The 144,179-nt window shown below is 46.1% G+C and overlaps 5 protein-coding genes, 1 long non-coding RNA gene and 2 pseudogenes across 12 annotated transcripts in view; 2 read left to right on the plus strand and 6 right to left on the minus strand.

The window, feature by feature from the left end:
• Positions 1–5,107: 5,107 nt before the first annotated feature.
• Positions 5,108–7,545, minus strand: LOC147967358 (uncharacterized). The gene is made up of 4 exons (XM_087522456.1): positions 6,560–7,545; positions 5,564–5,657; positions 5,397–5,422; positions 5,108–5,256 (listed from the first exon to the last, which is right to left on the minus strand). The coding sequence occupies exons 1-4, from the start codon at positions 7,128–7,130 to the stop codon at positions 5,108–5,110; spliced, it is 840 nt and encodes a 279-aa protein (XP_087378582.1). The 5' UTR covers positions 7,131–7,545.
• Positions 7,546–32,216: 24,671 nt separating this feature from the next.
• Positions 32,217–36,157, minus strand: LOC125506720 (uncharacterized). Of its 6 annotated transcripts, none has more exons than XR_007282756.2 (5): positions 35,807–36,157; positions 34,527–35,316; positions 33,369–33,491; positions 32,771–32,877; positions 32,217–32,510 (listed from the first exon to the last, which is right to left on the minus strand). It is a non-coding gene; the product is annotated as an uncharacterized LOC125506720 (long non-coding RNA). The 6 variants fall into 6 exon arrangements; XR_007282754.2 differs by having other exon boundaries at positions 35,803–36,157; XR_007282755.2 differs by having other exon boundaries at positions 34,527–34,735; positions 35,261–36,155.
• Positions 36,158–48,322: 12,165 nt separating this feature from the next.
• On the plus strand, positions 48,323–63,237 carry LOC125506725 (protein NUCLEAR FUSION DEFECTIVE 4). Of its 2 annotated transcripts, XM_048671462.2 has the most exons (3): positions 48,323–48,949; positions 49,649–50,666; positions 62,753–63,237. In XM_048671462.2, exons 1-3 carry the CDS (start codon positions 48,497–48,499, stop codon positions 62,896–62,898), a joined length of 1,617 nt encoding a protein of 538 aa, XP_048527419.1. In that variant the 5' UTR covers positions 48,323–48,496; the 3' UTR covers positions 62,899–63,237. The 2 variants fall into 2 exon arrangements, with proteins under 2 accessions (XP_048527419.1, XP_048527418.1); XM_048671461.2 differs by lacking the exon at positions 62,753–63,237 and having other exon boundaries at positions 48,336–48,949; positions 49,649–50,980.
• Positions 51,118–53,465, minus strand: LOC125506727 (AAA-ATPase At3g28580 pseudogene; annotated as a pseudogene).
• LOC125506728 (AAA-ATPase ASD, mitochondrial pseudogene) lies at positions 53,606–55,332 on the minus strand (annotated as a pseudogene).
• On the minus strand, positions 63,219–64,991 carry LOC125506726 (AAA-ATPase At3g28580). Its single transcript, XM_048671463.2, has one exon. The coding sequence runs from the start codon at positions 64,921–64,923 to the stop codon at positions 63,343–63,345; it is 1,581 nt and encodes a 526-aa protein (XP_048527420.2). The 5' UTR covers positions 64,924–64,991; the 3' UTR covers positions 63,219–63,342.
• A 29,016-nt stretch (positions 64,992–94,007) lies between these two features.
• On the minus strand, positions 94,008–95,892 carry LOC125506729 (AAA-ATPase ASD, mitochondrial). The gene has a single exon (XM_048671466.2). It carries the CDS (start codon positions 95,886–95,888, stop codon positions 94,197–94,199), a length of 1,692 nt encoding a protein of 563 aa, XP_048527423.1. The 5' UTR covers positions 95,889–95,892; the 3' UTR covers positions 94,008–94,196.
• Positions 95,893–137,016: 41,124 nt separating this feature from the next.
• LOC147967359 (uncharacterized) overlaps positions 137,017–144,179 on the plus strand; it is an 11,099-nt gene continuing 3,936 nt past the window's right edge. The window contains exons 1-3 of the mRNA XM_087523108.1: positions 137,017–137,130; positions 137,215–137,643; positions 137,980–138,225. Of these exons, the coding sequence (XP_087379234.1) occupies positions 137,017–137,130; positions 137,215–137,643; positions 137,980–138,225 (789 nt within the window). The remainder of the gene's footprint in view (positions 137,131–137,214; positions 137,644–137,979; positions 138,226–144,179) is intronic.

The raw sequence follows: 144,179 nt of genomic DNA on the forward strand, positions 1-144,179 counted from the left end.
AAATCAGTCTCCAAGCCTGCCTTGCTAATAAGGCTTGATTGAAAATTCTGAAATCTTTGAAACCAACCCCTCCTTTGCACTTTGGTTGCATCAGATCATCCCAAGCTCTCCAGTGCACTTTCCTCTTGCCCTTTTCTGCTCCCCAATAATATGCTCGCACCATCCTTGTGAGTTCATCGCACACCGAAAAAGGTAGTTTGAAGACTCCCATCATATATGTGGGGAGGGCCTGGGCTACAGATTTGATCAATACCTCCCTCCCAGGCTGGCCTAGGAGCCCATCCCCCCATTGGATCAGTCTCTTTGTCAAGCTCATCTCGAGGTTTTGAAACTTTCCCTTGGACATACGCCCATCCGGCGTTGGAAGCCCAAGGTACTTTTCCTCAAAAACCAAGCTAGTGACGTGAAGAACGTCTCTGACCTCCTCCTGAACAGCAAAAGGGCAGGCTTCGCCGAACATAATCAAGCATTTATCAAAGTTCAAGCACTGCCCCGTTGCCTTACCATACTGATCCAAAGCTAGCTTCACTTTTTCAGCCTGTGCACGGTTTGCTTCGAAGAAGAGCATAGTATCATCAGCAAACAAAAGATGTGAAACACCCGGAGCTCTTCTACATACCTTAACAGGAGTAATATCACCAGTAGAGACATAATGCTTCAGTATTGCAGAAAGTCCATCAGCTATAAACAGGAATAAGAAGGGAGAAAGTGGATCGCCCTGCCGAAGCCCATGCGTCGGTGCAAATGAATCCAAGAGGGTTCCATTAAGTTTCACAGAATATCTCACCGATGTGACACACGTCATTATCCAGTCCACCCATCGTTGAGAGAAACCCAGCTTTTGCATCACTTGCTTCAAGAACTTCCAATCCACCCTGTCATACGCCTTTGAGAGATCAAGCTTATAAGCACAAAAGCTCTTCGTGAGGTCCTTTTCTTGCTTAATGTGGTGAATACACTCAAACGCCACAAGAGCATTGTCAGTGATCATACGGCCTGGGATAAAAGCATTCTGCTCTTGGGAGACAATACCGTCCAGAAGTGGCCTCAAACGATTCACCATGCATTTGGAGATGACATTATAAATAACATTGCAGAGACTAATTGGCCTATAATGAGATATACGGGTTGGGTTAGCAATTTTTGGAATAAGAACAATGGATGTGGAATTTACCCCCTCAGGTATCACTCCTGTAGCAAAGAAGCCTTTTACCGCTGCAATCACACTGAGCTGTAAAACATCCCAGTTACGCTGAAAAAACCTCGCCGGCAACCCGTCAGGCCCCAGAGCCTTTAGAGGGCCAACCTGAAACATGGCATCGGAAATCTCCTTATCACCAAAGGGAGCACACAGACGAATATTATCCTGTTCTGTTACTTTTGCTTCTAACAGATCAAGCACCCATGTTGCATCAAGCGACGGATTAGCAGAAAAGATACCATGAAAATAATCATTTGCAAGATTGGCCATCTCATCAAAACTTGAATGCACCACACCCATACTATCTGTCAACTCACGGATTTTATTCTTGCGAGCGCGCCACACAGCCTTACTCTGAAAGTACTTCGTATTTCGGTCCCCTTCCTTAAGCCATGTAATTCTAGACCGTTGTAACCACATCATCTCCTCCTGGTACAACAACTCATTCATTTTGTCAGTTATATTCCTGATCTCCTGCCTGTCTGCGTTCATGGACATAAGTTCCTCCAACTGTGATCTGGACTTAGCTAATTCCCGAGATATATTGCCAAATTTCTTATTGCCCCAAGCATTTAGAGTAGCTAGAGTCTTGTATAATGCATTTTGGAGGCTGTCCAGACTGTCCACATGCCCTACAGATTCCCATGCCTCCTTAATCACTTCCGACAGGGATGAATCTCTTTCCCAAAAGACTTCATAGCGTCTCGACTTAGGCACATGAGGGCCCTGATCCGGTGCGCCCTTCAAGACCAGAGCAACATGGTCTGAACAAGGCGAAACCACATGTTGCACAGAATAGAATGGAAAAAGATTACGCCATTCATTAGTGGCTGTAGCTCTATCAAGGCGGACCTTGACATTATTTGTACCAGCTCGCAGATTATCGTATGTAAACGGGATACCCATGAAACCTAGATCAACCAGCCCACATACTTCAAGCGTATCACGGAAAGCGACCATTTGTTGTTCCGATCTAGGGGTAGCAGACAGGTGTTCAAAATCCCAGAGAGCCTCGTTGAAGTCCCCAATAACCAGCCATGGCGAATCACACACACTCTTGAGACCCTGAAGCTTAGCCCACATGAACTGGCGATTTTCGACACACGGTTCACCATAAACAAACGTCACTCTCCACTGTACTGCGTCCGGTTGAGTCTTCACCAGAGCATCAATGTACCGATCATCCTTGTCCAGGACATCTACCAAACAGGATTCATGCCAATAGAGTGCCAAGCCACCACTCAAGCCAATGCTATCAACTCCATCAAAACCCTTCAGACCAAGGCGGCCCCGAAGCCTCCTCATCTTTGTAGCTTTTTGTCTAGTCTTGCAAAGAAAAACCAACATGGGGGAATGCGACTGCGAGAGCGTCGCAACTTCACGAACTGTCCGAGAGTCCCCCCCCCCCCCCCCCCCCCGGCAGTTCCAACTTATGAGATTCATTGATCCCGGCGGTGCCCCTCCGAGGAGCCTGCCGATATGTTCAGATTCTTTGTTTTGGTATTTGCTACTAGAACAGAGTTTGCACCAGTTCTCACCCTCTTGGGGTCTTGTTTGCCGGATGGGCTTGGGGGTATAGCAGCAACAACACCCGCCGGATTACTCTCGGCATTTGCACTGGCCTGAGCAAGCTTCTCTGTATTGTCTCTCTTCCTGCTGTTATCCGTCTCCACAAGATTCGCTACTGGACCAGACTTGTTATCCACTTCCATAGCCACTAGGGCCGTTGTGTTAGCATTAGGATCAGCAAGAGGCATACCATCCTGAGTTTGTGTAGTAGTTCTGCCACTAGCACGTCCGCTCCAGGATGCGCGCAGCTCCTTAAAAATAAGCTTTGACGCAGCATGAACACCGTCCCCATGCGCATTATGGAGATGGCCGATCATACCGCAGACTGCACACCAGTCCGGGAGTCATTCATACTTCACCTTGAAGATCTGTCTCTTTTTCTTCCTCACAATGGACACATGATTCTTCAGTGGGTTCCTCACATCAAGAATAACACGGGCTCTATAGAAATTTCCAGCAAAATCACCCAAGTCCTTGTCCTCCGCATAGAAAACTCCCACTTCCTCTGCTAGTGGTTTCACAAGTTTTTCATAGCCATCTGGAAGGTCATGGATTTGAATCCAGATCTTAAACGTGTTTAGATCAATGGTCGACGGCTTAGTGAATCCGTCATACGGGGCAAGCAAGACTGTTTGTCCACGGAACTCCCATGGCCCTCCTTCCATCACCTTATTCCAATCTCCCAAGCAAGTAGATTGCATCGTGTAGAGATTATTACCCAACGAATGAAACTTAACAGTCTGCACAAGATCCCATGCACTCCTCATGTTCTTGTAGAACCAGTAGTCCCCATATTCATGAGTAGTATGTACCTTGCCAATTGCGAGCGAACGAGGATCTGGGGCGTTCTCCTCCACCTCGTCCTCGTAGACCAGGTCATCGAACTCCTCATCAACAATCCCAAGTTCCTCCATTAAACTCGCTATTTCCTTGTCCTCCAAGTCCTCAACTGCCGCTGCACCGCTCGCCATCTGAACCCTAGATGAAACCAGCCGCCGAGAACCCTAACCCTAACTGTGCGACAAGGCCGGGTAGCCACACAAGGTAGCCCCTTGATCAGCCCGATCGCAGCCAGAGAGGGAAGGGGAAGGCAGCGAGATGATCCGATCGAAACTTGGTCTCAACGGCGGCCTAGGTTGCGCGAGAGGAAAGGAGCCCTAGCGAGAGGGGAAAAGATGTCCACATGCCATCTGAAGAAAAGGCAGGTAGCAAGCTCAAGTTACTGCGGGAGGCCGTGGGTGGCTTAGTTTTACTATTTTTCAACTAATAGTATTCTCTCCATTTGGTATTAAAGGGTCACCGAGTATGATTTGAATTTGTGAGGCCGATGTTATTATGGAGCAGTGATTTCTCTACACCCCTTCCCCCTCCCATATGTGCCTTGATTCTTTATTTTTGAGGGTTCGAATCAAAACCCGGATGAACAAAGTGGTGCCAAGCTTCTTGAACAAGTGAGTGCCCCAAAAGATAAAAGTCGTGTTCTATAGGATGAAGATTCGACCCTCATTATTGAGTGATGGTTAACTAAAAGACGACACAGGATGAAGATTCGACCCTCATTATTGAGTGATGGTTAACTAAAAGACGACACGTGTAGAGTTAGTTGTTGGATGTAATAGAGTTGGTGTAGCCCTAATTGAAGAGAAATCTATCCGACATCAACGACTAAAGCGGGTTGATAATGTCAAAAAAGTCAATATAGACCAAACTTGAGAGGAGGCCATAAAGGGGGATAAGAGTATCACCAAAAGCCGACGAGTTGATTTCAGGATCTCATGGGTTTAAGCTCTTAAGCACCAGCTTGTTCGGAGGCTTTGTTGATCTTTTTATCCTTTGAATCAAAAAGGACCTGACCAAATTTCTTATTTCTGAAAATATTCATCCCTTCCTCTGAAAACTAACTGCAGGTTTTAAAACGACCATTACAAATTTTATAGGGAGGTTCCATAAACATGCTACAGTGCGATTTTGCTGTCTTTTATAAGAGCAGTTTTTTCATTGATCAAAGGGATTTCCGTAAACGGAAAGAGCTGGGTAGGCGGCCAACCGGGAGCTAACCCCACCCAGCCGAGACGCCGAAACAGATATAGTATTGTCGCATTGTACAGAAAACTACAACCTATGACAAGTAAAATAGCCAAGCCGATCCTAGAGTCAGCAACATACCATGGTGCTACCAGAACGCCGAACCACTAGACTAGACAAGGAGCAACACAGTAAAAGCATTTCTTGAAGTGAAGAAACGCGCGCGGGGTGGATGCGGGTGACTCAAAGCAGACATGTGTAACAGATTAGCACACTTCTAAATCACCTCCATCGTCTACGTCATCTCAGTCTTTAGTCATCTCCGTCCTCTTCGACATCGTCCTCACTGATCTCGGAGTCATCTTCAAGATCCCCACTCGTCTCAGAGTCATCTCCATCCCCTTCAAGATCCTCACTCATCTCGGAGGCATCATCATCTCCATCATCATCCCCTTCAAGACCTGCACAATGAAACAATGATCCATGAACAGGATAGCAATCATTTGTGTTGAAATTCCTTTAGCCAGCAGACCCAATAAATGAAAAAACATTCCCCACTGAAAGCATTGGAATAAACCAGTTTAGTAGATCTCCTACATACCAATCTCATGCAATTCAGGACACCACCTGAATAAATTGAAACAAAGATCGCATTCATTAGGTTCTGAAACAAAAAAGACTTCTATAATGCAACAAGCGGATGTTTCTAGAGCAAAGCAACATATACTGCAACAACAATCTATACACATGAGTGAAGAACAAGTTCACCTGTTTGTAGCAGCAATCACTTCATCATGGAAATCCTCCACTGAGTCATATTGATTCAGGAAATAAACCCCCGTGGCATCCAACATGTCGGTTCCTTTGAGATTAATCAAAGATATATTTAGTGCTGGTGAAATTTAAAATCCCAGCAATATAATGGTCAATTAACTAATGAAATGCAGTTGAAGTATCATATTTTCAGCGTGCAAGTTGGGCATCACAGAATCCTGATATGCGCTAGGTTTTTTTTTTCTTTCAAAGGACCGCATAATAACATCACCTACAAGACATATCAACTTAAAAAGACAAAGATCTAATCAAGCTGGACAACGATCTCATAAATAAGATGTCATATGAAGCTGGACAACAATCTTAGAAATAAGATGATGTCTGTACATGAAGTTCCAAACTGTGTTCCAGACTATATATTGCGCTATAAAAGTGCAAGTTTTGTTGTCTGAGTCTTCCTGTTTGGAGGATTAAGGGAAGGGGATCAGAGGGGCAATAAGATGAGGGATCGCAGCGGAAGGCCAGGAATAGAGGTAACAGAGGAAAAAAAATAGAGTGAATTTCATGCATAATGGACTGTTGTAAACAAGAAATGTCTTCAAACAGTGTCAGTCTGTCAGAACAGCCTAATAACAACATATACAAGACAGGCCACCACCAAGTATATATGGTGCATTCTGTGTTGGAGAAGAACCTTACTCTGAACCATCTATGTATGTATGTATGTATGTATCTAGAATAATGGCCATCTGCATCAGCACAGGCTTATGGACAAACAAAGAGCACCACAACAGTAAGGAAACATGAACTGCCACCTTAAATATTGAAATAAATAAATAAAAACAAAGCTATATATCACCCTGCATTAAATTAAAGGGTGTGAGATGTGCTCAATAAAATTATTAACACTTGAACAGAACTAATCATGGTAATGTCATATACACGCAAATCTGCAAATCAGTTAAGAGAGAGTGCGAACAAGATGGGTACCAGGCGAGGGATGATGTTCGGTGAGCTCCGGCGGAAGCTGCCAAGCATGGACCAGGCGGGAGGAGAAGTCCGGCACCCCCAAATCTTCAAACTTGTCGTACTCCACCACACTAGCGTTGTGCAGGTTGACAGAGAAGATGTGCTTGTCCAGGAAGAAGTAGACCTCGTGTGCCTTGATCGGGTTGACGAGCGCCACGGTGGGGATCACCTCCCGGCGCAGGAGAGTCCTTTTGTAGGTCTCATGGTTCCAGATCTCAGCCCACCGTACCTTGTGCGTCTGCTTCCATTGCGCCTCTGACGGATTGTTGGAGGAGAGCGTCCACATGCTGACCACGGGGTCGTCTGCGGGGCCATGGATCTGCACGTACCGCAGGCTGCCTTGGCTCCCCTTCAAGCAGCGGTGTATGTCACCGTTGAACGTGGACGGCGCAAAGGGCAGGGGGCAGCTCATGTTGTACGTGCGGGAACTTGATTTGGTGAAGCACCGGCTTATGGTCGAAGGGGTCGCAGGCAAGCATGCAGTAGGAGAAGTCGAACCACCAGAGCAAACCTTGATGCGTGAGAACGCCATCACCGCGCCACGGTTGTTTATCCAAGATTTTGGAGCAGTCGGGCTCCTTCTCGACCCACGAGTGCAAGTCGACCGTGCAGAAGAGCGTGAAGAAGGCAACCTCTTCGAAGAAGCACGTGATGAGATCGGCCACCATGAGAAGCCTGCGGCCGTGATCGCGGATGAGGCCCACGCAGTGGCGGCAGGTGAAGCCGCCGCCGTGGGGGAAGATGCCCGTCGTCCTGCGGAAGAACGGATCGCAGATGTACAAGGTGAGGCCGATGGAGGTGTAGCCGCATAGCAGAAGGTGGCCGCTGCGGTCGGCGGCCGCGATGTAGGGGTACTCGACGATTCCGGCGGGGCTGGCGACGCTGCTCTCCAAGAACAGGCGGGAAGGTAGCGGAACCTCGTTGAAGGTGAAGACCGCGTTGGGGAATTTCTGGGGCTTCATCAAATCTTCCGACACATCCGGAACAGCGTACAGGATGTACCACTGCTCCTCCTGCGCCGCCGCCGGGGCCATTGCTGGGTGGGGGTGGGATGGGAGGGAGGAGGACTTGGATCGACTCGATTAGGGTTCCCTTTCCCTGACATGCGTGCGGGGACGTGCAATCTGGTTTCTTTTTTATGTTTCAAGTTTATTTTCCTTTCTTTAAGGATAAGGAGTTCTTGTTTTGAAAATTGCTCGGAGCTCCGTGGAGGAGGGCGACATCGACGGCCAGAGTCCGTGGAGCTGACAACGGAGCTCCTCCAACTAGTGTGTTTCTTCCCCAAGCTTTGCTGGTGCCCTGCATGATGTTTTGCTCGCTGTGGAGGGCTTCTTCGACTTCTAGATGTACTTGTGCTTTAGTTTCCTTATCTTTGCTAGTAGTTTGTAGTAGCCTGATAGCTTTTACACAGCACCATGTATCGGCTTGCTGTTTTGTTCTTTGTTTACTTTGTTTGTTCGTTGTAATCCTGGCCGGTTGATGCTTTGTTAATTCAAAGCCGGGCTCTTTTTGAGCCTTCGTTCTAAAAAAATTGCTTGGAAACTTCAAAAATGTTCGCGCTCATAAAAAAAGTTCAAATTTTATAAAAATGGCCGTGTTTTTCAAAATCTGTTCCTAAATTCAAAAATTCTTTCCATTTTTAGAATTTGTTTTGGAATTTCAAGAAATGTTCCCTTCTTTCTGAAAACATTTGGATGTTTTTGTTCTTGCATTGAAAACTTCATCACGAACTCAAAAAATGTTCTTTTTCTCAAATTGTTGGTCATGTATTCAAAATACGTTCGTGTTTCATCTTGTTGGGATTCTCAGAATTGTTCTCCCTTTTGAAATTTGTTCTAAAAATTCAAAATATGTCCGTGATTTAAAAAATTGTTCCCGTTCTAAAAACAATTCTCATAATGCGAAAAACGTTCATGTTTACAAAAATGTTAAGAATATTACAAATTGTCCCTGTTTATAAATGATGTTCACATTTTTTAAAAATGTTCGGGAATTTTCAAAAAATGTTCGTGCTTCTCAAAAATTGTTCAACAATTCAAAAAACGTTCCCATTGTGAAAAACTGTACAGAATATTAAAAATTTGTCTCACAAATTCAAATAATGTTTGTGTTTTTACATGAACACTTGTTGTGTTGGTTAGCTGCTCTCGTACATAAGATAGAGTTCCAAAGTTCAAATCCAGGGCAGGATTCTGCGCGCTTCATTTTAGGCGCTCTTGCTACTGGACTAGGCAATCCAGGGCCGGCCTAGTCGCTGGGTCCTTGTGCGTCGCGTGGCTGTTCGACGCAAAACGCATCAAATAGGAGCTCCCGAGCTCCTATATGACGCTCGTTAGCGTCAAACAGAAGAGCTTCCACATAGGGCTCGCGCACACAAAGCAGATAAGTATCAACACATAGTATAATTCTACCTGGCGATCCTCTCCTTGTCACCTTGGGAGAGAGCGAACATCAGGTTGTATCTGGAACTTATCTGTGTGTGTTTTAGTAAGTCGGCTGGTACATCATCCTCCCATAGGAGGGCTTCATATTAAGGACAGTAAAATTGAGTCTAAACCAAGCTCTCTCAACGATTAGCATTTTTAGCCGTTTGTTTTTGTGATCTAGGCATTTTCGGCTTCATATTGAGGAAGGCAGTCCATGCTACCAGTACCTGGTGATCAACAGCTGCAATATGGTTCAGTGTCAAACATGGTTCGCCATGCTCGCTCTCAATGATCATGTTGTGCAAGATGACACAACAATTCATCACCTTCCACATCTGAGATTTCGACCAGGTCAAAGCGGGGTACCGGACAACAGCAAATCGAGATTAGAGCACACCAAATGCACGCTCGACATACTTCCTGCAAGTCTCTTGACACTTAACAAAGCAGGATTTCTTGCCTCCCGGCACAGGGTTTGAGATAGTCTTCAGAAATGTTGACTATCTTGGATAGATGCCATCTGCTAGGTAGTATCCCTTGTTATAGTGGCGCCCATTGATCTCGAAGTTCACCGGAGGAGCATGACCTTTAACAAATATCTATAAGGCGGTGGCACAAGGGATTCTTAAGAAGTCGGAGAATAATTTGATGCATCTTGTAATAACAAGAGCAGCTGGGAATGAAAGTAAAAACAACAGGTGTGTATTTATCCATAGGGATATATCAGTGGTAGGGGATTGCAAAAGCGACAGGCACAGAGTCTCGAGAGAGCATCCGAGAGTATCTTCAAAGTTCAATAACTATTTGATTTTTTCAAATAGGTCGGGAATTTCAGAAAATGTTTGCACTTTTCGAAAGTTGTTCCCATTATCGAATTTTTGTTCTCAAAATTCAATAAATGTTCGCGTTTTCATCAAATCTTTTGGAATTTCAAAATACTTTCTGTCGAAAAATGTTCATGTTTTTATTTTACTTTTTGGAAATTTGAAAAAAAAATCTGAGTTATTCAATAGATTATCAGATTTTCAAACATTGTTCTTTGTATAAAAAGAATCATAATTTCCAAATGAAGTTTGAAACAATTTGAAAACCTGGCCGGATTCTGCTTTGCAATTAGTTCCTATCCCATCACGCTCCCGTTTTTACATGAACACTTGTTAACTTTTTTTTAGACAACCTCGCGAAGTTTTTATTAATTCGTCACAATGTTTACATGGACGGATGGAAGATCTCTCGGGTGTCCCAACCACACATGGCGGCCCACCCCGAGAGATAAGCAAACTCCGCTACGTTGTGAGCTTCGACATTCGAGCTCCTAAACTCATGACTAAACTTACAAAAAGAAAAATCTAAAGAATGGTTTATGATCTCATGTATAATAGCACCATAAGCTGATGAGTTCTTCCTCTTCAGGTCCTCGACCACCACTTTGCAGTCAGATGCCACATGTACCCGCCTCTGGTAAAGATCATCTGCTAGAGCCAGAGCTTCCCTGATTGCCATCGCTTCGAGCGTCGTTGGATCTATAATATGTTTAATTACCATCACTGAGGCTCCCAAAAAGGCTCCGTCCGAGCTTCTGCAAACTGCCCCTACTGCGCCATGTCTGGCATGGTTCGAAACTGCCGCGTCAACATTTATCTTAACGCTTCCTTCCTCCGGTGCCTGCCACCTATTTGGTCTAGGAATTGATGGAACTGTCGGCTGTTGACAAGTGGATTTGATAGCCCGGAGTTCTGAGAGGTAGCTCATGATGAACCCATCAATATTATGAGGAGATTGATAAATATCTTCGTATATCGCTTTCCTCCTTGCTCCCCCAGATGGCCCAAAGAGTGACAGTCAGCCGCACAAACGCCTCACTGTCCGGAGTATCATGAAGTGCAGATAGCCATTCCCTGGATCCATCCTCCTGCCTGTCAACCAAATGCATTACAAGGGCCTCCGGTGCTAGTGCCCAAACCCCAGCAGCCATCGGGCATGATAAATGTTGGCGCCGCCACCACCGTAGCGCCGCTCTTCTTCTACCTCTCTTTGTCTCTCACAACTCTCTCTTCTGTCAAGAGCACCAAAACACACACACACACACGGAGGAACACACACACACACAACGCACACATACACCAGAGAAAAGGATCTCAATGGCTTTGCCGAGAGGACTTCCCTGGTGACCATACAATGGCTACATCTTTTCTCCCAGCCCACACGGCCTTGAACTTTCTCATTAACTCAGTGCAACACTTATATACACAAGAGATGTTGGCTGACTTGCCAAGCCAGCCGCCATACCCGGGCACACTAACCACTAACCCATGTACTCACGCACTAACTTGGCCGGCACACTCGGCCACTAACCAACTCACCCATGATCCAAATGACCCGGCCAGCATGCACATGCACATGGCTAGCTAACAAACTACATGCGTGACTACATCAACTAACTAATCTGACCCACTACTAGCTTGCATACACACACATGATCTCATCTTTATGTGAGTACACTGCCGCAGCCTAGTATATGGACACGACTACATGCATGACTCAAGAAAAACCAAGAAATAATCTAAACCTAGCATTAATAACAAGATTAGTTCTAACAATAAAAGGGCATGCTTCCAAGTATCTGTCGCTCCACAGAGGTGTCAATTATGTTCAGTACTCATATTTCTATGTTTCAACAGCTACCCGGTTGGCATGGATCGTCTCGCAAGCCTCCACAAAAAGGTTTTCAACTTTGATGGGACCTCGATGTGCCAGAGTCTACTCCAGTGATCGCCCTCATTCTGAAGTGTGGAAGCTCCGCCTTGTTCATTCAACCACGACTCCCGGCTGTGTTTTATACACAATGCCATGCGATAGGGCGACCGAACTGAGAACAACCCCCGGCTCTCCTCGTGCCATGCCCAGAAGTCGTTTACTCTGCGCATGCAAATCGGTATTTTCAGGATATCTGTAGCATCAAAATGTGTAAATGTAGCCCGAACCAGCTCCTCGTTCCACGATGAACTAGTTGCATCAATTAGCTGAGAAACCATCTGAGATGGGTTTTCAACAAGAGAAGTGATGGGTCTCTTGAAACTGTCTCTGGGAATCCAGTTTTGATGCCATATGTTGGTGGTTTCACCATTCCCAATTCTCCTGATAACACCCTGCGTTAAAATGTCGCGCCCATCAAGTATGGCTCTCCAAATCTGAGATGGATGCGTCCCCAACTCCGCCTCTAGCAATATAGTGCTCGGATAATAAGCAGCCTTCAAAATTTTGCCCCTCAAAGACCTTTCCTCAGTCAATAGCCTCCAAGCTTGACGGGCAAGTATGGCTAAGTTGAAAATTTCCATGTCGCGAAATCCCAGGCCTCCAAGGTGTTTTGGCTGGGTCATGATATCCCATGCTACCCAGCTCGGTTTTCTCCTTCCCTGTTTACTGCCCCACCAGAACTGCCGAATTATGGAAGTGATGCTCTCACAAAGTCCCCTTGGCAATCTGAAACATGACATAGAGAAAACCGAGATTGCTTGGGCAATTGATTTAATCAAGACCTCTTTACCTGCTGCAGATAAAAGCTTCTCCATCCATCCCTTTATTTTCTCCCAGACACGATCTCTCAAATATTTAAACGTGCCATTCTTCGAGTGACCCACATCTGTAGGCATGCCAAGATACCTTTCACTCAAAGATTCATTGTGGACATGCAAGGTATTCTTGACCGCCTCCCATAGTGTCTCGGGATAGCCCTTGCTGAAATATATGGATGACTTGTCATGATTTATCCTCTGCCCTGATGCACCACAATAAGTATCAAGTAGGTTTGAGATCACTCCAGACCCCTCTACACTCGCCTTGAAGAGCAACAGGCTGTCATCTGCAAACAGAAGGTGGTTAACAGCGGGTGCCGCCGGAGCCACCTTGATGCCTACAGGCGATGACGAAGAACTGGATTTGAGGAGGCACGAAAGGCCCTCTGCTGCAATCAAGAATAAGTAGGGGGAGATAGGGTCTCCCTGCCGAATACCTCTCATTGGTCTGAAAGATTCAAGTTTCTCACCATTGAAAAGCACCAAGAAACTTACCGATGACACCATGCTCATTACAGTATTTATCCATTGACCTGCAAAGCCAAGCTTTTCCATGATGGCTCTCAAATATGACCATTCCAACCTGTTATAGGCCTTCATCATGTCGAGCTTTAAAGAACAAAAGGAATTAGCTTTTGACCTAGATCTCTTCATGAAATGTAGACACTCATAGGCACAAATGATGTTGTCAGTTATCAACCTTCTTGGGACGAAAGCTGACTGTTCCTCGAAGATTATAGCAGGTCAAATGATTTTCAGTCTATTTGCTATCACCTTTGACGCTATCTTGTACTACCTCTGTCCCAAAATATAAGACCATTTTTGACACTACACTAGTGTCAAAAACGTTCTTATATTTTGGGACGGAGGGAGTATAAGACATTGCAAAGACTTATTGGCCGGAACTGGGATAACACCGCTGGGCTCGTTACCTTTGGGATTAACACCAAAACAGTGTCGTTGATGCACTCCGGGCTTTCTTCTCCTCGTACAATCCTTAGAACAATATCCGTGACTTCGTTTCCGCAAATGTCCCAATGGCGCTGATAAAAATGAGATGTAAAACCGTCAGGGCCCGGCGCTTTTGTTGGGAACATCTGGAACAAGGCATTTTTAACTTCATCCTTAGTGTATGGGGCGCACAAAGTTGTGTTCACCTCATCAGTCACCTTTCATGGTACGTGTTGTAAGACGGTCCCCATGTCCTACACCCCCTCGGATGTGTATAAGGTTTGATAGAAATCATTGGCCATCGCCTTCAACTCCGCAAGATCAGCTATCACCGTGCCAAGGGAGTTCTGAAGAGCTTTTATCATGTTTTTCTTCCTACGTATACTGGCTTGAAGGTGAAAAAATTTAGTATTCCTATCCCCGGCCGAGAGCCACTGAACTCTGGCCCGTTGTCGCCACATAATTTCCTCCCCGTGGTACATCTCAATCAACTTTTCATTGATTTTTAGTTCTACATAGGTTGGCCCTGTCCTTGCTGGATCGCTTCGGAGTTCTTCCAGCAAACTCTTCAGATGCTTAATCTCTTTCCGAACGCTGCCGAATGTATCCCTGCTCCAAGTATTCAGCCCCTTAGCTAAGCCATCTAATTTGTGGCGCATCTCTTCTACTGATGAGCACGGCTGACCTGAGCCCCAGCCAGTTGTGAGCTGGTCCTTGAACCCTTCATGTGATTCCCACGTCAGTTCGTATTTGAAGGGTCGCAGTATATGCACATCCTCCCCACCTCCAAAATCAATTAACAAGGGCGTGTGGTCTGAAGTAGATCCTGTGAGGTGTGTAACAGATGCCAAAGGAAACTTGGCCTTCCATGCAGTGTTAACCAATGCTCTATCTAGCCTACATCTTGTGTAGCTTCCCCCTGTGACTTTCTTCTCAAACGTCCAAAAATTGCCCTTAAAGCCCAAGTCTAGTAACATGCAAATATCTGTGGTGTCTCGAAAAGCTTGTATTTGGACGTTACTACGTTGGCCCACTCCCTCATGCTCTTCCGGACGTAACACTTCGTTGAAATCTCGCATGCAAAGCCATGGGAGGGTACTCAAAGTGCTAATATTCTTCAATACTGTCCAAGTGTGATGCCTCAAATGCGTCTGTGCCTCACCGTAAACACATGTTAATCTCCATATATCATTGTTGCCTTCCTCCACCGAAACATCAAGATGATAACAAGAGTAACCAAGAATATCAACTTTTATTGAATTATTCCAAAACAGACCGATACCACCACTTCGACCTTGACTACTAACAGCATATGAATTATCATAACCTAAAGTACCTGCCAATGCTTCTACCCTAGACCCCTCTATCTGTGTTTCAACTATGCATAGTAGGGTAGGGACAAATTTCTTCGCGAAATCGTGAAGCTCTCGGACTGTCGCGGCTTTGCCCGCCCCACGACAGTTCCAACAGAAGGCACTCATTGGCCTCGGCGGCGCCCATCATTCGGGCCCGCCAACTTTAGGTCTCCTTTCACTTGTACGCTATTTTTTGCCAGGGCGTTCTTCTCAGCTTCCAGTATCACCTTTGCACTCTTCGGATCCTGTTTGCCACTCGGACTAGGGGGAACCTCAGAAGGAGGTAGTGCCAATTGACTAGTCCTTTCACTGCTTACTGATTCTGGTGCTGCTAGCCTTGATCTAGCAGCAAGTTTGGACGCTCTCTTCCTGTTATTCTCAGCATCCTGCATATCAGCATCAAGATCCTCTCCATACCTCAGATCATCCTCATAGCCCTCATAGCGCGTGCTTTCTGGTTCTTCCCTTCCGCGGCCTACGCCACGTCCTCCTCTACGTCCTCCTCTGCGGCCGCGCCCGTTCCCAGGTCCACGCCCGGTCCTCATTGTCCATGATGCATGCAGGTCCTTGAAGATCAAAGCTGACGGTGGATGAATACCCGTACCGTGTTCCTTGAAAAGGTACCCCAACATACCACACACCGCACACCAATCGGGCAGCTTCTCATACTTGACCCGATAGATCTGGCGCTTCCCCTCGCGTATCATTGACACTGCATTCCTCAGAGGTTTCATCACATCAATTCTTACCCAGACTCGATAAAAGTTTCTTGCGAAGTCCTGCGATGGTGGTTCAGCAAAGAGAACCTCTCCAATCTTTGCTGCAAGTGCCGGCACTAGGTGTGCATACAGATTTGGAACGTCGTGGATTTGAGCCCAGATTTCAATGTTGTCAAGCTTAACTGTAGAGGGTTTCACAAGTGCATCATATGGCTTGATGATCACCGCATCGCCCCTAAAGTGCCAGGGGCCGTCCTGGGTGACTCTCTCCCAATCTCCCAAGCACGAGAACTGGGCGGTGTAAAGGTTGTCCTCCAATGGCTTGAATTTTACTTCCTGCACAAGATCCCATGCCGCCCGCATATTCTTGAAAAACCAAAATTGACTATATGTTTTGCTTGAGTGAACCCTAATCAGGGCAACCCATCGCGCGGCCTCCGGCGGAACCTCCTTCTCATCAAACACAACATCGTCCAGATCCTCCTCTTTCAGTCCCAGCTCTTGCATCAACTTTTCCACGTCATCTTCCCCTGCTTGATCCGCCATAGCAGACCCCGAAGCCTTGTTGGATGACATCCTGAACCCTAGTCCGATGAAACATATCGGATCCTCCTGAAGGAACCCTAACCCCCCGCCGTCCTACCCCCTCCAGTACGAGTGCACGGGTCAGGGAAGGCAGAACGGAGGTAGGGGAAGACGATCTCGACGGCGGCGTGGTGGAGTCGCCCTGGGAGAACAAAAACCCTAACGAGAGGGAAAGATTCTGTCCTAGGACGCTCAGCACATGGCATGAACGCTTGTTAACTGTGCTGGTTAGCTGCTCGCTGCACTACTGTACAGTAAACAGGCACTCTCGCTACCCACTATTGGTCTGGCCCAGTGGCGGGTCCCTATGCGTCGCGTGGTTGTTCGACGCAAAACACGTCGAATAGGAGCTCCCGAGCTCCTGTATGACACTCATTAGCGTCAAACAGAAGAGCTTCCACACCAGGGCTCTCGCACAAACGAGCCGGCCCATTGATAGGCCAGCGTAAGGAAAAAAGTAACGAACAAAAAATCATAGAGCTAGTTGGTTTCTAACTCGCGACCTTGCACTGGATAGCCACGCCGAATGCCACTCCCACTAGCGACTTGTATTATTTTCAAGTACAGCGTAAACTTCAAGTACTCCCTCCATTCCCTTATACAAAGTCACAAACTCAAATTACAGGTACCAAGGTAAAATTTAATAATTGCTTTGCAAGTCAATTATTCTTTTAGTTAACCAGGATCATTAATACGCCCGCATGCATGCAAAGAAGGAATGGGAAGAAAGTAGCACAGTGTCATTATGACTACATGTATGTAAATATTAAACAAGTTGGTACTACGAGGAAACATCATTAATTTTGGCCTCGATTATTGTTAGTGGCCTTGTATAGATGCAAATTGTATTTTTCATAGTGGACTTGTATAAGAGAATGGAGGGAGTACTATGTACAGCGGCAGATCGGTTTTTTAATCTTCATTAAAAAATGAATAATGTTTTCTTGAACAAATTTTGAAACTCGAACAAACTGTTAAAATGTATTTTCTTAAAACTTACAAATCATTGAAAACATGAACAGAAATTTATTACTTTTTATATATATGATGAATGATTTTCAAATATACATTGAACATTTTTTAGATGTACGATGAACAATTTTGAAGTACATAGTGAACATTTTTGTGATATACACTGAACAAAACTTAAAACATAATGAACATTTTTGTGATATACCATGAACAAATTTTGAACATTGAACATTTTTATAGTATAGTCTGAACAATTTTTAACCATACATTGAATTTTGTGATATGCGCCTAAAAAACATTTAAATGCCCATTAACATTTTGTGATATACACTGAACAATTTTAATTTTTTGACAAAATTTGAAAAAGTTAATAAAATTACAGAAAACTGTGAACACGTTTTGAAATCATGATTTTTTTGGGGATTCGAAACATTTTTCTTGAAAACAAAGTATAAAAATAGAAACGAAAAACATTGAACATTTTTGTAAAAAAATACGATGGACAATTTTTAGTTAAACATTGAACATTTTTGTGATATACACTGAACAAATATTTAAATATACATTGAACATTTCTGTGATATATGATGAAGAAAGTTTTGAATTGTGAACTTTTTTTTTTGAAAAAGTGATTTTTTGGAAACCATGAACATTTTTTGATACATGAACAAAATTAGGAATTTCAAACTTTTTGAAAACAAAGAATAAAAAAATGAAAAAGAACAGAAACCGGGAAAAAGGAAAAAAGAAAACAGGCAAAAAGGGAAAACCGACAAAAAGAAAAAAAATGAAAAAAAAAACCAAAGCTTCATCTGTATCTTCAAATCCTCCAGCGACATAGCATACCTTTTTTTATCGCGAATACGCAAATTGCGTATCATTGCATTGATAGGTAGAATGGAGAGTTACAATGGCTAGACACAACTACAGATAGAGGGTGGTCATTCTAGCCAGCATTAGGAAGATACAAGACTCAAGGTGGGTCAAAAGTAAATTTGGCCAGCCCTTTGGCACCAGCTGAAGCCCAAGGCTTAGCTTCGTCAAGGATATTTTGCGTCAGGGTGGAGGTAGACGGTTGGATCCTGTCGAAGGTGCACGCGTTTTTGTGCTTCCAGAGCGACCACGCGATCAACATCCCAAGCGAAGCAACCCCTTTGCGAAGGGAGGTAGGCACACCATTGGTGGTGCGGAGCCACCAGTCGAAGAATGGCTCGTCGCCGTGCGGCATGGCACCGGTCAGACACACGGATGCGTAGACGTCGTGCCAGACCGTGCGGGGGAAGGAGCAACCGATGAGGATGTGCCATGAACTTTGTTTCCTGGTCGCAGAACGTGCACTTCTGGTTGTGCGGTGGGCCATGGCAGGCAAGGCGCTCGTTGGTCCAACAACGATCGAGGAGAGCAAGCCAGATGAAGAATTTGGCACTGAAGAGGGCCCAAGTCTTCGAGGTGAGTGCAGCTAGGGGCGAGGGAATCGATCCTTGGAACATGGCATTGTAGCAGGAGCGTGTCAAGTACTTGCTGTCAGGAGTCCAACGCCAACGCAGTCGATCCGGCCGGTCCGATAGGATGGTGGATTGAACACAGCGTATACCTGAAGAAGTCCGGTTCACATCTATTCACAGCATGGGCTAAAAGCATGGAGCAATGACGATTGTGATGGCTCCTAACTGAGCAACTAAGAGCATCTCTAATAGACCTATCAAAACACGGACCTATAAACTCCGTTTACAGTTCGTTCATTGCCTCGGATATGGGCTGAAAACCTCCACGAAAGAATAGAAACCATAAATCGAATTGTAAATTTTGAAATCAAGACTTTGCGGGAGAAATAGAACGTGTTCATAGATCTTGATCACCATACATAGTTCATACATACACTAAATTACACTAAATAGCTAGGAGAATAGGCGGCCATCGTAACCCTATAGCCAAAAATTGGCTCATTAGAGCCATCCGGGTGCGGTGGCGACCCTGCGGCGGCGGACATGCTCAGTCGTCGTCGTTGGAGACGAGGTCAACATATATGTCGCCCTGCGCCTTCTTCTCGTGGCGCCATGCGTCTTGGTTGTCAACGAACTCCTTCTCCTTCGATTAGGAAGTCGTCGAGGTTCGCAAGATATCGCCGACGCTGCTCCTCCTCCTCCCACGCACTGCCCGCCATGATTGCCCGCTCGAAGATGTCCGCCTCGGCCGGGGGAGGAAATCCTTCGGCCCGATGACGCCGACGCCCGACAACTCCGCCTCGAGCTCCTGCTTCACCACGCGGAGGGCCGAGAGATCCACCGGCTCCCTTTTCATCGGTGTGAGGAGCGGCATGCGAGGACTTGACCCCCCGGCGGCGGAGGAGCCCGCGCCGAAGAAGATCAGCCCATGCCGGCGGTCGTACTCCTCCGTCTCGTGGTGGAGGAGCGACTCCGGCGGCCGGAGACCGTGGTTGGTGTACTTCTTTGCCACGCGCTTCCTCGCGTCGTCCGCTCGGACACACCGCTTGCACTCGGGGTCGTCTCTCTCGCTGGAGCTGCGATCGGAGCTCCACATTCCGCCCCACATGATGGCGTTCGGCAGCGGGATTGGACTCACCGGCGGCAAGAAATAGAAGGGGGATTGGGGAATCGTGGCGGCGGGGGATAGGGTTTCGACCCGTATCGGCGCCACGAACCCTTACATATACCGCGTCGGGGGGGGGGGGGGGGAGGGGGGGGGTGTTGTGGGCCACCGTAAAATGTTTTACAACCGGGCGAATATACGGGCTCTGTTCTGGCCAAAAAATAATATTCCAACCCCGTATAATCGCCGGGTTTTGCGGGTCCACGCGTTTTTAGGGGTCTGCTAGAGATGCTCTAAGTCAACCACTTGGTTCATGGCCTGAAGCTCAATCGTCAATGCATCACGGCCATGAGCCATCCGGCCAGCTTTGCAGGCCACCACATCCCCGACATGATCCCAAACCACCACACCCCAGGCTGCATGATCTTGGCCTTGAACAAATGCGCCGTCAGCGTTAAATTTTAGCGTGCCGGGTTGCGGCGCAAGCCATACTGCTGCCTCTTTCTGCACACTCTCCTTGTTCGGACACATAATCTCCATATATTCAGCATTGTCAATAATGCCTCGATATCCTATAGTCTGCGCGCTTGCCATCTTGCGTCGACCCTGACGGACGTCGTTTCTGTTATTCTACCAATGCCACTATGCATAAAACAGCTCCAGCCTCTTTTTCTGTTGGATTAGCCATAGAATATCCATTGTTTCCTGTATTGTTGTACAGCACTGAACTGAACGTCTTACATCCTCGAGGCCCAGGAACTGCCATAGCTCCTTAACCTTGCTGCATTGTATAAACAGATGTGCACCATCTTTGATTCTTGTGTGGCCTATTTCCATTTCACCCCGGTAATTCCATCGAACTAAGTAGCAACATGTAAGGAATCAGTTTTCGAGATACCACGCAACACCAATTTTCCAACGACACTAATTAGAAATAAAAAGATGCATCACTCGTTTCCGACCAAATTAATTATGTCTTGGTATTAGAGTTTTCTCTCTTTGTCCTGATAAACCCAAACGGAGGGAGTAAAGATTATCTATCTCAACATTACATGATTCGAAATACAAAACAGAAAACCACGGCTAGAAGAGGACGACATCTAGAGGTATTGCTTTTCATGTACTAATACCTTGTAAAACACATTCTCTAACAAATTGGTCTGGATCCTTCTTCAACAATTTCCACACACTACAAGGCCAGTTCACAAAAGCTTAAAGCGTGAAGCTTTGGTACAAAACTATCTGTGGTCTATCTTGAGAAAAGGGTACATTTAGTACACGAACCGTCACCTGTCTCAACAACGCACCATTTCTGTTGGCTCGCAAAGTAACTTTAATTTGTGAGCATTAGCCAAAGCAACACACAATGGTAGGCAAAAACCATGTCACTAAGCAATAAATAAAGGGGAGCCTCAACCCATCTATTCATCTCCACCACCACCACCAAAACAACATTGAAAACATGAAGACCTTATTCCTCCTAGCCCTCCTTGCTCTTGTAGCGAGCACAACCTTCGCGCAATACTCAGAAGTTGGTGGCTGGTACAATGAAGTTGGTGCAGGAGGTGGTTCTCAACAATGCCCGCTGGAGCGGCCGAAGCTAAGCTCTTGCAAGGATTACGTGATGGAGCGGTGTTTCACAATGAAGGATTTTCCAGTCACTTGGCCCACAAAATGGTGGAAGGGCGGTTGTGAGCACGAGGTTCGGGAGAAGTGCTGCCAGCAGCTGAGCCAGATAGCACCACAGTGTCGCTGCGATTCTATCCGAGGAATGATCCAAGGCAAGCTCGGTGGCTTCTTCGGAATTTGGCGAGGTGATGTATTCAAACAAATTCAGAGGGCCCAGAGCCTCCCCTCAAAGTGCAACATGGGAGCCGACTGCAAATTACCTAGTGGCTATTACTGGTGATGATATAGCCTCTATTCGTGACCAATAAAATGTCACATACCACAACATGTGACAAATAAGTGTGCTCGTATGATAATCTATGAATAAAATCACCCTTGTATATTGATTTGTGTTGGAGATACCTGTGTATGAGTTTGCTGGTGGTGGTTTGTGTGCATGTTTGTGCAGCTTTAACAATAATAAAAAATACAAACTTGTTCAATACTTCGCAAGAAAGAGAAGAAGATTAAATGGTTCACACAAGAGAACTATTTTGGACATGACTATTCTCTCTTTTTAGTCTAGCAATAGCTAAAAGAAATCTATACTAGTCACTGACATGCTAATCGAACCCATAAATTTGTATGCACAGCCACTCCATGTATCTTTTGCACTATAACCTTATCCGTCCATCCAACAACTTGTAAAATAGTGCAAATCTAGTTTCATGAAATGTTTAAATCTCATGGAAGTGAAACTTGCTCACTTGTTTACGAGAGTAGATGTACAACCCCACCATCCGGGTTGAACTTTTCACTCCATAGGGATCTCCTTTACAATTTGTTTGAACAATTATCTTGGGAACAACCTGTTTTCTGGGGGGAAATAATCTGGAATAACTAGGCATGAACCAAATGATTCTAAATACAAGATAAAACTAAATTATGGCACAGATAGGACGTCATCTTGATTCACTATTTTCTGTACATGGAACCTTGGCGCATTCCTTATCATGTACTACTATGTAAGACACATTCTCCAACTAAAAAATTTACATGACTTGTATCTTTTTAGGGTAAATATTTAACATTTTTTAGGGAAAATATCTAATAGTTTGGTCCAGATCCATCTTTGACAACTCGTGAAACACTAAAAAAATAGTTCTGCAAAACTATTTGAAGATTTGGTAGGACACTACTTATGGTCTATCTACACACGTCCTATGTGCTTTTAAACTAACTTTGTTTGGTATCTAACTAAATTAACATGCACCGACCAAACCAACACACAAGATAGAAAAAATCGTGTCACCTCATCTGTAATCATAGAGAGGCCTCATCTAATCTATGCATCGTCTTTCCTGCAGGGTAAGCTATCCATCTTCACCGCCACCAAAACACCATTGACATAATGAAAACATTCTAGCTGCTTCATGTAGATCTCCTTGCTCTCACAACAAGCATGGCCTTCATAATTCATGTTGTACAAGGAAGTTCGCATGGGGAGTGGTCACAGTTGACGCAAGAAGGAGCAGATGATTCTGATATATCTCTATTTCTAATGGACGAGTTGGTGAATAGTCACCGCGGTTTATTTTTGTTGGGTTTTTTTGTCTCTCCTCCCACCACCCCCTCCCACCCTGGCCCATCAGTTTATTTTTCTCTTCACTCTTTATTACAACCAAAACTTTCCTAACGTATAACAAATCACGGATCTAACTTCCTTAAATTATGCAAATCAATCGATTCCTTTTATTGGTTCAATTTGTCTTAGGAAACAAATAACAGATTTTCACGAAACAAATAATACATTTTAATCTAACTTTCCTAACTTATCTAAATCAATCGATTTCTCTTATTAGTGAAATCTCTATTTTTAATGGACGAGTTGGTAAATAGTCTCCGCGATTTATTTTTGCTAATTTTTTTTCGTCTCTCCTCCCACCACCACCACCCTGGTCCATCGGTTTATTTTTCTCTCCACTCTTTATTACAACCAGAACTTTCCTAACATATAACAAATCACGGATCTAACTTCCTTAAATTATGCAAATCAATCAATTCCTTTTATTGGTTCAATTTGTCTTAGGAAACAAATAACAGATTTTCAAGAAACAAATAATACATTTTAATCTAACTTTCCTAACTTATCTAAATCAATCGATTTCTCTTATTAGTGAAATTTGTTTTAGGAAACAAATAACAGACACGTCACAACTTTTCTCCCAATAAATAGTTGCTTAACATTTGCAAACTTTCCTAGCCAGACACGTCACAAACGGGCAGGTATTGATATCACGTTACCTAACAATAAAACCCCATTTGCATAGAAATCAGTTCAAAAATCCTAACTTTTCTAAATTTTTACCTTTCCTTGATAACAACCAATATTTCCTATGTTTTTCATCTATTGAAGGAAATCACTCCTCCATCGATATTAGCATTTTTTGGAATGAGATCTCTGGGTTATGTTTTTTTTGCGATTCTTTCCAATTGTGACCTCTCCTTCCACTCTGGCTCCTTCTTGCATAAACACCTCCACCACAGCCAGGTGACACCACCCCAGACCTCCTGCCTCTTCACACCTTCTCCGCCACCTCCTTCTCGTACTCCATTAACAATCCCTCCGCCACATTTGTCCACGACGGTGTCGAGGGCATGGCGCAGCAGCGTACCAGCGGTAGAAGAGCGTAGCAGCAGGAAGCAGCACGCAGCAGGCGAGGCGAGCGGCCGACGGTGGAGGGCAGAGATGCGGCCGGCGTGGCTGAGGGGCGGCCGGTAGAAGATGGCCACGACTGGAGGCGGCGCGAGGCAGGGGCGCGACAGCTGGGCGAGCAAAGGGATAGGCGGCAGCAGACGGGGCGAGCGCAACCAGCGAGAGTGTGCAGCGCGGCCAGGGTGTGTGTCGCGCGGGGCACAGTTGTGCGGTGGCTGCGGAGAGCGCGACAGCAGCGGCGGGCGCGACCGACGCGGTGTAGCACGGGAGTGGGCATGGAGAGGGAGTGGCCCCGCGGGCGCAGAAGAAGAGCGGCAGGCTCGGGCATGGGCGTGCATAGGAGCGGGCATCTGCCACGGGGTCAATCCGAGGAGCTCGGTGGCTACCCCTGCAATGGCCATGGCGGACGACGGTTCTCGGCCATGGCGAAATACCTAATGAGAGCAAACGAGAGGGGAAACAGGGGAAAGGCAAGAGGAGATCATGGTGGTGTCAATGGCGCCCTAGGGAAAGACATGGGAGCTCAGGGCGGTGTGGATCGAATGACAATGTCGCGGTGGCCCAAGGTTGAGGAAGACGACAGTGACGTCGATGCGGGGGTGCTGGACTTGATCTAAATATATCGGCTAAATAGGCTATGCTGATTGGTACTAAAGTTGAGCTAGCACCGCTTGATTATGTTACATATAATCGCCAAGATCTCGTCAGCGGCGTCATCTCTTTTATGTGCTTTACTGCATCACATATGTCGTGTCTCAACAGCAAAATTGTAGGAGTAACTGGTCCTGGTTGCACAACCTTTTGAATAAGAATAGGGCCAGACAGATTATAGAGTTCGCTGCCGTGAAGGGTTTGATTGTGTGATACCACCATTCAATTGCGCCATTCTTTTGTTTTTTAGGAGGAAACGACAGGAGAGGCTTCTACTGCATTTAATTAACAAAAGATATTAATGTTACATATTTACAAGAGGGGTGCCACTTGTTTGTTGTTTTGCCTCAGTTGCTCTTAACGCGTTCCTACCTTCTGTCATGCGATGCCAAAGGCGTTCCAGGAGGCGTTGCGCATGATGGAACGTTGATGAGTCATAGGTGCACCAGGTCATCATGGCCTCCAACAGTACCACATGGTACGTTGAGATTCACGCATCATTAACAGGTTGAAGATGAAGTTGTGTGAGTCATAAATTGAAGTGGCTCGTGATTCTGTATGTTAGCCCTTCCTTGTAGGTGCTTCTCAAGATGGAGGACAACATATTAGTCAAGACATTAGGGATCCTCATTGATGTTTTATCTCTCGTCTGCATTTATTTTGTTTGCTCCAATTCTATATATTCTCACGAGTAGATGAGGTGTAAACATGTGCAATGTAGTTCCTTTTTCTACATATGGTGATTGATTTCTTATTTGGTAACCCAACTAACGGATGGTAATTAATCTTCAAATACCAAAACCAAACATACAAGGTAACAATCAATTCATGTATCACAATCAGATTCTTTTTTAGTACCCAGTTTAACTCACGGATGGTAATCAATCTCCAAACAAAGGAAACAATCACCGTCGTTTACCTCTCGCCAATGTTACATAAAAATAACGCTGAGAATTTAGATGTATTGTTTGTCATGACGCTGTGGCTGGCCGATTACATGAAATTAACTCCCTCAGTTGTGGTGACAAATATAATACACATAATCCATATTGTTATGCACTAGCACATGTGCGTGTGAAATAGATAGATTATGGTCCCGTACCCAATAAGATGAATATGTGTGTGTTAGAGAGAGAGAGAAAAGGAGAGGGGAGAGAGAGTGAGGAAGAGGGAGGGGAGGGTGTGTGTGTGAGAATTTGATGGTAAAAAAGGTTGTCAATGTCACTTAATATGTATGAGAATATTAAATGTAATATTAACATAATTAATATTAAACTCTTAAAGTTAATGTGGCCCCGTTGCCGTTGGTATACCACCGTATGTGGCCAATATAAGGAGTTGTAGATGGTGGCTGGGCCTTCGGATTAACACTAAAAAATGTGTGATCTTGCCTATCAGATGTGCACGAGGGTGACTTCATAAAATTTCAAAGTGATATGCCGGCTCAATCTCTCAGAGACGCCCATAGGGATAGGATGTACGTGTGTGTTCAAAAAAATAAATATATGCGTATGTATATAAGCGTTTGCGTCTGTACTATGTTAAAAAAATGTGCACGAGGTGGTGGAATTGCTCGCCAATGGGCTTGGGTGCCACCTGGGGCTACCATTGTGCCTGCAGAAAGCCGTGGCTGGCCATTTCCAAGAGCTGCGGCCTTGGATAAATCTGCAAGGCTGATTCTAGTGCACTCCGTCCTATGCGCTATGCCGATCCACACGATGATGCTCCTATGCGGCAAATCCTATTTAGCGCTGCAGGCGCCGGTTTCTTCAGTTTCTGCAAACAGGCGCCTGCAGGCGCGGTAGCTGGGCTCGGCCCATTTCTCCTTTGTTTCTTTAGTTTAAAACTTTCAAAAATTATGTAGCTGCCGGACGTCGAACCTACAACCAGCTCCTTCGGGGCAATCAAGCGCAACCACTAGACCAATGAAGGACTTGTGCGGTCAAAGCGTTTTGTTTTTATTTCTAATTGTATCACCATAACATCAACCTGCTGCTGCACAAACACTTCGTTTTCTCTCTTTTATTTTTTTCTTCAGTTCGGTTCATTTTTTATTTTCCTTTTTCTCATTTTTTGTTTCATTCTAATGCATGTTTTTTATAAAATTCGTGAACCTTTTTTCTTAATTGACGAACTTTTTTCCGAATTTCATGAACTTTTTAAAAAATTCAATGATTTTTTTTTCAAATTTGATGAACTTTTTCTCAAAATTAATGAACTTTTTCCAAAATCGATGAACTTTTTTCAAATCGAGTGAACTTTTTCCAAAATCGATGAACTTTTTTCAAATCGAGTGAACTTTTTTCAAAATCGATGAACTTTTTCAAATCGAGTGAACTTTTTTCAAAATCGATGAAATATTTTTTTGAAGATTGATGAGCTTTTTCCATTTTTATTAGTTTTTGTTTTAAATTCTTCAACCTTTTTTTTAACCCATGAACCTTTTTTTTAATTCCTGATTTTTTAAGAAAAGATACACATATTTTTTTGAACATTCAATGGTCAACTGGTCAGACCGGTCAATTGATGAACTTTTTTCCTCCAATTAGTGAACTTGTTCTAATTTAAATAGCGCAGCTAGAGTAGTTCTTAGATGGTGCGTGCTGTATTCAATCACTATTAGCCTGGTAGCGTAGTGGTAGCCAATGTATTGGATGAAGCTGCAGTCTTTGTTCGATTCCCCACGAATCTCTTTTTTATGGTGGGTATGGTGGGTTTTTTCGCGCTACAATATTACGGTACGTTACGTGTTTATGGGCCGGCCCACTAAGGTTCTCCTGTGAGCGCCGGTTACCGTCGCGGGTGCTTAAGGCGCCGACTAGGACCTCCCCTCCTATGCGCCACTCGTTGCGGCGAATTGTCGAGCGGACGCACAGGCGCGTCTTCAGCTGGGCCGGCCCATTAGCGCAACGCAATGAAAAAATCCCAAAAAACTCTGCTCGAGGGAGGGACCTCCATCTTTGTACGCACAAGCCTAGCCAACGCGATAGACAAGCTTTCTTGGTTGCCATGGCGCGCGAAGCTAAATGTAATGTAGATCCGAACATTTTCTCAAATTCCTAACGTGAAAATTATTTTGAAAAAGTGTTTCTTTAAAAGCGAACACTTTCCAAATTTTAGAAGAAAAACTAAAAAGCTTGAACAAAGTTTTGATAAAATGAACGCTTTTTAAAATCCCAAATATTTTTGAATTTAGAGAACAAAATTTTGAAATTGAGAACACAATTTGAATATGAACATTTTTTAAAGCATAAACATTTTTTAATCTTGAGAACAAATTTTGAAATGGAGAACAAATTTGGACACGTGGGTTTTTTTTAAAGCATGAACATTTTTTTGGAATCTTGAGAACAAATTTGGAAGCACGAACAATTTCTTAAAGTACGAACATTTTTTGAATATTGAGAACAAATTTTGAAACGGAGAACAAATTTGAAAAATCCCGAAAAAATTTGAAAGCGCGAACATTTTTTGAAAACGTGAACAACAAAATTGAAGTCTGGTACATTATATTAATTTCGGAAGTTTTGTACTTTTTTGTGTAACGAGAATTTTTTTTGAGTTTTGAGAACTTTTTTTTTAAAACTGAACATTTTATGAAAAGGCAAACAAAATATTAATATTTTGAAAAAAAAGAGAAAAGAAAAAGAAAATGAAATAAGAAACCAAAGAAAGAAAAAAAAGCAGAAAAAATGAAAAAAGAAGAAAAGAAAAAAGAAACAGAAAGGAATTTGAAAATCTGAAGAACAAAAAGGAAATAGAAAGAGAAGAAAAAATAATTGAAAAATGAAATAAAGAAACAGAAAAACAAAGAAAGAAGAAAAAAAGAGAAAGAAAGAAACATAAACAAGAAAACAAAAAACCAATGAAAAACCGGTTCAAGAACCTTCTGGAAGGTTCCAAAACCGGTAAGGAACCTTCCAGAAAGCACCCAAAAACGGATACTGTAGCCCGTGTACTATCTAGTTGGGCCGGCCCATCTTGATCGCTAGGTCGCTCGCCTTTGTGCGTTCGCTCGACATTCTGCCGCAATGAGCGTCCCTTAGGATATTCCCACAATGATGGCTTTGGATGTTGCCCCCTGCTACTTTAGCCCAGATTAGAAAGATCTGTAGGGGCTTCATTTGGCCTGGTCATGCGCACGCCAATGGAGGGAATTGGGCTGTCGCTTGGGGTACTGTTTGCACACCCAAGTGGGCTGGTGGCCACCGTCAACATACTTTTCCCTCACGTTAGGGTTCCTCTCCTCTGGGCGGCGACTCATAGCCGCCGTAGAGATTCATCTTCCCTACCCATGCTTCTCCGTGATCCCTCGGCTCGGATCGATCAAGGGGCGGTCCCTGGACTGCTACTCGATCTTGGCTAGGGGTCTGTGGAGAGGAAGGGAGTCTAGGGTTCCGACAAACAAGCCCGGTGGAGAGTTCTTCGGGCTAGGGAACGACGAGCGAAGCTTCTGGATCGGGCACTCACGAGGATCTGGAGGCGATGATGAAGGAACTGGGTCTCTCGGAGGAGGATCTAGATGACGTTGTTGTTGATCAAAAAGCTATACCGCCGGAGGCAACACGGTGGATGGCGATTGCTAGAGTTCACAATGAAAAGCCCTATAGCCAATTCTGGTTCTACAAGAACATGAGGGCCGCTTGGGATCTCGCGCAGAAGGTGAACATCCGACCACTCGAGGATAATTTATACACTCTGCAGTTCTCCTGCCTCGGTGATTGGGAGCGCGTGATGGAGGAAGGTCCGTGGACTTTCCGCGGAGATGCGGTGATTCTTGCGAAGTACGACAGGTTCACCAAACCGTCAATGATCAAACTGGACAAGATGGCTATATGGGCACAGATTCATGATTTTCCGGATGGCTATGTGTCGCAGATTCCGGCTTTGGCAGCAAAGATAGGGGATCTGGTGTACGCGGAGCCAGCATCTCATGATTTTGAAGGTAACTTCTTCAGGGTTCGAGTCAACCTAGATGTCAACAAACCACTGAAGAACGCGGTCTCGCTCAAGATTGATGATAAAAGGTTGTTGTTCCGTGTCAAATATGAACGCCTCCCAGATTTGTGTGCTGTATGCGGCAAGCTTGGGCATCTGTACAAGGAACACGGTGACGGAGTTCACCCCCCATCGGCGCTGGTGTTCAAGAACTTGAAGGCCTCTTGGTTCCGCGGAGCGGGTCCTGGACTCGGTGGGGCGAAGAATAAAAGAAGCACAGCAGGGAGTCGACGGTCAGCTGCTGATGAAAGACCCGCCTTCCCAAAGGACCAGGATGCTGCGATGACAGAGGCAGATCAGAATGGGAAAAGGACCCAAGCTTCGGTCCTGTCTACAGGCGTGCATACTTCTGCACCCTCGGCTCATCCAGGCGACGGGATTCTGCTGCTGCCGGCGCCACAGTTACCCGTGAGCCCACCACCCAAGCAGGACCCCAAGAGGGCGAAGACAGATGCACAAGGTCAGAACATCCAAGGCAAGGGAAACAATGCAAAGGATAACACAAACGCAACATCGGCGGACTCCCGGGTGGAGTACCGCCGGGCCCAATGAGTATCCTATGTTGGAACTGCCGCGGTGCGGGCAAAGCCGCAACAGTTCGGGAGCTTCGCGAGTTAGCGAAGAAATTTGCCCCTACCCTACTTTGTATCGTAGAAACACAGCTGGATAGAGCAAGGGTAGAGAGTTTGGCTAGTAGCCTTGGTTTTGATAAAGCATTTGCTGTTAGTAGTCAGGGGCGGAGTGGTGGACTCGGAATTTTCTGGAATAATCCAATAAATATAGAGATTTTGGGCTACTCGGTTTATCACATTGATTGTTCTCTCACAGATCCAGGCCAGGACCCATGGAGGGCCACTGTTTTTTATGGAGAGGCCCAAACCAACCTGAGACAACATACTTGGGACGTAATGAAGGGGATAGCTAGTTTAAGCGATCTACCTTGGGTCTGCATAGGTGATTTTAATGAAGTGTTGCATCCAGAAGAACAAGAAGGCATTGGAGAGAGGAGTAATGCGCAAATCCAAGGCTTTAGGGAGGCGGTGGACGTTTGCATGTTGGCGGATTTGGGTTACCAGGGTAACTTTTGGACGTTTGAAAAGAAGGTCTCGGGAGGGAGTTACACCAGAGTACGCCTTGATAGAGCGCTTGCGACGGGTGCATGGGCACTGAAGTTTCCCACAACCATGGTTCTGCATCTTACGGCTGCGACTTCGGACCACGCACCGATCCTCTTGAAGACGCAGGATGATGAAAGTCGTCCACCGGCGAAACCCCCATTCAGATATGAGGTTATGTGGGAGACGCATGAAACGTGGCAAGATACACTCTCGAACATCGCGCCTGGATGAGTTGCAACAGAAGCTGCGGACTATATCTGATAGTCTTGGTAATTGGAATAAGAACACTTTTGGAAGCGTCCGCAAAGAAATAAAGAACCTATTGGCCGAGCTAGAACAACTGAGAGGGGACCCAAGGAGGATCGGACCGTCACGTGCAGAACTAAAAATCAATGAAAAGCTGGTTGAGCTTTACCATCGGGAAGAACTGATGTGGCGTCAAAGATCTAGGCTCGAATGGCTTGCATCAGGAGACAAAAACACAAAAAAAATTCATATGAGGGCTTCTATGAGGAGAAAGAAGAACATGATTAAAGCCCTAGAGAATGCTCTTGGGGTGAATGTTAGCGATCCTGCGGAACTAAAAACACTCGTGACTGATTTTTACAAATCTCTATACACATCAACGGGTGTAACTAATGTGGACCAAGTTCTCCAACATGTTCCTGCAAGAGTCACTCAAAGCATGAACGAGGCGCTGGTTGCCCCGTATACTCGGGAGGAAGTTAAAACGACACTTTTTCATATGGGCCCAACTAAGGCCAGGGCCCGATGGCTTCCCGGCACAGTTCTATCAGCGACATTGGGATATCTGCGGAGAAGAGGTCACGAGAGCAGTCCTGAGAATTGTAAGAGGGGAGGAAAGTGCAGAATGTGTCAATGACCACTACACCACGACACTCAAAGCAGCGTCAAATAATCTGTCGGCATAAGCCACCTAAGGCGACACATTTAGTGTCGGGAAAGACCTTTGCCGACAAAAAGGAGCTGACGCCTATAGTCCTGCCGGGAAAGGTCTTTGCTGACAGATAAATCTACACCGACAGATAGTATGTTAGCTTTGGTGAGACATATGGCGACAGACATTTCTACACCGACAGACTGTTCTATGGCGACAGATCATCTGACAATGTACTATGCCGACAGATTGTGCGATGTCCATTGCTACGCCGACATTTTGTGTGTAAGTGTGCTATGCCGACAGATTGTGTGACGTCCAATATTACTGCCAGACAGATTTACTGCAGGGTTCCACATTTCACCAGAAATGCAAATGCACCATATTTTAAATGAATTTACACTCATAATATTCAATTCATGTTCAATATGTAATACATATATAGACAATTGCACTCTTGTATTCATCAAAAGATACTATTGATCAAATGCATTCATTCAACACATATAGAACATTCATTGTTTTACTTCACCCAAGTAGCTACAACCATTAAGGATCCACAAATCAGATATACAAGAGAGGCATGTTACAAACATAATGGCCAAAGTTCCTAAGAGACCAATTGCATGATCACTGGATTACTACAGAATAATACGGAAGACCAACTCTTCAATCGCCAAGCCGAATCAACTTCCATATGAACAAAATGTGTCAACCCTGTTCTCAACAAAAGCAGTCACGAGAACATCTTCAGTCAACTTGTGGACTTGCTACTTTCTACCATTTGTCCCTACAAAAGAACTCGTATGTTTTAGAAGATGTACAATATACACACAGATCATGCATATTACCAAATATTATATGATGAATTGGAACCATGCATAGTTGAACTAGTCTCGTACAGGGAAGACCACAAGAATGAACTAGGCTGGAGTTGAGTGTCATCAATCAATCAGTAAACCAGATCCAAGTAGTAAAACAAAGATGAACTAGATATCACAGGTCTAAATCAACAGTGTAGAGCAGTAAGAAACTGGGGAGAAACCTCACAGTCAAGAGCCGCTGATCCACAACCTTGTTTGGGGAGTTGAGGTCAGGGTCGTCGTCTTGGGCTTGGGGTCTTAGTTGTCCTCCTCGTCCATGGAGCCGGGTGCCTGCTGCACCAAATCAAGCAGGAAAATAAACATCATATTATTCAAAAGTCAGACATACAATCAAGTGGAAAAATAAATAAAATCACATGAAGATTATAAGGAACAAAACCAAACAACCAGCACAGCTACATTCCGTATGAGGAGTTTACATTCCACTCATACTCCATTGTACACAGACAGAGACAGCTACACACAAACAAGTCCAGTCCCTAGAACCAACAAATATAACCATCGATCGTGCGGTCTGCAAGGGTCAAAGTAAAAGCAATTTCTACTGTACCATCCATTTTTAGTTGCGACAACGACTAGAACATCTTGGCCAAAGAGGGATCAATTCCACAACCAAACAAGATAACTGCATTTACACACAATTCCTAGTTCCCTACCAAACAACAAGAACAAGATAGCCAGGCCACTTGCATCAGACCATAAACAGGCCAGAATTAATGCAATGATACATAAAGGGCAGAGGGAGGAGAGTTGTTGTTTATTACCACATTGTTTGTTGTTGTTATTGTTGTTGTAGTTGATCAAAAGGGCGACTTGGTGGGTTTGTGATCCTTATCCAATTCCAACTGACCATGCCAGGTGCTGAACCGGAGGGGTTCCAACTCTACCTGCAAACCATAAAGGAGCTCACGATTAATAACATTACAGAAAAAGAACAAGATTACTTAAGAGGAACTAGGCTGGAGAACCTAGAGAACTAGAACTGGCATCACATCATTAAATCAAGGTATAAAGTAAAGCGAGCGAAACCCAGGACAGATGGTAGTGTGGTTTCACAAACAGAAAAGAATAGAACCTAGGCAGGCTAGAGCAGAGCATCGACAACTTACTTGGGTACGTAAACCATTCATTTTAAGGCAAGACTTGCAGGCATGTTCATTGGCAATATATATTTAATAAACGCGTGCATCTATCTAATTCACATGTATGAATGCAAGAAGAAAACAAACCATTCATTCTAGATCACTAAATGATCGAGAACGTCTTATTTTACTTTACATATGTGCACATGACTCAGTCAAAAGGAATAACAACACATGATGTTAATGCTAGTTAAGTGCATTGTCGCTTATATTCTACATTATTATCAGGTCATGTGTTCCACTTTTGAAGTGAATAGGCATTTTACTATGTGGTATAAGATACTTATAGAGAAATACATACCCGTCCATACATCCATAATTGGGAAGGCCAAATTGCATCAAACAAACATATGATTATTTTGTTACAACCTTTAGAAATGCAAGTAAGACATGATGATTTTGTTATTGTACTTATGAAAAGAGATAAAGGCGGCAAGCAAGCAGGGCGAATGCATTGATGGGAAATTGAAACTAAAGAAGAAATTGGTTCCTAGTCAATGACTTGTGCATAACCGTCAACAGATGGATGGCTACTTAGTGTCGTACTAACTAACAAGACACACTAGGCAAATCACCATGCTTTCAGTTGTAGAGACCAGACATAGTAAACCAGATGCTTAAGTTTAGGGGCCTCCCTCCCTGCTGCAGTGGAGCAAGTATCTAGTGTGTGCGTGTGCGTTCCAAAGCTAAAGATGCATACATTATTACATGACATTTTTCCATTAGTACAAGGGTGACCCAGCAGCAACGATATAGAAAAAAACAATGACACTTCTTTACCTTCGGACAAAATAGCACCAAGTTTTGCTTCTCATATGCTTAATTTACTATTGCCCAGGGTGATCACACCTAGGCGGCACAACGGTCCACCCATCAGCATCAGGGATAGGCTTCCGAGGACCTCGGTTCATCCTGCTTCATCCTCGAGCAACAGTGGCTGGTCACCATCATCATCATCCGAACTATAAATCATCGGCATCGGCAACCCTCTCCTCGCAACAAGGAAATCAATAAATTAAAAGAGAGTCATCTCCTGAATATTAATTGGTAACCAAGATCCAACCAGCACAATGGTGGCATGCCAGGATGCCAAAAACTGTTCGTTCAACAAGGAGAATACATCAAGGGAAAATCTAAAAAGAAAAAACAAGGCTCGCCGCTGGCCTATCCGCAAAGTACCTGGGATAGATAGATATATGCTAGCAGCTCGCATTCTTGCTGGAATAATATTCACATGTATGTGGCTACAAACTAAACCATACATTTTCTACTAGCTGCCATGATTAAGACTCAGGATTTGATACTATTCGCATAATCAGGGTGCTGCTATACATATACAAATGTAGAAACCAAATATTCAATATTCTTCCATAACCCGGATTTACTGTCATCATATTATGCCCTTATTTATTATCATTTTTATATAAAAACTAGGTATTATGACAGTCTGATGCATCCAATGTTTATAATGACATTAGAAATTGTAGCATTAAGCAGCTTTGGAGGACTATCACCTATTCACATGTTCCTGTAACAGAACGGGCATAAATTCTTTACTTGCCTTCACCACCTACGTATGAAGATTGACTGATTGTTAGTATGTTACTGACAAATGCTTCTCTTCAATAGATGCATCATTACATGTGTATGTAATTAGGACATGCAGATCACATTTGGGACTTGATAGGCCCACACATAATCAGATTTAGCTACAAGAGGCTATGAAAGCTAGCATCCGCGCAATAAGAAAAGGAGAAATTGAAAAATAAAATATGCCAATCACAAAGGGGAACATAATTACAATTCTAATAGAAGAATGACACGCATCCCTCTCCTTTGTAATGCCTCGGCTAAGAAATTGTTACATGCTGCAAATTTGTAGATGAAGCACGCACTAGAACAACCATAGATTTATTTACCTACTGGAAGAAGCCAACCAATTCACGGCTGGATCCGATTAGTTACCTACACGTACTGGAAAAACCACTAACCCAGCTTACCTATAGCGACCAGATCTGGAGGTGGGGCAGAGAGGGGGCGACAAGGAACCACTCACCCACCAGAAGCTTATCTCTTGTATTCTGTAGGCGGGGCAGAGGAAAGGAGATCAGCCGAAGCAGAGGTCGCACGTGGAGAAAAATCAGCAGTGGATCCTCGGTGGCGGTTGACGGCGCTGCTGCTCCTCGGCGTGGCGGACGGAGCTGCTACTCCTGGGCGTATGGCGCCCTGCGGGGAGGAAGGCCAGGATCGGAGATGATGTGGCACGAGGGGACCAGAGGACGGGCGGCGGCGCGCAGATCAGGGGCGGCGGCGCAGTTGAGTTAGGTTTAGGTCGGGGGCAGCGGCGCAATCGGGTAGAGAGAGAGAGAGGGAGGGGGGATTGGGAAGTGGACGGGTGTGTTTTTTCTTTTCTTTTCCTGGTCTGGTCCGACTCTTAGTGTTTTCAATCGCGCGCGCATGGCTCTCTTTCCGCGCCTTATTTTTCGGGTGTGGGTGGAAGGAAACTACCCGTGGGTGGAAGGAAACTACCCCGACACTTTCTTTGTTCCTACGAATCGCCGACACACAAACAATCACTAAGGATGGTAACTGCCGACAGAAATTACGTCGGTGCTCTGGTGGTGCTTCGGCGATAGATAATGTGTCAATGAGGTTATATAATACTGTCATACTATGTGTCGGTATAGTTTGGGACAAAAAAAGTGTCGGCGATGCTCACTTTTACCAACAGATGCATGTTGTCTTTGTGGTGTCATGGTGTAGTGGACATAGTATTAGTGTTAATTCCGAAGGTGATGAATCCAACCCTCTTATCTCACTTTCGCCCCATTAGCTTATGCAATGTCATTTATAAGATTGCGTCCAAGGTTATAGCAAACAGGTTGAAAGTAATCTTGCCAGATATCATCTCAGCGGAGCAATCAGCTTTTGTCCCGGGCCGTCTCATCACAGATAACATTATTTGCGCATATGAGTGCTTGCATTTCATGAAGAGGAGTAAGGCCAAATCAAATAGTCATTGCGCACTCAAACTTGACATGATGAAAGCATATGACAAGCTTGAGTGGGCTTATCTGCGAGCGATTATGCTCAAGCTTGGTTTTATGCAGCAGTGGGTGGACATTATTATGGGTATGATCAGTTCAGTTTCTTTTAATGGAGAAAAGCTAGAACCTTTTACACCATCATGTGGTATTCGACAGGGAGATCCGATTTCCCCTTACCTATTTTTGATTGCAGCAGAGGGCCTTTCGTGCCTCCTAAAACACAGTTCTCAGTCGTCTTTGCTCAGTGGGATTAAGGTGGCTCCGACAGCTCCGGTTGTAAACCATCTCCTGTTTGCGGACGATAGCCTGCTGCTTTCCAAGGCTAGTAATGAGGGTGCGACGGCGGTGTCAAACCTACTGAATACCTATTGTGATGCATCTGGTCAGAGAGTCAATCATAGCAAGTCCTTTATCTTTTTCAGCAAGGGATGCCCCCAGCAGAGGAGAGAAAGCATCAAGCATATTCTCAATGTTCAGAATGAGACCCTGAGCGACCGCTATTTGGGAATGCCAACAGATGTTGGCCAATCAAAAATGGGAACCTTTCGGTATCTCCGAGACCGTGTTTGGGAGAAGGTGAAGGGGTGGATGCAAAAACTATTGTCTTATGCGGGGAAGGAGATCTTGATTAAAGCAGTGGCACAGGCGCTCCCGGTCTTCTCCATGGCATGTTTCAGGTTATCGAGAGGACTTTGTGAGAATATCACGTCGATCATCCGGCAGTTTTGGTGGGGCAGTAAGGCGGGAAAGCGCAAGCCCAGTTGGGTGGCGTGGGACGACATGGTCAGACCAAAACACCTTGGGGGTTTGGTATTCAGAGATATGGAAATTTTCAATCTAGCACTACTCGCCAGACAAGCTTGGAGAATCTTGAGCGAGCCATCCTCTCTTAGTGCGAGGATTTGAAAGCAGTATACTTCCCAGAGACTTCTTTGCTTGATGCAGAATTAGGGAGCAAGCCATCGCAAATATGGCAGGCAATACTTGATGGACGAGATATGTTGAGACATGGAATTATAAGAAGAATTGGCAATGGTCAGTCTACAGAAATTTGGAGACACAACTGGCTTCCACGCCAGGGTATGATGAGACCAATTGTGTCCTTGATTAATAACCCTCCTGAGCTTGTTTCTGACCTGTTAATCCCAGCAACAGCATCCTGGAACGAGACGCTGGTGCGTCAAGTGTTCTTACCTATAGATTCTGAGGCCATTTTGTCGATCCCCTTGTGTACCAGAAACATTGATGACTTCTGGTCATGGAGTGCTGACAACTGAGGTATGTTCACTGTCAAATCAGCCTACAAAATGATACTACGCATGAAAACCACAAGGGAAAATTGGATTGACGAGGTAGCGGGCGCGTCAGGCGATGATAGGGAAACGAGCGACTGGTCGAAGCTATGGAAGATTGATGTTCCATCTAAATTGAAAATGTTCCTGTGGCGGCTGGCTAGATCTTCTATGCCTACTGCGGATCTTCTTCAGCATCGGAACATGGCTACCTCGGCGGCATGCAGATTATGCGGAGCTAGAGATTCTTGGAGACATGTGCTTATAAACTGCTCAATGGCAAGAAGTGTGTGGGCTTTAGCTGATGAAGAAATGGTGGAGTTAATGTGCCAGCACGAATCTGAAAATGCTAAGGAATGGATCTTCCAAATGAACAGCAAGTTATCACATGATCAACTAGTGCGTATGGTTATCACGCTGTGGTCTATATGGGGAGAGAGAAGGAAAGCAGTTTATGAGGATATCTTTCAAAGCCCAATGTCTACACACTTATATATTCAGTCCTACTGGAATGATCTCCAAGTCTTGAAAAAACCGCACATTCAGCACTCACAGCCCAAGCCAGTGAGGCCATCCCATTGGATCCAACCGCCGGAGCACTTGACGAAGGTGAATGTAGATGCTGCGGTTTCGGGACGACGAGGGGTAGGCTCAGTGGCAGCAATTTGCAGAAACAGAGATGGACTCTATCTAGGTGCTTCATCGGTGGTATTTAAAGGGATAACTGATCCGACAACTTTGGAAGCTCTAGCGGTAAGGGAGGCGCTGGCATTAGCAGAGGATCTAAACATACAAGCAATACATGTGGCTTCTGATTGCTCAGTGGTGATAGAAGATCTCAAGAGAAGAAGCGGGGCTGGTTATGGAGCTATTATACATGAAATATTAGAGTACTCTACTAGTTTTACTACGTGTAATTTTGTTCATGAGTTTAGGAGCTCGAACGTCGAAGCTCACAATCTAGTAAAGCATGCACTTAAACTGGGGCTTGGTCGCCATGTTTGGTTGGGCCACCCTGGGGATCTTCATTTCGTCCATGTAAACTGTGTGACGGATCAATAAAGCTTTGCTGATTGTTGTTGGCACAGCCGGAGGAGGAAGAAGACTCACACACACAACTAGAGGTGGAAGAAGATACGCACAGAGTCTTGGCACGCACACACTTTGCCTTTTCTTTGTTTTCTTCTCACACTTGCAATGCAATTACATGATGGCTTAAATAGCCGGAAGCACACGGCTAAAACGCAGCCACTCACCTACTAACTCCATGCATACACACGCACAGACCACAACTGTCTGACCCGGTTACTACTCAACTAACCCACGTCTAGATTGAGTCACTTTCAAGTTTTCTGCAGATCAACTAAGAGTTCACGCAGCCGGCGCATGCCACAACTGATTTTGCCAGCTTCTTTCTCCACCTCTTTCTGCTACACAACTCGGCCGCTTGGACTCCACGGAACTAGACGCATGCAGCTAGCCTATCCATGCAAACTACTAACAAACTCAACGGCATACACTACTGACTTGCATATACACGCGTGATCTCTTCTCTACGTGAGTACATGCCCACAGCCAGGTAGGTCAGACGTGACAACATGCATGCCACTGCTAAATAAATATGATGAAAAACCAAAAAACAGCAAGGTTAATTCTAACAATTGTCTCAAAAAAGAAAGTGGGCTGGTGGCCTCGGACTTCTGGACATGCACTGCTTAAACATTGCCTTGGGGCAAGATGGCTTTGGCTGAGAAGGACGGACGGTTCACGGCCATGGATGGAATTCCAGATCAGGGTGCCGAAGGAGGCACTACAACTTCACCATGCTGCGGTGTTTGTGGATGCGGCGATGGGCAGAAGGCCCTCTTCTGGGATGCCATCATGATAGATGCTAGATGAGGCGTCCTACCAGTTTCTCACATCGGACTACCGATGGGAAGTGTTTCCCATTAGTCTTTATTCCTCGAAGAAATGATCGCATGCAAGTTTGTTAGTTAATATAGTTAAGTCAAAATCTGTTTTTGTTGACATGTGTGAGTTATTTTTAGAATTTACACGATTAGATCATTGCAAAGAATAGACAGTAAGGGCGGTATTTGTTAACGAGGTTCACCAAACATCAACAACATCTTAAGGCATGACTTTGAATATTCCTCCACATGTACTAAATTGACATAGTACAAATCAACAACAAGCCCTGTAGAGGCAACCACACACTCAGGCCAACTCAACCGTACAATCCCAAATGAACGTTTGTTTTGTCCGGATTCTGTCTGTTTGGGGTGGCAATGAATGGCAAAACGAACATGTATGTCCAGATTGGATAGAGTTGAAGGCGCCCAACGCATCAAATAACCTTAAAATGTCCGTCTCGACCGCACGTCTCACCCGCCTGTGAGCTCGCGCTCTTGCTCCGCCGGTGCAGCTGCAGCTGCCAAGCCCGTCCGCCCGTGAGCTCGCGCTCTCGCTCCGCTGGTGCAGCCGCCGCTGCCAAGCTCGTCCGCCCTCGCGCTCGCTCACCCCCGCCCGCTCGCCGTCGCCACCCGACTTGCGCCCTGCCTGCGTCGCGCCCGGGCCGAGCCCGCGCCCCACCCGCTCCGCGCTCGCGCCCGCGCAGCCGGCCGGCGCGCGCCGGCGCCACGCCCGCCCCGCACCTGCACGCCCAGTGCCCCCGCTCCCTCGTGGCCGCGCTCGCCCGGCGCGCCCCTGCCTGCCGCCGAGCGCCCCGCTCGCCAGCTCGCCCGCAACCCCGCTCGCCAGCTCGCCCGTCGCCGCACGCCCCGCTCGCCCGCAGCAGCAGGAGCAGTCCGCCGCCCGGGCCATCCCCGCCCTGGCCCCGCCCCGCCCTCCGCGCGCGCGCCCGCACCCTGTCACACCGCCTCCCGGCCACGGCCACTGCGAGCACGCCCGGCCGCGCTCCCGCGCCCTGCCGCCCAGCACCGCCCGCCGCGTCGCGCCACCCGCAGCGCCGCGCCCATGCCCACGCCTTGCCGCCCCGCTCGCCAGCTCGCCCGCAACCACGCTCGCCAGCTCGCCCGTCGCCGCACGCCCCGCTCGCCCGCAGCAGCAGGAGCAGTCCGCCGCCCGGGCCATCCCCGCCCTGGCCCCGCCCCGCCCTCCGCGCGCGCGCCCGCACCCCGTCACGCCGCCTCCCGGCCACGGCCACTACGAGCACGCCCGGCCGCGCTCCCGCGCCCTGCCGCCCAGCACCGCCCGCCGCGTCGTGCCCATGCCCACGCCTTGCCGCCCCGCTCGCCAGCTCGCCCATCGCCGCACGCCCCGCTTGCCCGCAGCAGCAGGAGCAGTCCACCGCCCGGGCCATCCCCGCCCTGGCCCCGCTCCGCCCTCCGCGCGCGCGCGCACCCCGTCACGCCGCCTCCCGGCCACGGCCACTGCGAGCACGCCCGGCCGCGCTCCCGCGCCCTGCCGCCCAGCACCGCCTGCCGCGTCGCGCTGCCCGCAGCGCCGCGCCCGTGTCCACGCCTTGCCGCCCCGCCCCGCGCGCTCAGCCGCCCTGCACGCCCGCCGCGCCCGCGCCCCGCCCTGCACTCCCGCTCCAGCTCCCGCCGTGCTGCGTGCTGGGCCACCCCGCCCGCGCCCTGCCGCTCCGCCCGCAGCAGCTCGCCGTCGCGCTCCAGCCGCGCCCGCGCTGCAGTCTACCGCCGCCGCTCGTGCTCTTCCTCTCACGCGAGCTCGCCGCCTGCGCCTGCTCGCCTGCGCGCCGTGGCCCCGCCTCACCAGCGCCCCACGCGCTCCCGCTCCGGCGAGACGACGGAAGATGACGCGGCTGCAGCGTCCAGCAGAGGAGAGAGAGGGAAAGGGAAGAAAAACGGGGTAGGTGGCTGCCATGTGGGCCACACGCGGACGCGAGGACGCAGGCGGGCTGTCCGTGGCTGTCCGTTTTGACCCAAATCCATTCCAACTTTGCTCCGGATATGGAGTCGAACGGACGCTAAACGGACAAAAAAATAAGATAGGGTTACGCGTTGGGTTGTTACCTTTGTCCCTTTTATTCCAAACGGACGGGACCGGACAGGACAGGGTTGCACGGTGGAGCTGGCCTCAACCATCACTCCACGACCAGTCCAGACACTCCTCCAACGGGCATATGGACCATTCCCTTCGTGGTCTTGTGTCTAGCCTAGCAGCTTCATGTAGTCTATTTTTGCCTTTATGTAATACTCCCTCCAATCCAGAAAAAAAAAAGAGTGTCGTAGCTTTAGTTCAAGCCATGACATTTTTTTTTGGATACGAGGACGTATGTCCAAGTTACATGTGTTCGACTTAAACATCTAACCCTCTGTATACCACAAATTCTGACAAACTCGATACAAGTTCAGAACTTCTGGATCCCTCTTGCACAGCCCTACAAGTTTTATTTCACAAAGAAGAGCGAAATATGAAGCTTGTCACATATGATTTTCTTGGTATGATAGAAAACAAGCAGGATAAGACACGCCACACACCACTCGTCATGCATGGTGTACAGTACGCGAAATATCATTGATCTACTTCTGTACCACATGATTCTAAATATATGACAAAGCAAAAGCATGGCTGGCTAGAAGAGGACATCATCTGATGAATCATTAGCTTGTACAGCAGAGGCCGGGGGTTTTCCTCCTTTTTAAAAAAAAATTAGCTTGTACAGCACAATCTCTAACAAACTCGGTTCAAGCTGGGAACTTCTGGATCCATCTTGCACAGCGGTACAAGTTTATTTCACAAAAGAACAAAATATGAAGCTTCCTGCCACATGATTTTGTTGGTATGATAGAAAACTAAAAGCAGGACGAGACACGCCACACATCACTCCCCATGGTGTACAGTACATGAAGCAGCATCGATCTATTTAGCAAAAGAACGGAACAGTCTTACAAGTCTTATATTTCACAAAAGAACGGAACATGAAGCTTCACAACATATATGATTTTCTTGGTATGAATATGATACAAAACCAAAGAGAGGACGTGCCACACATCTCTCCTCATGGTACAATACTTGTGGGATCTGTTTTAGTACCACATGATTCTAAATATGTCACAAAGCAAACAGCCTTGCTAAATCTCAGTTGACTTAGACTTGGTTATGTCTCGGTCGATGTTATATTTGTGGGATCTTACAGTGCATTTTTCTTTTTCTTTCTTACATGTTATGTCACTTGACTAAGACTTGGTTAAGTCTTAGTCGACTGAGACCTAGCCACACCCCAAAGCAAAAGCATGGTTGGTTAGAAGGGGACAACACTGTTATGTATTACTTATCATGTGCGTGTTCAGTTCCACACAAAAAATAAGATCTAAAGCTTTGCTACAACACTATTTATGGTCTATCTTGGGAAAAAGAAAATGACGATAACACCATATGCGCCAACAACTTGAACACTTGTGCGCATTTGCAGATTAAGTTACTTTGATTTATTATATGTAAGGACTAGGCAGAGCAACAGACAGCTAATAGCACAAGGAAATAGTGTCACCTCATCTATAAAAAAGAGGGGTCTTATCGCATATATTCATCTTCACCAATCATCACCACCAAAACAATACTGACAACATGACGGTCTTCTTCCTCCTAGTTGTCCTTGCTCTGGTAGCAAGCACCGCCTTTGCACAATACGCGGCTGTCAGGTACGCAGCCGATGATTGGGGGGGGGGGGGGCAGTGTTGACCAGCCAATGGGACTAAAAGAACTTGGACTCTTGTACGGAATACGTGATGGAACGGTGCATGGATAAGAAGTTTCCGCTCATCATGCCTCGGAAATAGATGCACGCCCCTTGCAACACGGTACACAAGCAGTGTTGTGGGCAGCTAGGGCAGACGTCGCCACAATGTCGCTCCCAGGCCATCAAGAAAGTTATCCAAGCCGAGCTCTTCTAACTTTTCAGCAAGGTCAGAAATCTAAGGAGATTCAGAGGGCCAAGATGTTGCTCTCCCAATGCGGGTTGTTTCCATGCTACTGCATAGCCTCCATGACTAATGGTGGCTACTAGTCTACTACTGATGATGTAGCTAATAAACTGTCACATAGCACTGTGCGATAAATAAAATATGGTCATAAGAAAATATATATGAATGAAGTTTCCATTCAATATTTGTTTCACTGCAAACATCTGAGTCTGCCATCCTCATCAAGGCACTGATGCAACATATTCCACTGCAAAATGTTGCATGAATGTGTGTTCTTATTTTCTTATAATAAATATAGAAACTTCGTTGAGCCTTAAACAAGAAACAATAGAGATCGGAGTGCCAATCCCAGTAGTAAAGCTCGGTGGCTTCTCGGGGTCTCAACAAGGCCAGGTGATCAGAATGATGTAGATTCACTTGCTCTCGGCAAGGCCAGGTGATCAGAGTGATGTAGATGGCCAGGAGCCTACCCTCTGTGCAATATGTACCCAAGCTACTTTAGCATCCCCACCACTGGTTGCTCCCTACGGACAATGCCCATTATGTAGATAGCAACAAGGAGTTGCTTTCATGTACATATAGCTCGGGTTGAGAGTATCTCTAGCATGTTGGCGCCGCCTCCTCGCAGCGCTGCTTCTTCTTCCTCCTCTCAACTCTCTTTTGTGGTTTCTCTCTATCTTCTCTCAAGAACACACTCGCACACACACACACACACACATATACACTAAGGAGAAAACCAGTGCTGTTTTGCACAACAAGCTCTCCTCCTTGATGAACACAAGAGACAACATTTTTCTACAGCCCTCACAGCTTCTTCTGATTGATTTGCTGAGCTTAAATAGGCAGTACAAATGACTCCACACCCAGCCACTAACTTTTTCTTTTGAAAGATCCAGCTTGGCTGGCATTGATTGATTTAGAAGAGAGTATATGGAAGACAAGGTTTGATCAAGCAATCGGAGGGAAAATAAGGATAGAGATACAATCAGAGAGCAGGCCTTTGGCCTGCAGCTCCCAGTAAAGAAAACCGTAAGCTATTATCTCACATCCAGATTCCCAAAGGGGGGCTCGATTGACTTTGCTCCGGCAAGCCGCCAGTGATCCATCATGCGTCGAATGGCGTCGATGACGTTCTTTACCCAGCCACTAACTCACGCACGCACGCACTAGGCTGACCGGCACACTTAGCCACTATCCTACACACGTCTGCATAACACCATCTCCTAGAATCTCTCCAGGATATACATCACCTGCTAACTAACTCTACACTCGGTCATGCACAAACAGACTCAACGCATGCACACGACTACATGACCAACCTTTTAGCTAGCCCACTAACCAACATATACATGCAGCTAACGACGACTCCATGCATGCAAACTAACTCACCGTCCAGCCGGCCAGTCTTGCTTCAACCATCTACGTGTGTGCCATATCACACGACCTTGCCGCCTTGCGCAGCACTGCGGCTTCACGCCGACATCGGCATCTTGCCGGACTCGCTGTATCTCACGGCGGTCTGACATCTCGCCTTCTTCACACATCTTCATTGAAGCTCCGACGACTAGCTAGTACGTAGACCCTCTAAGTTACATGCATAACAAAACTAAATACGCAGATACATGAAATCAAGATTAGTGCTAACATAGCAGACCCTGCATAATCCAATACTGCAAAATCGTTTTAGCCTTTGCGGGAACTCTAAGGTCTCTGCAGAACAGATCCGTTATAGTTTGTACTACAAATTTAAAACCAGTTCACGCTACAAAGTTCATCAATACAACCGGAGTTCATACATAGCTAAGCATAGGTCAAATTACAAATTAAACCTAGGGGAAGCTATCTCAATCATCAATGCTGAGGTAGAACTACTCCATTGCTTTGCGGCACGCGTGGGCATAGTCGGTCGGCAGCGCCTTCTTCTCCGACCGCCACCGCGTGATCCACAGCCAGGAGCTCCACATCCGTCTCTCGGCACCACATAGTGTGCGGGAAAAGGGCATCGTGGAGCTCATCGAAGCGGGCCCATAGGCTCCGCCCGCCGCTGCGAGAGAGGCGGACGCGGTCGCGCGCCTGCTTAAACCGCCATGGCTCAACGACGGACCAGCTGCAGCTACCGGCCTCCGCATTGTGCCTGGCGAGCTTGCGCAGCAGTGTCCCACCATGGGCATCATGCCCGCAAGCAGCACCGGCCATGGGGAGGAGGAAAACGAAAAAGGAGAGGCAAGATTTGACGCCGAAGGCCGGGATAGCTAGCGGCGGAGGGATAGGGTTTGGTAACCCTAAATCCCGGCTAAACCGTAGATATAGCACCGGAGAGACGTTTTCGCGGGCCGCCTGTAAATTTTTATGGGCCGTGCTAGATTTAGCGGATCTATTCAGACAAAAAAACGTTTAATCTCACAAAATGACCGGAGTTTTACGGGCCGGCGTGCTTTTGCGCAATCTGCTAGAGATGCTATGATCCATTCTTTTTGGAAAAAAATGTAGGTAGCAAAAGATCACCTATATACCACAGTCCACGGTGAGTAGCCAATAAATAGAGTGCTGAAATAATAATATATGAAAAGATTATCATATATATGTTTCTTGGTACAAATATGCAGCCAAAAACAGAAGAGAACGTGCGTCTTTATCTCAACTAGTAAAATGCCCGTGCGTTGTTACGGGCAAAAGCCGAATGTCCGTGCATTGCCACATATTTATAAAAATATAGAAACATTGATCAAATTATTCTTTTAATTCAAAAATATGTGTTAAGCAAGGTGGCATCTGATTTCCATCATATAGCGACAAATGAAGACTCTCTTCCACTTGTTTCCTTCTCGGTAGTCTTTGTGTCTCCTTAACCAACCAAATCATTCGCTAACTGGATATATGTTGTCCACGATTAAATAGTATTAGTATCACTCAACTTCACGCATCCATGGTGTCACTATTATAAGGTACACAAAGCTTGGCAATTCCTTAGACTTATAGTGCGCCTCTTAATTTCAGCAATAATAGCACGAGAAGAAAGATCCAATTTTGTGAGATTGTTCTTTATCAATAGCATAGATGTTCCATTCTCCATAGCAATAACCAGTCTGAAAATAACACTGCAAATGGTTTGAGCTTGTGTCAAATATTAGGCCCAAGTTGTTAACTGCGTCATTTTTCAACCAACAACACATCTCCCTTGTTGGTAAGTATATAGTGCACCAGGGCTTGTACTGCACCTGGATTCAGCTTGTACATACAAATGTTTTCAAAAAACATATGAGGAAAAGTCTACAGATGGGCACAACATGAACAGATAATATCACAAAAATCAAGTACCTTTTGAATCTCAACTAATGCCAAGGTCCAAAAACAAAAGTAGTATTAACAGTGGTAATGGGCAAAATTTAAAGCCCAACTAATGTTGTGTACCGTCAGAGTCAAATTTGTCTTTTTCTCCCGAACTATATTATAAATTAGACTTCAAATTTGTGACACGGGTGTTCCATCTTGCAAGTTGAATTTATGTTGGAACTATTTTATTTCAAAATTTAATTGGATTATAATATTTATAGTGGAACTACTGTCGCATTTGAATATTTTCATTCATGAAGATTTGATATGCTATTATTTTGATCTGTGTCCGTGAACCAATCCATAGATAAATAGTGTGTCCATTTTGTGGGCCTGCATTGGAGATGCCTTTAGGGCCTATCTTGCCGACGCAGTGGCCGTGGTCATGACAGCAGGCGTCAAGCCGTCAAGGTCTTCACAACGCCACAACTATCCTTCCCTGTCTCCACCAAGTTCATAGGCAGTGCAACGGCGGCGGACCCGTGTGTTGCCACGAAACAACACATTTACGCACAGTGACATGTTTTTAGCAAGTAATATTAAAGATATCAAACAAACATGAAAGCTGCTCCAATAATCACTTATCATGTTAATGTGAGTAGAAATAACAAATAACAATGTTGAGATAGACAATTTAACAAAGAAAAAGGACACCAACCCCTTCTTACGTCCGTAATTCAAGAATAAACGGTCCTTTTCAGGGGTTTGTTATGCTCTCATCAAGAATGTCGTTTTCGACTTTAAAAAGAGTTTGAATTTCATATACAGTGCAGCTCTATTAAAAGTGCAAGAATAAGCGGGGCCTTTTCAGGCTTTTGTTATGCTCTCGATTTCACACAGATTCGCACATTCGATAATTACAATCTTATAAAAATGCAATTTAGTAGGAGTACTTCCAAGGGTAGAGGGGTTTGAGTTCTTTGCCAGCTTGCCTCTTGATTGAATACTCCTTGAGCTCCATTATCTTGTTCTTGTCCACATGTCCACATGACACAAGCAAAATCATAGCTTGGCTTCTTCTCAGTGGGCCCACGCTGTCAGTGACACACGGCGGCTAGTGGGTGTCACGTAGCTTACGTGGCAGCGTAAAGAGAGGTCCTTGAAGCCACCGAGCTAAAAAAAAGACATTATTTTCTTCCTCTTCTGTTCCGGCAGGGGCGGCGGCGATGGCGGCCAGGACGCGCGCGCGGACGCGGTGGTCGGCGCTGGCGGCGAGCGCGCTGATCCAGTGCTTCGCGGGCGGCAGCTACTGCTTCGGCGTCTACTCGCCGGCGCTCAAGGCGTCGCAGGGCTACGACCAGTCCGCGCTCGACGCCGTCGCCTTCTTCAAGGACGTCGGCGCCAACGTCGGGGTCCTCTCCGGCCTCCTCGCCGCGTGGGCGCCCGTGGGAGGGCGCCGACGCCCCTGGGTCGTCCTCCTCACCGGCGCCGCTCTCTGCGCCGCAGGGTACCTCCCCATGTGGCTCGCCGTCGCGGGTGTCGTGCCCGCCCCGCTCCCGCTCGTCTGCCTCTACATGCTGCTCGCCGCGCAGGCGCAGACCTTCATGAACACGGCCGATGTCGTCACCGCCGTCGAGAACTTCCCCGACCGCCGCGGCACCGTCATCGGCATCATGAAGGTACCTGCTGCCGATCGATCCCCTTACTCTGCTTTCAGTCTCTGCTCTGTTCCTCTGCATCAGTAATTTGCTCTGTGAGTTACAACAAGAAAACAATCCAAAGAAGCATGTGAAATCCACAGGCTCTGTCTGCTCCAATCGTACAAACCAAAAAGAGGCATGTGAAAGGATCTGTTTTGTTCCATTTTTATGTGGAGAAATCTGTTTTGGTGGCATACCACAGTGGCACAGTAGTACAGAGATTTATGCTGAAAGTAGTCAAGGAGAGTAATTTTGATGCAACACAACCTTAGAGACAAACAGTTCTAGAGAAGTACAATTCATCCAGCACAACCATTCTGGGAATCCTTGCTCCCTGGGAGGCAGCATCACAGGTTCTAGAAAAGTACAGTTGTGTAGGTACAGGAACTGTTTCATAATAATGTTTTCTGGTCCAGATACATCAGAGAGGCAATAATGCAGTGTTCATTCGCTGGCCTCGTCCTTTACCTACCACACCAGGTGGAGCTATCATTTTTGTCTTAATTGCCCGAACTTTCAGTGTTATTGTCTTCAGTTCCCGCCTAACTGTATTCATAACTCTGATGATGTGAACTTGTGTGGATCCAACATTGCACACACTTTATTTTCTCAATAATCCCAACCTACACTCTGTTTCGCAGTTTATGACATCGATTCATCTGTTTAATTTCCAAACAGGGTTTTCTAGGCTTGAGCGGCGCAATACTGGTCCAAGTACAGCGCACTCTCCATATTGATCCCGGCAGTTTCATACTTATGCTGGCAATACTACCCACAGCCATCGCGTTGCTGCTCATGTACTTTGTCGACGTCCACAGCGCTCATCAGCGGTACAACAAGAAGTTCCTCGATGCTTTCTCTCTCATGGCCGTTACTGTTGCTGGGTTCCTGATGGTTGTCATAATCTGCGACCAAGTTTTCATGATAAGTTCAGCTGGGCAGAGTGTTTGCTTCGCGATACTCTTGCTGCTGATCATGTCTCCAGTGGCTATTGTTGTAAGGGCTCAGAGGTCCGAATCGAAGCAGCGAGAAGAACCAACGTCGGAAGAACAAACTGGTTTACTTCTTCATGAGGAAACGGCGCAGCAGGATTCAGAGAACGCCAGCTCTAGCACACCGCTTGTGGGATCTAATAATCAGGACATGTCGTCGGACAAAGCAGAGAACCTGAACGTGGTGCAGGCCATGTGCAAACTCGACTTCTGGCTGCTCTTCCTTGCGATGGCCTGCGGAATGGGCTCGGGGTTGGCCACGGTGAACAACATCAGCCAGATCGGGGGCTCTCTGGGCTACACGAGCAGGGAGACCAGCACTCTGGTGTCCCTATGGAGCATCTGGAACTTCTCAGGGAGGTTCGGCGCAGGCTACGTCTCCGACCACTTCCTCCGGTCGCGAGGACTGGGCAGGCCTTTCTTCATAGCAGCGACGCTTCTGGTCATGGGTGTAGGCCATGCCATCATCTCCTCCGGTTTCCACGCGTCACTCTACGTCGGCTCGGTCCTTGTCGGCTTGTGCTACGGGTCTCAGTGGGCTTTGATGCCGAGCATAACTTCAGAGATATTCGGGCTAAACCATTTCGGCACCATCTTCAACACAGTGGCCGTCGCGAGCCCTGTTGGCTCTTACATCCTCTCGGTGCGCGTGGTTGGGTTCATTTATGACAAGGAGTCACCGCAAGGTGAGCTTGCCTGTGCCGGTAAGCACTGCTTCGCACTCTCCTTCCTGATCATGTCATGCGTCTGTGTCTTCGGGTCTGCCGTAGCATTTGTATTGTTCATCAGAACAAGGAAGTTTTATAGACGGGTTATATATGCCAGACTGCTCCCTTTTGTAGATAAATGAGGAAATGTATATATACAAACCATGCTCAGTTTTCCTGTATCTTTTATATAGTAGTAACAATATCATGTTAGCATTTGGTATTGTAGCACTCTCTTTAGATAGCAACAATACAATGGTCACTTCCTGTGTTAATAAGCAAATGAAAAAGAAACCAATATTTGTATTTCAGTTGAGTGACACATACTTATCGGGAAAAAAGCTGAGTGATACATACTCCCTCCGTAAAGAAATATATGAGCGTTTAGATCACCAAAGTAGTGATCTAAATACTCTTATATTTCTTTATAGAGGGAGTACTTTACAGGAGTTGTGCTCTTACAGCAATACCATGTTAGCATTAGGTATTGTAGCCTCCGTCCCAAAATAAGTGTCTTGGTTTTAGTTCAAATTTGAACTAAAACCGCTTCACTTATTTTGGGACGGAGGTATTATATAGCAACATTATAATGGCAATTTCTCTGAGAAGAGAAATCAATATTATTTATTTATTTTACTCCAGTTGAGTGATACATATTTTATTTGAACAAACACTGCATCTGTTTGTGTCTGTAAGGGAGCACTAGTTTACATGTTCACTCTGATCCTGTAACTCTACTCGTCACCTTGATTGATGTCTCCGTTGGCTACCTCTGATGTTTTTCCTTCCCTTCGTCTTTCTTCGCCTCTCCCTCCTTTATCTCCTTGGCTTTCTTCACTTCAGCCTCCTTGGCCTCCTCTTCCTCCTTCGCCTTTGCCGCTCCTGCGTCCTCCTTGGCCTGCTTGAGCGCCTCGATGAGTCCTGCCAAGCACACATCAGGGTCCCTCCTTTTCTTCTTGGACATGGGCATCAGGTTCTCCGCCACATCAGCAGGCGACATATCGATTTCCTCGAGCAGCTGCTGGATCTCGCCGAACAGCTCATGCTCAACGATGTCCATGTAGTTCTTGGCGAGCACCGTGAAGCCCTCGAAGCGACAGTAGGACATCTCTATGTGCTTGTCCATCCTGCCCCGCCGGATCAGTGCGGGGTCCAGCTTCTCCTTGTGATTGGTCGTGAAGATGATAATCTGCTCACCCCCGCAGGCCGACCACAGCCCGTCGATGAAGTTGAGCAGGCTAGAGAGCGTCACTCTTCTCTGGCTCCATTGATAGCTTGGATCTGTCATCGTCATCAGAATCCTTATCGCCAGAGGCCTTCTTGTCCTTGCGGTGTTTTTCGGTGAGGTCGGCGGAGCAGTCGATGTCTTCTATGATGATGATGGATTTGCCTGTTGTCGCAATGAAGAGCTTCCACAGCTCGGTGTTGTTCTTGACGGCCGTGAGTTCAAGGTCGTAGACGTTGTAGTCGAGGAAATTGGCCATGGCGGCGATCATAGTGGACTTGCCAGTGCCAGGAGGACCGTATAGGAGGCACCCACGCTTCCATGCCTTGCCGACTTTTGCATAATACTCCTTGCCCTCCTGGAAGGCCATGAGGTCGTTGATGATGGCCTCCTTCTGATCGGGGTCCATGGCAAGCGTGTCGAACGTCGCTGGGTGCTCGAATGCGATGTGGCTCTAGACGCTCTTGGCCCGGTAAGGGTTCCAGCTACCGCCGGCGTTGTTAGTGAAGAGGCGGCGCTGGCGGTTTTTGACGGTGACGGCACGGCCCTTGCTGAGGATAAATGGTAGGTAGAAGCCGACAACGAGTTCACGGTGTCGCCTGTGAAAGACGACCCGGTAGAAGCGCTTCTCATCCTGGCTGGGGTATATGCTGATGACGTTGGCCTTGGATTGCTGCTTGGAGGCATACCACCAGAGTGTGGTTCCGGAGAAGTCATCGGTGACCTCCTCGTGGTCATCGACAGCGATTTGGAGGTTCTTGCTGTCCTTGCCGAGCTCGGCCTTGAGCCTCCATGCATGGCGAGCACAGGCATCGCTCACGTAGGCCTCGACAGCGAGAAAAAATTCGCTACGCTGGAATCGCTTGGCGCCGTACTCGGAGATGGTGATCTCGTGGTAAGGGTTGAAGTTGGCAGCAATCTTGGCTGCCCGGGTGGTGAGGAAGAGGCGGAGGGTGTCGGGGACGTGGTTCTGCACCATGGACCATAAGAAGATGGCGCTCGCCACCGCCGATCCAAACCATGGCAACCACTCCGCCATGGGCGCCATGGCTGGACCTCTTGATATTGTGTCTTGAGGCTTTCTTGTTGGAATGCTATAGGTCGATCTGCACTGGAAGCGCCTGCATATGTGTATATATAATGCTGGAGAGTTGTGGGTGATCTACTTAAGTTGACCTGAGTCTTCGTGCCCGTCTTCGTTTTTGTTGTCGTCATCGGAGCATGTTCGACTTTGCCTTTGTCGTCATCGGATCAGATTTGTGTTCTTCTTTGCCGTTGTCGGAGCAGGTGAGGAGGAGCTGTCAGAGCAGAGAAGAATCTACAGCATGGAAAAATCCTGTGGATTACCTTTGCCCAGTACGTTTGAGACAGGGGAGAGGTTGGCATTTCGTATTGTAGCTATTCCATACATACACAGGAATTATCATCATTATTATTCTTGTTGAGGGATACATATTTTGTTTTGTGCCCCCATTTGCCTTTCTCCTTGGCTTCACACTCTCCTTCATGATCATGGTGTGTGTCGTACCGCTCGTATTGTTCGTCGGGACGAGCATGTTCTATAGGCAGGTCATATACGCCAGAATGCTGTCTTTCGTAGTGAAGTGAGGAAAATGTTCGCTGTGTACTTGCAACAGTATCATGTTAGAATTATGCATCTGGTATCAGTTATATTAACTTTCTAAAGGTAACTTCCCGTGTGAATTAACCATTGAGAAGAGAAAGCAAAACCATTTTATTCCAGCTGAGTGATACATAATTTATTTGAACAAACACTATACATCCTTTTTGTTGTTGTAAGCGAGCACTAGTGAGCAAGCAAACTTGTTTGATGTCTTGGTTGGCTACCTGGCTTCCTGGCACGTTTTTTCTTTCATTTGTCTTCCTTGGGTTCCTCTTTCTCCTTGGCTTTCTTTGCTTCTGCCTCCTCTTCCTCCTTCGCCTTTGCCGCTGCCGCAGCCTCGACGGCGTCTTTCTTGGCCTGTTTGAGCGCCGCAATGAGGCCTGCCAAGCACATGTTCGGGTCCTTCTTTTTCTTCTTTGACACGGGCATCAGGTTCTCTGCCACGTCGGCTGGTGACATGTCGGTCTCTTCGAGTAGCTGCTGGATCTCGCCGAACAACACATGCTCAACGATGTCTAGGTAGTTCTTGGCGAGCACCTTGAAGCCCTCGAAGCGGCAATAGGACATCTCGATGTGCTTGTCCATCCTACCCCGCCGGATTAGCGCCGGGTCCAGCTTCTCCTTATGGTTGGTGGTGAAGATGATGATCCGCTCACCGCCGCTTGCCGACCATAGCCCGTCGATGAAGTTGAGTAGGCCTGAGAGCGTCACCTTGCTTTCATCGTCCTTCTGTGGCTCCGTCGGGTCCGCTTCATATTCATTGTCAGAGTCCTTGTTACTCGAGGCCTTCTTGCCCTTGCGGCGCTTACCAGTGAGGTCAATGGAGCAATCGATGTCCTCGATGACGATGATGGATTTGCTTGTCATCTCGATGAAGAGCTTTCGCAGCTCGGTATTGTTCTTGACCGACGTAAGCTCGAGGTCGTAGACGTCGTAATCAAGGAAATTGGCCATGGCGGCGATCATTGTGGACTTGCCGGTGCCGGGCGGGCCGTACAATAGGTACCCCCGCTTCCATGCCTTGCCGACCTTTGTGTAGTACTCCTTGCCATCCTTGAACGCAATGAGGTCGTCCATGATGGCCTCCTTTTGGTCAGTGTCCATGGCAAGCGTGTCGAACGTGGCCGGGTGTTCAAACTTAACATAGTCCCAGACGCTATTGCGAAGGTAGCGCCTCCGTCTACCACCGCAGTTGGTGAAGAGGCGGCGCTGGCGGTTCTTGACGATGACGGTGCGGCCCTTGGCGAGGACGAAGGGCAAGTAGGAGCCGACCACGAGGTCACGGTGGCTCCTGTGGAAGACGACCTGGTAGAAGCGTCTCTCGTCCTCGCCAGGGTAGAAGCTGATGACATTCCCCTTGGAATGCTTCTTGGAGGCATACCACCAGAGAGTCACACCAGAGAACTCATCGGTGACCTCCTCATGGTCGTCCACGGAGACCTGCAGGTTACTGCTGTCGCTCCCGAGCTCGGCCTTGAGCCTGCGGGCGCGGCGGGCGCACGCGTCGCTGAGGTAGGCCTCGACGGCGTAGAAGAACTCGCTTTGCTGAAAGCGCTCGGCGCTGTTCTCCAAGATGGTGATCTGAAGGTAGGGGCTGAAGCAGGCGGCGAGCTTGGCGGCCCAGGAGGTGAGGTAGAGGCGGAGGGTGACCGGGACGTGGTTCTGCACCATGGACCAGAGGAAGATGATGCTGGCCATGGCCGACCCCAACCCCGCCCATCTCTCCACCATCGCCACCATGGCTGGCTAGCTCTCTTCTTGCTAATGTAACGCTGGAGATTTGTGTGTGTAGTGTATATATAGTTCCTGAGTTCTGGGTGCTGATTTACTTAAGTAGACTTAGGGGCGACCGGTGGTCGTTGTGGTCGATCGTCGGAGCAGGTGAAGATGAGCTATCAAACCCGGGTAACTTCATGCGCGCATGGAAAAAATGCAGAACTTGGTCGACCGGTGGTCGTTGTGGTCGTCGGAGCAGGTGAAGATGAGCTATCAAAGCCGGGTGACTTCATGCGCGCATGGAAAAAATGCAGAACTTGGTTGCTTCCGGATTTGGGTTGCTTAATCAATTAATTAATGAAGGAGCAGGGTAGGTTCCGATTGCTAATTGCGTATTCTGTCACTGTCATGCGTAGTGTCGATATTGTGTTGGTGAAATTGTAGGGAAGCTTCTTATGCCACGTTTAGGTTTAATTCCCTATAGAAAAACTGGTTAGCATTTTGTTGTAGGTAAAGCGAATGGGTCTTGTTAGCATTTTGTATAGTTTTGCCGGAAATATTACAAATGAGAGATGAAACAAATATCTATAGACTACCTGTTGCCGCTTGAATTTGTATCCTTGTGTGCACGAAATGACTCCCTCTCCTCCCCGCCCCCGCTCCCCCTCGGGCGAAGCGCCGCCGCCGCCATTAAAGCACAATCTACGGCTTCCCACCCACCCCCACACCGCACCGAGCTCTCCCCGCTCCAAATCCACAGCTGAGAAGACGTATGGCTGGAGCGCGACGCCGCGGGATGCGGGTTCGCCGGCTTGTGCCGGCGACACGGGTTGCGGAGCCGCGGGCACTTCCGCCTCCAGTTGCGGCACCGCTGCCCGAGATCGATCCGCTCTCGCCGGAGGCTCGCTGAGAGATGAGGCGGGTGGTGATGGAGCGCTTCCCCGACCGCGACGAGTGGGGGGAGATCCACATGCATATCCTCCGCCACGCGAACTTCGTCGAGCGTGCGTGATTCATCGGAGACGACGACTGCGAGGATATGGAGCTTCTCTTCTGGGCAATTCAGGAGGCGGAATCATCAGATCCGCGGCAGGCCGCCCGCTGGGAGAACTTCAGGACGGCGAACCCCTCAAGGCTCAACATCAGGCCGCCGTCGTGGGAGGGGATCGCCAGGATCCCACCGGAGTTCCTCCCTGCGGGGACCGTATGGCCTCCGCGTCGTCAGTAAATCGCCTTCCCCGACAGATGCAGACACATCAACGAGCCATTGATCCTCCCCCGTGGCCTGGTGAGCTTGGTTTGCGTTTCCGTGCTAATCCAGCTCTTAAGGCTAAACTAAGGGATTTTCGATTGCGCCGCCGGGGGATGCATGAGGTTGTGTGTTCGATTGAACAGTTTGATTCGGTTCCTAGCGAGTTAGTTCAGGATTTGGGGATAAATTCGGGGGTTCTCCCTCTTGTTCCTCGAGGCAATAAGGAAGCTGTGGCTGCTTCTGCGGCGGGCGAGACCTCGTCGGAGGTTTTTTCCAGCGAGGGACTTGGCCAGGTTGTAAATCCCGTCCCAGCCTCTGGAACGGGATCTCTGTGTCATTCCCACGGGGTGAGTCCAGCCTTGCCTGGGCCCACGGTCAAGTTGCGTGTCGTTGGGGAGAAAGCGGAAAGAACGAGGGGATTACGTAAAGTCGAATCCCTAGAAAACGTTGAGGAGCACTTTGGCCAGCTCTGGCTCATTCCCTCCCCCCCTCGTCGCCGCCCCCCTAGAAACCCTACCTCTCAACCTCAAGACCACCAAAAATCCGGGTTCCTTTGCTGGATCCGGAGAGACCTCATTGAGAACAAAGCCTTTTCAGCTGCGGATTGTTTTCCTACAACCCGTCGGCCGTTCGATCCACCTCCCAGACTAATCAAAGTTGCTCGTGAGGGGATTGGCCCTGGTTCCATCTCCTTCGCCGAGGCTGTTAAGCATGGGGTGAAGATGGCAGATCGTCGTGCCGGGGGAAGCAGCCACCCTGCTGGCCCGATCAAAGGGGCCGGGCAGAAGCCTGCCGCGCCTGCTGGTAGGAAACCAGCGATGCCTGCTACAAAAGAGCAGGCTCCTGCTCCCAAGCCTACCAGATCCACAGCTTCTACCGCTGGATCTGCTCAGGTACAGTCGTCCCAATCTGTGGAGGTTGAGGTGGAACAAGTTCTTGACCCTAAGTATAAGGACATGATTTGTTTTAACTGTGGTGGACCGGGACATTATGTTGGGAATTGTGTGAAGCCGAAGGCCTGCTTTATCTGTCAGCAGAATCGTAATGTCAACAATTGTGCAGCGTGGTCTAAGGTCCAACCTACTGCTGCCTTCTTTGGTAGTGGAGCTCAAGGTCTTGGTTTTTACCATGTTGATGTCCCTGTTGCAAATGAGTCCAATTGGTTGAACTTCCAGAACTGTGCAGTGGTTAACATCTTGAAAGGGGAAGTGGATGGTACTAAACTGAGGGAATTACTATCTGCTACATTCTGTAAAAATAAACATTGGCCTTGGCAAATCAGAGGTTTATCTAGTAAGACCTTTTTGGTCAGGTTTCCTCCCTGGAAGAAAGTGGAAGATCTTATTGAGTTGCCTGGGTTCTCCCTGCCACAGGATGTTAATGTGACTCTAACTGAATGGAAGGGTGCGTGCGAGCCATTTGGTGAGTTGATTGAAGCTTGGGTTTTGATTGAAGGGATTCCTCCAAAGTGGTGCACTTGGAAAGTGTTTGCTCAGATTGCCTCATTGTTTGGGGCCCTTACATATGTGGATTGGAATGGGATGTTCAGGACTTTTTTTGAGAATGTCAGAGTCAAGATTGCCTGCAGAGACCCCACCAAAATTCCTTTTGAAAGACTGATTGAGATGAAGAAGAAGTTGTTTCTACTTGGCTTTACTGTGGAAGGTTTTGAACAAACATGTGGGGCTGATTCTGTCATTGATGTAGATGGGGATGAAGATGATTTTGAGGAAGAGGGAAAGGATGAGGAGGATCAGACAGAAAGGCATGAAGGAACACAGGGTGATCATGTTTCTGATGGGTCAGGAGGTGGTGACCTAGATATTGATGAGCTGGACAAGGCCAATTTCTCATCTAAACATAACTCTTCAAAAAGGTCTGGTGGTCAGGGGGTGGTGGATGCATCCATGAATGATAATATTGACACTGACCAGGAGGCATTTATTCTGGAATGTGCTGTGACAAAAGTCAACCTTGAGGGTTCATCTTCTGATGGACATGGATATGCCCATGAGCATATGAGTAAGATTACAATGCAAGACCTGAACTATGGAGAAAAAAAGAAGAATGCTATCTACAAAACTCCTACTCCAACCAAGAAAGACTCTGTCAGTATGACTCTTGAGAAGAATACTGAGAATATGGAATATTGTGAGGATCTGTTAAGGTCAGTGGACATGTGTGTCTCTGAAGATGAGGAAACAGAAGATGAGTTGGGGGTTCTCCCTCCTGAGGCTGTCCAAATTCTCCAAAGAGAAACATGGAAGAGATCTCTGCTGGAATCATTTGCTCAAGTTAAAGGTGTGGAGGCTGGTCATGGAAACAAGTCAAGATGGGGGCCTGTTGTTGCTAAAAGACCTGCTACCAGAGGCCATGGCAATGTTAACATCATGGAAAAAGCTGCAGCATATAAAAGAAAGAAGAATCTGGAAATCCCACCCACGTTCAAAGGTAAATCCTTCTCTACTATGGATAAAAACATTCTTGCTAATCAGATGAGTCAAATGAATTTGGTGATTGGGGGGGGGGATGACATTCAAAAAATCTATACTATTGATGAGATGATAGAGGTAGAAAAGGAGAGGTGTTTGGTTTTTGCCAACAATAACCCTGAAATTGTGCTACCTAATAACCTTGATTTTGATGCCAGTGAATTGGTTAGTACACCTAATGGTGCCCCTCTCCTGGAACCAGTGGGCACTGCTGATGCTTCTAGGGGAACACCAATGGTTCTAACTAAAGTTAAGCCTTGTGGCTTGTCCCATCCATTCAAAATTAATTAGATGATAGGGCTTATTTGGAACATTAGAGGTTTAGGGCAGCATGGGAAGATTCAGTGCCTATGTGATACTATTACTAAATCTAATCCTAATTTTATTGGTTTTCAAGAAACTAAGAGAGAAATTATTTCTGAGGGTTTCCTCAAGTCTATAGATAAATTTGACAATTTTGTGTGGCACTTCCTGCCAGCTGATAATACTGCAGGAGGGATCCTTGTGGGTCTCAAATTTTTTTGCTTTGAAGTGGTTGGTTTTATTAATCAGAAGTTTTCCATTATTGCTACTGTTAAGAATAAATCTGATGGATTCGTTTGGCAGTTGGTGTTGGTCTATGGATCTGCTTACCCTGAATTTAAGATTGACTTTATCACTGAGTTACATGATACTATAGCTAATGCTTCTTATCCTGTTATGATCTGTGGAGATTTTAATTTGGTTAGAAATGATAAGGATAAGAGTAGTGGTTTGGTTAATCAACAAACTGTCTTCTTGTTTAATGATTGGATCAATAGGTGGGCATTGATGGAGATTTCTATCTCCAATAGGGTGTTTACTTGGTCTAACAACCAGGTTTCCCCTGTTTTTGCTGTACTGGATAGAGTCTTCATTTCTGTGAGCTGGGATACACATTTTCCTTTTTCTACCCTAATGACTCTTCCCAGGGTGGGGAGTGATCATGCTCCCTTGGTCCTGGATACTGGTGCCAGAGCCCCAACCACCCCCAAACCATTTAGGTTTGAGAAGTGGTGGCTCTCACAGCCGGACTTTCATCAAATGGTGATGGAAGCCTGGAATTCCGTGTCTTCAGACAAATCCTCTGCTGATAATTGGATGCTTAAGACTAGGAATCTCAGAAAGAAAATCAAAGGGTGGAGTATTAATAGGGAAGCTGGTCTTAAAAAGAAGAAGAAGGCACTCCTTCTGGAGTTTGATATTTTGGATCTCATGTCTGAAAACCATCAACTATCTGTTACTGAGTATGATAGGATGAAAGAGATTAAGAAAGAGCTAGATGAATTGTGGAAGAAAGAGGAAACTGCCCTTTGGTAGAGGTCCAGAGATAGAAAAATTCTAGAAGGTTATAGGAATAATGCTTATTTTCATGCACTGGCTAATCACAGACATAGAAAGAACCATCTGGCTGAGTTGGAGAGTCCTAATGGTGTGGTCACTTCGACCAGTGAGATGCTTGAGGTGGCTACCTCTTTTTATAAAAAGCTATTTGCCTTTGAACCCAGACCTGATATCCATTTGGATAGTAACTTCTGGTCTGAGGACGAAATGGTTAGCGCTGATGATAGAGAGTGCCTAGAGAGACCATTCTCTGAGGAGGAAATTAAGCAAGCTGTGATGTCTTCTTATGCTAGTGGTGCCCCTGGCCCTGATGGTCTGTCCTTTTTATTTTACCAAACCTTTTGGGACTTGATTAAGAAAGACTTTATGTGGATGGTTAGAGACTTTGAAAGAGGTACCCTTGATTTATATAAGCTCAACCATGCCATTATTACTCTTATTCCCAAAATCCCTAGGGCTAGAGACATGAAGAATTTCAGGCCCATTAGCCTTAGTAATTGTGCTGTTAAGATTTTTTCTAAAGCTATGACCACTAGGGCCTCCCCCTTGTGTGACAAGCTAATATCTTCTAATCAAACTGCGTTTATCAAAGGGAGATTCATCTTGGAAAGTGTGGTTATGGCTCATGAGGTCATTCATGAAGTTCATAGGTCTGGGACTGCTGGCTTGATTCTTAAATTAGACTATGAGAAAGCCTATGATAGAGTTAGTTGGGATTTCTTAAAAAAGATGCTTCTTTCTAGAGGCTTTGGTAATAAATGGGTGGATTGGGTGATTTCCACCATACATCAAAGCACTTTTCAAGTTAGGATTAATGACTCTAATGGTCCCCAGTTCTCTGGGGGAAAAGGCTTGAAACAGGGTGACCCTCATTCACCCCTTCTTTTTAATTTGGTTGCTGATGTGTTTTCAAAAATGCTTCAAAAGGCTACTAGTTTTGGTTTGATTCGTGGGCTTCTTCCACAAGCCTTCCCTGGTGGTGTGGTCAGCCTGCAATATGCTGATGACACCATCTTATTTTTAGAGAATTCGCTGGATTATGCTAAGAACTTGAAGTGGATTCTCTCATGCTTTGAAAATCTGTCTGGATTAAAAATTAATTTTCATAAGAGTGATTTGCATGCTATTAATATCTCTGAACAGTTGTCCAATGAATTTGCTCAAGTCTTCTGCTTCCAACTGGGGGATTTCCCCTTCAAATATTTAGGTGTCCCCCTTCACTTTAAAAAATTGAGGAGGGAGGACCTTCAACCCATTATTGATAGGATTATTAAGAACATTTCAGGCTGGTTGGGAAGATGTCTATCTTACAGAGGGAAATTTATATTGCTTACCACATGCATTGCTAGTATTAATTCCTGCTTATCTTATGTCTATTATGAAATTTCCCAAATGGGCAATTGATATGATTACTTCTCAAATGTCCCATTTCTTTTGGGGTAACATGGGGGATTCTCATAAATACCACCTTGCTAACTGGGGGCTGATTTCTAGAAAAAGGAGTTTGGTGGCTTGGGGGTACCCAATCTTAGAGAGTTTAACATGGCCCTCTTGGCATCGTGGGGTAAAAGATTGTATGATGAAAGGAACAGTGATTGGAAGAAATTGTTGAAATATAAATATAACACCACTTGCCCTAATTTTTTTAATACTAGGGTGGTTCTTGGTTCTCCATTCATGAAAAGTTTATCTTGGGCTCTTGCAGCTGCTAAGAATTTCTATAGATGGGTCCCGGGGGATGGGAACAGCATTGCCTTCTGGCATGACATTTGGACAGGAGATTGTTCTTTAAAAACTGCTTTTTGGGATCTTTACAGTATTTGCCAGCAGCAGGACTCTACCCTGGCTCAGGTCTGGGTGGATAGTGAGCTGCGGTTAACATTTAGGAGGTGTGTCACTGAAAATACACTAGCAAGATGGGAGGAACTCACCGAGATTGTTAAGACTGTTTGGCTGTCTGACTCTCCGGATCAACCTCTCTGGATGTTAGATTCTTCTAACAAATACTCTGTCAAATCCTTCTATAAGCTTATTAACTTTGGAGGGATTCCTTCTGTCATTAAAAATGATATATGGAAAATCAAAGTGCCGCCGAATATACATGTTTTTCTCTGGCTGGTTTACTACAACAAGAGTTTAACCAGAGATAACTTAGCTAAGCGTAGACATGTGGAGGACATGTCCTGTGTCTTCTGCTGTGAACCTGAATCTATCCAGCATCTATTTTTTGACTGCATTGTTGCTAAGTCTGTTTGGAGTTTAATTGCTGATATCTTTGTGATCGATGTTCCTAACTCTTTTGATCAATTATCTTCCTACTAGAAGAGAAGGAAGCATTATGAAGTCTTGAATATGGTTTCTGCTGCTGCCTTGTGGAGCTTATGGCGTATTCGGAATGATTTTGTTTTCCAGGGGCGAAGATGGCGAAGTATACGGTGTGTCTTGGACCTGTTGGGGGCGACGATCAAGAAATGGAAAATATTATGCTCAGAAGCTCAGGGTGCGCTACTTCTCCGGTGCTTAAGGCTGTTGGACCATCGAAGAGGGGAATTGCTTAGAATCGCCTGGAGGTGAAGAGGGAATAAAATGAGGAGGGGAGCTGGATCCATAGCTAGGGCTTTTGCTTTTACTGGTTATGCGTCTAGTTCCTGAACCTGTTCTGGTAAAAACTCCTGCTATAATAGGGTAGATCTACCTATGCTTGGGTTCTATATGTGGCAGCTACTCTCAGGCTGTTGCCGGGCGCTGTTAAACAGTCTTTGTGGTCGTTGGTTTTGCCTTGGCTTTCAATAAAAGTTGGGGCGGGGGGAAACCCCTTTCATTTCAAAAAGAAACAAATATCTATATAGGTAAGGGGGCACATATTACAAATGAGAGATGCAACACACAATTTCTCAGTTGAGAGTTTATATTTTTTGTGAACAAACACTGCATTTTCTTTTTGTACAAGCGGGCACTAGTGAACAAGCTCATTCTTTTTTCCTTGGCTTTCTTTCTTGATTTCACTTCACTTTGTCACCTTCCTTGATGTCTCCATTGGCTTCCTCTGCTGCTTTGTCCTTCCCTTTGTTTTCCTCCTTGGCTTTCTTCACCTCCGCCTCCTCTTTCTCCTTGGCTTTCTTTGCTTCAGCCTCCTTGGCCTCTTCTTCCTCCTTCGCCTTGGCCGCTGCTGCTGCCGCATCTTCCTTGGCCTGCTTGAGTGCCTTGACGAGGCCCGACAAACACAAATCAGGGTTCCTCTTTTTCTTCTTCGACATTGGCATCAGGTTCTCTGCAACGTCGGCGGGTGACATGTCGGTCTCCTCGAGCAGCTGCTGAATTTCTCCAAACAACTCATGCTTGATGACATCTAAGTAGTTCTTGGCGAGGACCTTGAAGCCCTCGAATCGGCAGTATGACATCTCGATGTGCTTGTCCATTCTTCCTCGACGGATCAGCGCCGGATCGAGCTTCTCCTTGTGGTTGGTGGTGAAGATGATGATCCGCTCACCCCCGCAAGCAGACCAAAGTCCATCAATGAAGTTGAGGAGGCCCGAGAGCGTCACCTTAGTGGCGTCGTCCTTCTCTGGATCCATCGGTAGCTTGGGTTTGCCATCATCGTCGGAGTCCTTGTCACTAGAGGCCTTCTTGTCCTTGCGGCGTTTTCCGGTGAGGTCGATCGAGCAGTCGATGTCCTCTATGACTATGATGGACTTGCCCGTGGTCTCAATGAAGAGCTTCCGCAGCTCGGTGTTGTTCTTGACAGCAGAGAGCTCGAGATCGTAGACGTCGTAGTCAAGGAAGTTGGCCATAGCGGCGATCATGGTGGACTTGCCGGTGCCGGGCGGTCCATAAAGGAGGTACCCGCGCTTCCACGCCTTGCCGACCTTTGCATAGTAGTCCTTGCTCTCCTGGAACGCCATGAGGTCGTCAACGATGGCCTCCTTCTCATCGGGGTGCATGGCGAGCGTGTCGAAAGTGGCAGGGTGCTCGAAGGCGACGTGGCTCCAGACGCTCTTGCTGCTGTAGGGGTTCCAGTTGCGGCTGGCGTTGTTGGTGAAGAGACGGCGCTGGCGGTTCTTGACGGTGACGGCACGGCCCTCGCCGAGCACGAAGGGCAGGTAGGAGTCGACGACGAGGTCGCGGTGGCGCCTGTGGAAGACGACCTTGTAGAAGCGCCGCTCGTCCTCGCCGGGGTAGAAGCTGATGACTTGGGCCCTGGACTGCCGCTTGGAGGCGTACCACCAGATGGTCGTGCCGGAGAAGTCGTCGGTGACCTCGTCGTGGTCGTCAACGGTGACTCGGATGTTCTTGCTGTCCTTGACGAGCTCGGCCTTGAGCTTGCGTGCGCGGCGGGCGCACGCATCGCTGAGGTAGGCCTCGACGGCGAGGAAGAAATCACTGCGCTGGAAGCGCTCGGCGCCGTACTCTGAGATGGTGATCTCAAGGTAGGGGTTGAAGCAGGCGGCGACCTTGGCGGCCCAGGCGGTGAGGTAGAGGCGGAAGGTGGGCGGTACGTAGTTCTGCACCACGGACCAGAGGAAGATGACGGTCGCCATGGCCGACCCGAACCCCGCCCACCTCTCCACCATCATTGCCGCCATTGCTGCAACTGGACCTCCTGTTGTTGTGTTTTGGGGTGGGTCTTGTCCCGATGGAAAGCTGTAACTCGTCCTGGACGCATATATATATAATGCCAATGATTCGTGTGGTGCTCTGCTTAGGTTGAAGCTAAGCAACGTGTAGTCGTCGTCGTTGTCGTCTTCGTCGTCGCCGTCTGCGTTGGAGCTGTCCAAGGAAATGGAGTTACTTAACTCTGAAGGCAGTGGCAATATCGGAATCGCCAAGCTCAGTCTAGCCAATCGTCGCTGTTTTTAGCTCATGGATTGCATCTCTGAGACTGACAGCCGAGTATAGAACAGAGACGAGGTAGACCGGCCGGTGACTTGTTCAGTCGTCGCCAATTCGAAGCATGCGTGACGGCATGGTGTTGGTGACTGCTGAGGATGGATGCATGACGTCATGTAATATTTACCGCAATAGTTCTATGTAAGTTAACTGAATTTGCATTGGAGCGGTCGATTTTTGCGAGAAAGGAAGGAGGAGGCAAGGCGCAGAACAGAGGCCGAGATGAGGGCGGCGCGGCGAGCGGCAGAGAGGTGCTGGGACCCCGGTGAGGCCGAGCCAGGAGCGAGTTGTAGCCCGTGATGACGTCTCGCCGCTGCGTATACGGAGGCCAGTTTGAGGGTTAGCAGGTGCGTGTGGTTGGTCTTTTCGTTTTGATTCCCCGCCGGATTAGACTGAGCCCTCGCCGTATGAGGTGACGGCACAGCGAGCGGCAGCAAGGCGGGTCATCGGAGCTGGGGGCGAGCGCTTGAGGAGGAATGGCGGCTGAAGGAAGAAGAATGAAGTGAGGCCATTGGAACTTAATATTCCAATGGAGTACAAACGGTCCAGAAAATCTATTGACCCAAAAAAATTTCAGGCAACTTACTGATAGTCGGTCCCAATATTTATCTTGGCATTTATTTTGCTAGATGACTTGCAACTATCTTTTTTTTCCTTTTTAATATGCCATCAACCTCAACCTCTGGCTACTCGATGGTGTGCATCGAGGCAGAGATAGCGTTGGCATGGAGTTGCGTGCGATGACAGCGGCGAGTATGGACCGAGTCTAAGACGGAGGCGAGAGTGGAGGATTTAGGTTGTGGTGAAGAGTTTAAAATTTGGGGTGGGACACCGGGGTCGGAGAAGAAACTCATTTCTCCGGTTAGAGGGTGGGAAGAGGAGGTGGCGGCGGTAATTAAGATAGTGTGGGTGGTGATTCAGTCAGATGAGGCATGCCTGGAGCTTGGAAGACAACCGACCGAGCAGGATAGGAGGAAGAGGATGAGAGAAGAGAAAATCAATAGTAATTTTAAATAAGAAAAAAGAGAGGTGATGTTTGCTATTGACACTAAGTGTCAACTTTGAGTCTGGGCCTAGAAATTTGACTTGGTATTTTGATGAGATAGAAATCCTTACTCAAATCTCTGCATATGGGCCGAAATTGGGAGCATATGGACCATAGGTTTTGTGTGTATCAAGTGGACCATGACCCCTAAGGAAAAGCAAATAGGCTGCTGTGAAGAAGAAGAAAAAGAATAGATCATGGGTAACAACTCAAACTAACACTACTAGGGAAAACTTTATACACAGAACATTAGCAGTAGCGCGGGTTAAAAACGCACGTTGGTGCTAATTAGCAGCAGCGTGGTGTTTTAAACCGCGTTACAGATACAGTTATAGCAGTAGCGCGCCCAAGTACAAAAGCGCTACTACTAAAATTCCCACGGCTTAGCCGATAGGCTACACATAGTAGTAGCGATCTACGTAGAACCGCGCTACCGCTACTTGTTTTGTAGCAGCGCGTTTACGAACAAAGGCGCTACTGCTAACAAAAATAAAATTAAATGGAAAGCAAATAAAAAAAAAGAAGGAATAGCAGTAGCGCTTATTAAGAAACGCGCTATAGCTACCGTAGCAGTAGCACACTTCCTGGAACGCACTACTGCTACTTTTAACTTAACCGCGCAGTTCGTTCTTCCCCCACGGCCACTTCCCCCAAATCCTACTCCTCCGCTGTCGCCGCCCTGCATCGCTGTCGGCCGCCGCGCGCGACCTGTCGCTCTTCGCACACCCTCGACGCCGCCCCGCCCCGACCGCGACCTCGACGCCGCCCCCGACCCCGACCTCGACGCCCCCCCCTACATCGCCGCCCTCCGCCGTGCGCCCACCGCCCCGACCCCGGCCCCGTCCCCGACCTCGACGCCGCGTGCCCCTCTCCCTATCTCCGCCGGCGCCAGAGGTGAGCACGCCCTCCTCCTCCTCCCCTACCTCTGCCTAGCTAGGGTTCTTAGGGTTAAATTTCAGAGTTCATCTAATTAGTTAGGGTTCATCAAATTAGATGCTAATTATGGCAGTAGTTGTTAAATAGAATTAGTTTTAGAGTTCATCGAATTAGCTAGGGTTAAATTTTAGAGTTCATCAAATTAGTTAGGGTTAAATTTTAGAGTTCATCAAATTAGTTAGGGTTAAATTTTAGAGTTCATCAAATTAGTTAGGATTCATTAAATTTTAGAGTTCATCAAATTAGTTAGGGTTAAATTTTAGAGTTCATCAAATTAGTTAGGGTTCATTAAATTTTAGAGTTCATCAGTTAGGGTTAAATTTTAGAGTTCATCTAACTAGTTTTTGTTACTATTTTTAGTAAGTGTTTAATAGAATTAGTAAGAAAATTGATATAACTAGTTGAACTAGTTTATTTTTATTCATAGTAAGTGCTTAATTGAACTAGTTGAGTTAATACAACTATTTTATTTTTAGTACAAAAATTAATAGAACTAGTTTACCTTTTTAGTTAAAGCAATTGTTCCCGCATTGACGTTGACGATGCCTATCCCGCATCCTCGTCGTCGAGTCGGCGGAGGACACCTGCGTCACCAGATGGGTCATGTCCGGGACTGGGCTCCGCCGGGGTGGTACTGGGAGGCGCTACCTACCGGGGGGCCCAGGTTGGTGAGGAGTGAGCCCGTCGTTGACCCGAACCTTCTTTGGTGGCGGTCGCGTGGGCCAGTGACGGGCCAGAGGCTCGAGGACCCCGCGGAGGTGGTGCGTCACCGTGTCAGTGAGGAGGACGCACACGTCCGTCGCTACTTGTTTGCGTTGGAGCACAGGTTCTCCAATACCTGGCAGGTTCTCCAGGGATCTCACTAGAGCTATGATCCCGTGATGGTTCCTTCTCTGTGGGTGTCCACCGCCCGCGCCGATACCCGTCGTGTGCTAGGGTTTTAGTTGTATTAGTGATGTTATATGTATGACACTATTTGGGATGTATTAGTGATAATATTCGATGATGTACAGATGCATGAGATGATTTACTTTTGCTTATTGAATGCATGCTAATTTGAGTCCTATAAGATATTTTGAAATGTATATCTTGTGTTGCTCAATATCCAAGTGGCCGGTCATGTTTGCAGGTTACACCTTCGAGTGGCCTATGTTTTGCCGGAGTGTTGATTCACTTCCGTTCCGACAAATTTTAGGCGCTCGATATGTCCTATTTTAGCAAAGGTCATGCCGGATTTTTCCGTGAATTTTGGCATTACTTGTGCCAGAATATGTAGGAAATATCGAGTGCCCCGGATTTGTGTGTTGAGTATCCTGGTAGTTGTCTTCGATCGATTTTCAATTAATGTTTTAACTATGAACATAGGAAATGTCTGATGACGAAAAAGATTTCGATATTTGCAAATACTGTGAAGACGAGCGTGGCCTGTGCGACGGAATCTTCCTAGATGATGATAGGCGCTTCAGCATCAAGCAGGACGAGAACTTCGAAGTGGATACAGTAAGTCACAACGACAAGTCTTTTTTCGTAATTAAGCATGACATATGCTTCATTTGCTTCAATTTATACTTTTTTGACTATTGTACTAGCATATCCCCTGCCATGCAAGAGTTTTTGTATTGGATAAGATATGTTTCAGTCATACTATGGAGGTAAAGAAAGTTTACTTGAAGACCGAGCATGGTTATATTTTCCATGCAAAATTATACAATTCAGATAACTACACCTATTTTGGATGCAAAACATGGCGAGCACTATGCAAGACTTATGCATTTGAGCCTGATATGGTTATCACCTTTGATTTTCGTCCAGAAGATGATATTGAAGGTAATACCGACATCTGGGTCGATGTGCAGACGCCTCCAATTATACCATTATGTAAGTTTCTCTACCATATTTATGTCTTTGATATTGTTTATTCAAAAATAGTTGACAACTAATTTGTATTGTCAGCTTATTTCGGTGCAAGCAAACATGTCCAGTGCTTGGTAGACAGGACCTACTACTGTTCCGAGGCTGAACTCAACTGCGAGGAGCTAAGTCATTATGTTTCATGACTTGAGGATCTTGATACTGTCAAGACAAATTTTCTTCCTGCATTTAGAAATGTTAGTATTGAAAACGTGCGACCAATAGTGTTCGTAATGAACTACGGTCACATCTATTTAGGAAGGATGGTAAGATTTTTACTATTTGTCCTCAATGCATCTTTTCTATACATTATTTTTGAAGCTAAACTTCATTGCTAAGTATGTTACCATACGATGTTCTTCAACAGGGACTCCCGATGAATGTTGTGCCTTATGGGATCGAGACTAAAGGTACCATGAGTATTATTAGATTACGGCCAAGATATCCTACAGATTACTTTAGTGCATTCAAGATTAGCGACGGATGCTTAATAGTGCAAGACTGGACCAAATGTGTGATGGAGAAGCGCAGAGAAGTACTAGGGGCAGCAAACAGATGCGCTACCCACGATTAGGAGACAGGTTCATTTGCATGCTCCAACTTGATCAAGGAGGAGAGCTACACATGTTTTATATTATTTTACCTAAGAGAGAGCAGCAGGAGTGATTACCTAGCTAGAAATGAGTTTGAGGATAATGATGTGCTACACTATTACTATGATGATAAAATAGCTAGTGTTGGTGGTAATGACTATGATGATTATTATTAGCTAGTGTTAGCGGTGATTAAATAAATACTGTTGGTGGTAATAACTATGATGATGATTAAATAGCTTGTGCTGGCGGATTAGATTCAAGTGGAGGCAACATGTGGTGCACATCGAAATTACTACTAGTCCAAACTAGATCAAGTTTGAATTAGTAGTATACTTTTGACATGCACCACATATTGCCTCCACTTGAACCTAATCCACCATCATTTGACACACTGTTATGGACATAATGATGTAAACCTCATAACTGGTATTGTACCAATATTTATCCTATGGCGCATAAATACACTAAAAATAAAAAAATTAAAAAAAAATACTAGTAGCGATGGCGAGAAAACACACTGCCATTAGTTACATTAGCAGTAGCGCGGGAGTGAACAAACGCTGCAGCTATTTGCCCTAGCAGTAGCGCGTGCGGGCACGCGTTACTGCTAAGCAATAGCTGTAGCGCCTTATTAGTAGCGCGCCTACCCGCGTTACTAGTGAGCACAAAACCCGTGCTGCTGCTAGCCTTTTTCCTAATAGTGTAAACCAAAACCTGCCACTCTAAAAGCTCTTCAAGTCTACCCAAAAAAATTAACTCTTCAAGACGACGGCGACTTAACGAAAGGGGGTCCATTGGGCTTAGTTTTTTCCTTCGTTTTCGGGCTTCTGTTTATTTATGTTACTGAAACTGAAATGTATTATTTTATTCTGTTTATTTATGTTACTAAAACTGAAATGTAGAGAAAGGCATTATTTTGTTCATGTTACTAAAACTACAATGATTTTTAAGGTGTTTAGAGTTTGTGCACAGAAAAGAAGGAGAGAGAAGAATGCTCCGACATGTGACGAACAAATACGAAAGACATGCAATATTACATATTGGTTGTCTATATACTCTCTCCGCCCGGAGAAACTTGTCCCAATCTTGTTTCTCAAATGAACTTGATGGTAGATACATCTATTTGACGGACAACCTTTTTCGGACAGAGGGAGTAGGACGTAAGAGCTGTCAATTCTTATAGAGAGGTGAAAATCAGATCAGTTAGAAGTACATAAGCACATAGAAATACTTAATATAAATTTAATTCCCCTGCTCTACATTCAGATATCGGATTAAATGAACGATGGCAATCAGATGAACATTCAGATAGTTTAAATGCAACAGTAGATCAAACAAGGATGGGATAAAGAAAAGGAAAACAGAGAAAACATGTACAAAACATGACATGGCATTAGATACTTGCTGCCACTGTCTGCTCGGACGCGAGGCTGCTACCCTCAGCCCCTCCACTGGATATCTTCTATTCCAACATAAAATAACCAACTATCTATTTTTCTCTAGCCCCCTCAAAAAAAAATCTATTTTTCTCTAGCCTTACAACCATGTCATATAAGCTAGAGGTTTAGGGGTTGTTGGAAGGATATAGCTCAATCTGCATTGGACACGGCTGCGTGTGTCTATATATAATATTCGGATGTTTGTGTAGTGATTTAATTAGGTTGACCCAGGTCTTCGTCTCCGTCTTCGTTTTTGTCGTCGTCGGAGCAGGTTCGACTTTGTCTTTGTCATCATCGGAGCAGGTTCATGTTCTTCTTTGTCGTCGGAGGAGGATGGAGGAGATTCATCTTCATTGCCGTCGGAGCAGATGAGGCGGAGCTGTCGGAGCTGAGAAGAATCTACAGTCCATGCACGCATGGAAAAAACCTGTGGATTCCCTTTTCCCAGTACGTTTGAGACAGGGGAGTGAGAGGTTGGGTGTAGCCAAAGGGTCATGTTAGCATTTCGTATTGTAGCACCATTCCATAGTCCATACATAGGAATATTATCATTCCTGTTGAGAGATACATATTTTGTTTTGCCTCCCCTTCGCCTTTCTCTTTGGCTTCACTCTCTCCTTCATGATCATGGCGTGCGTCGTACCGCTCGTATTGTTCGTTGGAACAAGCAAGTTTTCTACGCGGGTTATATACGCCAGATTGCTGTGTTTTGTAGAGAAATGACGAAAATGGCGCTCAGTTTCCATTCTGTTCTTACAGATCATGTTAGCATTTGGTATTGTAGTACCATCTCTATATGGTATAACACTACAATCACTACCAGAATTAACGTAGTTGCCGACGGCCAAATCTATGCCGACGGTACTCGTCGGCATAGATGGGCATACCCCGACGGCCCAGCTAAAGCCGTCGGCGTATGACCCTCTATGCCGACGGGGGCCGTCGGCATAGATCAGCCGTCGGCGTTGCTTTGAATATACCTACGGTGGCCGTCGGCATAGAGTAGGCCGTCGGCATACCGCGTGGGCCCGTCTACCCGGGCGGCGACGGCAGTTTGACGGCGTCAGGCTACGCCGACGGGCTAACGGTAGACGTCGGCATAGCTACGCCGATGGCCTAGCCGTCGGCATAGCTATGCCGACGTCATCAATCCGCGGCGCCACCACGTCATCGATCCGCGTCGTTCGCCGGTCCCGTGGGGTGGCATTTCTATGCCGACGGCTAGGCCGTCGGCATAGGCCTGGCCCATGGTTTTTGCCACGTCATCGATCCCCGCCCTACGCCACGTCATCGATCCACGGCTCTACCGTTCCGTGGCCGTAACTATGCTGACGGCCTTGCCGTAGGCATAGATTTCTAATAATATTTTATTTATTTTCTCTTTTTATTTTTTATTTTTCTCCAATACTAATTTCATTAACTTAAATGTACATAAAACATATATCGATTGCACCCCACACGGGCCTTCTTCCGTCGTGTCACGGAGAGGTTAGACGGGACGGGGTCCCGTGGGGGGTAGCAATGCCGCCAGGTGTTGCGGTGGGCGCTCCTACGGTTGTGGAAACGTGGTGGCAGGCGCAAGCACGCGGCTCCGGGGTGTGCCCCCCTCCCCCCTCACGGGCGTCGATGCCGCCGTGCCCCGGAGGTGGGAAAACGGCCACGTCAGGCCGACGCAGAGGGAATCTTGGGGTGGGTTGTGCCGGGACTGTGTTGGGGGTGTAGCTATGGCTGGGCTGTGACAACAAGGTGAGAAGGTCCACCGGTCAAACTACGTCCAGCGAAAGTCAAAGGGATAGATCTGACGGTCGTCTGTGTCAGGGTTAGACGGGACGGGGTACCTGGGGGTAGCAATGCCGCCAGGTGTTGCGGTGGCCCTCCTAAGGTTGTAGAAGCATGGTGGCAGGCGCAGGCACCCGGCACGCGGCTTGTATGAGGTCCCGGTGCGACGCTCCGGTGGCATTGCTACCCCCCTAGGGCCCCCGTCCCGCCTAACCCTGTAGTGTTTGACCACGGGATCTACCCCTTTGACTTTGCACGGACGGGCTTTGACCAGTGGACGTATTCACCCGGTTGTGTTAGGTCAGCCCATAGGAAAACTTTGGAGCAACATCCGGGCCAGACGCACGGCAAGATCCCCTCCGTGTAGACCCGACGCGTCCGTTCCCCCCTCCAGGTGCCGGCGGCGGCGCCGTCCGTGAGGGGGGGGGCACACCCCGGAGACGCGTGCTGCCTCTTCGGACATGCCACCACACCGTACGGCATGTATGAGGGCCCGATGCGACAATCCGGTGGCATTGCTAACCCTTTAGAGTTTGACCACGAGATCTAGCCCTTTGACTTTGCACTCACCGGGTCGCATACACACGGTAAACTAAAAATCCAAAAAACGTAATAATTGAATTTATTAAAAACTCCGGTATTCATCATGGAAAGGTCCACCGGTCAAACTACGTCCAGCGAAAGTCAAAGGGATAGACCCGACGGTCGTTTGTGTCAGGGTTAGACGGGACGGGGTACCTGGGGCTAGCAATGCCGCCAGGTATTGCGGTGGCCCTCCTAAGGTTGTAGAAGCATGGTGGCAGGCGTAGGCACCCAGCACGCGGCTTGTATGAGGTCCCGGTGCGACGCTCCGGTGGCATTGCTACCCTCCTAGGGCCCCCGTCCCGCCTAACCCTGTAGTGTTTGACCACGGGATCTACCCCTTTGACTTTGCACGCACGGGCTTTGACCAGTGGACGTATTCACCCGGTTGTGTTAGGTCAGCCCATAGGAACACTTTGGAGCAACATCCGGTCCAAACCCACGGCAAGATCCCCTCCGTGTAGACCCGACGCGTCCGTTCCCCCCCCTCCAGGTGCTGATGACGGGGCCGTCCGTGAGGGGGGGGGGGCACACCCCGGAGACGCGTGCTGCCTCTTCGGACATGCCACCACACCGTACGACATGTATGAGGGCCCGGTGCGACAATCTGGTGGCATTGCTAACCCTTTAGAGTTTGACCACGAGATCTAGCCCTTTGACTTTGTACGCACCGGGTCCCATACACACGGTAAACTAAAAATCCAAAAAATGTAATAATTGAATTTTATTAAAAACTCCGGTATTCATCATGGAAAGGTCCACCGGTCAAACTACGTCCAACGAAAGTCAAAGGGATAGACCCGACGGTCGTCTGTGTCAGGATTAGACAGGACGGGGTACCTGGGGGGTAGCAATGCCGCCAGTTGTTGCAGTGGCCCTCCTAAGGTTGTAGAAGCATGGTGGCGGGCGTAGGCACACGGCACGCGGCTTGTATGAGGTCCCGGTGCGACGCTCCGGTGGCATTGCTACCCCCCTAGGGCCCCCGTCCCGCCTAACCCTGTAGTGTTCTACCACGGGATCTACCCCTTTGACTTTGCACGGACGGGCTTTGACCAGTGGACGTATTCATCCGGTTGTGTTAGGTCAGCCCATAGGAAAACTTTGGAGCAACATCCGGGCCAGACGCATGGCAAGATCCCCTCCGTGTAGACCCGACGCGTCCGTTCCCCCCCTCTAGGTGCCGGCGGCGGCGCCGTTCGTGAGGGGGGGCACACCCCGGAGACGCGTGCTGCCTCTTCGGACATGCCACCACACCGTACGACATGTATGAGGGCCCGGTGCGACAATCCGGTGGCATTGCTAACCCATTAGAGTTTCACCAAGGGATCTAGCCCTTTGACTTTGCACGCACCAGGTCCCATACACACGGTAAACTAAAAATAAAAAACGTAATAATTGAATTTATTCAAAACTCCGGTATTCATCATGGAAAGGTCCACTGGTCAAACTACGTCCAGCGAAAGTCAAAGGGATAGACCCGACGGTTGTCTGTGTCAGGGTTAGACGGGACGGGATACCTAGGGGGGGGGGTAGCAATGCCGCCAGGTGTTGCGGTGGCCCTCCTAAGGTTGTAGAAGCATGGTGGCAGGCGTAGGCACCCGACACGCGGATTGTATGAGGTCTCGGTGCGACGCTCCGGTGGTATTGCTACCCCCTAGGGCCCCCGTCCCGCATAACCCTGTAGTGTTTGACCATGGGATCTACCCCTTTGACTTTGCAAGGACGGGCTTTGACCAGTGGATGTATTCACCCGGTTGTGTTAGGTCAGCCCATAGGAACACTTTGGAGCAACATCCGGGCCAGACCCACGGCAAGATCCCCTCCGTGTAGACCCGACGCGTCAGTTCCCCCCTCCAGGTGCCGGCGGTGGCGCCGTCCGTGATGGTGGGGGGCACACCCCGGAGACGCGTGCTGCCTCTTCGGACATGCCACCGCACCGTACGGCATGTATGAGGGCCCGGTGCGACAATCCGGTGGCATTGCTAACCCTTTAGAGTTTGACCACGAGATCTAGCCCTTTGACTTTGCACGCACCGGGTCCCATACACACGGTAAACTAAAAATCCAAAAAACGTAATAATTGAATTTATTAAAAACTCCGGTATTCATCATGGAAAGATCCACCGGTCAAACTACGTCCACCGAAAGTCAAAGGGATAGACCCGACGGTCGTCTGTGTCAGGGTTAGACGGGATGGGATACCTGGGGGGTAGCAATGCCGCCAGGTGTTGCGGTGGCCCTCCTAAGGTTGTAGAAGCATGGTGGCAGGCGTAGGCACCCGGCACGCGGATTGTATGAGGTCCCGGTGCGACGCTCCGGTGGTATTGCTACCCCCCTAGGGCCCCCGTCCCGCCTAACCCTGTAGTGTTTGACCACGGGATCTACCCCTTTGACTTTGCACGCACGGGCTTTGACCAGTGGACGTATTCACCCGGTTGTGTTAGGTCAGCCCACAGGAACACTTTGGAGCAACATCCGGTCCAAACCCACGGCAAGATCCCCTCCATGTAGACCCGACGCGTCCGTTCCCCCCACCTCCAGGTGCCGATGACGGGGCCGTCCGTGAGGGGGGGGGGGGGCACACCCCGGAGACGCGTGCTGCCTCTTCGGACATGCCACCACACCGTACGGCATGCATGAGGGCCCGGTGCGACAATCCGGTGGCATTGCTAACCCTTTAGAGTTTGACCACGGGATCTAGCCCTTTGACTTTGCACGCACCGGGTCCCATACACACGGTAAACTAAAAATCTAAAAAACGTAATAAGTGAATTTATTAAAAACTTCGGTATTCATCATGGAAAGGTCCACCGGTCAAACTACGTCCAGCGACAGTCAAAGGGATAGACCCAACGGTCGTTTGTGTCAGGGTTAGACGGGACGGGGTACCTGGGGCTAGCAATGCCGCCAGGTATTGCGGTGGCCCTCCTAAGGTTGTAGAAGCATGGTGGCAGGCGTAGGCACCCGGCACGCAGATTGTATGAGGTCCCGGTGCGACGCTCCGGTGGGATTGCTACCCCCTAGGGCCCCCGTCCCGCCTAACCCTGTAGTGTTTGACCACGGGATCTACCCCTTTGACTTTGCACGGACGGGCTTTGACCAGTGGATGTATTCACCCGGTTGTGTTAGGTCAGCCCATAGGAACACTTTGGAGCAAGATCCGGGCCAGACCCACGGCAAGATCCCCTCCGTGTAGACCCGACGCGTCCGTTCCCCCCCTCCAGGTGCTGGCGGCGGCGCCGTCCGTGAAGGGGGGGGGCACACCCCGGAGACGCGTGCTGCCTCTTCGGACATGCCACCGCACCGTACGGCAGGTATGAGGGCCCGGTGCGACAATCCGGTGGCATTGCTAACCCTTTAGAGTTTGACCACGAGATCTAGCCCTTTGACTTTGCACGCACCGGGTCCCATACACACGGTAAACTAAAAATCCAAAAAACGTAATAATTGAATTTATTAAAAACTCCGGTATTCATCATGGAAAGATCCACCGGTCAAACTACGTCCACCGAAAGTCAAAGGGATAGACCCGACGGTCGTCTGTGTCAGGGTTAGACGGGATGGGATACCTGGGGGGTAGCAATGCCGCCAGGTGTTGCGGTGGCCCTCCTAAGGTTGTAGAAGCATGGTGGCAGGCGTAGGCACCCGGCACGCGGATTGTATGAGGTCCCGGTGCGACGCTCCGGTGGTATTGCTACCCCCCTAGGGCCCCCCTCCCGCCTAACCCTGTAGTGTTTGACCACGGGATCTACCCCTTTGACTTTGCACGCACGGGCTTTGACCAGTGGACGTATTCACCCGGTTGTGTTAGGTCAGCCCATAGGAACACTTTGGAGCAACATCCGGTCCAAACCCACGGCAAGATCCCCTCCGTGTAGACCCGACGCGTCCGTTCCCCCCCTCCAGGTGCCGATGACGGGGCCGTCCGTGAGGGGGGGGGGGGCACACCCCGGAGACGCGTGCTGCCTCTTCGGACATGCCACCACACCATACGGCATGCATGAGGGCCCGGTGCGACAATCTGGTGGCATTGCTAACCCTTTAGAGTTTGACCACGGGATCTAGCCCTTTGACTTTGCACGCACCGGGTCCCATACACACGGTAAACTAAAAATCTAAAAAATGTAATAATTGAATTTATTAAAAACTCCGGTATTCATCATGGAAAGGTCCACCGGTCAAACTACGTCCAGCGACAGTCAAAGGGATAGACCCAACGGTCGTTTGTGTCAGGGTTAGACGGGACGGGGTACCTGGGGCTAGCAATGCCGCCAGGTATTGCGGTGGCCCTCCTAAGGTTGTAGAAGCATGGTGGCAGGCGTAGGCACCCGGCACGCGGCTTGTATGAGGTCCTGGTGCGACGCCCCGGTGGCATTGCTACCCCCCTAGGGCCCCCGTCCCGCCTAACCCTGTAGTGTTTGACCACAGGATCTACCCCTTTGACTTTCCACAGACAGGCTTTGACCAGTGGACGTATTCACCCGGTTGTGTTAGGTCAGCCCATAGGAACACTTTGGAGCAACATCCGGGCCAGACCCACGGCAAGATCCCCTCCGTGTAGACTCGACGCTTCCGTTCCCCCCCTCCAGGTGCCGGCGGCGGCGCCGTCCGTGAGGAGGGGGGGCACACCCCGGAGACGCGTGCTGCCTCTTCGGATATGCCACCACACCGTACGGCATGTATGAGGGCCCGGTGCCACAATCTGGTGGCATTGCTAACCCTTTAGAGTTTGACCACGGGATCTAGCCCTTTGACTTTGCACGCACCGGGTACCATACACACGGTAAACTAAAAATCTAAAAAACATAATAATTGAATTTATTAAAAACTTTGGTATTCATCATTGAAAGGTCCACCGGTCAAACTACGTGCAACGAAAGTCAAAGGGATAGACCCGACGGTCGTCTGTGTCAGGGTTAGACGGGACGGGGTACCTGGGGGGGGGGGTAGCAATGCCGCCAGGTGTTGGGGTGTCCCTCCTAAGGTTGTAGAAGTATGGTGGCAGGAGCTGGCTCAGGAGGTGGCTCAGGAGGTGCCCAATTATTTTCATTTGTCAACATATTATTCAATAGAATTTCAGCTTCATCCGGTGTTCTTTCCCTGAAAAGAGAACCAGCACAACTATCCAGGTAATCTCTGGAAGCATCGGTTAGTCCATTATAAAAGATATCAAGTATTTCAGGTTTCTTAAGAGGATGATCAGGCAAAGCATTAAGTAACTTGAGAAGCCTCCCCCAAGCTTGTGGGAGACTCTCTTCTTTAATTTGAACAAAGTTATATATATCCCTCAAAGCAGCTTGTTTCTTATGAGCAGGGAAATATTTAACAGAGAAGTAATAAATCATATCCTAGGGACTACGCACACAACCAGGATCAAGAGAATTAAACCATATCTTAGCATCACCCTTTAATGAGAATGGAAATATTTTGAGTATATAAAAGTAACGCGATCTCTCATCATTAGTAAACAGGGCAGCTATATCATTTAACTTAGTAAGATGTGCCACAACAGTTTCAGATTCATAGCCATAAAACGGATCAGATTCAACCAAAGTAATTATATCAGGATCAACAGAGAATTCATAATCCTTATCAGGAACACAAATAGGTGAAGTAGCAAAAGCAGGGTCGGGTTTCATTTTATCTCTAAGTGGTTCTTTGTTCCATTTAATTAATAACCTCTTAAGCTCATATCTATCTTTGCAAGCTAAAATAGCGGCAGAAGATTCCATATCAAAAAGATAGCCCTCAGGAATAACAGGCATATTTTCATCATCACTATCATCATCGTATTCAGATTCAATAATTTATTTTTCTCTAGCCCTAGCAATTTGTTCATCAAGAAATTCACTAAGGGGCACAGTAGTATCAGGCATAGAAGCAGTTTCATCATAAGTATCATGCATAGCAGAAGTGGCATCATCAATAACATGCCACATATCAGAACGAATAGTAGAAGCAGGTGTAGGTGTCGCAAACTTACTCATAATAGAAGGTGAATCAAGTGCAGAGCTAGATGGTAGCTCCTTACCTCCTCTCGTAGTTGAGGGATAGATCTTGGTTTTTGGATCTCTCAAGTTCTTCATAGTGTCCAGCAGATATAAATCCCAAGTGACTCAAAGAATAGAGCTATGCTCCCTGGCAACGGCGCCAGAAATTAGTCTTGATAACCCACAAGTATAGGGGATCGCAACAGCTTTCGAGGGTAGAGTATTCAACCCAAATTTATTGATTCGACACAAAGGGAGCCAAAGAATATTCTCAAGTATTAGCAGCTGAGTTGTCAATTCAACCACACCTGGAAACTTAGTATCTGCAGCAAAGTGTTTAGTAGCAAAGTAATATGATAGTGGTGGTAGCGGCAACAAAAGTAAAAGACAGCAAAAGTAATGTTTTTGGTATTTTGTAGTGATTGTAACAGTAGCAGCGAGAAAGTAAATAAGCGAGAACCAGCATATGGAAAACTCGTAGGCACCGGATCAGTGATGGATAATTATGCCGGATGCGGTTCATCGTGTAACAGTCATAACATAGGGTGACACAGAACTAGCTCCAATTCGTCAATGTAATGTAGGCATGTATTCCGTATATAGTCATACGTGCTTATGGAAAAGAACTTGCATGACATCTTTTGTCCTACCCTCCCGTGGCAGCGGGATCCTATTGGAAACTAAGGGATATTAAGGCCTCCTTTTAATAGAGAACCGGAACAAAGCATTAGCACATAGTGAATACATGAACTCCTCAAACTATGGTCATCACCGGGAGTGGTCTCGATTATTGTCACTTCGGGGTTGCCGGATCATAACACATAGTAGGTGACTATAGACTTGCAAGATAGGATCAAGAACTCACATATATTCATGAAAACATAATAGGTTCAGATCTGAAATCATTGCACTCGGGCCCTACTGACAAGCACTAAGCATAGCAAAGTCATATCAACATCAATCTCAGAACATAATGGATACTAGGGATCAAACCCTAACAAAACTAACTCGATTACATGATAAATCTCATCCAACCCATTACCGTCCAACAAGCCTACGATGGAATTACTCACGCACGGCGGTGAGCATCATGAAATTGGTGATGGAGGATGGTTGATGATGACGACGACGACGAATCCCCCTCTCCGGAGCCCCGAACGAACTCCAGATCAGCCCTCCCAAGAGGTTTTAGGGCTTGGCGGCGGCTCCGTATCGTAAAACGCGATGATTTCTTCTCCCTGATTTTTTTCTCTCCGAAAGCAAATATATATAGTTGGAGTTGGCGTCGGAGGGCATCCAGGGGGCCCACGAGGTAGGGGGGTGCGCCCTATGGGGGGGCGCCCCCACCCTCGTGAGAAGGGTGTGGCCCCCCCGGTCTTCATCTTTGGCGAGGATTTTTTATTGTTTTTTCTAAGATGTTCCGTGGAGTTTCAGGTCATTCCGAGAATATTTGCTTTCTGCACATAAAACAACACCATGGTAATTTTGCTGAAAACAGCATCAGTCCGGGTTAGTTCCATTCAAATCATACAAGTTAGAGTCCAAAACAAGGGCAAAAGTGTTTGGAAAAGTAGATACGACGGCGATGTATCAGTAGCAAACTGATTCTGATTGTTGCCATGGCCTTGATTTCCTTGGTTGCGCTCTTGCAAGAGTTGCATAAGCATCTGCGTGTTGGCATTAGTAGCGGCCATCACAGCTTGCCATGCCTCCGGAGGTGGAGGTGGTGGCGGCGGTTCAGGATTCTGACGCATATGAGGAGCCATCCTAAAGAGGGTGACATCCGTTAGCATCTTGAAAGACATATATTCAAGCTGAATCAAATGGATAGAAATTGCAGCATATAGTCTTAACATTCGAACAAAATGAACGAATGAATTCCAAATTAAATGGTCACACTTCCATAAATTGAGAAGCCACTTAGATATAGGTAGATGAAATAAAACAACAAGGTACGGACAAGAACAAATACTTGGTGAGGATTACCCAATCACAAACCAAACATCTGCGGAAGAAATACTAGAGCTACATGAAGTCCCACCTATGAAACTCCCGAAATTTTCCCGGTTATGCAATCAGGCGTTGGGGATACAGGGGAAGCATAATATCTCACCCAAAGCTAGCAAATCCTACATCCAGCTGTATCCATCCTTCAACACATAACCAAGAAACCTTCGGAAATCATTTACCTCAACCTTCGAAAAGCATCCGTTATACGAGTTATGGCAATACTCCCGAACTCCCGCCCTAGTACTGGGTGGCATCGAGGTTATCTCACCAACAACTGCATAAAAGAGATTTTCGATGTCGGCGAAACTCAGGTATTCCAGAATTGCAACGATAAAATTGTGACGACAACACCTCGGAGCTCAACTCCCCGGGACATTGCCACAAGCCCTAAATGTCAGGAGGCACCAAGAACAATGTTCTCGTCACAAAACCATCAGAACGATTCCAAGATACCCGCGTGATCCTAATTTTTTTTAGTGAAATTTGAGAAGAGAAGAGTCAAAACTCTACGTCAGGATGCCTCACCAGAGCGACGAAGGGACTGAGGAGTAAAAAGAATCCTACTCTCCGATATATATAATCCTAAAAGACTCAAAACATTTTTTCTAGACTCAACAATGCCAACGATTCGATCAAGCAGGGGGCTCCTAAGTCGGGGAAGGCTCTGATTACCAACTTGTAACGCCCACGATGCGGCTATATCTCCCACGTGTCGAAGCACGACTTAGAGGCATAACCGCATTGTAAGCAATGTCGCAAGAGGGGTAATCTTTACACATCCCATGTACTGAATAAGACAAGAGGTACATAGTTGGCTTACAATCGCCATGTCACACAATAGCATAAATATATCATTACATTCATCCAGATACAAACAAGGTTCGACTACGGAACCAAAATAAAGACAACCCCAAATGCATAATGTCCCCGATCGACCCAACTGGGCTCCACTACTGATCGTCCGGAAAGGAAACGTAGTATCGTCCTGAGTCCTCATCGAACTCCCACTTGAGCTCAGTCACATCTCCTGGAACGGTATCATCGGTCCCTGCATCTGGTTTTGGAAGGAATCTGTGGGTCACGGGGACTCAACAATCTCACACCATCGCGATCAAGACTATTTAAGCTTATAGGTAAGGTATAAGGTATGAGGTGGAGCTGCAGCAAGCACTAGCATATATGGTGGCTAACATACGCAAATGAGAGCGAGAAGAGAAGCCAAGGCACGGTCGAGAAACTATGATCAAGAAGTGATCCTAGAACAACCTACGGTCAAGCATAACACGAGACCGTGTTCTCTTCCTGGACTCCACCGAAAAGAGACCATCACAGCCACACACTCTGTTGATTCATTTTAATTAAGTTAAGTTTTAGGTTTTCCACAACCGTACATTAATAAATTCCCATTTTCCCATAACCGCAGGCACGGCTTTTGAAAGTTCAAAACCCTGCAGGGGTGTCCCAACTTAGCACATCACAAGCTCTCACGGTCAACGAAGGATATGCCTTCTCCCAAGACAATCCGATCAGACTCAGAATCCCGATTACAAGACATCTCGACAATGGTAAAACAAGTCCAGCAAGACCACCCGTTGTGCCGACAAATCCCGATAGGAGCTACCCATATCTCGTTCTCAGGGCACACCGGATGAACACTACGTACAACTAAAACCAACCCTCAAGTTTCCCTGAGGTGGCGCTGCAAGTGGCTCTGTTTTGGACCAACACTCTGAGGAGCACTGGCCCGGGGGTTTAAAATAAAGATGACCCTTGAGTCTGCAGAAACCAAGGGAAAAGAGGCTAGGTGGCAAATGGTAAAACCAAGGTTGGGCCTTGTTGGAGGAGTTTTATTCAAGGCGAACTGTCAAGGGGTTCCCATTATAACCCAACCGTGTAAGGAACGCAAAATCAAGGAACATAACACCGGTATGACGGAAACTAGGGCGGCAAGAGTGAAACCAAACACCAGGCATAAGGCCGAGCCTTCCACCCTTTACCAAGTATATAGATGCATTAAAGTAGACAAGATATAATAATGATATCCCAACAATAAACATGTTCCAACAAGGAACAAACTCCAAACTTCACCTGCAACTAGCAGCGCTATAAGAGGGGCTGAGCAAAGCGATAACATAGCCAAACAACGGTTTGCTAGGACAAGGTGGGTTAAAGGTTTGACATGGCAATATGGGAGGCATGATAAGCAAGTGGTAGGTATTGTAGCATAGGCATAGCAAAAGAGCGAGCATCTAGCAAGCAAAGATAGAAGTGATTTCGAGGGTATGGTCATCTTGCCTGCAAAGTTCTCCGAGCCGACGTTAGCTTGATCCTCGTAAGCGTACTCAACTGGTTCCTCGATCATGTACTCGTCTCCCGGCTCTACCCAAAGCAAGAACACAAGCAAAGGGAGACACAATCAACCACGGTGCAATGCGCAAACAGCATGATGCAAAACATGGCATGCTATGCGGGATGTGGTATGTAATGCATATGCATGCTTCGGAAAGGAAAGATTGAACCTGGCCTCAACTTGGAAAACCAAGAGTGCCACTGGAAAGAGGAGTTGATTTCGGTCGAAATCGATATAAAGATCACCGGAATCGGATGCACGGTTTGCAAATGGCAAGCAAAACAATAATGGCGCAAAGCTGCGATTAACAGCACGAGGCCATCTAAATGTATCAAGAACAACAAGCCACTGCACTCTAACATAGCAACAAAACACATGGCAGTGATCCTCTCAAGATGCTTGATAAAATATGAACACTGAACTACGGCTAAATCACACAATAGCAGGTTCAAACAAGCATGTCAAAAGTGCAAAAGATATCAGGTTACAGACTTAGTGAAAATAACAACATGCCAGGAATTTAACATCAGGAAGCAATGTTTAGAGCACGATAACAACATGCTATAGGAAGATATCATGGAAAAGCAAGGCATGGCATGAAGCTACTCAAAGCATACAACAAAAGTCCCTTACTGACCATAAGCCAAAAGGGATCAGAAAATACAATGGCAACCATGTGAACATAGCAAGTTTCATTAACAGATTCAGACTTAGCAGAAAACTGGAACATGGCAAAACAGATTCCCGTAGGCATGTTTACGAGCTCGATGCACTCACCACAAGGCATTGCATGACAAACTAAGCATACACCGAGCAAGTAGACATGAGATATAAGCTAACCATGGCAAGAACACTCTCATATCATGCATGGACAAACTATAATAACCTCGGCAAAATTGCTTAACATGTAAACAATCTGCCAGGAACATTTTATAGCAAAAGTAGAGCAAGATTGAGTCATGCTAGGGTGTTCCATAATTGCAAACAAAGACATGGATGGATAGAGCATAACAATATCTCAAAAACATCCTTACTGAACATGCACAAAAGAGGCATGGATCACTCTGTAGCAACAAGAATACATGGCATAAAAATATTATCAGGGAAAAGACTTAGAAGATTTCTAAGTCCCTGAAATCAGCAACACCACGAGAGCTACTTTGCATGCTTGTGCTAGTCACCACAGAGATCACAAAAGTACATGGCATACACCCCTGTAAAGATGGCGTGGCATACTTCAAAACACATGTAGGGCTCAAGATCATAGGGACACACATTAAACATGGCAAAAATGACAAATGTCCAATCTCTGCTAAGAAACTGAAACTAACATTGCATAGAACTCTTGCAACAGCATTTAGGGCATCAAGATGAGCTCAAAAGAACATGGTGCAATGGAATGAAATGAAGTACACATCAAGACGAACAATTTGATATGCTACACGCCCAAAACGGAGCCACAGATGCAAAGTTATGGCATGATGAAATATGCTAAAAAGTACTGGGACTTAGGAGAATAATTAGGTGAACCCTCGAGTTTCAGATCTGGATCGGGCACGGACGACGAGGTACACCGGAGCTTCACCGGAATCGACGAGGACGGCGGTCGGAGTCGTTGGGGACGTCGGAGGAGCGGGATCCGGCCGAAGAGCTCGCTAGGGTGGCGCGAGGCGGCGAGGGGCGGCGAGTTCGGCGGTGGCGCGGCAGGGCGGCGCGGGCGGAGGGAGCCGGGCGGCGCGGCGCACGGCGAAGGTGGCAGCGGCCACCGGCGACGAGGCGGGCGAGGCGGCGCCGGCGCGGTTGCTGCGGCGTGGGGCGGCGTGGCAAAGGAGGAGGCCGGGCGGCGCGATGGGCCTCGGGGGCCTGCCCTGGGCTCGGCGGGCCGGCGACGGAGGGAGGCTGCCGGGCGAATGGTGTGATGCCACGTGGCGGCGGCTGCGCGGGTCGGACACGTCCGGCCGGTGATTTTCGTCCGGCGGCGCGAGGAGAGGGAGAGGTTAGGGTTTCGCCCGAAATTTCGGAGGGGGGTCTATATTTATAGGTAGAGGGAGATAGGAGACTCCAAATTGAGCATAGTTTGCGGCCACGCGATCGTGATCGAACGCCCGAGATGATGGAAGGGGTTTAGGTGGGTTTTGGGCCACTTTGGAGAGGTGTTGGGCTGCAACACACACGAGGCATTTACGGCTCCTCGGTTAACCGTTGGAGTATCAAACGAAGTCCAAATGGCACGAAACTTGACAGGCGGTCCACCGGTAGTAAACCAAGGCCGCTTGGCAAGTCTCGGTCCAATCCGACAACGTTTAACACCCGCACACGAAAAGAGGTAAAAGGGGACACCGAAGGACATAGGAGCGCCGGAATGCAAAACGGACAACGGGGAAAATGCTCGGATGCATGAGACGAACACGTATGCTAATGCGATGCACATGATGCCATCATATGAGATGCATGATAACAACAAAAGCAACACGAAGACAAAAACCCTACAACGAGGAAATATCATAACTTAGTGCCGAAAAAGGCAAGAGTTGGAATACAAATATGGCAAGTTACATATGGGGCGTTACAAGAGGCGAGGCTCACCGGGCGGCTACGTAAAGCCCCTGGAAGGTTAGTAGTAGCAGCAGGCGTGACCGGAGTCGAAGGGGATCGCCGGAGCAGAGGCGGAAGGAGGGCGGCTCGATCCGCTGCCTGCGGTGCTCCTCGAGCTCGATGGCGAGGCGTAGTCGAGGTAGGGGTCAACCGCGCGTCTTGTGGACGTGCTGGCGAGGCGCGGGGTGGCCGGTGGCCGCGTGGTCGACGGAGAACGGCGGCGATGGCGTTCGGCAGAGGGGAAGAGGAGCGAGCGAGCGAGAGGAGAGGGGAGAGGTGGAGAGGACGAGGGAGAGAGAGGGCAAGTGGGCGAGTGGGGAGGGAGCACAAGGAGTCGGGGCCTTATCCCCTCTCTCCGGTGACGTGGAGTACGGGGCGGCGCGCCCGGTCCAGCGGGGACAAGCGGGACGCGCCCGGTCGGATGAACAGGGGGGAGGGGGAAACAGGGGAGAGGTAGGTGGGCCGGCCTGGGTGGGTTAGGTGGGCCGGCCCAGGTGGGTTCGGTCCAGGGAGGAGGTTCCTCTTTCCTCTCCCTTTTCTCTTTTTTCCTTTTTCTTTTTTTTCAAGCTTTTCTGTTTTAGCAATTTTAGGCCACATAGGCATTTTGCAAAAATGTTGGATCACCACCAATATTACCAGGAGAATATTTTACACATGATGAACATTTTAGTTTTCATGTTTGAGCATTTTTGAGATTCGCTCAGAATTTGAAATTGAATTCAACTGGAATTTGAAAAGAGAAAGAACCAAGGATGATCAAACACTTGTTTAGCAAAATGATTAACTTAACCCAAGGGGTTACTGTAGCAACATTACACCAGGGTGTTACAGAGGTGAATAGAGAAAGAGATGGAGGATGGAGAGAGAGAGGGCGAATAAAACGGCAAGGGTGAAGCGGGGGGAGAGGAAAACGAGAGACAAATGACAAATAATGTAATGCGGGAGATAAGGGTTTGTGATGGGTACTTGGTATGTTAACTTTTGCGTAGACTCCCCGGCAACGGCGCGAGAAATCCTTCTTGCTACCTCTTGAGCACTGCGCTGGTTTTCCCTTGAAGAGAAAAGGGCGATGCAGCACAGCAGCGTAAGTATATCCCTCAGTTTTTGAGAACCAAGGTATCAATCCAGTAGGAGGCCACGCACGAGTCCCTCGCACCTACACAAACAAATAAACTCCTCGCAACCAACGCGATAAAGGGGTTGTCAATCCCTTCACGGTCACCTACAAGAGTGAGATCTGATAGATATGATAAGATAATTTTTTTGGTATTTTTATGATAAAGGGAAATAAAGATGCAAGTAAAATAAATGGCAAAGGAAATATCTAAGTATTGGAAGACTAATATGATGGAAAATAGACCCGGGGGCCATAGGTTTCACTAGAGGCTTCTCCCGAGAGCATAAGTATTACGATGGGTGAACAAATTACTGTTGAGCAATTGACAGAATTGAGCATAGTTATGAGAATATCTAGGTATGATCATGTATATAGGCATCACGTCCAAGACAAGTAGACCGACTCCTGCCTGCATCTACTACTATTACTCCACACATCGACCGCTATTCAGCATGCATCTAGAGTATTAAGTTCAAGAGAACAGAGTAACACTTTAAGCAAGATGATATGATGTAGAGGGATAAACTCATGCAATATGATATAAACCCTATCTTGTTATCCTCGATGGCAACAATACAATATGTGCCTTGCTGCCCCTACTGTCACTGGGAAAGGACACCGCAAGATTGAACCCAAAGCTAAGCACTTCTCCCATCGCAAGAAAGATCAATCTAGTAGGCCAAACCAAACTGATAATTCGAAGAGACTTGCAAAGATAACCAATCACACATAAAAGAATTCAGAGAAGATTCAAATATTGTTCATAGATAAACTTGATCATAAACCCACAATTCATCGATCTCAGCAAACACACCGCAAAAGAAGATTACATCGAATAGATCTCCATAAGAGAGGGGGGACTTTGTATTGAGATCCAAAAAGAGAGAAGAAGCCATCTAGCTAATAACTATGGACCCGTAGGTCTGAAGTAAACTACCCACACTTCATCGGAGGGGCTTTGGTGTTGATGTAGAAGCCCTCCGTGATCGATGCCCCCTCCGGCGGAGCTCTGGAAAAGGCCTAAGATGGGACCCCGTGGATACAGAAAGTTACGGTGGTGGAATTAGGATTTTGGCTCCGTATCTGGTAGTTTGGGGGTACGTAGGTATATATAGGAGGAAGGAGTACGTTGATGGAGCAACGTGAGCCCCACGAGGGTGGAGGGCGCGCCTGGGGGGGGGGGGGTAGGTGCGCCCCCCCTACCTCGTGCCTTCCTGGTTGATTGCTTGACGTAGGGTCCAAGTCCTCTGGATCATGTTTGTTTCGAAAATCACGTTCCCGAAGATTTCATTCCGTTTGGACTCCGTTTGATATTCTTTTTCTGCGAAATCCTAAAATAGGCAAAAAAAATAGCAATTCTGGGCTGGGCCTCCGGTTAAAAGGTTAGTTCCAAAAATAATATAAAAGTGTATAATAAAGCCCAATAATGTCCAAAACAGGATATAATATAGCATGAAACAATCAAAAATTATAGATACGTTGGAGACGTATCACTGGCCACACCTTCGACCTTATAACTATCACAAACTCGAGTTTCGATCAAAAAATATGTGTTTCTTGGGTATAGTTCCCTTCATAAAGGGTATAAGTGTTTATATATCCCGTGACGTTATCTTTAATGAGAACCTTTATCCCTTTTCTAATTTTCCCGCATGACAAACTCCATCTAGCAACTCTGATACTCCATCGCTTCCTTCGTCTGACAAATTTATAGATGTTGCATACTCTCCTTTTTTGCTTCCTAACTATGGCATAGTTATTGGGCGAGGTGCACAGCTAGAGTTGCTAGATGATACAGCAGCTCACGATGATTACAGGCAAGCAATTCAGACCAATGCATCAAGCGATACTCACGTGCATGCGCGAGACGTTGATTGCATGCAGCGCCATGCAACGGCGGCTCGGTCCGAGCCGGATCCAGCCGAACGACACGCCGAGCCGGAGCCGCGCGTATGTTACTACCTCTATAATGAGGAGTAACATATGTATGGTAACATGCAACACTTCATTTATTAGAATATAGACACATCATGCCTTGATACGTGTGATGTTATTCATACTATTAGGCCCCTCCCAATGCTACACCTTATACAGGTGCTAAGCCTTCCACGTAGGTAAAAAATCTGATGTGACATGTTATTTAAGAGGAGAGAGATGGGTGTTGTGACCCCAAGAAGAAACAATGTTAAGCGTGTGAACCTAGGCAAAACATTTAAAGGAAAGAAACCCACCAATACATGAAGAGTTTTAGTTGCTAAATCATTAAATGAAGCAAGCTTAGCAACCATAAGCTAAGCAACTATGCATTGGGGAGTATAGTTGCTAAGCTATTTAATGTGCTTAGCACCTCATCTAAGCACCCATGCATTGGGAGCAACCTTAGTAACTAGCTATGTCACCACTTTCCTCTCTTTCTTCATTTATTGCTTGCCACATCATCCATTTTATCTAGATATGTGTGATGCCACTACCTATGTTGCTCCCACTGTGGGTAGTCTGACTCACCAGCGCTAGAGACCGAGCCGAGCTCCACAACGCCACTGACGCTTGCGACTGACCATGTCGTTGTTGTGCCTGTGTCGCCTGTGTTGGCATCTTATGGACCGTTATCGCCCGTCCAGCCGACGACCCCTGCTGTTACTCAACGGGTGCATACGCATAGTCAAAGCGGCATTTTCCAACCGAAGCAACAAACTGATGGTACTATTGCTTGGCTGGCAACTTCCATGGCGCAGGCTGCATCTGATCCGACGTCCGAACCTCGACATTTTCAAGCAGCTATGACCATACCTCACTGGCGAAATGCAATGGAACAGGAGTTCCTCGCACTTCAGAGAAATGAGATCTGGAAACTTGTTCCTCCTCCTTCAGGGGTAAATATGATTGATTCTAAATGGATATTTAAAGTAAAAAAAGCATGCTAATGACTCTGTTGAACGCTAAAAGGCGTGACTGGTTGCCAAAGGGTTTAAACAACGATATGGGCTTGATTACGAAGGCACTTTCAGTCCTGTCATCAAGCCTACCACTATTCGTCTTCTTCTCTCCTTGGCAGTTACTCGTGGTTGGTCTCTTCGATAATTGGATGTCCAGAATGCATTCCTTCATGGTGTCCTAGAGGAAGAGGTTTATATGCGATAACCTCCTGGTTTTGTTGATTCAGATCGTTCACATCATCTTTGTCGGCTCCATAAAGCAATTTATGGTCTCAAACAAGCCCCCCGTGCTTGGCATGCTCGTCTTGGTTCTGCTCTTCGGTCGCATAAATTTGTTCCCTCTACTGTAGACACGTCTATGTTTCTTCTACAGCGCCCTGGGCTCGCGATGTACCTATTGGTTTATGTTGATGATATTATTCTCATCCGTTCTTCACCTACTACAGTTGATAAACTCATACTAAGTCTTCGACATGACTTTGCTGTTAAGGATCTTGGTCCTCTTCACTATTTTCTCGGAATAGAAGTGACTTATATTGCTGCTGGTCTCTCACTCACTCAGAAGAAATATTCTTTGGACCTTCTCCGGCGTGCGGGCATGCTGAAGTGTAAACCTGTCACCACACCCATGACTGTACCGAGAAGCTCTGTGCTGATGTTGGTGTTCTCCTCTCGCCTGGTGATGCTACAGAGTATCGCAGTATTGTTGGTGGGCCACATTATCTTACTATTACTCGACCGGATCTTTCCTTTGCAGTTAACCGTGTCTGCCAGTATCTTCATGAGCCTCGTGACAAACTTCTAGAGTCAAATGCATCCTGCGTTATGTTCGTCTCACTGCCTCCTTCGGTTTGCATCTTCGACCGACCACTTCTAGAGTGTTGTCTGCTTTCTCTGATGCGGGCTGGGCAGGGAGTCCTAATGATCGGCGATCTACGGGGATATGTTGTGTTCTTTGGTTCCAATTTGATCTCCTGAAATGCTCGCAAGCAAGCCACAGTTTCTCATAGTAGTACAGAAGCTGAGTACAAAGTTGTTGCTAATGCTACTGCCGAACTCATTTGGTTACAGTCTTTGCTGCGAGAATTGGGCATTCCTCAAGACGTACCCCAAGTTCTATCGTGTGATAATATTGGAGCTACATATCTTTCATGAAATCCTGTCTTCCACGCAAGGACGAAGCACATCGAAGTTGACTTTCACTTTCTGAGGGAACAGGTTGCACAAAAGCTACTACAAATCAAGAATCAAGTTCATCTCATCGAAAGATCAACTTGCGGACATTTTCACTAAGCCGTTGTCACTTCCCTTGTTTGAAGTTTGTCGGCGCAATCTCAACCTTCTTAATACCGGTTAAAATTGAGGGAGGATGTTAGAATCCATGTTGTATACGTTTGTAGATACATATTTGTATCTACCTTGTACATGTAATAGCTACTGCTATATACTGAGAAGCAGCGCACCCTACTGGGATTGTGCGAGACCCTCCATCAATTAGGTACGTCTCATAGCTGGCTAGCTCTCTTCTTGCTAATGTAACGCTGGAGATTTGTGTGTGTATGTGTTTATATACAGTTCTTGAGTTCTGGGTGCTGATTTACTTAAGTTGACTATCAAAGCTGGGTAACTTCATGCGCGCATGGAAAAAATGCAGAACTTTGTTGCTTAATCAATTACTTAATAGGTGGAAGGGCAAATCCAGATTTGGGTTGCTTAATCAATTAATTAATGAAGGAGCAGGGTAAGTTCCGATTGCTAATTGCCTGTTCTGTCACTGTCATGCGCAGTGAAACGTGTTAGCATTTCGGTGTCACGTTTAGGTTTAAGGACGAGTCTAGCGAGCAGCCGTTGGCTCCCTAGCGCTTCACAGCGGCCGTTTATCAATGGAAAGTGTTTGTCCCTTTGTCCTGATTAGAAAAGATTCCTCTGGTCTCAACTAGTTAAACAGAAAATATCCAACCAACATGCATATTAAATGGTCCACATGCATTGGCTGCATCTTTTTTTGCTGCATGGACTTGGATGGCTTTGTACCATTTGATTCATGATTTACAAATTTTAGAATACCATAACTTTTAAACCGCGAATCAAATTAAGATCCGTTTTTACTGTTGGAACCCTCATGACGTGCTTTTCAAAACTAGATCCCGCATGGATATGTTTCGATGAATTTTTTGTGCAACTTAGTCCCTTGTTTTGTGCAACTACTAGTAGTCGATGGGCAACTGGCTGACCGTGGATGTGCAACTTTTCGCCTACCCCATTGACGTGCAGTTTTCACTGATGTCACCTCCACCTTCTCGAACTACCCCTTCTAATGAGATGTGCAACTTCGTCTGTTGCTCAGGCCAACTCCCTAGTAATTGATGTGCAACTTTTTCCTTTTCCGTGGATGTGCTTTCACTGTTTGTTGCATTTGCCAACTTTCTAGTACTGGATGTACAACTTCGGATACTGCAACGGCCAACTATCTAGCAGTGATGTGCAACTTTTCATCGTACCCCATGGATGTGTAATTTTCTCTTCTAGCAACCGGTTCGAACCACCCTTGCTAGTAAGATTTGCAACTTTAGCGCCCTATCTATATGCAACTTTTCACTATCCTCGTGAATGTGGAATTTTCACCATCCAACTATCCCCTGCCTGTGAGATGTGCAACTTCGTATGTTTACTTGGCCAACTGCCTAGAAAACTGTGCAACTCCGTTTGTTCCCCCACCAACCAAAAATGCATATCCACAAATAGGGAGGGGAAAGAGTTGCACATCGACTAATAGATAGTTGGCTTGAACAACATACTAAGTTGCGCATATCGCTGGTAGGGAAGGTGGGGCAGGGTGTGCCAACAGTAGGCATCCATAAGTAGGTAGGAGAGGTTTGCACATCTACTACTAGGTAGTTGACTAGGACAGTAGACTAGTTGCACATCACAAAAGTCGATTGTTAGTTGCTATGTTATAGCCTCATCACTGGTTGGATCATACATCTCTAAAATTGATTTTGAAAAAAGTTGCACCATGCAGTACTAAAGTTGCACCATCAATACTAAAGGTTGCACAATATAGCCCCCAAAATTGGCATCGAAAAAATTTCGTCAAAACATACTCATGCGGGATCTAGTTTCAAAGATCTCGTCACGAGGATTCCGACAATGAAAACAAATTTGAATTCCGACGCGCTGTTAGAAAGATATGCTTTTTTGAATTTTTGAGAACCCAAAATGAATGTATGTGAATCTGTTTGTTCCCATACTAAAGGGGCAGTGTGACGCATTTAATGCCATGGTCACATGCACTAGCAGACAAAAAAATTTAAGCACATGCATGTGCTATGAGTCAGGCCGCTCGTTTTGTCTAAAAAGTGCGCGTGCACTTTACAAAATTTGGGTAGGTTTAATTCCCTATAGAAAAACGTGTTAGCATTTCGGTGTAGGTAAAGTGAATGGGTCTTGTTAGTATTTTGTATAGTTTTACCGGAAATATTACAAATGAGAGATGAAACAAATATCTATATTGGTAAGAGGGCACATATTACAATTTACAAATGAGAGATGCAACACAAATATTTTAGTTGAGAGGTTTATATTTTTTGTAAACAAACACTGCATTTTTCTTTTGTACAAGGGGCACTAGTGAACAAGCTAGTTCCTTTTTTTTTTCTTTTGCCTCCTTTCTTGATGTAACTTCACTTGTCACCTTCCTTGATGTCTCCATTGGCTTCCTTTGGTGCTTTGTCCTTCCCTTTGTTTTCCTCATTGACTTTCTTCACCTCCGCCTCCTCTTTCTCCTTGGCTTTCTTTGCTTCAGCCTCCTTGGCCTCTTCTTCCTCCTTCGCCTTGGCAGCTGCTGCTGCCGCATCTTCCTTGGCCTGCTTGAGTGCCTTGACGAGGCCCGACAAACACAAATCAGGGTCCCTCTTTTTCTTCTTCGACATTGGCATCAGGTTCTCTGCAACATCGGCGGGTGACATGTCGGTTTCCTCGAGCAGCTGCTGAATTTCTCCAAACAACTCATGCTTGATGATATCTAAGTAGTTCTTGGCGAGGACCTTGAAGCCCTCGAATCGGCAGTATGACATCTCGATGTGCTTGTCCATTCTTCCTCGACGGATCAGCGCCGGATCGAGCTTCTCCTTGTGGTTAGTGGTGAAGATGATGATCCGCTCACCCCCGCAAGCAGACCAAAGTCCATCAATGAAGTTGAGGAGGCCCGAGAGTGTCACCTTGGTGGCGTCGTCCTTCTCTGGATCCATCGGTAGCTTGGGTTTGCCATCATCGTCGGAGTCCTTGTCACTAGAGGCCTTCTTGTCCTTGCGGCGTTTTCCGGTGAGGTCGATCGAGCAGTCGATGTCCTCTATGACTATGATGGACTTGCCCGTGGTCTCAATGAAGAGCTTCCGCAGCTCGGTGTTGTTCTTGACAGCAGAGAGCTCGAGATCGTAGACGTCGTAGTCAAGGAAGTTGGCCATAGCGGCGATCATGGTGGACTTGCCAGTGCCGGGCGGTCCATAAAGGAGGTACCCGCGCTTCCACGCCTTGCCGACCTTTGCATAGTAGTCCTTGCTCTCCTGGAACGCCATGAGGTCGTCAACGATGGCCTCCTTCTCATCGGGGTGCATGGCGAGCGTGTCGAAAGTGGCAGGGTGCTCGAAGGCGACGTGGCTCCAGACGCTCTTGCTGCTGTAGGGGTTCCAGTTGCGGCTGGCGTTGTTGGTGAAGAGACGGCGCTGGCGGTTCTTGACGGTGACGGCACGGCCCTCACCAAGCACGAAGGGCAGGTAGGAGTCGACGACGAGGTCGCGGTGCCGCCTGTGGAAGACGACCTGGTAGAAGCGCCGCTCGTCCTCGCCGGGGTAGATGCTGATGACGTTGGCCTTGGACTGCCGCTTGGAGGCGTACCACCAGATGGTTGTCCCGGAGAAGTCGTCAGTAACCTCCTCGTGGTCGTCGACGGTGACCCGGAGGTTCTTGCTGTCCTTGACGAGCTCGGCCTTGAGCTTGCGTGCGCGGCGGGCGCAGGCGTCGCTGAGGTAGGCCTCGACGGCGAGGAAGAAGTCGCTGCGCTGGAAGCGCTCCGCGCCGTACTCGGAGATGGTGATCTGCAGATAGGGGTTGAAGCAGGCGGCGAGCTTGGCGGCCCAGGCGGTGAGATAGAGGCGGAAGGTGGGGGGCACGTATTTCTGCACCACGGGCCAGAGGAAGATGACGGTCGCCGCCGCTGACCCGAACCCTGCCCACCTCTCCACCATCATCGCCACCATGGCTGGGCCTGGACCTGGACCAGAGGAAGATGATGCTGTGCGTCTTTGGGCGGCCTTGCCTTGATGGAAAGCTGTAGGTCGACCAGGACGCACATATATATACTGCCAATGATTCATGCGGTAATCTGCTTAGGTTGAAGCTGAGCAGCGTATAGTCGTCGTCGTCGTCGTCGCCGTCTGCCTTGGAGCAGGTGAGGAGGAGCTGTCGGAGGCGAGAAGAAGCGGCGAGCGAGCGTCATGGAACAGTCCAAGGAAACGGAGTTACTTAACTCTGAAGGCAGTGGCAAATGCGGAATTGGCTCGTTCAGTCTCTACTTTGTGGCCAAATGCCAAGATGATGCTCCGATTGTTGATTGCAAAAATCTCCGTCGCTGTTTTTAGCTCATGGATTGCATCTCTTGAGACTGACAGCCGAGTATAGAACAGAGACGAGGTAGACCGGCCGGTGACTTGTTCAGTCGTCGCCAATTCGAAGCATGCGTGACGGCATGGTGTTGCGTTGGTGAGTGCTGAGGATGCATGACGCCATGTAATATTTATTGAGCAGTGCTATCGTGCAGCACTTGGGCAAAAGAAGGCCATGTTGGACGATAGTTAATGCACGATTTCTGGATGATGGTTGTGATCTGACCCTACAACACTTGGGCAAAAGAAGGCCAGATCGTTGGATTTACTATCGTGTAGCACGAGAACAAGATGGCAACGGGGACGAAACCCATCGGGTTTTGCCTTCCTAAACCCATCCCCACGAGAAAATCGTAAATCCGTCCCTGTCCCCATCACCGTGTGCGGGGCTAGTTTTCTGCCCATTCCCTAAACCCATCGGGTTTCGGGGAACCCACGGGGAACCCACGATAAAATCAAAATATTTAAACAAACATAGTGACGACAAAGAATAACATTTCAGCAGCAAAACAAGCATATTTCAGCAGCATAACTTGAGTAAATTTCAACAAAAAACAATAATAGATGGTTCAACAGCTATATGAGTTCTAAAACTTATAGTTCACAACTCACTTTAAAGTTGGAATCATCATGGCATCTTTCACATCTCCAAATCTCCAAACGACCATCTTCAAATCTTCCAATGCCAAATCAAAATGCCAAGTACTAGGGAAGATCAAAACTGGCTCAAGCTAAAGTTAAACATGAGAAAAATATGCAGATTAGTATATGAAATTTGCAAGTACCTGTACTTCACCTGCATTCCCTCTTGAATGTCTTGAAGACAACTCCAAAAGCTTTGTCCTTATTCATTGTCAGCATCTATGAGAACTAAATAAGTAGTAATGAACATCTTATGAAACATTGCAGCAAGATAATGATAAACTTTATGATGATATGTAAAGAAAGACACACCTTTATATTTGTTTCTTATCCAATCTTGTGAACACATCAAGGCCTCTAAGATTTCGGGGGTAAGATGACCACGGTGATAAAAAAATAATGTAATTTCGCAGGTATTGCTGGGTTTCGAGTTCGGGGACCACCGAAACGGGTGTAAACCCACGAAACGTGTCGGGTTGTATAATGTGTCCAACAACAGCCCCGCGGGGATGAAAAGATGCCCACCCCCATCCCCTAATAGGGTAAAAACCCACGGGGACGCGGGTTTCGGGGCCCCATTGCCATCTTGAATCGTGCTAGCATCGTGCAAAAGACATCGTGTGTGTAGTTGTTTCGATATTGATCGCAAAAGAAGTGCTATGCATACGACAAACTTCGGACGATGCATAGACGATGGTTAAATCAGGCTGGACATTAGTATGATTGAACAAGTCTCCGGCCGCTGGATCGTTATGTTGTCCATAAATCATGCACTTGTATCGTGCATGGAGTAGTTTCGTTATCGCAACGGTTCTATGTAAGTTAACTGAATTTGCATTGGAGCGGTTGATTTTTGCGAGGAAGGAAGGAGGAGGCAAGGCACAGAACAGAGGCCGAGATGAGGGCGGCGCGGCGAGCGGCAGAGAGGTGCTGGGACCTGGTGCGGCCGAGCCAGGAGCGAGTTGTAGCCTAGCACTAGTAGAAAAATGGTCATTTGTCTCGGTTCGTAAGGCCCATCTGTTCCGGTTTAGGAACCGGGACTAAAGGGTCGTTATTAAAGCCCTAGGCATTTAGTCTCGGTTCTTATACGAACCGTGACAAATGGGTCTCCACATGGCCGCTGCGGCGAGCCCAGGCAGGAGGCCTTTGGTCCCAGTTGGTGGCACCAACCGGGACCAAAAGGCATCCACGCGTCAGCTTTTCAGGGGTTAGGGTTTTTGTTTTTTTTCTCTGAAAAGGGGGCGATTTGATGGTTTTGTATGGTTAATTAAGGTGTTTCACATATTGTGTTAGGTAGCTAATTAATTAATAGAGAGAAGTGTCATGTCTTATCTCCGTTCTTGGTCGACGCTACGTACTATACGTATAGAGAGGCCCTCGACACGCTAGCTAGTAAGCAAATGAAGGAAACCATTAAGTACAGAAGTTCATCATGCATATCGAGAGAAGTGATATCGACCTCTCCTTCTCTGAGAGATTGCGCGAAGAACAAGTTTTCGTATATCTATCCGTCGCTACTGGCTACATATATACAATATTAAGATCTCTTACAATATAATCTCCCCTAATTATATAAGAACTTAGCTTCAACATGGCTTTATTGATGATGTGGTCAACAAAGAATCCCGCCAATTCTTGTTGAGTTGCTTTCATGCGATCTTCTGATAGGAGTTCATTCCGCATCTGTCACATCTAATTTGAAGAAGGGGTTAATACATATATATGAATGAAACTCAACAGAAATGATGGTGTAATACAATGAAATTGTGAATATTATTGCTTACCCACATCAAATTGTCTTTGAGAGTAGCCCCGCTTATTTTTGCAAGTCGCGTTGTAGATGAAGTCGCACACATAGTATCGACAGTAATCATTCCCTTGTTCCTGCCACAAGCACTTTACGAGAAATAGAGGTCAATCAAACTGATAAGGAAGCATTATAAATGGCATCAATGAAAGTAGCTAGAATCAACGGGAGATGCGCGGAAGTAGCTTGCTAGTAGTACTTAATTTCGGGTATGTATATCGCAGCTCCTTTGGCGGTCCCGGAGCTTCTGCGGTGAACTTTTTCCAAACCCTGCAAGACAAAGATAATAATTATTACTTGAGATATCAGGAAATGAACAAAATGTTGCCGATATGTGCGATAATGATCGATTGAACTAACTTGTTGAGAATTTTAGTCATGTCCGCATAGGTCTCGGGATCTTTTCGTCTCGAGTCTAAGACGATTACTAGTCCCTGCTCAAGCTTAATCTCCAGGAGAATATAGTGGAAGCTGCGCACACATGCATAACTCATCAATTAATTACATTACTATAACCTCGAGTAATAAGGAAAACCGAATATGCACAAGACAGTAATACTCACTTGAAGTTGTAAGGAAAAAGTATTTTATCTTTGTTTTGATTTATTACCAACGATTTGAGCAAGTTGGCCTCGGCTTCTTTGGCATTCTTTTTAACAACATATTCATCTATGAGATTTGTGTTAATGAACCCAATATCATATATTTCTGCTTTTCTGCACTCGACGATCTTCAATCTGCAAAATATAGTGAGGATAATTATAAATACATGCAATGAAAGAGCTGAGCTATATATAGAGACTTAATGACAGAAGTAGTACTTACAGACAGTAGTCAGTGACCGTTAATTTATCGAGGGCCTTTTGATTGAAAAACTGGAAGAACCCCTCAAATGGAATAGACAACAGATCAATTCCAACGAGGTCGTGCTCCTCTTTAATTGTCAGCGTCAAAGTATTCGTCCCCCAGACTCTCTGCAGGTTTTCATGTACCAATCATGCAATCTTCGCATCATCGTTGTTAGAAATTTTTCATCTTTGACGAGAGGCTTCCCGTAGTGGTATTTGTGTTCGTCCACCTCCAAGAATTCATAATGTACATCGTCGGGCGGGTAATCATCAAGATTGGTATAACCAGGCACCATCCTCTGATCATTAGCGACGATATCGCTAGACACCTTGAGCGGGGGCACGATTGGTTCGCTTGTTCACCGAGCTGGGCAATTTTTTCCCATCTCATCGTTCTTCTAACCTTCGATCACTGATAGTACTTCCCGATCCCTCCTCTTCGATATATACCTTTTCAGTAATGCGCTCATAGTTTGTTTTCAGCGGAGACTTTGGTGGTTTCCTCAGGGCATTGATAGTGCACTTTAATTTTACCGAATCTATCTTCTCCTCCGGAGGTGGATGTTTCTTTGCTTCACCCCATCAAAGAAGTCCTTCACTTTGGTTTCCACGATCTTCGCATTTTCCTCCGCGGTCCTCTCGTATGGTAACTTCTCTAGAGGCTTGAGAGATGGACAGAATCTGTATTGCCTCCCGCCTCTGGCTGTACTGCTAGACGCCGGAGCAGACGGAGCGGCTACGGCTCTCTTCTTTTGTTGCTTACGAGGCGGAGGAGAAGGATTACGACGCGCCGGAGCAGCCGGACCGGCGGCGGGTCTCTTCCGCCCTTGCTGGCGAGGTGGATCAGGAGGAGGCTGGCTGCTCGGGCGCACCGGCATAGGCGGAGAAGGAGGCGGAGTGCCGCCACGCACTGGAGAAGGAGGCTGCGTACCCTGATCACTCGCCGAAGGAGGAGGCGGAGTGGCCTGACTCATCGGAGGAGGAGGAGGAGGCGGAGTGCCCTGACTCGCCGGAGGAGGAGGAGGAGGCGAAGGCGTGCAGTTTGGAAGGTTGATGAGCTCCTTCCGCCATAGGCATCGAGTCTTCAGAGAAGAACCCATCCGAGTCTCCCCTTCACCCGTAGGGTGGTCAAGGTCGAGGTCCTCAAATCTGTCAGTTATTTCATCCACCCTCACCCTAGCATATCCTTCTAGAATCGGCCGGCAGTGAAAAGTTGCGCCAGGTTCAGGAGGTGCAACAGAGCCAACATCCGCATTGACTTTCAATTTCATCCATTGCGTCATAAGGTAGCAATGTTGAGACTCCGTGATTAAGTCCACGGGGTAGCTAGCAGGAGCCGTGAAGACAGGCTCCAGCTGAAGCAGGTCGGTGGAAGCCACGCTGCTTCTCTGCTGAGATGGCAGGGTAGCTTCGGGGGAAGCTTCGGCAGGTCGCTTGCTGTGATCTGCTTCTCGTTCCTCTATCGCTTGTACCCTTGCGTGCAGCGTCTGCATTTGGGTCTGCTCCACTTTCTTCCTCCTGTCCTGGCATTTGTAACCGCCTGCTTCCGGAAACCCAGCCTTTCACGGAACAGAGCCTGGCGTGCCTCGTGTCCGTCCAGGGTGCTCAGGATTCCCGAGGGCCATTCTGAGCTCGTCGTTCTCTCTGTCTAGAACGAACGTCCCTTGCTGCGCTGCATCGATATACTGCCGAAGCTTCGTGACGGGTATTCGCAGTTGCTCGTTCGTCAAACGGCACTTCCCTGATATAGGGTCCAAGGTTCTGCCAACCCCGAAGAACCAAGTCTGGCAACGGTCTGGCCAGTTCAATGTCTCTGGTTCGACCCCTTTATCAAGCAGGTCATCATCATCCTTGGCCCACAACGGCCGGGCTTTGAGGTAGCCACTTGACCCCGTGCAATGGTGAAGCTTCTTCTTCGCAGCATTTTTCTTGTTTGTCGCTGACATCTTCTTACTCTTGTCTGATGTCTTGTGGGTCACAAATTCGTCCCACTGATCTCTGATCTTCTCATACCGGCCGGTGAATTCTGGTGTCTCTTCTTTGTCGACAAACGTTGTTTTCAGCTCATTCTTCCACCTCCTGAATAGTTCTGCCATCTTCTTAAGAGCATGAAACTTGATCAATTTCTCTTTAACTGGCTTCTTCGGATCCTCCTCTGGCGGTAGGGTGAAATGTGCCTTCAATGCGGTCCAAAGATCATCTTTCTGCATATCATTGACATAAGACACATTGACATAAGACACATCAGGGTCATCTTTAGCCGGCTTATACCATTGGTGGATGCTGATCGGGATCTTGTCCTAACAAGAACCCCGCACTGAGCAACAAATGCTTCTTTTTTCCGGTCGGGTTCAATCGGTTGGCCATCGCGCGCGATTGCTGTGATCTCAAACCTTTCATCCGAGCGCAACTTTTTCTTCGGGCCTCGTCTCTTTACTAAGTTGTGTTCGATCCGGAGGGCTAGAAAAAAGAAGAAAGACAAGAGTTATTAATTAATATGTGCACATACCAAAAACAATTAATGCATCAATTAGCTATAGTCAGTACATGCTTAATTAATATATATATACCTGGCCGGACTCCGTTCGGTCACCGGAGCCGTCATCATGGTGTCCTTCTTCCACCGGCATTAGGTCACCGGAGCCGTCATCAAGGTGTCCTTCTTCCACCGGCATTCAGTCACCGGAGCCATCATAATCATGTCCTTCCTCCTCCATTGTTCGACCACCGTAGCCTGCTTCTTCACCCTGTCCTTCCAGACCATCGGTTTTGTTGAGAAACGACATGACGGCATCACGTCCGGCTGCGATTATGTCCCCCAACACCACTTCTGTTGCTTCATCTCGGGGGTGCTCCATAGTTTCTGCAAATATTTATAACATGGCAATTATATTCAAACATGACAGATGAATATATTAGTGGCAAACGTAGAATTAGGTAGCTAATCACAATAAGGAATAATCTAGTGGCCTCGACGCCTCTAGGGTTTGGGGTGGCCTCGGCAATGCTTCAAGGGTTAGGGGTGGCCTCGGCAATGCTTCAAGGGTTTGGGGTGGCCTCGACGACAACGCTCTTTTAACTTGGTAAATTTGGGTAGCCTCGAGAGAATTTGTCGGGTAGGGGCGCGGCGGGAGGGGGTAGGAGACCGACATCATTTTTTTCTAGGGTTTGTGTGTCCTCCAAAGTTTTGGTCGAGCAAGAGGGCCGGGGGGTGCTCCCGTGGTATAAGTTATCACGGTCGAGAGGGGGTATATATATCGACCGCCCCCCATGTCGAAGTTATCCGGGAGGGGGTTATATCGACAACGACGGCATACATACATGGGAAAATAATGTTATCGGGGAGGGGGTATATCGACCCCCCCCCTCGTGTTGAAGTTATCGGGAGGGGGTATATCGACGACGACATACCCGATAAAAAATAAGAAGACGAAGAAGAAATAAAAAGAGGAGAAGATCGAAGAAAAAAAGAAAAAAAAAGAGGAGTTTCTATTTTTTTCTTCTTCTACTCTATTCCTTTCTTCTTCTCCTCTTCTTTTTCTTATTTTTTCCTCTTCTTATTTATTTCTTCTCTTCTTCCTCTCCTTTTCTTCTCCTTTCTTCCTCTTCTTATTTCCTTTTTCCTCTCATTCTTTTTCTTCTTCTTACTTTCCTAGCTAGATATATAAAACTTTTCTAAAAATGTAACTTTTGCCTATATAAAACTTTTTCTTCTTCTTCCTTCTTCCTAAATATATAAAACTTTTCTAAAAATGAAACTAACCTAAAATGTACTAAATCAGAGAACATATATAGATCTAACTTTTCCTAAAAATCTAACTTTTGCATATATTACAATTGAAAAAATACATACATACATACATACAAAAAAATGTAAAAAATACATACATACATATATGAACATACATCACAAAAATACATATATCTAAAAAATACATACATACATATATGAAAATCTAAAAACATGTAAAAGCATGTAAAAAAATAGCATGTATAACTAAAAAGTTACATTTAGCGGCGGCGGGGGGGCAGGAGCGGCGCACGGCGGGCAGGGGTGTAGGGGAACGCAGCAAAAAACAAAAAAAATCCGAAACTACGCACCAGCCCACGACCACTATGGAGACTGCATACATGGTTTGATCTTTTTCGTTACCGACTCGTAGCGCAGCGGGAAGTAGAGTCGATGACGATCGACGGTGCAGATCCCCGCAGCTAGGATTTACAACCTCCTAACCGCGAGGATGTATACCCTCATCTTCCCCTCGGATAGCCCTCCGGGAGGTTGTCGGACAGGCCCCCGGACGGTGTCGCGAACAGCCCTTTGGGAGGACCTTCGACAGTCGGACAGTCACTTGGACAGCCCTTCGAGAGGTCCTTTGAAACTCGGAAGGTCACATGGACAGCCCTTCGGGAGGCACTCTCGAACTAAGAACGAAACTAAGATCTCTCTACAGAGTTGCACACATATGGTGTCATCTATCCGGCAGGGCTTCACCGTCCAGAACTAGTTCCTGCCGGAACCCAGACAGCCTTTCGGCTCTACGAAACTATTTCGCTGGGAGGGAGGGAGAGAGCCAGATCATGCATGGCATTTGTATGAGAACAAGAGTGTGTCTTTAGGTAGCCCCCTCCACCCCTATTTATAGGCCAAGTCCAAGGGTGGCTTCTCCAAGAAGCCAAGGGGATAATACCAAAAGGCCCTCAAGGTGGCTTCTCCAAGTAGCCAAGCAAAAAGCAGTTTCACTATTCAAGACGACATTTTTCAGCGTCGGTTCGAACTGAAAATATTTATGTGGGCTCAGAACATTTCCAGTACCCACTAAAATAATTTTCAACGCGTTCTGAAACAATTCCGGTTTAGTGATTTTCATCTGCGAAAAGCAAACAAGAATGTGTTTCACTATTCATGAAGACAATTTTTCGCATCCATTAAATCCGAAAATATTTCTGTGGGTCTTAGAATAATTCCAGTACCCACTAAAATGATTTTGGATTCATTCCGAAACAATTTCAGATTAGTGAATTTCATCTGCGAAAAGCAACCAAACCGATACCGGCAGCTCTAGAACATTTCCCGTTTTTTTATCCCGAAAAATTCCCAGAAGTTTCCAGAATAATTCTGGGACCCTCCAAGAATTATCAGGCGTGTCCCGAAAGCAATTTGACTTAATGGTATATCCCGAAACAACTTTTCGGTTTTACGAAACTATTTCGCTATTCTCTCTCCGGAACTCTTCCATTGTCTTCGAAACTTTTTTGGCAAATTTCTCTCAAAATCCATGTCTAGTATTCAGCAAATAGATGACCCTTAAGCGTGTGACCCTATAGGTTTGGTGAAGCATAGACATGACCGGAACACTTTCCGATCAATGATCAACTTCGGAGCCGTGGACACCCATATTGACCCCTATACCCACACGAATGAATATTCGAGTGAACCTCCAGTTGCAGTGAGCTATTCCTGTTCCTTCGTGATATGTCACAAACACCCGAGGTGAGATTTATTGCATCCCCGTGGACGAACAATTTGTCCACCATGCAAGTTACCTCATTACCAGTTTTGTTCTCTTTTCTCGTTTCCGTGTTCCGGCATCACTGTGATCAAATCACACTGTGTCTGGCCAGACGATGATGGATACCGTAACACCGAGAGGGCCCGAGAATATCTCTCCATCTTCGGAGGAGCAAATCCAAATTTTGAGCTATCAAGTTACTTGACACACTTTTCCATGAACCCATAAGCTGCCGTAATAGCCACCCATTTACGAATGACGTTTAACAAACCCCAAAGTTCATGAAGTAAGTATGAAGAAACTCGATACTCTCATGGTCTATGGAATTATGCAAACATTAACCATCTCTGTGTTATCAACCATAAACTTGTGACGAATGAATCTCATAGCGTAACATCAATCCAGGTCGATTCAACACAAATGTTCTCTTAACATTGTACCCTCAAAGTTGCTGGCATTGACATGCCCATGATCAGGAAAACAGAACCATATGCAACACTTGAGCTAGTCTTAGAGGCCAGACTAAGAATACTTCTTACCGTTTATTATTCCACACGTGCATATGAGTCTTCCTCCGAGCCTCGTGTTATTGCATACTCGAGAACCATATCAGTTATAGCATGGAACATAAACATAATTATGAACTTGGAGATAAATAATATCATTTATTATTGCCTCTAGGGCATACCTCATACAGACTCCCACTTGCACTAGAGTCAATAATCTAGTTAATGCTAACTTTACACCAATGGCATACTGGTGTAAAAAATGCTTCGCATGTGGTATAGCCTGATGTCCATTGGATCTGACAACTTCAGCTCCGTGTGCATCTCTGCATATCCTCGCGTTTTCACGCTTTCACAAAATTCATATTTTGTGTGGACTTGGCTTTGTATATATGTGAATCATTGGTCGAAACCTGATTCTTTAGACTGAGTTATGGAGCAACTATCTGCAATAGTGTCCCATTGACCAAAGCCTTCTTCGAACCATACTAAGTTCATGAATGAACTATATGATTCAACATCTTTGTCTTTGTCGCTTCTAAAGCGGCAACATACTTCGCCTCTGTTATAGAATTCGCCACAGTAACTTGTTTGGAACAATTTCCAACTAACTGCACCACCATATTGTGTGTTACATAATACCCTCAATTTAAATCGAGAATCGCATGGAGAAATGATGAAGACTGCATCGATGTAACATTTTACAACGAACTCTTCATGATCTCCGCCTGCGAGAAAACATGTCATCAGTACTTACTCTAGTACTCAATGACATCTTTCACTGTTGTCCCACGATCCGTACTTTGATCACTTTAGTATCCATACTCACAACACCTTGGGAGTATCGGACATATCTAGTTGTTTTACATACCATGGAATACATGATTAATCCAAACACAAAAGTGTGTGGAATCTGCATCATGTATTTTGCTCATCAGTGTTTTGGGACACCGAGTCTTGCAAAAAACTCTTCCATGTGACTCCGGCAAGAATCACTCCTTGGCGGTTTTAAATGCTAAAATGTTTTAGCACCTTGTCAATATGTATTCATTGCTTAGCCCTATTAGGTAAATCTATCTCCATAGATCATTATGCCTAATATTGAAGCTATTTAGCCTAAGCCCTTTATCAAAAAACTATTTTCAAATGAAGTCCTAATTCGTGTCAAGAAATTTATTTCCAATTAACAATGTGTCAAGCACACAAGGTTTTTACAAATATTATTACGCTCCCACTTACTTTCTTGAATTTCAAGCATCTTCGTTACCCATTGATGAAGTCAAACCCCTTCGACCATTTCATCAAAGCACGAAGATTCCAACTCCATTTTGCTCTCTTTTGTCCATCGCTGGAACTCTGAAGTTTCCACCCTTACTAGCATCCTCTAGATAGACAAAATGCCTTGGACTTTAACACATGCAAGTCCTTGGTTTCATTTCCATCAGATGGAAATCCTATTGTCATCCATGTTTCATATCTCATGATTGAAATACATATTAATTGCTAGTTCAACCTGAACCGACTTTAAGCATTATCGCTACGATGAAAATAACCTCATCGTAGTCAACTCTTGAACTTGTTATTTCAAAAAGTCGAGCTTTATGGATAAAACATTTTTATCCGTATCAATTTTAAGTTTCATAAATATTCGTTAGACTCTAAGTCTTCCGAAAGGTGTATCAAGGTTTTAATCTTGAATCACTTATATGGAACAAACTCGGGTTGTATTGGCATTTAGCCAATTCCAGAGTCAGGGCCCATCAACGCTTCCTTGTGTATTGTAGGTATAATGTTGTCTAACAACAATATCTCGTTTGCGCACCTGAGAGCTTTGCAGGAGCCTTGCCTATGTGGTTCAGCTGCAAGTTCGACCGAAGTTCATACATTTTATTGTAGAGATTTCCGTATCAATCGTAGTAGGAAACTCTAGAATTACTTCAAAGGTCTCTTTCCATTGATCTGATGACGAAGATACTGTTTATCTCGTCGAGTTGCACTATTCTCCCACTCACCTTTTTGAAAGAACCATTCTCTTTAAAAGCACACCGTTTCGTGGCAAAACTATTTGCCTCGGTATAGTGAGGGAGGAATACCCAACATTTTGGTATAACCTACAAAGTAAGACTTGTCAGATTTGGAATAGGTTTGTAACCTTTTACACAAGCCCCATATTCCAAATGTTAAGAAAATATATAACATGGTTGGGCGTACCATACCATGGCTTCATTTCCACAGACCCGGTGTATCTCTTTTCAGTGTAAAAACCGCAGTCTCTAAAGCATCACTATAAAAGGGATAATGGCAAATTTATTTATGTCATCTTTGACATTACCATGTCATAAATGGTTAGATTACATCTCCACATACATTCCACTTGCAGTGGTGTTCCGGGAGGTGCAAGTTATGAAACCCCTTTCACAACTCATCAGAAATTCGCTAAACATGTAACTCAAATATTCCTTTGTGCAATCAAATTGCAGAAACATAATTTTCTTGTTACAATAACTTCTACTTCATTTTTGAAAACCTTTCTAATGATTTCAAAAGATCCATACTTACGTCTCATCAAGTAAATATCTATATATCTACTTGAGTCATTTCTGAAGATAAATAAATCCACCACTTGCAACAACATTTATTGAACTACACACATCAAAATGTATGATCACCAATTAGTTTGTTGCTCGTTCCTTATGGCCTGTGAACGGTATTTCAGTCACTTCACTTTTCAGAGGAAAGTTCCAAGTGTCAGATGATTCAAAATCAAACGACTTCAAAATCCATCATAATGGATTTTTTTCATGCGGGTTTCTCCAATGTGACCAAATGCAGTGCCACACATGTGTGGTATTCTCATAGTCTTGCGACATTTAGCGTCAGCGTTATGGATGTATCATTTTACCATCAATACTCATAACATACATCCCATCAAGCATGGCCCTTCATGTTATTCATAATACTAAACAACAATTATTCTTTTATGAACAACCGTTTTGCAATAAACATTGTGCAATGGGATAGAGTGTAAGAAACTCTAAAATGAATTATGAAAGTAAACACGGAGGTAATATATTGATATCATTATTCATAACATACATCTCATTCACAATGAAAGTATGGCCCTTATGTTTATTCATAATACTGAACATCAAAAGTTCCCTTATTAACAACCTTCTTGCAAGATACCTTGTACAAAGGAGTAGAGTTTAAGAAACTCTAAAATGAATTATGAAAGAAAATACATAGGTAATACACCGGTGGAAGGTATAGTAACTTTTACTATGTTCCCAACACGTATTAAAACCTCATTCATGTCTAGTTGATAACCCACAAGTATAGGGGATCGCAACAGTTTTCGAGGGTAGAGTATTCAACCCAAATTTATTGATTCGACACAAGGGGAGCCAAAGAATATTCTCAAGTATTAGCAGTTGAGTTGTCAATTCAACCACACCTGGAAACTTAGTATCTGCAGCAAAGTGTTTAGTAGCAAAGTAATATGATAGTAGTGGTAACGGTAGCAAAAGGTAACAATAGCAAAAGTAATATTTTTGGTGTTTTGTAGTTATGATAACAATAGCAACGGAAAAGTAAATAAGCGAAGAACAATATATGGAAAGCTCGTAGGCAATGGATCGGTGATAGAGAATTATGCTGGATGTGGTTCATCATCTAACAGTCATAACCTAGTGTGACACAGAACTAGCTCCAATTCATCAATGTAATGTAGGCATGTATTCCGAATATAGGCATACATGCTTATGGAAAAGAACTTGCATGACATCTTTTGTCCTACCCTCCCGTGGCAGCGGGGTCCTAGCGGAAACTAAGGGATATTAAGGCCTCCTTTTAATAGAGTACCGGACCAAAGAATTAACACATAGTGAATACATGAACTCCTCAAACTACGGTCATCACCGGAAGTGGTCTTGATTATTGTCACTTCGGGGTTGCCGGATCATAACACATAGTAGGTGACTTGATACGTCTCCGTCGTATCAACTTTTCCAAACACTTTTGCCCTTGTTTTGGACTCTAACTTGCATGATTTGAATGGAACTAACCCGGACTGACGCTGTTTTCAGCAGAATTACCATGGTGTTATTTATGTGCAGAAACAAAAGTTCTCGGAATGACCTGAAACTTCACGAAACACCTTTTCGGAAAATATAAAAAATCCTTGCAAAATATGAAGGTTAAGGGGCCCACCACCTGTCCATGAGGGTGGGGGCGCGCCCCCCTACCTCGTGGGCCCCCTGGAGCTCCTCCGACCTCAAGACCAAGTCTATATATTTGCTTTCGGGGAGAAAAAAATCAGAGAGAAGAATTCATCGCATTTTACGATATGGAGCCGCCGCCAAGCCCTAAAACCTCTCGGGAGGGCTGATCTGGAGTCTGTTCGGGGCTCCGGAGAGGGGAATCCGTCGCCATCATCATCATTAACCATCCTCCATCACCAATTTCATGATGCTCACCGCCGTGCGTGAGTAATTCCATCATAGGCTTGCTGGACGGTGATGGGTTGCATGGGATCTATCATGTAATCGAGTTAGTTTTGTTAGGGTTTGATCCCTAGTATCCACTATGTTCTGAGATTAATGTTGCTATGACTTTGCTATGCTTAATGCTTGTCACTAGGGCCCGAGTGCCTTGATTTCAGATCTGAACCTATTATGTTTTCATCAATATATGAGAGTTCTTGATCCTATCTTGCAAGTCTATAGTCACCTATTATGTGTTATTATCAGTTAACCCCGAAGTAAGACTTGTCTGATTTGGAATAGCTTTGTTTCGATACTCTATTAAAAGGAGGCCTTAATATCCCTTAGTTTCCGTAAGGACCCCGCTGCCATGGGAGGGTAGGACAAAAGATGGCATGCAAGTTATTTTCCATAAGCATGTATGACTATATTCGGAATACATGCCTACATTACATTGATGAACTGGAGCTAGTTCTGTGTCACCCTAGGTTATGACTGTTACATGATGAACCGCATCCGGCATAATTCTCCATCACTGATCCATTGCCTACGAGCTTTCCATACATTGTTTTTCGTTTATTTACTTTTCCCTTGCTATTGCTATCATCACTACAAAATACCAAAAACATTACTTTTACTACTGTTACCTTTTATTATCATTGCCACTACTATCATATTACTTTGCTACTAAACACTTGGCTGCAGATACTAAGTTTCCAGGTGTGGTTGAATTGACAACTCAGCTGCTAATACTTGAGAATATTCTTTGGCTCCCCTTGTGTCGAATCAATAAATTTGGGTTGAATACTCTACCCTCGAAAACTGTTGCGATCCCCTATACTTGTGGGTTATCAAGACTATTTACTGGCGCCGTTGCTGGGGAGCATAGCTTTATTCTTTGAGTCACTTGGCATTTATATCTGCTTATCATTATGAAGAACTTGAGAGATCCAAAAACAAAGATTTATCCCTCAACTATGAGGGGAGGTAAGGAACTGCCATCTAGCTCTGCACTTGATTCACCTTCTGTTATGAGTAAGCTTGCGACACCTAAACCTGCTTCTGCTATTCGTTCTGATATGTCGCATGTTATTGATGATGCTACTTCTGCTATGCATGATACTTATGATGAAACTACTTCTATGCTTGATACTACTGTGCCACTTGGTGAATTTCTTGATGAACAACTTGCTAGGGCTAGAGAGCCTGAAAATATTGAATCTGATAATACTCATGAAATTGATGATGAAGACTTGCCTGTTATTCCTGAGGGTTATGTTTTTGATAAAGAAGCTTCTTTAGCTATTTTAGCATGCAAAGATAGATACGAACTCAAGAGGTTATTAGCTAAATGGAATCAGCAATCTCTAAATGCTAGAATGAAACCTGACCCTCCTTTTGCTACTTCACCTATCTGTGTTACTGATAAGGATTATGAATTCTCTGTTGATCCTGATATAATTACTTTGGTTGAATCTGATCCTTTTCATGGCTATGAATCTGAAACTGTTGTGGCACATCTTACTAAATTAAATGATATTGCCACCCTGTTCACTAAAGATGAGAGAACTCGCTACTTTTATATCCTTAAAATATTTTCGTTCTCATTAAAGGGTGATGCTAAGATATGGTTTAATTCTCTTGATCCTGGTTGTGTGCGTAGTCCCCAGGATATGATTTATTACTTCTCTGCTAAATATTTCCCTGTTCATAAGAAACAAGCTGCTTTAAGGCATATATATATAAATATAATTTTGCGCAAATTGAAGAAGAGAGTCTCCCACAAGCTTGGGGGAGGCTTCTCCAATTACTTAATGCTTTGTCTGATCAAGCTCTTAAGAAAAATGAAGTACTTGATATCTTTTATAATGGACTAACCGATGCCTCCAGAGATTACCTGGATAGTTGTGCTGGTTCTGTTTTCAGGGAAAGAACACTGGATGAAGCTGAAATTCTATTGAATAATATGTTGAAAAATGAAAATAATTGGACACCTCCGGAGCCAATTCCCGAGCCTATTCCCAAACCAACTCCGAAGAAGAGGGGTATTCTATTTCTCAGTCCTGAAGATATGCAAGAGGCAAAGAAATCTATGAAAGAAAAAGGTATTAAAGCTGAAGATGTTAAGAATTTACCTCCTATTGAAGAAATACATGGTCTTAATTTACCGCCTGTTGAAGAAACATATGATCTTAATCCATTACCTATTGAAGAAACTCATGGTCTTGATAACCCGACAAAGGTAGTAAAGGTAAATTCTCTCTATAGATATGATAAAGCTAAAATCCCATTTACTAAGTTTGCTAGACCATGCTTAGATCAGTTTGATAAATTTATGGCTAAGCAAGAAGATTTTAATGCTTATTTTGGTAGACAATTGAAATACAATTCAAATATGCTTGAACACTTGGGTGATTATATGGCTAATGTCAAAGGTGAACTTAAACTTATTAGTAAACATGCTTCTATGGTTACCACTCAAGTAGAGCAAGTACTTAAAGCTCAAAATGATTTGCTCAATGAATTGAATAGTAAGGATAATGATAATGCTGTTAGAGTTATGACTAGAGCTGGTAAAATGACTCAGGAACCTTTGTATCCTGAAGGCCACCCTAAGAGAATTGAGCAAGATTCTTAGAGAAATAATATAGATGCACCTAGTCCTTATAAAAGGAAGAAAAAGAAAAATGATAGGACTTTGCATGCTTCTAGTGAACCTATTACTGAAACACCTAAGAACCCAAATGATATTTCTATTTCTGATGCTGAAACACAATCTGGTAATGAACTTGAAACTAGTGATAATGTTAATGATAATGTTCATAATGATGCTCAACCTAGTAATGATAATGATGTAGAAATTGAACCTACTGTTGATCTTGATAACCCACAATCAAAGAATCAACGTTGTGATAAGAAATATTTTGTTGCTAGGAAACACGGTAAAGAAAGAGAACCATGGGTTCAGAAACCCATGCCTTTTCCTCCCAAACCATCCAAGAAAAAGGATGATGAGGATTTTGAGCACTTTGCTGAAATGATTAGACCTATCTTTTTGCATATGCGATTAACTGATATGGTCAAAATGAATCCTTATGCTAAGTATATGAAAGATATTGTTACAAATAAAAGAAAGATACCGGAAGCTAAAATTTCCACCATGCTTGCTAATTATACTTTTAAGGGTGGAATACCAAAGAAACTTGGAGATCCCGGTGTACCAACTATACCATGCTCCATTAAAATAAACTATGTTAAAACTGCTTTATGTGATCTTGGAGCCGGTGTTAGTGTTATGCCTCTCTCTTTATATCGTAGACTTGATTTGAATAAGTTGACACCTACTGAAATATCTTTGCAAATGGCTGATAAATCAACTGCTATACATGTCGGTATTTTGTGAGGATGTGCCTGTTGTAGTTGCAAACGTTACTATTTTAACGGACTTTGTTATTCTTGATATTCCCGAGGACGATAGTATGTCTATTATTCTTGGAAGACCCTTTTTGAACACTGCAGGGGCTGTTATTGATTGCACTAAAGGCAATGTCACTTTTCATGTTAATAGTAATGAGCATACAGTACACTTTCCGAGGAAACAACCTCAAGTTCATAGTATCAACTCCATTGGAAAAATTCCATCGATTATATTTGGAGGTTTTGAATTTCCTCTTCCTACTGTCAAGAAGAAATGTATATTCTTATTATTGGGGATGTGCATATCGCCGTGGAGGTAACATAGTGTTATTCGAAATTTCTACGGTTCCATGTTATTCGGAATGACTTCGTTAACAAGACTTGATAAACCTTGTTAGTGGATTCCTTTTGATGACCATGAGATGGATGAAACTAGAAGGCACAACCTTCTGTACCTTCCTTTTACTTTCTGTTATATATATTAAATAAAATAAAAATAGTATTTTTCTCTCTGTTTTCTTAATTGTCCGTGCAATATAAAAATACCTTAGGGAGTCCTGGATTAGGGGGTCTCCGGACAGCCGGACTATCTCCATTGGCCGGACTGTTAGACTATGAAGATACAAGATTGAAGACTTCATCTCGTGTCCGGATGGACTCTACTTGGCGTGGAAGGCAAGCTAGGCAATACGGATATGGATATTTCCTCCTTTGTAACCGACCTTGTGTAACCCTAACCCTCTCCGGTGTCTATATAAACCGAAGGGTTTTAGTCCATAGGACAACAACCTCAACATACAATCATACCATAGGCTAGCTTCTAGGGTTTAGCCTCTCTGATCTCGTGGTAGATCTACTCTTGTACAACCCATATCATCAATATCAATCAAGCAGGACGTAGGGTTTTACCTCCATCAAGAGGGCCCGAACCTGGGTAAAACATTGTGTCCCCTGCCTCCTGTTACCATCCGGCCTAGACGCACAGTTCGGGACCCCCTACCCGAGATCCGCCGGTTTTGACACCGACATTGGTGCTTTCATTGAGAGTTCCTCTGTGTCATTGCCGTTAGGCTTGATGGCTCCTACTATCATCGATAGCGATGCGGTCCAGGGCGAGACTTTTCTCCCCGGACAGATCTTCGTATTCGGCGGCTTTGCACTGCGGGCTAATTCGCTTGGCCATCTGGAGCAGGTTGAAAGCTACGCCCCTGGCCGTCAAGTCAGATTTGGAAGTTTGAACTACACGGCCAACATCCGCGGAGACTTGATCTTCGACGGATTCGAGCCACAGCCGGGCGCGCCGCACTGTCACGACGGGTATGACCTAGCTCTGCCGCCGAACAGTACCCCAGAGGCCGCGCCAGCATCAGCTCTGACCCTTAGCTCGGAGCCAACTGCACCAATCGAGGACGGGTGGCTAGACACCGCCTCAGGGGCCGCAGTCTCGATGGCGATCGAGCCGAACACCAGCCTAATCCTCTGCGAAGCCCGTGACTCCAAGGTGCCGGACTCTTTTCTGGACTCCGAACCGTCCGCGCCCCTGCCAATCGAATCCGATTGGGCACCAATCATGGAACTCACCGCCGCGGATATCTTTCAGCACTCGCCCTTCGGCGACATTCTGAATTCACTAAGGTCTCTCTCTTTGTCAGGAGAGCCCTGGCCGGACTATGGGCAACAGGATTGGGATGCGGACGACGAAGAAATTCGACGCCCACCCACCACCCACTTCATAGCCACTGTCGATGATTTAACCAACATGCTCGACTTCGACTCCGAAGACATCGACGGTATGGACGACGATGTAGGAGACGAACATGAACCAGCGCCTATAGGGCACTGGAAAGCCACCTCGTCATATGACATATACATGGTGGATACACCCAAAGAAGGCAATGGCGACGAGATAGCGGAGGATGACCGCTCCAAGAAGCAACCCAAGCGCCGACGTCAGCGGCGCCGCTCTAGGTCCCGCCAAAGCAAAAGTGGTGATACCGACACAGGAGATAATAACACTCCAGATAGTGGCAAAGACAACAACATTCCCCTCCAGCAAGATTCAGAGCAGGCAGATGGAGGAGCCAGCTCTCCTGAGAGAGCGGCAGATGGAGAGGAGGAGGATGACAATTACATACCCCCCTCCAAAGACGAGGCAAGCCTCGGCGATGATGAATTCGCCATACCAGAGGATCCCGTCGAACAAGAGCGCTTCAAGCGCCGGCTTATGGCCACGGCAAATAGCATGAAGAAAAAGCAGCAACAGCTTCAAGCCGATTAAGATCTGCTAGCTGACAGATGGATTGAAGTCCTCGCAGCCGAGGAATATAATCTCGAGCGCCCTTCCAAGAATTACCCAAAGTGCAGGTTACTACCCCGACTGGAGGAAGAAGCGTATGATACGGCTGATCGGCCACCTCGTGGCCGTGATAGAGAGGCATTCCAGCCAAAAGCTCAGCCTCCACCCCGATGCCATTCAAATAAAAAGGCATGGGGAGATACGCCAGACCTGCGAGACATATTGGAGGACAAAGCAAAGCATGCAAGATTGATCTACGGATCACGAGGGCGCACTACTCTGCGAGACGATAAACGTCACGCCGGATACAGCAAAAGGAAATCCGACCGGGCCGAACACAGCGGGCAAGACCTTTTCGAGCTGCGTCACGATATAGCCCAATACAGAGGCGCCGCACACCCCTTATGCTTCACACACGAAGTAATGGAACATCAATTCCCATAAGGTTTCAGACCTGTAAATATTGAATCATACGACGGCACAACAGATCCCGCAGTATGGATCGAGAATTTCCTCCTCCACATCCACATGGTCCGCGGTGATGACTTACACGCCATCAAATACCTCCCACTAAAGCTCAAAGGATCAGCGTGGCATTGGCTTAACAGCTTGCTAGCGGACTCCATTAGCTGTTGGGAAGATCTGGAAGCCGCATTCCTTGACAACTTTCAGGGTACTTATGTGCGACCACCAGAGGCCGATGACTTGAGCCACATAATTCAGCAACCAGAAGAGTCGGCCAGGCAATTCTGGACTCGGTTCCTTCCAAAGAAAAATCAGACCATCGATTGTCCGGGGCCTTAGCGGCTTTCAAACACAACATCCGAGATGAGTGGCTAGCCCGGTATCTTGGTCAGGAAAAGCCGAAATCTATGGCAGCTCTCACGACGCTCATGACCCGCTTTTGTGCGGGAGAAGACAGCTGGCTGGCTCGCAGTAATAACATATCAAAGAACCATGGTACCCCGGATACCAAGGACGGCAATAGCAGGTCACATCGCGACAAACATAAGCGCCACATTAACAGCGAAAATACCGAGGATACGGCAGTCAATGCCGGATTCAAAGGCTCTAAACCCGGTCAGCGAAAAAAGCCATTCAAACAAAGTACGCCGGGTCCGTCCAGCTTGGACCGAATACTCGATCGCTCGTGTCAAATACACGGCACCCCAGACAAGCCAGCCAATCACACCAACAGGGAATGTTGGGTGTTCAAGCAGGCCGGCAAGTTAATTGCCGAAAACAAGGACAAGGGGTCGCATAGCGATGACGAGGAAGAACCCCTGCAGCCACACACCGGAGGTCAGAAGAGGTTTCCCCCGCAAGTGCGGATGGTGAACATGATATACGCAACCCACATCACCAAGAGGGAGCAGAAGCGTGCGCTCAGGGACATACATGTGTTGGAGCCAGTCGCCCCAAAGTTCAACCCCTGGTCCTCCTGTCCGATCACCTTCGATCGCAGGGACCACCCCACTAGTATCCGTCATGGCAAATTTGCCGCACTGGTCCTAGACCCAATCATTGACGGATTTCACCTCACTTGAGTCCTTATGGATGGCGGTAGCAGCCTGAACCTGCTTTATCAGGATACAGTGCGCAAAATGGGTATAGACCCCTCAAGGATCAAACCCACAAAAAAGACCTTTAAAGGCGTCATTCCAGGTGTAGAGGCCCATTGCATAGGCTCAATTACACAGGAAGTGGTCTTCGGATCCCCGAATAACTTCCGAAGAAAAGAGTTAATCTTCGATATAGTCTCGTTCCGTAGTGGTTATCACGCGCTGCTCGGGCGAACCACATTTGCTAGATTCAATGCGGTACCGCATTATGCATACCTCAAGCTCAAAATGCGAGGACCTCGAGGAGTTATTACAGTCAATGGAAACACAGAGCGCTCTCTCCGAACAGAGGAGCACACCGCGGCCCTCACAGCAGAAGCGCAAAGCAGCCTCTCAAGGAAATCAACCAGTTCGGCGCTTCAAAGCCCGGACACCTTCAAGCGTGCTCAGGGCAATCGGCAAATAGACCGCCTGGCGCGATCTGAGCTCACGTAGCAATACGGCGGCCACCCCAATACCAGCCCAATGGTGAAACTCGTGCCGCGCGTTCATAATTATGCATTAAAAATACCATGGGCACAGGTGGGGAGGGGGCACAACTGCGGCACGCCCCAAGACGCGGCTTAAACCGCACTAGGGGCTTCCCGTTTGGTTATTGTTCTTTTTTTCCAGGACCTTAATCTCTGGAAACACTGTCCGGCAGCACTATTGCCGAACACATGATGCAGCAACCAAGGAGGCAGACAGCTACGTCATACCACAGAATTCCCAGGTGGATTACAGTAACAAGCGAAATATTCGAATTTATATCATTCCTCGGCTTGCCCTTGGAAGGGACATAGTCCTACTCTTTGCTTATCACACTATCTGTATCACTCTGCTTTAACGCAATTTTTTAATAAACAATGCATGACATTACGACTATTATTGCATTCTTGTTATATATATATATCTATGTGTTCATTAATGACGCCTTGCAACCGTACACCTTGGTACGGCTAATACACCAGGGGCTTACGTAGCTCACAATACGGTGTGAAAATTCCAAACACTTTCACAAGTGCGGCACCCCGAACTTATAGCATTATATGCATCATCTCTGAATCATGTCTTTGGTCAAATGTTGGGTTTGCTCGGCTCTTATGTTTTGGTACCTTACGTTCCGCTCTATCGGCTAAGGTAGCGCTAGGAGAACTACTGCGATTGTGCCCCGGTTCTGCTGGGTTCAGCACCTCAGTAGAGAAAGCTAAAACTGACTGTCATGATAAGGCAAGAGACTGGTCGCTGTTCGGCGAGGTTTTCGAGTCCCTAAAGACTTATGCCGCTTAGAGCGAGGGGCCGGCCCTGTCCGGCTTAAAGGCGTGTATCGCGCCCCAAATTCGGCCTTTCGAATACCAGGGGCTTCGCCGAAATTTAAAATTATAGAATTCCATGGCTAAGTGTGAGTGATAAAGCATTATTAGTCCGGTTGCCTTGTTCGCTGTGCTGAGCACCTCCCTCGAAGGACCCAAACATGGGAACAAGAGTGCTCAGGTTTATCCCGAACACCCCAGCACTCGTGGCATGGGGGCAGAAGCCGAGGACTAGCCATCTCTCAGATTGGATAAACATCCAAACAGAAGGTAATATTTTAAATTCAAACAAGCGTTGCATAGCGCATATGAAACAAGTTTTCATAAATACAGGATAAAACGAGCAAGTCTCACTCAAATATTACATCTTTTGAACACTCGTCCGCTATGGGACGGGCACCCGGCAGAACACCCTCATAGTACATCTCGGGGTGGCGGTGCTCCTTGCCCTCCGGCGGCCCCTCCTTGATCAGCTTCACAGCGTCTAGCTTGACCCACTGCAATTTCACACGGGCAAAAGCCCGACGTGCACCTTCAATGCAGACAGATCGCTTGACGACCTCCAGCCGCGGGCAGGCATCCACAAGCCGCCTCACCAGGCCGAAGAAGCTGTTCGGAAGGGTTTCGCCAGACCACAGCCGAACTATAAAGCTCCTCATGGCCAGATCGGCCGCCTTATGTAGCTCGACCATCTGCTTCAGCTGGTCGCTCATTGGCACTGGGTGTTCGGCCTCAGCATACTGAGACCAGAACATTTTCTCTGTTGAGCTTCCATCCTCGGCCTAGTAAAATTGTGTGGCATCGGACACGCTGCGGGGCAAATCTGCGAATGCTCCTGGAGAGCTCCAGATTCGGGTAAGTAATCGGTAATTTACTTTTACATGCTTGCTTTGCATATAGAAAGCCTTACCCGCCACTATCTTCTTCATCGCATCGATCTCCTGGAGGGCCTTTTGGGCTTCGGCCTTGGCACTTTTTGCGCTCTCGAGGGCCGCGACAAGCTCAGACTTCCGAGTCTTTGAGTCAAGCTCCAACGCCTCGTGCTTTGCCACGAGAGCCTGGAGCTCTTGCTGCACCTCGCCCACCCGAGCCTCGTGCTTCTCTCACTCGGTGCGCTCCTTGGCCGCTATATCCTCGGCCTTGGTTAGCGCTTGCTTCAGGGTCGCCACCTCGGTCGTGGCCCCTGGCAAATATACGTTGATCATGTCATTTTGCAATCGCGTCTTCTTTTATATATACATATCTATAGACAGGGTATTACTTACCCTTGTTCTCTTCGAGCTGCCTCTTGGCAAGGCCAAGCTCTTTCCTGGACCCCTCGAGGTCCTGCTTCAGTACGGCGACCTCCGCAGTTAGTGCAGCGGACGCCAGCAGCAAAGCCTGCATATGCATATTGACATACTTATATTAGACTCCTGCGATATTATTTGATCCTCTGTTCGGCTTTTCTTTGTGAACACCGAACAAAGCATCAGGGGCTACTGTCTATGCGGTAATATTTCTACTACATTTTAAAACACTTACTTCAAAGGATGTTAGAAGGCTGGCACACGCTTCAGTCAATCCGCTCTTGGCGGACTGAACCTTCTGGCTCACCGCACTCATGATAGTGCGGCGCTCCTCGTTGATGGAAGCGCCGCGAAGCGCTTCCAGCAGATTGTCCGGCGCCTCTGGATGGACAGAGGTCACCGGCACAGGCATCTTGCCCCTCTTAGAAGGAGGCCGCCTGCCCGAGCCCGGAACCACTGGAGGGTCCGGCACGGTGTTCGGCTGAGGGCCGAACTCGGAGCTCTTAGGGGCCCCGTCCCCTCGGCTCCCGGAGTCCGGAAGGTCGCCTTGAGGCACCTCCGAGACTGTCTCCCCTCGACCCGGTGCCTCTTGAGACAGCACCTCGACGTCGTTAGCAGGATGAGGGGAGGTGGCAGTCAGGACTGGATCGCTATCCATGTTCGACGAGCCCAGGGAGCCGTCCGATGATACATTGATGCTGGTTCACGGCGGCCTGCATAATCATGTTCGGCGTTAGGGAAAGCAATGCGACAAAGGAATGCTATGAGTTACTCTGGTATCCGAATACTTACGATCTCCCCAGGGGCTTGGCCCTGGGCAACCACTCGTCTTCGTCTTCGTCGGCGGCGGTGGAGTTGTCCGGAAGGAGAGTCCTTCCCTTCTTGGACCCTTCGGCCCCCCAGTTAGGGCGGCCTTCCTTTTATTATCTCCCCCTATAGGAGGGGGAGCATCTTCTTCTTCTTCCTTGTCTTCGGGGGAGGAGTGTGCCGCAGAGTCATCGGACGGTGAGTCTGACGACGCCTGGCGTCGGGAACTCTTTCGGGTTCCCTTGGCCTTCTTGGTCTTCTCCAGCACCGTATAAGGAGCCCGAGTCAGCATCTTCGCTAGAAGAGCGTCAGCTGGGCCTTCGGGCAAAGGAGCCGGACAGTCGATCTGTCCGGCCGTCTCCTGCCAGTCCTGTCAAAGGTACGGGAGTTTAGATCCCGCATGGAGTCAACCTATAAAAAATAAGTATCCTGCGAGAGGTAAATAGCTTACCGCTTTGGCTTGGCGCTTCACGCTGAATCCACGATCCTCAGTAATGGGAGGGGGGACCTCGGCGCTTTTGAACAGCACCCTCCAGGCATCTTCGTGAGTTGTGTCAAAAAGCCTGTTCAGAGTTCGGTGTCGCGCCGGGTCGAACTCCCACAAGTTGAACTCCCATTTTTGGCACGGGAGAATCCGGCGGTGGAGCATGACCTGGACCACGTTGACAAGTTTGAGCTTCTTGTTCACCATGTTTTGAATACATGTTTGGAGTCCGGTCAGCTCTTCCGAACTACCCCAGGACCGGCCCTTCTCTTTCCAGGAGGTGAGCCGCGTGGGGATGCCAGATCGGTACTCGGGGGCCGCTGCCCATACAGGGTCGCGCGGCTTGGTGAGCCATGTTACGTTGGGCATCTTGCCCACCATGGCGCCTCCGCACTCTGCCTGGCGGCCGCCCACCACCTTCGGCTTGACATTGAAGGTCTTCAACCATAAGCCGAAGTGGGGCTTGATGCGGAGGACGGCCTCACACACGACAATAAATGCCGAGATGTTGAGGATGAAGTTCGGGACCAGATCGTGGAAATCTAGGCCGTAATTGAACATGAGCCCCAGGACGAATGGATGGAGAGGGAATCCCAGTCCGTGGAGGAAATGGGTGAGGAATACTACCCTCTCATGGGGCCTGGGGGTGGGGATGAGCTGCCCCTCATCTGGGAGCAGGTGCGCGATGTCGTCGGGCAGGTATCTGGCTCTCCTCAGTTTCTTGATGTCTCCCTCCGTGATGGAGGAGACCATCCACCTGCCTCCCACTCCGTACATGGTTGGAGAAGGTTGAGGTGGGAAGTGTGGACTTGGGCACTAGAGCTCGAGTGTGCGAAAATGGATGAGCAAAGGAGGAAGAAGGCGTGGATAGGAAGGTGAATCCTTATCCCTTCATATGGGCGGACGAAACTAAGCGTTCCCACTTGCCTGGTAAAACTCGCTTATCCACCAAGCGCCGTAATTGATGGTGCGGTTGGGTTACCCACGCCCGTATTGATGAGAATCCCGTAATAAGGGGACACGATCTCTGCTTTGACAAGACGTGTCGAAAAACTACCTCGCGTTATGTGCGGGGCTGGTTAAAGGGAACGGTTCGAATAATCACCGGGCCATGGCATGACGTCATACTGTCAAGACAAGTCAGCAAATTAGAATTGCGAAAATATTATTCTCTCTATGGTGGTATGTGGAACTTATTTTGCAGGGTCGGACACTATCCTCATTTTCCAGCTCTTCTGTGATGTATTCGGAGAAGGAACCCGCCTTGCAATGCCGAAGACAATACTGCACGCCGGACTCGTCGTCATTGAAGCCTGGTTCAGGGGCTACTGAGGGAGTCCTGGATTAGGGGGTCTCCGGACAGCCGGACTATCTCCATTGACCTTACTGTTAGACTATGAAGATACAAGATTGAAGACTTCGTCTCGTGTCCGATGGGACTCTACTTGACGTGGAAGGCAAGCTAGGCAATACAGATATCGATATTTCCTCCTTTGTAACCGACCTTGTGTAACCCTAACCCTCTCCGGTGTCTATATAACCGAAGGGTTTTAGTCCGTAGGACAACAACCTCGACATACAATCATACCATAGGCTAGCTTCTAGGGTTTAGCCTCTCTGATCTCGTGGTACATCTACTCTTGTACTACCCATATCATCAATATCAATCAAGCAGGACGTAGGGTTTTACCTCCATCAAGAGGGCCCGAACCTGGGTAAAACATTGTGTCCCCTGCCTCCTGTTACCATCCGGCCTAGACGCACAGTTCGGGACCCCCTACCCGAGATCCGTCAGTTTTGACACCGATGAAACTAGAAGGCACAATCTTCTGTACCTTCCTTTTACTTTCTATTATTTATATTAAATAAAATAAAAATAGTATTTTTCTGTCTGTTTTCTGAATTGTCCGTGCAATATAAAAATACCCCAAAAATAAAAGTTCTCCAAATGCCCTGAAATTTAAATATGAGTTTTTTAGAATATTTGAGAATATTTGGCACTGAGAACACAGCAGGGGGGCTATCCACCAGGCCACAAGGGTGGAGGGCGCACCCTACCCCCGAAGACAATACTGCCACGGTGGCCCTCCTCCACTTATCCTTTCACCCACACACTCCTTCTTCCTCCCACAAACACGAACAACCAGCTCAAACCCGAGTCCATGCTCATTTTGCTGCTATTTTCGATCTCCTTGCTCAAAGCACCTCTCACAAAACTGCTTGGGGAGATTGTTCCTTGGTATGTGGCTCCTCCATTGGTACAATTAGTTTTTGTTCTAGTGCTTTATTCATTGCAAATTTTTGTTGCTTAGGTGACCTTGTTCTTCAGCTTGCATGTCAAATTTATATGGTCAAAAGTAGTTTTGATGCATGATATAGGCTCTAGGCACTTGTATGAGTAGTTGCTATCAATATTATTGAGTTTGGTTCACTTTTATTTTGAAGTTACTAAAAAAATTCAGAATTTTTCAGAGGAAGAAATATGCTTAGGAAAATGTTCCAGGGTGGTTCTTCAAGGAAGCAAGGACCCAAGCTTGTAATGCGTGATGCTGATGATGAGCCACCAAGAGACGCTCCAGTGCGTCCTTGTGAATTGCCCTCTGAGAACTTTATGGATCGAGCGGGAATTAAGGAAGAATTTAATGCATATTTGCGTAACGCTGATCGACTTTTTTTGCTTTATTTAATATAAATATTAGAAAGTAGAAAGAGGGTATGGAGAGTAGTGTTTTCTAAATTCATCCATCTCATGATCATCAATAGGAATCCATTAACAAGGTTGATCAAGTCTTGTTAACAAAATCATTCTGAATATTATGGAACCGGAGAATTTTCGAATAACACTAGGTTACCTCAACGGGTATATGCACATCCCCAACAATAAGAATATCATATTTCTTCTTGACAGTAGGAAGAGGAAATTCAAAACCTCCAAAAATAATTGATGGAATTTTTCCAATAGAATTGATACTGTGGACTTGAGGTTGTTTCCTCGGAAAGTGTGCCGTATGCTCATTACCATTGACATGAAAAGTGACATTGCCTTTGGTGCAATCAATAACAGCCCCTGCAGTATTCAAAAAAGGTATTCCAAGAATAATAGACATACTATCGTCCTCGGGAATATCAAGAATAACAAAGTCCGTTAAAATAGTAACGTTTGCAACCACAACAGGCACATCCGCACAAATACCGACAGGTATAGCAGTTGATTTATCAGCCATTTGCAAAGATATTTTAGTAGGTGTCAACTTATTCAAATCAGGTCTACGATATAAAGAGAGAGGCATAACACTAACACCGGCTCCAAGATCACATAAAAGCAGTTTTATAATAGGTTCTTTTAATGGAGCATGGTATAGTGGGTACTCCTGGATCTCCAAGTTTCTTTGGTATTCCACCTTTAAAAGTATAATTAGCAAGCATGGTGGAAATTGCAGCTTCCGGTATCTTTCTTTTATTAGTAACAATATCTTTCATATACTTAGCATAAGGATTTATTTTGAGCATACCAGTTAATCGCATACGCAAAAAGATAGGTCTAATCATTTCAGCAAAGCTATCAAAATCCTCATCATCCTTTTTCTTGGATGGTTTGGGAGGAAAAGGCATGGGTTTTTGAACCCAAGGCTCTCTTTCTTTACCATGTTTCCTAGCAACAAAGTCTCTCTTATTATAACGTTGATTCTTTGATTGTGGGTTATCAAGATCAACAACAGGTTCAATTTCTATATCATTATCATTGCTAGGTTGAGCATCATCATGAACATTATCATTAACTTTATCACTAGTTTCATGTTCATTACCAGATTGTGTTTCAGCATCAGAAATAGAAATATCATTTGGATTCTCAGGTGTATCAATAACAGGTTCACTAGAAGCATGCAAAGTCCTATCATTTTTCTTTTTCTTCCTTTTAGAAGGACTAGGTGCATCTATATTATTTCTCTGAGAATCTTGCTCAATTCTCTTAGGGTGGCTGTCAGGATACAAAGGTTCCTGAGTCATTTTACCAGTTCTAGTAGCCACTCTAACAGCATAGTCCTTATTCTCACTATTCAATTCATTGAGCAAATCATTTTGAGCTTTAAGTACTTGTTCTATTTGAGTGGTAACCATAGAAGCATGTTTACTAATAAGTTTAAGTTCACCTTTGTCATTGGCCATATAATCACCCAAGTGTTCAAGCATATCAGCACTGCATTTTAATTCTCTACCAAAATTAGCATTGAAGTCTTCTTGCTTAACCATAAATTTATCAAACTCATCTAAGCATGGGCTAGCAAACTTAGTAAATGAGATTTCAGCTTTATCATATCTATATAGAGAATTTACCTTTACTACCCATGTCGGGTTATCAATACCATGTGTTTCTTCAATAGGTGATGGATTAAAACCTTATATTTCTTCAACAGGCGGTAAATTAAGACCAAGTATTTCTTCAATAGGAGGTAAATTCCACTACATGAAACAGGAAATTTGCCGCCTGTGGATCACAGACGGCAAAGACCTAAATCCAGATGGCAAAGACTTTGCCGTCAGGAAGTAGACGACAAAGATAAGTCGGCAAAGAATACTTTGCCGTCAGCTTTTTACCTGACAGACGGCAAAGAATTTGCCGTCAGCCAAAACTTCTTCGCCGTCTGCCTTATAAATCATAGATGGCAAAGAAAAGTAGTTTCACCGTCAGCTAGACTACATCTTTGCCGTCAGCTATTCGCATCTTTGCCTTCAGCCTTCTATATCACAGACGACAAAGAATGGGTTCAAATAAAAGAAAGCACACAGGCCATCAGCCTTCACATAATGTATTAAAATAACTTGAATCAACAATCCTAGTGCACAGGACAACAATGAACACCACAACACAGTGCACATCAACACTTTGTTCCAAGAATCTACCGAACAAATTTCACAGTACAAAATTACCCTATTTACACATAATACATTATCACTTGCTGATCCGAGGCAAAATTGCTCTTTTTCATAAGATGAATAAATTACACATGAAAAGATTATAGAAGAGCAGGGTGATATAGCAGCCCAAGATCCAGCAAGCGAAACCATCTTGAGTTCGATCTTGACGCCCGCACCAACCTGCAACCATATCCTGTGACCGTGCTCACCGGAGCATCAGTAAATAGCAGCCGCGCCCTCTCCCTTACCCTTCCACTCTCTAAGGACAGAGCAGCGCCACCATGGACGCATTATTCTCCACGGACATAGCAGAACCGCCATGGATGCCCGATGACTTGCCCCCGCTCCATGATAACCCACAAGTATAGGGGATCGCAACAGCTTTCGAGGGTAGAGTATTCAACCCAAATTTATTGATTCGACACAAGGGGAGCCAAAGAATATTCTCAAGTATTAGCAGCTGAGTTGTCAATTCAACCACACCTGGAAACTTAGTATCTGCAGCAAAGTGTTTAGTAGCAAAGTAATAAGATAGAGGTGGCAGCGGCAACAAAAGTAAAGACAGCAAAGGTAATGTTTTTAGTATTTTGTAGTGATTGTAACAGTAGCAGCAGAAAAGTAAATAAGCGTAAACCAGTATATGGGAAACTCGTAGGCACCGGATCAGTGATGGATAATTATGTCGGATGCGGTTCATCATGTAACAGTCATAACATAGGGTGACACAGAACTAGCTCCAATTCATCAATGTAATGTAGGCATGTATTCCGTATATAGTCATACGTGCTTATGGAAAAGAACTTGCATGACATCTTTTGTCCTACCCTCCCGTGGCAGCGGGGTCCTATCGGAAACTAAGGGATATGAAGGCCTCCTTTTAATAAAGAACCGGAACAAAGCATTAGCACATAGTGAATACATGAACTCCTCAAACTATGGTCATCACCGGGAGTGGTCCCGATTATTGTCACTTCGGGGTTGCCGGATCATAACGCATAGTAGGTGACTATAGAGTTGCAAGATAGGATCAAGAAATCATATATATTCATGAAAAGATAATAGGTTCAGATCTGAAATCATGGCACTCGGTCCCTAGTGACAAGCATTAAGCATAGCAAAGTCATAGCAACATCAATCTCAGAACATAATGGATACTAGGGATCAAACCCTAACAAAACTAACTCGATTACATGATAAATCTCATCCAACCCTTCACCGGCCAGCAAGCCTACGATGGAATTACTCACGCAGGGCGGTGAGCATCATGAAATTGGTGACGGAGGATGGTTGATGATGATGACAGCGACGAATCCCCCTCTCCGGAGCCCCGAACAGACTCCAGATTAGCCCTCCCGAGAGGTTTTAGGGCTTGGCGGTGGCTCCGTATCGTAAAACGCGACGATTTCTTCTCTCTGATTTTTTTCTCTCTGAAAGCAAATATATAGAGTTGGAGTTGGCGTCGGAGGGCATCCAGGGGGCCCACGAGGTAGGGGGCGCGGCCTAGGGTGGGCGCGCCCCCCACCCTTGTGAGAAGGGTGTGGGCCCCCTGGTCTTCATCTTTGGCGAGGATTTTTTATTATTTTTTCTAAGATGTTCCATGGAGTTTTAGGTCATTCCAAGAATATTTGTTTTCTGCACATAAAACAACACCATGACAATTCTGCTGAAAACGGAGTCAGTCCGGGTAAGTTCCATTCAAATCATACAAGTTAGAGTCCAAAACAAGGGCAAAAGTGTTCGCAAAAGTAGATACGACGGAGACGTATCAACTCCCCCAAGCTTAAACCCTTGCTTGTCCTCAAGCAATTCAGTTGACAAACTGAAAGAAAGAAAGAAAAACTTTTACAAACTCTGTTTGCTCTTGTTGTTGTAACTATGTCAAGCCAGCATTCAAGTTTTCAGCATAGATCATAACTAACCACATTTGCAATAATTCTCAGGTCTCATAATTACTCATATCAATAGCATAATCAACTAGCAAGCCATAATAATAAATCTCGGATGACAACACTTTCTCAAAACAATCATAATATGATATAACAAGATGGTATCTCGCTAGCCCTTTCTGAGACCGCAAAACATAAATGCAGAGCAACTTTAAAGATCAAGGGCTGACTAGACATTGTAATTCATGGTAAAAGAGATCCAATGATAGTCATACCCAATATAAATTAACAGTGATGAATGCAAATGACAGCTGTGCTCTCCAGCTAGTGTTTTTTAATAAGAGGGTGATGACTCAACATGAAAGTAAATGGATAGGCCCTTCACAGAGGGAAGCAGGGATTTGTAGAGGTGCTAGAGCTCGGTTTGGAAATAGATATAAATTGTATTTTTAGCGGTATACTTTCATTGTCAACGTAACAACTAAGAGATGGCGATATATTTCATGCTAAGCACATTATAGGCTGTTCTCAAACAGAATGGTAAAGTTTATACTCCCCCTCCACCAACAAGCATCAATCCATGGCTTGCTCGAAACAACGAGTGCCTCCAACATACATCAGGTCCCAGGGGGAGTTTTGTTTGCAATTAATTTTGATTTAGTTTGCATAAAGCATGGGACTGGGCATTCCGGTGACCAGCCATTTTCTCGTGAGTGAGGAGCAGAGTCCACTCATCTTGACAATAACCCGCCTAACACGGAAGATAAGGACAGCCTTGGTTGATACATAGCTATTCGAGCATACAAAACAGAATGTTTATTTGAAGGTTTAGAGTTTGGCACATCCAAATTTACTTGGAACGGCAGGTAGATACCGCATATAGGAATGTATAGTGGACTCATCTTGAATAACTTTGGGGTTTAAGGGATTGGATGCACAAGCAGTATTCCCGCTTAGTACAGGTGAAGGCTAGCAAAAGTCTGGGAAGCGACCAGCTAGAGAGCAACAACAGCCATGTACATGCATTAAAATTAATAAACATTGGATGCAAGCATGAGTAGGATATAATCCACCATGAACATAAATATCGTGAAGGCTATGTTGATTTTGTTTCAACTACATGCGTGAACATGTGCCAAGTCAAGTCACTTAAATCATTCAAAGGAGGATACCACCCCATCATACCACATCATAATCATCTCAATAGCATGTTGGCACACAAGGTAAATCATTATAACTCATAGCTAATCAAGCATGGCACAAGCAACTATGATCTCTAATTGTCATTGCAAACATGTTTATTCATAATAAGCTGAATCAAGAATGAGGGACTCATCATATTTACAAAAACAAAAGAGGTCGAGTTTGTACTAGCTTTTCTCATCTCAGTCAGTCCATCATATATCATCATAATTGCCTTTCATTTGCACGACCGAATGGTGTGAATAATAATAAGAGTGTACGTGCATTGGACTAAGCTGGAATCTGCGAGCATTCAATAAACAGGAGAAGACAAGGCAATATGGGCTCTTTGGTTAAATCAACAAAGATGCATATAAGAGCCACTTCAACAATTTAATTATGGTCTTCTCCTACTGACCACCAAAGAAAAGAAATGAAATAAAACTATTTACACGGGAAAGCTCTCAACAAGCAAAAGAAGAACGGGAAATATTTTTGGGTTTTATTTTTAGTTATTACTACTATAGCAGAAAAATAAACTACGACTAATTTTTTTGTTCTTAAGGTTTAGCAAACACACAAGAAGAAAGCAGGAAAAATAAAATAAACGAGCATGGATATTACAGTGAAAAAGTATGAGCACCTGTTGGGGAACGTAGCAATAATTTAAAATTTTCCTACGTGTCACCAAGATCAATCTATGGAGTCATCTAGCAATGAGGGAGGAGTGGATCTACATACCCTTGTAGATCGCGCGCGGAAGCGTTCAAGAGAACGGGGTTGATGGAGTCATACTCGTCGTGATCCAAATCACCAATGATCCTAGCGCCGAACGGACGGCACCTCCGCGTTCAACACACGTACGGAGCAGCGACGTCTCCTCCTTCTTGATCCAGCAAGGGGGAAGGAGAGGTCGAGGGAGATGGCTCCAGCAGCAGCACGATGGCGTGGTGGTGATGGAGCTGCAGTACTCCGGCAGGGCTTCGCTAAGCACTATGGAGGAGGAGGATGTGTTGGAGAGGGAGAGGGAGGCACCAAAGGCGTGTCTTGAGAGGCCCTCCTTTCCCCACTATATATAGGGAGTCCAAGGGGGGGCGCCGACCCTAGGAGATCCAATCTCCTAGGGGGGTGCGGCCAAGGGAGGAATCCCTCCTCCCCAAGGCACCTAGGAGGTGCCTTCCCCCTTTGGGACTCTTCCCTTCCTTGAACCCTAGGCGCATGGGCCTCTTGGGGCTGGTGCCCTTGGCCCATATAGGCCAAGGCGCACCCCCTACAGCCCATGTGCCCCCCGGGGCAGGTGGCCCCACCCGGTGGACCCCCGGGACCCTTCCGGTGGTCCCGGTACAATACCGGTGACCCCCAAACTTGTCCCGATGCCCGAAATAGCACTTCCTATATATAATTCTTTACCTCCGGACCATTCTGGAACTCCTCGTGACGTCCGGGATCTCATCCGGGACTCCGAACAACATTCGGGTTACGGCATATACATATCCCTACAACCCTAGCATCACCGAACCTTAAGTGTGTAGACCCTACGGGTTCGGGAGACATGCAGACATGACCGAGATGACTCTCCGGTCAATAACCAACAGCGGGATCTGGATACCCATGTTGGCTCCCACATGTTCCACGATGATCTCATCGGATGAACCACGATGTCAAGGACTTAATCAATCCCATATACAATTCCCTTTGTCTAGCGGTACGATACTTGCCCGAGATTCGATCGTCTGTATCCCGATACCTTGTTCAATCTCGTTACCGGCAAGTCTCTTTACTCGTTTCGTAACACATCATCCCGTGATCAACTCCTTGATCACATTGTGCACATTATGATGATGTCCTACCGAGTGGGCCCAGAGATACCTCTCCGTTTACACGGAGTGACAAATCCCAGTCTCGATTCGTGCCAACCCAACAGACACTTTCAGAGATACCTGTAGTGTACCTTTATAGCCACCCAGCTACGTTGTGACGTTTGGCACACCCAAAGCACTCCTACGGTATCCGGGAGTTGCACAATCTCATGGTCTAAGGAAATGATACTTGACATTAGAAAAGCTTTAGCATACGAAGTACATGATCTTGTGCTAGGCTTAGGGTTGGGTCTTGTCCATCACATCATTCTCCTAATGATGTGATCCCGTTATGAACGACATCCAATGCCCATGGTCAGGAAACCGTAACCATCTATTGATCAACGATCTAGTCAACTAGAGGCTTACTAGGGACATGGTGTTGTCTATGTATCCACACATGTATCTGAGTTTCCTATCAATACAATTCTAGCATGGATAATAAACGATTATCATGAACAAGGAAATATAATAATAACTAATTTATTATTGCCTCTAGGGCATATTTCCAACAGCACCGACATCTAGTAATGAGTGTGTGTGAACATAAATGTAATGTCGGTGAGAAATACGTACTCCCCCAAGCTTAGGCTTTTGGCCTAAGTTGGTCTATGGCACGGCTGGCCTGGCGGATATCCATAATAATAGTTGTTGGGGTCGTACTGTGATGAGGAGGAATAGTTGGGATCATACTGATGTGCAGCGATTATCGCCTGCTGAGCTGCAGCGTGGAGTCGAGCTGCCTCCGCTCTCCTCTCGTACTCTTCTGCCTCTTCTCTGGTAATAACATATCTTTTTTTTGTCTGTGAATCAAAGAAGGCAGGAGCAAGGAGAGTAATACGGAAAACACATCTTTTATCAAAAATTAAACGATATAAGAGAGGTGATTCAGGCCTCTCAACAAACTGGTGCGAAGCCATAGTCATAATCTAAATATGCTGGAGGCAACTCCGTATCACTCTCACAAATTTCTATCTCAAGAAAATGAGCTAAGTGGGTTGCATAAATTCCTCCAAAGAAATCTCCATTATGTCTATTATGATGCAACCTACGAGCTACAAGTGCCTAGGGCCTATATCAGGCATCAAAACTACCTTTGACCATATAAATTTGACATGCAAGCTCAAGAACAGGGTCACCTAAGTAGCAAAAATTTGCAAAGAATAAAGCACTAGATCATAAACTAATTGGACCAATGGAGGAGTCACATACCAAGGAGCAATCTCCCCAAGCAGTTTTGCGAGAGGTGCTTTGAGCAAGGAGATCGAAAATCATAGCAAAAGTGGCTGGAACTCGTGCTTGAGTTGGTTTTTCGGGTTTGTGTGAGACAGAGGAAGAAGATGGGTGCTGGGATAAGTGGAGGAGGGCTACCATGGGCCCACGAGGCAGGGGGGCGCGCCCTAGAGGGGGGGCTCCCACCACCCTCGTGGCCAGGTGGCAGCTCCTCCCGCGGTAATTTTTGCACAGTAAATCCTCAAATATTCCCGAAAAAATCATATTAAATTGGCATGTCATTCTGAGGACTTTTATTTTTGGGATATTTTTATATTGCACGGATAAGTCAGGAAACAGACAGAAAAATACTATTTTTACTTTATTTCTACTAATTAACAAAAAGTATAGAGAGGGTGCAGAAGGTCGTGCTTCTAGTTTCATCCATCTCATGCTCATAAAAAAGAATCCACTAACAAGGTTGATCAAGGCTTGTTAACAAACTCATTCCGATAATCATGAAACCGGAGAAATTTCGAATAACACTAAGTTACCTCAACGGGGATTTGCACATCCCCAATAATAAGAATATCATATTTCTTCTTGACAGTAGGAAGAGGAAATTCAAAATCTCCAAATATAATCGATGGAATTTTTCCAATAGAGTTGATACTATGAACTTGAGGTTGTTTCCTCAGGAAGTGTATCATATGCTCATTACCATTAACATGAAAAGTGACATTGCCTTTGTTGCAATCAATACCAGCCCCTACAGTATTAAGAAAAGGTCTTCCAAGAATAATAGACATACTATCATCCTCGGGAATATCAAGAATAACAAAGTCCATTAAAATAGTAACGTTTGCAACTACAACAGGCACATCCTCACAAATACCGACAGGTATAGCAGTTGATTTATCAGCAATTTGCAAAGATATTTCAGTACGTGTCAACTTATTCAAGTCAAGTCTATGATATAAAGAGAGAGGCATAACACTAACACCGGATCCAAGATCACATAAAGCAGTTTTAATATAATTTCTTTTAATGGAGCAAGGTATAGTAGGTACTCCGGGATCTCCAAGTTTCTTTGGTATTCCACCCTTAAAAGTATAATTAGCAAGCATGGTGGAAATTTCAGCTTCCGGTATCTTTCTTTTATTAGTAATGATATCCTTCATATATTTAGCATAAGGATTTGTTTTGAGCACATCAGTTAATCGCATATGCGAAAAGATAGGCCTAATCATTTCAGCAAAGCGCTCAAAATCCTCATCATCCTTTTTCTTGGATGGTTTCGAAGGAAAAGGCATGGGTTTCTGAACCCCAAGGTTCCCTTTCTTTACCATGTATCCTAGCAACAAAGTCTCTTTTATCATAACGTTGATTCTTTGATTGTGGGTTATCAAGATCAACAGCAGGTTCAACTTCTACATCATTATCATTACTAGGTTGAGCATCATTATGAACATCATCATTAATATTTTCATTAGGTTCATGTTCATTACCAGATTGTGTTTCAGCATCAGACATAGAAATATCATTTGGATTATCAGGTGGTTCAGCAATAGGTTCACTAGAAGTTTGCACAGTTCTATCATTTTTCGTCTTCTTCTTTTTAGAAGAACTAGGAAGATCAATATTATTTCTTTGAGAATCTTGCTCGATTCTCTTAGGGTGGCCTTCAGGATACAAAGGTTCCTGAGTCATTCTACCAGTTCTAGTAGCCAATCTAACAGCATAATCATTTTCTTACTATTCATTTCATCAAGCACTTCTTTTTGAGCCTTAAGTACTTGTTCTACTTGAGTGGTAACCATAGAAGCATGTTTTCTAACAAGTTTAAGTTCACCTTTAATATTAGCCATATAATCACCCAAGCGTCTAATCATATAAGCATTTTCTTTTAATTGTCTACCAAAATAAGCATTGAAGTCGTCTTGCTTAAACATGAAGTTATCAAACTCATCCAAGCACTGACTAGCAATTTTAGTAGGAGTAATTTCAGCTTTATCATATCTATAGAGAGAATTTACCTTTACTACCTGTGTCGGGATATCGGGATCAGGAGGTTCTTCAATAAATAAAGAATTGAGATCATATGTTTCTTCAACAGGCGGTATATTAAGACCATGTATTTCTTAAATAGGAGGTGTCGTGGAATTGTCACGGCAGATGTCCTAGTGTAAGGACTTAGTCGCGAGGCCAACGCATCTATGTGGTAGCTTGAAGGGGTTGAGCGGAATCGAGAGATGCAACACACAAGACGAGGATTTAGACAGCTTTGGGCCCCGGGAAACATCATCCGGTAATAACCCTACGTGTTGTTTGTGGCTAGGTCTCATTATGATCATGAGGGAGTCGCCGTAAGCCGGCTCTCCTCTTTGTGTCTAGACCTAGATATTGTTTCTTGTTGCTTGTCCCTCTTTGGGGAGCCCTGCCCCTCCTTATATAAGTTGAAGGGGCGGCTTACATGTAGAGTCCTATTAGGATTATAACTCACTTATTCTCTATTACAAGTCGGATACAAGTACGGGTCTTGCTTCCTCGTAAAGGAAATATTCCTCATGCCTTCTGTCTTAAGCCGGCCCACCATAATATGAGCCGGCCTACTGGGCCTTGGGCCTAGTCTTCTACATGACCCGCCGTCGGGGTCATCTGTGAGTCGTCTGACCAGTGAGCCGCCAGACCTCCGGCGGGTCATCGGTGAAGCGCCAAGTCTGGCCGGGTCATACTTCCGACCTGGTCATACCGCGGGGTACATCCCCGACAGGAGGTAAATTCTTAACATCTTCAGCTTTAATACCTTTCTCTTTCATAGATTTCTTTGCCTCTTGCATATCTTTGGGACTGAGGAATAAAACACCTCTCTTCTTCGGAGTTGGTTTAGGAATAGGCTCAGTAATTGGAGCAGGAGTTGGCTCAGGAGGTGCCCAATTATTTTCATTTGTCAACATATTATTCAATAGAATTTCAGCTTCATCTGGTGTTCTCTCCCTGAAAAGAGAACCAGCACAACTATCCAGGTAATCTCTGGAAGCATCGGTTAGTCCATTATAAAAGACATCACGTATTTCGGGTTTCTTAAGAGGATGATCAGGCAAAGCATTAAGTAACTTGAGAAGCCTCCCCCAAGCTTGTGGGAGACTCTCTTCTTTAATTTGCACGAAGTTGTATATTTCCCTCAAAGCAGCTTGTTTCTTATGAGCAGGGAAATATTTAGCAGAGAAGTAATAAATCATATCCTGGGGACTACGCGCACAATCAGGATCAATAGAATTAAACCATATCTTAGCATCACCCTTTAATGAGAACGGAAATATTTTGAGTATATAAAAGTAAAGCGATCTCTCATCATTAGTAAACAGGGCAGCTATATCATTTAACTTAGTAAGATGTGCCACAACAGTTTCAGATTCATAGTCATAAAACGGATCAGATTCAACCAAAGTAATTATATCAGGATCAACAGAGAATTCATAATCCTTATCAGGAACACAGATAGGTGAAGTACCAAAAGTAGGGTCGGGTTTCATCTTATCTCTAAGTGATTCTTTGTTCCATTTAACTAATAACCTCTTAAGCTCATATCTATCTTTGCAAGCTAAAATAGTGGCAGATGATTCCATATCAAAAAGATAACCCTCGGGAATAATAGGCATATTTTCATCATCACTATCATCATCGTATTCAGATTCAATAATTTCTTTTTCTCTAGCCTTAGCAATTTGTTCATCAAGAAATTCACCAAGGGGCACAGTAGTATCAAGCATAGAAGCAGTTTCATCATAACACTACTAGGGAAAACCTTATACATAGAATTTTAGCAGTAGCAAGGGTCAAAAAAGCACGCTGGTGCTAAGTAGCAGTAGCGCGCCTGTGCAAACCACGCTGCAGATAAAGTTCTAGCAGTAGCGCGTTACGTCATAAACACGTTACTACTAAAATTCCCACGACCCCGCCACGAAGCTAGTTCTAGCAGCAGCGCGTTTACTCGGACAGCGCTACCGATAGGTAGTTTAGCAATAGCGCCTTCGCCTTTAGAGCGCTACTACTAAAACTAGCTATCTCCACCCCCACTACCGCTCCTCTCCGTGATACACACTCACACACTCAGACTCACTCCCCCTCAACCCCCCGCGCGCCGGTCCTCCCCCGCTGGCCGCCGTCGCCCCGGCCAGCCGCCATCGCCTACCCCTCTTCCCTCTGTGCTGCCGTCAACTCCTCCTCCTCGCTAGACTCAGTACCGCCCTCCTCCTCCGTCCTCCCTCGACTCGCCACCGGCCGGTCCCTCCTCGCTCCGCCTTCCTCCTCCGTCCTACTCTCTTCTCCCTCCTCGAGTCGCCCCTCCTTCTCCCTCCTTCCTGCTACATTTTGATTTAGTAGGCTAGTTCATATGCAACATTTTGATTTAGTTGATTTAGTAGACTAGTTCATATGCAACATTTTGATTTAGTTGATTTAGTAGGCTAGTTGATTTAGTTGATTTAGAACATTTTGATTTAGTGGATTAATAGGCTAGTAGATTTAGCTGATTTAGAACATTTTGATTTAGTTGATTTAGTAGGCTAGTTGATTTAGTTGATTTAGTAGGCTAATTGATTTAGTATGCATCATTTTATTGTTATTTTTTCTGTACATGGATATGTAGATGTTTTTGTTTTTTTAATAAGTTATTTTTTGGCAAAATGTAGGTGCCAATTTAGTTACAATCACATGCTACTGTTTTTCTTTCCTGTGAAGTGGATCGTTAATCCTTTGCTCATATTGCTTTAGGAAAATGGCGCCGCCACCACCACCACTATGTCGACTGTGCAAGTCAAGGTGCGCCAGCAGCCTTGCAACTGGCAAGCTGTTCAGCATCTACTTCCAGCCGAGTTTTCGTCATGCGGCGGTAAGAAATTAGATGAAATGTAACAACTATTTTATTTTTAGTGTTATCATTACTGCATTGTGTCATTTTGCTTTTTTTACACAGATCGTCCCATGCAATGTGAGGTTGAAATTCAACAAGCTGACAGGAGACACTGTGACATTTGAGGCTCCTGGGGGCCCGTACACTATGGAGGTCGAGAAAGGAAGCAATATGTCGCAGATTGGAGGAGATGGATGGGCTCGTTTCGTCGCCCACATGCGTCTTACTGGTGCTGAGTTGATCAGGTTCTCCTTCAGAGCAGAAAGACGCAAGCTGGCTGTCATATATCTCAACCTGGTGGAAGATGATGAAGATGACGAAGATGATGAAGATGATGAGAACCCACTTCGTGAAGCCATCATAGCTCAAAGAATGAGGCTGAGTGAGGAGGAGGTGCGCAACCTATGGGACATAATTCCGCCACGTGATGACTTTGTTGGGGTGCCATTCGTGACCCGCCTGACAAGTACCATGGTCGATCGGCATGAAATGGTATGTTATACTGACTGTAGTAAGTTGATGATATATATATACATATATGCTTTATTGTTGTACTTACAAATGCAAATTATCCGATGATATGCTTAGTGAATCCAATGATATGCTTAGTGTAGAGTCCAATGATAAGCTATGTGGAATCTAGTCGATGATATGCTATGTGGAATCTAGTAGATAATCCATATATACTTATTAGTAGAATTCATGATTAATTAGTACAAATGCGTAGTACTGTGTCTTTTGATAGTGTAGAAATGTAGACTTAATAGAAATATATTTGCAAGAGTATGTGCCAAGCTATTTATTAATTGATATGTTTTTCTTATTCAGAAATTGCCAAAGAACCTATCTGCGAGTTGTGGTATCGAGCCTGATGAAGAAGGCTCAGCTGGACTACGCCTTACCGCAAGGGGCTCCGTCACCACATGTACTTACCACATGGACACAGACGACGGTCGCACACACTTAAACTCGGTTGGCTGGAAGAGATTCCTCGTTGGCAAGAATCTTCGTGTTGGACAGGCCATCCTAATTACTATCAGGAACACCCGCCGTCCAGGCTTGAGGATGATGATCGTCGATCGTCAATATCAGCTAGAACTACATATGTGTGTGTGGCTATATCATCTAGAACTACATATGCTGATTGCCATCGATCATGTAGAACTACATATGATGATCGTCGTCGATATCATCTAAAACTACATATGATGATCGTCGTCGATATCACCTAGTACTGCTTGAGGATGCATGTTGAGTATATTTGAAATTGTTATCTAGTACTCCCTCCATTTCAAATTACTCGTTGTGGTTTTAGTTCAAATTTGAACTAAAACCACGACGAGTAATTTGGAACCGAGGGAATACTACCTAGTACCTATAATGCTTTATGCCTTTATGAAATTGATATCTAGTAGTACCTAGTATCTCGAAATTGTAGTTTATTGAAGCTGAAACGGGGTTGAAATGATGAAAGATGTAGCAGTAGCGCAGGGCTAGGAAATCGCTACAGCTAACTAATAGCCGCGTGTTCTGTAAAAGCGTTGCTGCTATAGTCAATAGTAGTAGCGGGGGTGAATACAACGCTACTACTAGGAGTTAGCTGTAGCGCCTTATTGGTAGCGCGGCCTCCCACGCTGTTGATAGCCTAAAAACCCGCGCTACTACTAGGCTTTTCCCTAGTAGTGTAAGTATCATGCATAGCAAACGTGGCATCATTAATAACATGCGACATATCAGAACGAATAGCAGAAGCAGGTGTAGGTGTCGCAAACTTACTCATAACAGAATGTGAATCAAGTGCAGAGCTAGATGGCAGTTCCTTACCTCCCCTCGTAGTTGAGGGATAGATCTTGGTTTTTGGATCTCTCAAATTCTTCATAGTGTCCAGCAGATATAAATCCCAAGTGACTCAAAGAATAGAGCTATGCTCCCCGGCAACGGCGTGAGAAATTAGTCTTGATAACCCACAAGTATAGGGGATCGCAACAGCTTTTGAGGGTAGAGTATTCAACCCAAATTTATTGATTCGCCACAAGGGGAGCTAAATAATATTCTCAAGTATTAGCAGCTGAGTTGTCAATTCAACCACACCTAGAAAGTTCGTATCTGCGACAAAGTGTTTAGTAACAAAGTAATATGATAGTGGTGGTAGCGGCAACAAAAGTAAAGACAACGAAAGTAATGTTTTTAGTATTTCGTAGTGATTGTAACAGTAGCAGCGGAAAAGTAAATAAGCGTAAACCAGTATATGGGAAACTCGTAGGCACCGGATCAGTGATGGATAATTATGCCGGATGCGGTTCATCATGTAACAGTCATAACATAGGGTGACACAGAACTAGCTCCAATTCATCAATTTCATGTAGGCATGTATTCCGTATATAGTCATACGTGCTTGTGGAAAAGAACTTGCATGACATCTTTTGTCCTACCCTCCCGTACAGCGGGGTCCTATTGGAAACTAAGGGATATTAAGGCCTCCTTTTAATAGAGAACCGGAACAAAGCATTAGCACATAGTGAATACATGAACTCCTCAAACTATGGTCATCACCGGGAGTGGTCCCGATTATTGTCACTTCGGGGTTGCCGGATCATAACGCATAGTAGGTGACTATAGACTTGCAAGATAGGATCAAGAACTCACATATATTCATGAAAACGTAATAGGTTCAGATCTGAAATCATGGCACTCGGGCCCTAGTGACAAGCATTAAGCATAACAAAGTCATAGCAACATCAATCGCGGAACATAATGGATACTAGGGATCAAACCCTAACAAAACTAACTCGATTACATGATAAATCTCATCCAACCCATCATCGGCCAGCAAGCCTATGATGGAATTACTCACGCACGGCGGTGAGCATCATGAAATTGGTGATGGAGGATGGCTGATGATGACGACAGCGACGAACCCCCCTCTCCAGAGCCCCGAACGGACTCCAGATCAGCCCTCCCGAGAGGTTTTAGGGCTTGGCGGCGGCTCCGTATCGTAAAACGCGATGATTTCTTCTCTCTGAGTTTTTTCTCTCCGAAAGCAAATATATAGAGTTGGAGTTGGCGTCGGAGGGCATCTAGGGGGGCCACGAGGTAGGGGGGCGCGCCCTAGGGGGGGCGCCCCCCACCCTCGTGAGAAGGGTGTGGGCCCCCTGGTCTTCATCTTTGACAAGGATTTTTTATTATTTTTCTAAGATGTTCCGTGGAGTTTCAGATCATTCCGAGAATATTTGTTTTCTGAACATAAAACAACACCATGGCAATTCTGCTGAAAACAGCGTCAGTCCGGGTTAGTTCCGTTCAAATCATACAAGTTAGAGTCCAAAACAAGGGCAAAAGTGTTTGGAAAAGTAGATCCGACGGAGACGTATCACTCGTTGAGGCGGGAGTTGGTGCAGCGTCGAGCGATGGGGCTGGGGACGACGGAGGCATGCACGGCCGGGGCCATGGACGGCGGAGCTTGGCTGGGGCGACGGGGCCGGCGGTGCCCATGGCGAAGGGGGAAGGGCGATGGGGACGGCAGGCGACGTCATGGAAGATACCTGCGGAGCTTCGAGGGCGACGGGGCTAAGGCCGGCACGAGAGGTGGTCGCCAGCGGGCGAGGTGGTGGCCCGGACGCCGGCGGAGCTTCGGGCGCGCCAGGGCCGGGGGCGACAGGGAAGGGGTCGGGGACGACAAGGACGGGGCCGGGGGCGGGGACGAAGGGATAAGTGGCCTGAGCTGGCAGGAGAGGTGGTGGCCGGTGACGGCGTGTGGATAAGGGAGAGAAACCAAAGAGAGATCGTGGTGGGGGAGAGGATAAGGGAGAGAGAGTGCTGCACGTGGGGTGTTGGGCGCGTGAGGCGTGGGCGCGGGGTGTGTTGGGGCACGAGGGGATGTGTGGCTGAGATCCTGCCATGTCATCGACCCAAGTGATCGATCCACGTGCTGTGTTTCTTTCTTTGCCGTCTTCGTTTTTTATTCTAGATGGCAAAGATCTTTGCCATCTGCGTTTTATATTACATACGGCGAAGTATGTTCTATGACGTCTGTAATATAAAACGCAGACGGCAAAATTTCTTTGTTGTCTACTTTTTTTTATTACATACGGCAAAGTATGTTCTTTGTCGTCTGTGTTTTTTTGCACAGACGGCAAAGTTTATTTTACCGACAATTTTTCTTTGCCGTCTACTGATGACGGCAAATCCTTTCTTTGCCGTCTGCCCGACGAAAAGCTGACGGCAAAGACGTCCCCTGATGGCAAATTAGCTGTTTCTTAACATCTTTAGCTTTAATACCCTTTTCTTTCATGGATTTCTTTGCCTCTTGCATATCTTCGAGACTGAGAAATAGAACACCCCTTTTCTTCAGAGTTCGTTTAGGAATAGGCTCAGGAGTTCGCTTAGGAAGTGTCCATTATTTGCATTTGTCCACATATTATTCAATAGAATTTCAGCTTCATCCGGTGTTTTTTCCCTGAAAACAGAACCAGCACAACTATCTAGGTAATCTCTGGAAGCATCAGTTAGTCCATTATAAAAGATATCAAGTATTTCATTTTTCTTAAGAGGGTGATCAGGCAAAGCATTAAGTAATTGGAGAAGCCCCCCCCAAGCTTGTGGGAGACTCTCTTCTTCAATTTGCACAAAATTATATATCTCTCTTAAGGCAGCTTGTTTCTTATGAGAAGGGAAATATTTAGCACAGAAGTAATAAATCATATCCTAGGGACTACGCACACAACCAGGATCAAGAGAATTAAACCATATCTTAGTGATACGTCTCAATGTATCTATAATTTTTGATTGCTCCATGCTATATTATTTACTGTTTTGGACATTATTGGGCTTTATTATCCACTTTTATACTATTTTTGGGACTAACCTATTAATTGGAGGCCCAACCCAGAATTGTTGTTTTCTGCTTGTTTTAGGGTTTCGAAGAAAAGGAATATCAAACGGAGTCCAAACGCAATGAAACCTTCGGGAACGTGATTTTCTCATCGAGTACAACTCAGGAGACTTGGACCCTACATCAAGACACGTAACAGGAGGCCACGAGGTAGGGGGCGTGTCTACCCCCCCCCCCCCCCCCCCCCCCGTGCACGCCCTCCACCCTCGTGGCCCCCCTGTTGCTCCACCGATGTACTTCTTCCTCCTATATATATATCCACGTACCCCCAAACGATCAGGGCAGGAGCCAAAACCCTAATTCCACCGTTGTAACTTTCTGTATCCACGAGATCCCGTCTTGGGGCCTGTTCCAGAGCTCCGCCGGAGGGGGCATCGATCACGGAGGGTTTCTACATCAACACCATAGCCCCTCCGATGAAGTGTGAGTAGTTTATCTCAGACCTACGGATCCATAGTTAGTAGCTAGATGGCTTCTTCTCTCTTTTTGGATCTCAATACAATGTTCTCCCCCTCTCTTGTGTAGATCTATTCAATGTAATCTTATTTTTGCGGTGTGTTTGTTGAGACGATGAATTGTGGGTTTATGATCAAGTCTATCTACGAATAATATTTGAATCTTCTCTGAATTCTTTTATGTATGATTGGTTATCTTTGCAAGTCTCTTCGAATTATCAGTTTGGTTTGGCCTACTAGATTGATCTTTCTTGCAATGGGAGAAGTGCTTAGCTTTGGGTTCAATCTTGCGGTGTCCTTTCCTGGTGACAGTAAGGGCAGCAAGGCACGTATTGTATTGTTACCATCGAGGATAACAAGATGGGGTTTTCTTCATATTGCATGAGTCTATCCCTCTACATCATGTCATCTTGCTTAAGGCGTTACTCTGTTTTTAACTTAATACTCTAGATGCATGCTGGATAGTGGTCGATGAGTGGAGTAATAGTAGTAGATGCAGGCAGGAGTCGGTCTACTTGTCTCGGGCGTGATGCCTATATACATGATCATGCCTAGATATTCTCATAACTATGCTCAATTCTGTCATTTGCTCAATAGTAATTTGTTCACCCACCGTAGAATACTTATGCTCTCGACAGAAGCCACTAGTGAAACCTATGGCCCCCGGGTCTATCTTTATCATATTGTTCTCCTATTACTTTGCTATTTACTTTGCCTTTATTTTACTTTGCATCTTTATCATAAAAATACCAAAAATATTATCTTTATCATATCTATCAGATCTCACTCTCGTAAGTGGCCTCATAGGGATTGACAACCCCTATTTGCGTTGGTTGCGAGGATTTATTTGTTTTGTGCAGGTACGAGGGACTTGCGCGTAGCCTCCTACTGGATTGATACCATGGTTCTCAACACTGAGGGAAATACTTACGCTACTTTGCTGCATCATCCCTTCCTCTTCGGGGAAAACCAACGCAGTGCTAAAAGAGGTAGCACTTAGCATCACCCTTTAATGAGAACGGGAATATTTTAAGGATATAAAAGTAGCGAGATCTCTCATCATTAGTGAACAGGGTAGCTATATCATTTAATTTAGTAAGATGTGCCACAATAGTTTCAGATTCATAGCCATAAAAAGGATCAGATTCAACCAAAGTAATTGTATCAGGATCAATAGAGAATTCATAATCCTTATCAGTAACAAAGATAGGTGAAGTAGCATAAGCAGGATCATATTTCATTCTAGCATTCAGAGTTTTTTGTTTAAGCTTAGCTAATAATTTATTAAGATCACTTCTATCATTGCAAGCAAAAAAGTCTCTTTTAGTTTCTCCACCCATAACATAGCCCTCAGGCACAACAGGTAATTCATATTTATTAGGAGAGACTTCATAATCACTTTCATCAGTATTATCAGTTTCAATAATTTCATTCTCTCTAGCCCTAGCAAGTTGTTCATCAAGAAATTCACCAAGTGGCACAATTGTATCAAGCATAGAAGTAGTTTCATCATAAGTATCATTCATAGCAGAAGTGGCATCATCAATAATATGTGACATATCAGAATCAATAGCAGAAGCAGGTTTAGGTTCCGCAAGCTTACTCAAAACAGAAGGTGAATCAAGTGCAGAGCTAGATGGCAGTTCTTTACCTCCCCTCGTAGTTGAGGGATAAATCATGGT

The sequence above is a fragment of the Triticum urartu genome, chromosome 5A, assembly GCF_056163025.1.
Source record: "Triticum urartu cultivar PI428250 chromosome 5A, HENAU_Tu73, whole genome shotgun sequence".
In the NCBI taxonomy this organism is placed as follows: domain Eukaryota; kingdom Viridiplantae; phylum Streptophyta; class Magnoliopsida; order Poales; family Poaceae; genus Triticum; species Triticum urartu.

Excerpts from the sequence above, each read along its gene's own strand:
- LOC147967358 (XM_087522456.1), bottom strand. The coding sequence starts at position 7,130 with ATGGCGTTCTCACGCATCAAGGTTTGCTCTGGTGGTTCGACTTCTCCT. Across the intron at positions 5,658-6,559 it reads CGAACATCATCCCTCGCCTG|GAACCGACATGTTGGATGCC; the intron begins GTACCCATCTTG and ends TTAATCTCAAAG. Across the intron at positions 5,257-5,396 it reads TCCTGAATTGCATGAGATTG|GTCTTGAAGGGGATGATGAT; the intron begins GTATGTAGGAGA and ends TTCATTGTGCAG.
- LOC125506725 (XM_048671462.2), top strand. The coding sequence starts at position 48,497 with ATGGCGGCCAGGACGCGCGCGCGGACGCGGTGGTCGGCGCTGGCGGCG. Across the intron at positions 48,950-49,648 it reads CCGTCATCGGCATCATGAAG|GGTTTTCTAGGCTTGAGCGG; the intron begins GTACCTGCTGCC and ends ATTTCCAAACAG. Across the intron at positions 50,667-62,752 it reads AGGTGAGCTTGCCTGTGCCG|GGGCGAAGATGGCGAAGTAT; the intron begins GTAAGCACTGCT and ends TTTGTTTTCCAG.
- LOC125506726 (XM_048671463.2), bottom strand. The coding sequence starts at position 64,923 with ATGGCGGCAATGATGGTGGAGAGGTGGGCGGGGTTCGGGTCGGCCATG.
- LOC125506729 (XM_048671466.2), bottom strand. The coding sequence starts at position 95,888 with ATGAATCATTGGCAGTATATATATGTGCGTCCTGGTCGACCTACAGCT.